The sequence below is a fragment of the Pogona vitticeps genome, chromosome 5 (genome assembly GCF_051106095.1).
Source record: "Pogona vitticeps strain Pit_001003342236 chromosome 5, PviZW2.1, whole genome shotgun sequence".
Classification (NCBI taxonomy): domain Eukaryota; kingdom Metazoa; phylum Chordata; class Lepidosauria; order Squamata; family Agamidae; genus Pogona; species Pogona vitticeps.
In genome coordinates, this window is record NC_135787.1 from 44,404,152 (window position 1) to 44,526,047 (window position 121,896).

Here is a 121,896-nt window from a genome sequence, read left to right on the forward strand (position 1 = left end):
TCTCCTTTGTAACAGAGATAGACCATTTGTTCCCTGAAGTGTACCTGATTTATCACTGAGGTTCATGATATTTTCCTGCTGTCCAGACAACATGCTTTGTCTTGGCATGTCTAGTAACAAAGGATAACAAAATCCAAAACTTCCTGTGGGTTTTTTGTTTTCTCCCTACTGCAAGGCATGGTTTATTTTAAAGTTGCATTGTTCCATGGGGCTAGAATTTGGCATTATGGCCCTTCCATGGTTTGTTTCCTAGTTCAGAGCTTCCTTGTTGGAAACTTTCAATAATTAGAAGGTAGGGAATTAATTTACTTTCTCAAACAAGAGCAATTTTATAAGATATCAAAAGATTTGAGATGTTCTTCTGACTAAACAAACAGGTTTTCAGAGAGGTGGTTGAAACATTTGGGAATTCATTTTCAGGTCAGAGTGCCCAGATAGAAGCATTTAATTAGATACAATTAGGTGTAAAACCAGTTTTTTAAAAATTGCATCAGAAGAAAAATTGCAGCATCAAATTCAGTACTACCCAGTTTAGAAAAAAAATCCTCAAGATTTTCTTAGGGGAGGGAAGGTTCTGAGGAAAGTGACTTTAAAAGGGGCAGTTTGTATTTGGACTTTGGTAAGCCCCATGATTCTTTGCAACCAACTGCAGCCAGCCAAAAGAGAGGGAGTGTTTATATTGCCCTATCTGGACAAATCGAGAGTTAGGTGAAATGAAAGAAGTTGTGAAATGGTGCTTGAAATTAGTAATTCACTGGATGAAGGTGAAGGGAATAAAGCTCAACAAAGACTGTGATTCTTATTGATGGGTAATGCATCTGACCAAAGAGGTAGCTGATGTTAGATGTGGCGCAGAATGTTTTTCACTACGTACCTCTTGTTCATCAGCTGTCCCCCTTCCTAAACAGACTTTGCCAATATCATTTGTGTCTTGGTAACATCCATATTACATGAACAATATGGGATGCTCACTGATTGACATCCATTTTTGATTGCAGATGTTCCCTCTGCTTGCATATACAGTGTAGATAATTCCTTCTCATAAGCCTTAATAAATTCCGATTGGCATTTGTTGGGGGAGGGGACAAGCAACATAGTTATCTCCAGTAACTAATTTTTCTTTTTTTTTTAAACCACCCAGAGTAGTGCTTGCACTATTGAAGCAGTATATAAATCAAATAAATAAGACACATCAGTGGTTCCTGATAGTTAAGGCAGCTAGCCTATGCTTCTGTAAGGATCCTCCTTTTATTTATTTACCTTTTCCTTCGATGACATTCAGAATTTATTTCTTCCCCAGATTTCACTTATCTATATTTACCATTGCCAACCAAATAATCTGTATTCTCACTTTTGCTACCCTTTGATCCACTTATAGCCTTTTTCCTTCTCTGGCATTATAGTCCCGTTGAGCTATGATGGTCCCAGTTCTGTTTTCTGTACAGCATCTAGCCAAATGTGATGAATAAATGATGAGTAACGACATTTTGCTCCTATGCCAACTATAGAGAGTATTCAGCATGGATAACAAAATACCTTTGATCTAGAATCAAATACCTAACACCACTGTGAACTTGAGAGATATTTAATATTGCTAGTGGGCCTTTACCACCAGGGATCTACTAATTTACTTGCAGGTGAGTGTGTAGATTGAAGTCTAGAGGTAATAATTCGTATGTAAAATGTAATGAATAATATACCTTTATTTTCCTTTTGACTGTAGATAGAACCGAGAACTTTGAATTTTATCTGCTGTGTGGTCTATATGAGGTCCAAACTGACAGAGGTACAACTTTTCCCAAAGGCAGAAGAGTGTTTCTTTTTGAAGCAACTGCTTGCTCTTGCAAGTGTTACTATCTTCATTTTCTTCTTGAAAGTAGTTTGACTGTATAAAGCAACCCTACAAGAATGTCACAAATTGTGACTGGTTTATTTTTACATGAATGCTTTTAAGCTGCATCTACTTGATCAAAAGTTCATCCCATAATAAATTGTTTTACCTATGAAGTTCCAAAATCTGAACCCAGTGAAATATTTTTCCATGGATAGAACTGGCAGGATGGAACACAACCTTTCATTTTTCTTTTTCATCTTCTTGCTGTGATATAAAAGCTGCTACATTTCCCCCTAAAAATATGCCATATTTATTAGCACCATGCAATCTTTATATATACTGCAGATAACTTTCACTTTCCTGGGAATAAGCCTTCAATTTCCAATTTAGACATTTTATTAATAGCCCCCGTCACAAATAAGCCGTAATTAATTCTGCATTTGTCTGTGTTCATTTGGACGTACCTCTAAGAAGAATTGCATGAGATCATGACATTTTCCCCTTTCTCGTTGCAGATAAAATGTTAATGGGGTTTTAAAGTGTGGCTCCAGCCCAGCTGTTATTGAACAGCAGTTTTCATCATGCTTGCCAGCATGCTGAGGGATAATACGAGCTGCAATCCAGCAGCATCCGGAGGACCACATGTTCCCCATTCTTGTTTAGTACATTTGCAGCCAAATCCTGAGCATGTCCAATCTGAAGCAAATCCCAATTTTATAGAATGCAGCTTAGTGCGCATAACTTTCTAGACTTAGGTGTTGTGTTTTAAGTCAAGCATATTCACAGGAGGAAAAAAAAAGGATTCAAATAGGCACCACAAGTAAGCAAAAGCCCAGTTCCAAATCTCTGTGGACACAGGAATAAACATTGATAAAGAAATTACTCATTTCTGTTTGTAGGTTCCATTTCCTAAGGCTGAACCCTGCCATAGCCCTGGCATCCACCACTGATCTAGATATTGTCACAGAGGCTGAGGAGAGAATTGGTGTCTACAGGGACAACTGTGGGTTGATCTCTCAAGCAGAAACTCCTGTACTGTACCATAGATGCCAGAGACTCTTTAGGACTGGCAGTCTGGGACACAATTTATAAGCTGAAGACACATAAGCATGAGACTCTTCAGCAGCCCTCCAAGCAAGAAGCCAGCATGTCTTCCTCCAAGGCTCAAAATCCATAACAAGCAGCAGAGCCACACTGCACGCATGGACAATCAACAGAATGCTAACTTACAGGCCTGCTCCTTTGAGGCCTTCTGCTTTTCATGAAGAAGGTGGAGCTTGAATAGGTTTCTAGGTCTAGGCATAGCTCACTAAGAGTTCTCTTTTGTTGCACCTTGCTGTATGGGTGTCTCCTCAATATCGGGACAGGAAATGTCCTGTCCCTCTGTTGGTGATTTCCCACATTCCTCAATCTCCATTTTTGTATTTTAATTAATCTTTTCTCGTGTTCTGAATTATGGCATAGCTAGATAGCTCAGTGGTTTAGGTATCTGGTTGCTGAGCCGGAGGGTGGGAGTTTGATTCTTGTGCCTCCTTGACAGGGGCTGGATGCAATCCATAGGATTTCTTCCTGCCCCAAAGTTCTTAGATTCATTTTAAGATAAGTTCTAAGATTATCACTATAATTATTGATTATTAAGGTTGGGGAGAGTCGCAGTAGTTTGAACTAGAAAAATGATACCGTAAAGGTAAAATAAACTGTTTATTCTAATCAGCATATTTGCAGAACTAGTAATTCCATGTAAAGGATTAAATTTCCAGAGACTAGCCGTAAGGTCTAACCAACCATTTGGTTTTTCAGTTCCACAATGGAGACTATATTTTACAATGCTTATCTTTCATCTTCCTAAAGAAAAAGGGGTCTTGCGTAACTAATTATACTGGAGATGACTGGCTTCAAATGTGTTCCAGCGACAGTGCATTTTTACTAAACTGGCTTTAGAACAAAAATTTATCTTGGCAATTTGTAAACACATTCCATTTCCACTGCATGCACAAGCCTAACTACCTTTACTGATCAAACTGAGCAAGGAAGCAGTTATTTAGCTTTAAGAAGTCAGCAGAAGATGATAGGATAGAAGCTGACACTGCTGTCTGGGAAGGTAAAGTGTCATGGCTAGCTATTGGACTGTGACACTTGGAAAACTACAGGATAATAAAAAGTACCTGAAATATAGTGAAGCCATCTTTCTGCCACAGCCTTTAAAAAAATATATCACATATATGAGTCACATACACTTCCTCATACAATGAAAAAATGTGAGAAGATGGCAGAACTAGCTTTACTCTCCTACTGTTCTCTGCACCAGCTTCCTGCACATTTGGCACTTGTGGGTAGAGACTCTATGTGTATCAACCTCTTTGTCAAGGGAAATCCAGGTTGGTCTAGAATATCTCAGTGAACCCTGTAAGCAAAGGATTGTGTTATGCTGCTCCTAAATGTGGAGCCACTGATGAAAATTACAAGCCCCGTTATGTGTACTTTCAACATGCAAGAGGGTCCATGTGTACCCAACTCAGCAATTATACCTCTGTGTATAAATTTACTTAGGCTTCAAATTACCGGGGGAGAGGGTAAAATGTGACCCTCCACAGGTTGTTTGGGTTTCAGCTCCCAACATTCCTCACCTTTGGCTGTGCTGACTAGGGCTTTTGAGAGGTACAGTGCAACAACACAAGGAGGGCCTTGTTTTCGCCACTTCTGTCTTATTCAGTCCCTAACACGTAGATCAGTTCTTAATAATTATAATAATAATTGCATGCCATCAAGTCAATTTCAACATATGGTGACCCTTTCCAGGGTTTGCTAAATACAGAATACACAGAACTGGTTTGCCATTCCCTTCTGGGAGCATCCTGGGATACAGTTTGCTCAAGGCTACATAGGCTGGCTCTTGTCTCTGGAGGCACAGTGGAAAATCAAACTCTCAAATGCTGGCTCTGAAGCCCAATACCTAAACCATTGAGCTAAAGTGTTCCCTAGAGACCGACTGCATTAATTTGCTATATACACTTCAAAGCACTCAGTCTACTACTGTGATGGCAGCTTAGAGGTTGCACTCCTCTGAATGTCTCAGTCTCTCTAGCTTGACTTTAAAAGCCCTTTAGGAGGCATGGAGGATCATTTTGCTGTGTTTTTGGCACTCTTTGATCTAAACTCAAGGAGAGCCTTCTTTCAAATCTAAAAGGGATGGCCTGTCATGTCCAGTTTTGAAGAAAGTTCCCCTCAGGCCTAAAATAGGTTGGGGATGGGGATATCTGTCAAAATTGCATCCTCCATTCTCTAGAGGGGGCAGGGGGGCTTTTTAAATTTAAAAGGAGGATGAGGCAGGGGACATGGGAGTGCTGGGGGTGCCTCAGAAGAGCAGGTTGCCCACTCTTGATTTATTAGAAGAAGCCAAGAAGTTCAAGCAAACATGGCAAGCTGCACGTGCAGCACACAGAGATCCTGCACAAGAAGGGAGAACTTGTTTGAATCAGATTCCCCCTATCCTTGTATGGAAAGTCTCTACAACCATATATCTCTGACCTCACGCACATGAAGCACACTGATGGCAAGGAACATGGTGAGCCTCTACAGCTCCCTCCAGCATTGTTCTCCACTACTATTAACTAGTTGAAGAGAGACATGTGTTTGCTGGTGTGGAACCAGGAGAAAACTGGAAGATACTGACCAAATCTGAAGCAAACATATTCAAAAGTGACACTCCTGATATCAAATTCTAGTTGAAATCTTTGGTAGACTTTTGAACCATAACATCCGAAACCTGACATCACTGCTGAAACTGGGGTGTGGGGGTTGAAATGTTTTGCTCAGAAGGTCTGAACAAAAACAGAAATGCATGTTTTTGTGTAGTATGTGTAGTACTGTGCAATAAAACTGGAGGATTAGTTCTGCTGTACAACATAATGTAAGTTACATTTAAATCTCTGATATTTCCTATTATTGTACCAGGATAACTCTCTTAACATATGCAAATATATAATTATGACATAAATTCTATGTTCTACACTGTACTACCTTTTAGCTGAATAAAGTAAGCTTCTATTACAGTCAATACTACAGTGGTGTCTCGCTTAACGATGTCAATTGGTTCAAAAAAAATCGCTGCTAAGTGATTTCATCGCTAAGCGAAACGTGGTTTCCCATTGAAATGCATTGAAAACTGGATAATCCATTCCAATAGGAACAAATTGCCATCCTTAAGTGAAAATCACCATAGGAAACGTCGCTAAGCGAAACGCAATACCCCAATTGAAATGCATTGAAACCTATTTAATGCATCTCAATGGGGAGGGGGGGAATACAACAACAAATTAAAAAAGAGTCAAAACAAAGTCAAATTTGGTTAACAAAGCGTTTATTAAGTGCACTTTATGATTTTCAAACATTTTAAACAGTAAACTTTAACTTATACATAACAGAAAAACATTTAAAAAACAGCAAACATGAGGCTGTTTAAACCATCGTTAAGCGAAACAGGGGACCCAAAATTTAATCGCTATGCGAAGCATGGTCCCAACCATCGCTAAGCGAAAATCGCCCATAGGGACCATCGTTAAACGAAGCATAAAAATGCTCTGAAAAAGTTGTCGCTAAGCGATTTTGTCATTAAACGAAGCAATTGCTAAGCAAGTCACCACTGTAATTGTATTTATTAGGAATAAGCTTTTCTACAGTCTGTACCAGCAAACACTCATACCCCCTATTAAATATAGATGTTTAAATGCTAAAAGATCGCCAAACACTGCCCAAGTGTGTGCATTACAGTATGCGATCACACAACCTAGTAATTTCTCATACCTCAAGAGGCAACATCTTCCATCCCAGCTTTGCACAGATTTATGTGCACAACCCATATTATTTTATTTCCAACAAGCAAAGTAATATAGGGGTGGGGAGGTTATCTTTCAGAACTGAACACTTGATTTAGGAGTTGACACAACGGTGGGACAAAAGCTGAAGAAAACAAAAGGTACAGTATCAATAGAATAATGAGCAACGACAACAGTACACTATTCTCAACTTTAATGCAGTAAGAAATTTTGTTAGACACCATTCTGATTTTTAAAGAACAACTCTCAGAAAGAAAACTATACATGTACATCCATAGGGCCACAGGAAACTGTCTGATAACCATCACATTTATTATAGGCATTACACAGAGGGGAGTTTGAAGGAGAAACATTACGACTGCTGTAGAACAATACCATCCCTGGATTGATGTGTCAAAGAACATAAAGTATGTAGGTACATAATAAGGTCTAGACAAAGAAGATCTGGATAAATGAAACATTACTGCCTACACATACATTTTAAATCAGCTTTGCACATTGGGACTCTCTTCTCCTGGCTTTTATGGGGAAAATTTATGTCAGATCTAAATAAAATTATGGCAAATTGTCAACAGAACAGTACTCATGCTACATTACTCTGGCCTCGAGAGTGAGAATATATTTCCATATATGCTGTTTGTCTTTCCACAGACACCATTTGAATTGCTGCTTCCTTATTTCCTACTCTCATGACAAATTCTGACTGCAGATGTACTAATCCAGACTTACTGCTCATCGGCACTATTTATAGCTTCCTGGCTGCTTCACTATTGGTCCTGCAAGAAGCTATGGAGGCTTGCAGAATGCACTATTCTTCTGCCCAGTGTCTTAGGAGAAATATATTTTGCCTACCAATGAGGTGAAGAACGTGAGCAATAGCTACATGGTCAGTGCCAGCTGTGGCAGTCAATTATTCAGCTCTGCCATGGAAAAGCCAGTGACTGTGGTAGTACCTTTTTACTTACCATATGCTTTACAAAGTTTTAAGTATTATACCTGATTTAAAAACTTTCTCCAATAAACTGCTTTAAGCATAATCAAGCTTTAACAAATGCCCTACACAAAAGGGTATGTTCTGCTCCCTTAAATTACAACAAGTCACAAGATACGAAGAGGGGTCCAATTTCTGTTCCCTGTTCCAGCTATTCTTTTATTAAGAATGTTTTTAGTTATCTTACTGTCCACTAGCTTGCTGATAATGCCCTTGAATACCATGTTGGTCCAAAGTAACAATTTTGCCTTCCATAATTTGATCATGCACACGGGAACTGATACCACTGAGATCTGGTTTATTGAAATGCGGGGCCACTCCTATCCTGGCATAGGCATGTATTGCAACATCTCTTTAGGTCTGAACATTGGAGGACAGAGTTGCAGTTATCTAATATCTGTCCCTCTGGCTCTCCAGAGTCTGTTCCAGGCTTGTACCCATTTAATGCATTTGTACCTTGTGCTGAGCACCGGGATGGTTGGATCTCCTGCTGTATCATCCAGCAGCTTATCAGCCTGGTAGAGGGGGTATGCTGAGGACTCCCAGGATGACTTTAACTCGGACTTCATCTTGGGGCAGCATTCCATTACCCCTACTAACAAATACACAGAGTTTGCAGCAACTCGAATATACGTTTATGTGGAATGCATCTTAGAAACAGAACTGAAAAAGCTGTATAAAAGTTGGTGAGACTCTGTAGAGTGTGGAGAAAGAATAAATGGAGCCCTAATGCACATTTAGATGTTCCTAAAGTCATTTAATTATGTGAGATTGGGGGTACGTAGTTTTGTATGGACTGAAGATTTGATGCCTAGGCATCCTTTCTGTAGTCTTTTTTTTAAATTTCTGTTCAGCCTATTTAAAAAAATGGGAGCTCATTTCCTTCTACATCAACTGATGACTTTCACTTAAAGATAAACATGTAAGCCAACCTACAGTGTGATGAGACAGGTGTTTAGACTGCTGCAGGGACTGGTTAATTTACTCCTTTTGATAGCAATCACATGACATAATCACTGGAGTGATCCAAATAGTTCCCAGAGCATTCCTATCTGCACCTTTTTAGCAATTACATGTGTCAAGGGCTTTTGCTTTTTTGGTGCAAGTAAATCACTTTGGTTTGGTATGTTTTTGGCACATGTGATTGCTGGAAACAGACCAAAAGTGAGCCTACCTTTAATTTATCAATACAGTATAATGAAGTGGCTTGAGGGGTGCAGGGGCCGAAGAAGTATGGGGGAAGTAGGTATTAGGGCAACAAATATGTGCTGCATCACTTTAAAGAACTAAAAGACTAATAGAAAGCAAATGTGCATTTTGACAGCTAGCAAATTGACAGCAGACACTGCCCTTGATACTTTTGCAAACAATAACAGATTTATCATGGTAGACTTGCTAAATGGCATTAAAGAACAGCAACACCTGGGCATGCAAGAAACACGGGAAGACACTGGGAGACTAACCAAAAAAGTTAAAAGCATTGAAGTTTTTAATACACTGGTACAATCTTCAAGAATTCCCATATACGTCTGTGAAACTTTATTTTAATATTTTAGGGGCCTGGGTTCAGTTTGGGTTTATTTCTCCATAAATGTGCATAAAGGCAGATTAATGGTGAAAACATTGAGCTTTAGTCAGAATTAGAAGGACAATGTCCAAGTTAATATGCATAAGGTCTCCTACCACAAGTACTAAATGACTACAGGGAGATGTGTATGTTTGTAACCTCTCATACTATCTCTAGTTTGTGTGATGAGAGGATTCTCTGGGCTGAGATGATTGTATATCTGTCCAGCACTAACTAGCCTTTGAATTAAAAGAGAGCCCCACATTTCTGCTGTATGTTTTCACCCTCTTTTTAGTTGTTTGTTTGCAGTTGATCTGTTTGGTTGGTTGGTTGGTAAGTATGTGAACAGTAAAGAAAGCAGCACACACAAGTCTGTAATTTCAAGCAACTATAAGTAAATAATTTTTTCTTTCTACTACAAATGTCTCACAGTAAGTTATTGAGACTTTAAGTACCAGTTAATGAGAAAGGGGTGGACTCTGGCGAACTTCTAGCTCTTCTGCTCTGTAGGTCTTTATACTTGTACTGTGTAGCAAAAAGCTATTTTACCAAAATTTCAAAACCCTGCAACAAATACTTGTAGTGGTCAGCCCTTTAAAGATACATATTTTGCATGAGATCATCCTCTGGAGATTAAGCCACTAAATGCAGTCAGTTACAGCTTTAAGATGCACTAGAGACAGTGTCTAGCTCTTGAGTTACAACCTCCCCTTGAAAGCACTTGAACAAACTGAGAATTTGTGCCTTTTGGAGATGTCAGTAGCTTCAGATACATTAATGTTGCACCTATTTCCAGACTGAATACTGTATCTGGTTCACTAATTGTTCTGTGAGTCTCTGCAAATCACCACTCCCATTTATCCACAGTATATTCCATTATCCTTTTCCCCCAAAGCAGGCATAGGATCAAAGCACCACCCCTGAGGCCCCAAACTGGTAGGTCCCCCCAAGTTTGCTGAAACCCATCCTAAGTTGCAAATTTTCTAAGGCTAGAAGTGGAGCAGCTTTTAGTAATCCTAGATGATTCAAAGGCCCCCAGAGTCTTTTTCATCATTCATATCAAAGTTGTTTCATAGAAACTTGAACTGCTACAAAGGTGTTAAAACTGTCATTCTAATAACCTATGGACTATCTTGTCTCCCCAACCCTATCCACCACCAGCTTTCTATTTTCTAAAAATACGTCATTATTTCTATTTAAGTTTCTGTGATTACTACTAACTCATAGTATTTAAAACCAAAGCATATGTTACCTTACTATTGTGAAATGTGCAAAAAGTACAACAAGTGAAAGATTAATATATCTTAAAGGATCTGTCTGTTGGAATTTAACAGCCATCAATGCACTTTATTACTCCCTACTGCTTGAGGACTTACTACTTTTGAACAATCACCTGTATATTTCCTCTGCAAACGCTGCTCCTGAAATTCTGGTGCCACAAGTAAGAAGTTCTAACCGGAGCAATATCTTTGTATCCCAACCGGTTTCTCTTCTCTCTTGTGGGCATAGTTTGATGCACTGAATTTAAATGGCAGGTGTTCATAAGACCCTTTTCTTCCTTGGGAGGTACACAATATAAGAGCTGAATGGCCCTGTTATTCATGTGTCAAATATGTAGACTATGAGAAGGGAAAATTGTTTTGGTGAGTGTTGAGGTGTAAAAACTCCACAGCCTTCTAAGCCATGGAAAAATACAGGAAATATTTGCTTTCATATTCTTAAATGGGTTAGCATATCAGGCAAAAACAAAAGAAAAATAAATTAAAAAAGTAAAGAAGGCAAACATGTAGTGGCACCTTAAAGACTAACTGCTATATTCTTTTTTTTTTTTTTTAATAATATTATTTATAATTAAAAAGTACAAAAAATAATAATAAAAACAACCTAAAAAATACAAAATACCTACTACTACAAAAAAACAAACTGTAAGTTACGAGACTATAAATTACAAAACATAACAGTGAACCCATCACCCTCAGGACTAGCATTACACTTCTTTCCATCCATTTTCATTCCAAAATTTCAGTGTTTCTTCACTCGGTGTATACCCCCTCCCTCTCCGAAATACATGTTCTAAAAATACGTTCCATATTTTTTTAAAGTCATTATTTTTCATTTGGCCCCTGCTTATTTTCATATCGCATGTCAGTTTATCATTAATAGCCATATCCCACAATTCTCTATACCATTCCTCAAGGTTAAATTGATTTTCATTTCTCCAATTCCTTGCCATAATTATCCTTGCAGCCGTAATCATTATTATTATTAAATCCTTATTTTCATTCACCAATTGCTCTTTACTCAAATTCAATAAAGCTGTTATTGGGGACATTGAAATATTCGATCCCATAATTTCAGTTATTTCCCTAAATATTACTTTCCATTCTTTCTTTCTTTTTTCACATAGCCACCACATATGTAAATACGTCCCCTTCTCTTTTTTACAACTCCAACATAATGATGACACAGTTTTATCCATCATATTCATTTTAACCGGCGTTAAATACCACCTCCATATTACTTTATAGCAGTTTTCTTTTATCCTTACTGACATGTTCTTCATAATTCTCTGATCCCATATTTTATCCCATTCTTCTCCTATTACTTCTTCATCCAAATCATTTTGCCATTGCATTTTTAACCCTACAGTACCCTGTTCTACTTGATTTAATAATTTATATATTTGACTTACAGTTCCTTTTCTTTCTGTTTTTTCCTCTGATTTCAATCTTTTTTCTATAATTTCTTCAAATTTTGTCATATTTCTACCTTTCCCTTCTTTAGTATACCATTCTCTTGTCCACTTTTCTAATTGAATTAGATTTAACCATGAATACCCTTCTCCCCCTAATATCTTTTTTATATCCCCTTTTTCTTTTATCTTCTCTGTCCAGTCTTTTAATCTACTTATCTGTTTGCTTTTTAATACATTCTTTAGATTTTTTAAATTTTCTGGGAAATTCCTTAAATCAACTACCTGAGATAAAGGAGATATCTGTGGGCTCAATACCTCTCTAAATTCCTTCCAATTTTCCAACATGTTTCTTAAAAACGGATTTTTAATCTTTTTTATCCCTTCTGCAATTTTCTTTTTAAACAAGATACTTTCCACAGTTTCTCGTATTCCTTCCATCTCCATATCCATCCAAATTAAATTTTTATTATCCTTAATTATATCTGGGATATGTCTAAGCTGATTCGCTACATAGTATAATTTTATATTAGGTAATCCAAGACCTCCCTTTTTTTGTGCTACATACCATAATTTTTTATTAATCCTCCCTCGTTTATTTCCATTACAATAACAATTTATCATTATCTGCCATTCTTTTAATTGTTTTTCTGTAATCTTTATAGGGAGCATCCAAAATATAAAATTTAATTTAGGGATTATTTTCATTTTACATAATGCAACTCTACCAAACCATGAAATTTTTAATTTCTGATATTCCTTTATCCTTCCAGTTATCTCTGTTTTTAATCTATCCAAATTTATTTTGATTATTTCTTGTAGGTTCCAAGTTATACTAATCCCCAAATATTTCATAACCTTTCCTATTTTACCTTCAAATATTGTTTTCACTTTATTTTCCTCTTCTTCTGAATGGTTTAACAATAAACATTCGGACTTCCCCCAGTTTATCCTTAATCCCATTATACTCTCAAATTCCTTCAAATGTATTTTCAACCTTTCAATTGTTTCAACTGGATTATTAACTATTAATAATGTATCATCGGCAAATAAATTTATCTTACCATTCTCTTTATTATCTACTCCTCTAATTTGTTTATCTTCTCTAATTATCTGTGCCAAAATTTCAATTATCATTGTAAAAAGTACTGGAGATAGGGGGCAACCTTGTCTAGTGCCCCGACCTAAGTATATTGTTTCAGTTATACCATCGTTCACTATAACCTTAGCTGTATTCTGAGAATAAAGTTGGTGAATTATATGATTGAAATTAGATCCAAACCCTAAATACTTAATTAATGTCTTCAATGACTCCCATTCCACTGAATCAAAAGCTTTAAATATATCTAGTGATATTACTCCCGCCTTAGAATTACTTTCTTTCGCCAAGTTCATTACATTAAGTACCCTCCTCATTAAATCAGACATTTGCCTACCAAGTATAAATCCATTTTGGTCTTTTTCAATATATTTCCACATAAAACTATTCAATCTTTTTGCCATTATTGCCGTAAATATCTTAGCATCCTGATTTATCAATGATATTGGCCTATATGCATCCATGTTTGCAGGGTTTTTATCTGGTTTCAGTATTAAAACTATAAGTGATTCTCTCCATGAAAGTGGGATTTCTTCTCCCTTTAATATCTTATTAAATAACTCTTTTAATTTTGGTATAAGGATCTTTTTAAATACTTTATAATACTCTGGGCCTAGTCCATCTGTTCCAGGGGTCTTTCCTACTTTTAAACTGTTTATAATTTCCTCTATTTCCTTTTCCGTAATCATCTGCTCCATAACATTTTTATCATCATCTGAGATTTTTTTATTAAAATTATTTTTAATATACTCTTCTATTTTTATAGTGGAAGGATTTTTACTGCTATATAAAGTTTTATAAAACATTTGAAAAGCTTCAAGCTTCTCCTTTGTTTTATTACATCTTTCCCCCTTCATATCTTGTATTACTCCTATATTACTTTTATTCTTTTTTTTAGAAGACGCATTAGCTAGTAATTTAGAATTCTTATTACTAAATTCAAAATAATTTCTTTTTAAATATATTAAATTTCTTTGTACCTTTTCTAAATGAATTCCTTCCAGTTCCTTTCTCTTTGCTTGTAATTCTATTATTGCTTTTTTATCCCTAGTTTTTATAACTATCTTTTCTAATTCCTTTATATTATCTTCTAATTCCTGTATTCTTTCCCCCTGTTTTTTCTTTATCATGTATGACATTTTACATGCATACCCTCTTGCCACAGATTTCATTGCATCCCATATTACCTTAGTTTGACTTCCCCCTTTCTCATTTATTTCCCATGTTTCATATAGATCCTTTTGAAATTTTTCAATTAGGTTTGGATTTCTAAATATACTCGTATCCATTTTCCACCTATTTGCCACTTTATAATCACATTTAATCATCAACTCCATTTTCACTCTGGCGTGGTCTGAAATTTGTATAACATCAATAACTGTTTCATTTACTCTAGGAAGCAAGTCATTAGACACAAATATATAATCTATCCTTGAATATGTGTTGTGCACCTGTGAGCTGAAAGAAAATCTTCTTTCATCCCCTTTTAACTCTCTCCATACATCTTTCAAATCAGTTCTACTTATTAATCTATTAAAACCTGTAGTTTTAGATTTCCTTTCCCCAGTCTGCAGCTTTGATTTATCTTTCGCCAAATCCATTACCATATTGAAATCTCCTGCTAATATTACTGACCCTTTTCTCAATTTGTCCAACTTTCCCAATATATTTTCTAAAAATTCTTCTTGTCGCTCATTAGGTGCATACACATTTACAAGCGTAATCTCTTCCCCTCTCACTTTCCCTTGTATTATCAAGTATCTTCCTTGAGTATCTTTTTCTATTTTTTCAATCTGAAATTCACACTTTTTTGAAATTAATATTGCCACGCCTCGAGATTTAGAGGTTCCAAATGATTTTTCATAAATTTGAATCCATTTACCTTTCAGTTCATTGACACCTTCCTGTTTTTGATGAGTTTCTTGCAGAAATACAATATCATTATTACTTTTATTCAAAACACTCTGTATCTTAGCTCTCTTTGAGTTAGATCCAAGGCCTTTTACATTCCATGTAAGAAAATTTAAATATTTAACCATATTTCAATTTACTAGTTACTATTTTTTTTACTAATACTAGTCCTGATTGGTGTACCCTTGCCCCCCTTATTACGAAACAAAACACTAAACACAAAAATAAGCATAAACATAAAATCCTACTACCTTTACCTACACCCCCCACTACTAATATTTCTCCCCCCCATACTTCGCAAAATTTCTTCCGGTCTTCTCTACTGACCCTGGGGGGGGGGGACATGTCTGTCTCCTCCGCCTCGGCTCTCTCCCTCTCTCGCTTTATAATGTTATATAAATCCATACTGTATATATTTATATACTCACATACGCACACACATACGTATATATATATATACACATACACACATATATGTATATATATATATCCTTACCCATACACTCGTATACATTTCATAATATGTACTGTTATCACATAAACAGGAAAGGCAATGTAACTAATAATAATAATCAAAACATTATTTTAAAACATAGGATGAGAAGGGAATGTCACTATCTAACTTTCATAGAATTTTTTTTTTTTAAATAAATATTTCTTCCCAGATTTTTTCCATCTAGATCTATACATCTATTTCCATATTGTTCCTCTATATTCGGTTTTCTCCTTTTTGTGTCTCATTTGCTCTTATTTATTCCCGATTGTTCCTCCCCTTCTCTTTTTTTTTCCACTTAAATTTACCCTCACTGGGTATCTCCCTTTATGTCCCATTGTATCTTCTCCTTACGATATCATTCCCTTCTCATCCCTTCTTCCCTCCTTTTCTTTCTGGTTTACCCATTGATTCTTGTCTTTTTTTTTTTTTTCTTCTACTAAGAATTCATCCTACCAGACCCTCTCCATTTATCTCAATTACATTTTAAATTATACCTAAAAACTTTTACTCCTTTGATTTTCCACGTCCCCTAGTCTTCCTTGGTTGTTTTGGAATTGCTCCTTGTTTTTCCTTTTCCTGTTCTTCTTCTAGTTGTCGTTCCTCTTCTTCTTGATCTTGTTCTTGTTCTCCCTCGCCCTTATCGCTCTCAATTGAATCGCGCTCCATTGTTTCATCTTCCTCAGATTCCTGATTTGACCCTGATTTCTTCATCAGCCTCATCTGCTCCTCCCACTCTTTTCTTGTTAATATTCCAGAATCCTTTAAGAAGTCCAAAGCCATTTGAACGGATATAACTTTGTTAAATTTTCCATCGTGATGAATCTTTAGGAACAAAGGGTATCCCCAACTGTATTTCACACTTTTTTTTTGCAGAATAGATGTGATAACTCTCATTTTTCTGCGAAATTCCATTGTCTCATGCGAAAAATCGTTAAAAATCTGTACTGGATATTTAGCAATCACCAAGCTTCCTGGATTCTCCCGTAACGCTTTCATTAACTCCTCTTTTTTTCTCAAGCTTGAAAATCTAATTAAAATATGACGGGGTTGATCTCTACGTTTAGGGCCCACTCTATGTATTTTATCTAGATCGTACACAGTCCAATCTATTTTTGGTAGTGTCTTTTTCAACCATTCCAGTACCAGCTCTGTTAGTTCCTTCTCTTTAGGGCCCAAATCTGGAAGACCTTTTATTCTAATGTTATTACGGCGATTATAATCCTGTGTTAACACCATCCGATGCTGAAGATCAGTAGTCACAAGCTCGTTATCCATGATTCTAGTAAAGTTCCTGTTGGCTTGACTCCGCAGCTGTTGTAAATGTTCTTCAGTTTCTTTAACATGAGAGTCTAATTTTTTACTAACTTCTTTACTTCGCTCTTGATTGGCTGAAATCTGCTTTGACATATCATCCACTTTTTGTTCTATATTGTCCACTTTTTGATTCATTTGCCGAATGGATTCAGACAACTTAGTAATTTCTTCCAAGACCAGCCTCATCTCTGATTTCTCCCCCTTCTGGGCCATCTCTGAATCTGCTTCTTCTTTTAACAAACTCTCCAAACGTTTATCTGAAGGCTTACTTCTTGAAACTGAAGATTCCCGCCTTCTAACTCCTTTCTCCTCAAGCCTCTGCATGTATTTTCAATAAGATTTCATTAGCTTTTTTTTTTTTTGAAGCTTTGACTGCTATTTTCGCTGTTACCAGCAGATGGCGCTTATGTATCTTATTGAGAGTTGAGGGCTTGGGCTTCGCTTTTGTGAACACGTTGCAAAAGCGAAAGTGAAAGAGTCTATTTTTATTTTACTCTTAAAGTCTTGCGATGTAGCTCTTTACCAAAAATATTTCACCATCGTAGCATTTATAACAAAGATTAATGAGTTCGCCTTTTCTCTTTATTGGATTTATTTCCCTCTAACTGCTATATTCTAATTGGAGCTTTTGTGGATTGATTCTTCTTCCTCAGATTTAAGAGTGAGATCACCAGGGATGTTGGCAAGTCTTTGGTTCCGAGTCCAAATCTTTGCTATCAAGTCGCACGCTTGAGTCTATGGTACCAAGTACCAAGCCTCAAGTCCGAGTCCCTATTAAAAACAAGAAGGGTGTGTGAGTTCCAAGTTGGGTCCAATTTATTAGGGGGGGGAACAAGTTAAGTCTGAGTCGAGTCATTAACAGTGAGTCCCCATTCCTGAAGATTACACGGCAAATGTTTATACATTTATTATACATGGCCACAAAATAAAGAGACAGTAGTTGGTTAGTAGATATGTTACAAATTGTGTGAGTCAATGTGGTATTTTACATCTAGTAATAATTTATGTTTGATATTCAGATCTTTTCCATTGAAGCTTTGCACTGTGAAAATCAATGGTTAGTGGGTAAAGGAACCCCTAGCTATAGATAACATTTATAAAAATCTGCTGTGTAATCTCTCTTGTATCTGAGGAAGTGGATTTGATCTATGAAAGCTCACATTAAAATAAAGCAGTTAGTCTTTAAAGTGCCACAATTTTTTTATTTTTTTATTTTGGTTCTGTCTGATATACTAGGACAGACTAACATGGCTACCTCTTCTAAAATTACATGAGTTAAATTATTATGTATCGGTTACAGTTTGTGTACCTGATCCCACATGGACCAGGGTCCCCTTTACATGGAGAAGCTCTATATGCTGATACACAGAGAGAGGCCTTAATATCCATTTCCAAAAACCCAGGTAGCAGTATGGGGTTGGGTTAGTGTACAAAACCCTGTGAGCAATTTCATGAATCCTTGTAACACATAAGAAATTCTCAGGTTAGCAGGATCCCATTCCCTGAATTTCAGACCAAAAACTAAGACCATGTTGGGTTGGCAGGCACTCCTAGAGGTTTGAAATGTCACTGATGAAAATGGGTGTTTTCATATTAGGTCTTCCATCCTGTAACTTCCATTAAATCTAAGATGCTTGCAATTGATATTTTAAAATTGCTGTATAGTTTTAATTGTTCTGAGCCGCCTTGTGTTCCCAATGGGGAGAAAGATAGCATATAAATAATATAAATAAATTAAATGAATAAATTGCAGAATCTTCAAACACATAATCATTGGTTTTTACTTCTCTGTATCATTCTGGAAAGATTCAAGGAAAACATATATTATTTTTCACTGTTTTCCATAATGTGTGATGAAGAGTGTAAAGTGCAACAGAAAAACAACAACATAAATTTCCTATCTCTATTCAGGTCCATGGGGTCACGAAGAGTCGGACATGACTAAACGACAACAAATGATTCAGGTCTTGAGGCATACAGTACTGTATGTTTAAATATACAAGAATCTTCCACTCTGTCTTGTCCAACCATCTGATACCATTGAGGCTTTTGCCATGTAAAAAAAAAGCAGGTGTCCTGATGACATAAAAGGTGAGAAGGGTCAGGCAGTCCCTTCATGTCTGGTTGCCATGACATCACAGGCACTGAAGTCTGATGGAAGGGCCAAGTTTCCTCAGGTCCCTAGGTAGGAAGACAAACCTGAGGGCAAGTGCGATTACATGCTCCAATTTTGATGCATGAGGTAACTTTAAAGCATAGGATTCCTCTTCAGAGGAGTCTGTTATGCTCCTCTGTATAGGTCTTCAGTATACACTGCTTCTACCTTATCTTTATTTACTCCTTCTCAGATAGCGTGCTTCCCTGTTGGTCATTCATCATTCCTAATCTACGTTTAAATTTCCCTTTGATTTTCTGGATCTTCTGGAAGAGATCTGAAACAAAAATATTCTGTACAACCATTTATTATTTATTGGGCACAGTATTATATACTCTACTGAGCAGATGTTTTACATACACCTTGAAGTTAAAAGTATATTTATTGCCAAAATGAAAAAGAAAAAAAAAAGAATCCAGATTCCCCAGTATTACTGGTGACTAATATTTGTTTAAATGCTGGAATTACAGATACTTTGTTGTCAGGGTTTTTCTATTCTTCACTCGCTGACACTGAGTTTAGGGCAGTGCCCCAAACCATCAGTGTCATGCCACTTTTCCAATGTTTGAAAGATCTTCATCCTTCCCCATTTCTCCTTTATCATCTCCTAACTCCCTTCTGAGAAAAAAATTGTAATTTAAAAACAAACACTAAAAAGATTATTTTGAATTTGGAAGAAACATAAATTGTTCTTCATGTCACAAAGATTAATAAGAATGGAATTTAACATCAGAACTAGAAGAAACAAAACTATTTAAAGGTGAGACATGATGATGCTTCTCACAATCTTGTATCCTGCCTCAGAATTTTTTCATGTTCTCTCAAGAAAAACTTTGACAATCAAGAAGAAGTTTTAAAAAATGATAGAGGAAAACAAGGATTTTTTAAAATTTGTTCTACTTTTTTATTAACACTAGTTTCACTCCTGCATTGTGTGCACACTAGAATGCAGCACAGTACTTTACTGGTATTGTGGGTGCAAGGAAAGCTGATCAAGTGCTCACTGTGGCTGAGGTAATTGCTCTCAGTTGTGATTCGGTGTGGACAAGATAATTACAGTGTCTTCATCTGGAAGAATTAAAGCACATGTCCTAATCCTGGCTGTATTTTTAACATGTGTGCCTTGATGACCACTGGAGGATGTACATCTTTAAACAATTTAGTAATCATGGCATGCTTTCCTTATCAATTTTGTCTAAACTAGTATAGCAGCTGCAGTTATTAACATCTCTGATGTACGTGACTGTCATAAATCATTTGGAAACCACTTATTTTTAAGGAAGATTACAAGTAATTGTCTTTGAGAGATGTCAGAGTTTGACTCTGACACTATAATTACTGTTAAGGCCTGGTTGAGAAATGTTACAGGTTTGGTAGTTATTATGCTGTGAAAGCTGTTTGAAGTGTCGATTTGCTAAGCTATTTTTTGACACTTTGCTTTTATTAGGATCCTTGCCTTTCTGCTCTACATTATGGGCTGTCAATTTGGAATCAACTTATAGTGACCCTAACCAGGCTTTCAAGGTACGTGAGATATTTATGGAGTGGTTTTACCACTTCCACACCTTCCATGGCTGAGGGGGGATTCAAACCCCAGGTTCCTAAGTCCATCCCTCTATTCACTGCTCACAACAGGTTTCCAACAGGACCCTAATACAGTATTGTTAAAATATACAGTAATGTGGAACAAGGCAAACTAGTGCTGTTTTGTAAAAACTTCTAAAATAGTAGGGTCAGGGAGGTGCCAACCCAAGTGATTCTCACGGGCACCACTCCAAAGTGGCATAAATATAAGAAGTACCTATATTAGAGCAAAACCCCAACAAAGAGTAACACAGGCCCCTCTAGCAGTCACAATAAAAAGCATATTGATTGTTCATTTATTTTTGCAGAGGCCTTCAAGACTACAACCCATTTCCTCATAAATCCCAGGTATGCTTGTTTTACGTTTAGTTCCTGCCTGCTCTCCCTCGCTTATTTACTGCATACATATCTATAACTATGGGAAATGTGCATCATGCCCTGAGGAAGTGGGCTGAAGTTTATACCATCTTAATTTTCATCATCTTTTAAGTATCCGCAAACCACTTTTTTCTTTTCGGTCTAAAAACACATCCTGTGTGGATCTAAATACATTTTTTTTCCAATTCTCGCCCAGTTCGGAGCTGTGTGAAAGAGTGGTTTCCGTTTGTAGCAACCGTGCGGAGAGGCTATTTGCATTTGCTATACCATTTCTCAGCATGCCCTAATTGTGGGGCGGAAAAGTACAGACTCATCAAAGAGAAGTTTACTCGACTCCCTCTTCCCCCTCCCCTCCCGTTAGCAATCTGCCGCCTGCTCATCGCACAATCCGCCACCAGAGGCCGCTGTGGTTTTCCCACCAGATCTCGGCCGAAGCCGCGCGCGGTTTGCGCCTCTCGCGGCAGGCATGTGCGTCCCTCGCCGCTCTCGCGCGAGCCCGTTTCTCGTATAACCTCGCGTGGTTTGAGTAGGTCGGCCTTTTTGGTTCCCGGCGGAGCGCCATGGCGGTCGGCAAGAACAAGCGCCTCACTAAAGGAGGCAAGAAGGGCGCAAAGAAGAAAGTGTAAGTCGGGCTGGGCAGACACGCGGGCGCGGCAGGAAGGCGGCGGAGCGGGAGCCGCGGCTGGAGGTCGCTGGATGCCTCCGATCTTGGCTGGATGGAGTACGGAAGGAGGGCCGATGTGGAGGAAGCGCTGCTGTCGTGGCCGCTCTCTAGAGCAGGAAGAAGTGCGGGGACCGGGAGGCAGCCTCACGGGCGCGCCGCTCTAGAGCTGCGGCTCTCGAATTGCCTTCCTGGTGGCCTGAAAGTCGGGGCAAGTCGCGACTGTATAGAGGCGGTTTTGGCCGCTGCTGCCTCTCGTCCCTTGGAGGGAATGGCTCGGGAAAAGAGAATTGCTAGAAAAATGGGAACGGGAGGGGTCGCCACCGTTCCCGTTCCGCCCGGGTAACGGAGTGGCCCGGATTTCAGGCTGGAGAGCAACGTTGCCCTTCCTGCACGGCTGTGCAAATAGGAACCGTTCTGCACGACCAAATCGGTTATCACGTGCATGGTAATTTCGTAGCAATAAATTTCGCTGCCCTTTGGTTGCTGCAGACCTTTTGTGCATAATCTAAAATCACACGTTGGCTGCAAAAATGAAAATAGAAGTGCCCCTTGTAGTATTTGGAAAAGATTCAAAACCTGAGTTGGGGTTTTCGTCGACGTTTTCACTTGGGAGACTAATTTTTTTAATCATACGTAAATGGGGAAGAGAGAGGACATGTTTGGGTGGGGAGAAATTTAAAAAGGAGATGGGTTTTTTTCTTCAAAAAATTGCATGCTAGAAAGTAACATTAAGTATCAAGTGAGCTAGTCTGACCAACTTCTTCTCTCGAAAATTAGGGTCGATCCTTTCTCAAAGAAGGACTGGTATGATGTCAAGGCCCCAGCAATGTTCAATATTCGAAACATTGGGAAGACATTAGTGACCAGGACTCAGGGAACAAGTAAGTACTGTAACTTCTAAATAAAATGTTTGCTGTTATGGTATAGTTCCTTAGGAGTTGCTGGCTTCAGACTTGCTAATTGGTTTTGTGCTGCCGCTTCTCAAAAATTGTGTGTAGTGTTTTTGATGTCTAAATGTCATTCCTTAGACCTTTTGAATTCAGCAGTCTGAGAAAGGTTATGTTGAAATTTGAAGTGAGAGCCACTTCCTTAAAGGAAAGAAAAAAATAAGTAGCCTGAAATGTAGCAGACTTTACAGTATTGTGTTTTTTTTTACTTATTTCATCTTAACATCCTACAGAAAGACAATTCTGAGAACTATCTTGGAATCTGTTAGCACTAGATAATTTAGAGTTTATAGGAAACAAAGAGTACTGTAACAGTAATTAATATTTACAGAAATTGCCTCTGATGGACTTAAGGGCCGTGTATTTGAAGTAAGTCTTGCTGATCTTCAAAATGATGAAGTCGCCTTCCGTAAATTCAAACTGATCACAGAGGATGTGCAAGGGAAAAACTGCTTGACAAACTTCCATGGTATGGATCTTACACGGGACAAAATGTGTTCAATGGTCAAAAAATGGCAGGTTAGTAATGTTTCTAATGGACATAATTATACTAAGTTTTAAATGCAGTTTGGAGGCCTCCTTTTGGGTGGGTTGGTGGTGTTTTGTTTAGGGAGGAGTAATAGATGTGTTTCCAAAATGCCAGCTGTACGAGAAATCATCCCAAGCAAATCATAAAAGGTTACTTACATTATCTGGTTTCTGAAGATGTTACTACTTAGGTTTGTTAGATTGGTTTCTTAAGCTTAGTTTATGTTTTTATTATTCCGTGTAACGCTTGAAGTGCCAACTGATATGTCAGGACTTCAGTAAGGGCTCCAAAGGTAATGAGGAATACAACCAGCAGTTCCTTAAGTACTGGCAATTTGGTGCTATGATTTATATTGTATGCATAAGTCATTATGTTTTTAATTGTACTTGTTTTTAACTATGCGAGCTGCATTGGCTCACCTAGAGAAAAACAATGTAGCAGTTAAATAAAGCCTGGTTGACAAGGTTCCCACAAAGCTGGGTGCACATGCGCCTCTGCCTCCCTGTGCGCAGCTGTCTTCCTCCTCTGTGCAGCAGTCACATTAGGTTCTGGTCACAATGGAACCCAGTGGGGGGGGCAAAGTTGCACACTCAAGAGACAGAGCCCCCCCAATGGGGCTGAAAATTAAAGGGTACGTTGGTGGTCGGTGTTTCTTTATTACTAGATGCTTCTATTTAAGTATAGTATTGTTACATGTTAAACCATGTTCAAATTTTCCAGACAATGATTGAAGCCCATGTTGATGTCAAAACTACAGATGGGTACCTTCTACGCCTTTTCTGTGTTGGCTTCACCAAGAAGCGCACTAACCAGATTCGCAAGACTTCCTATGCCCAGCACCAGCAGGTCCGCCAGATCCGCAAGAAGATGGTGGAAATCATGACACGAGAAGTGCAAACGAATGACCTGAAAGAAGTTGTCAATAAGCTGTGGGTAGAATTTTGTATCAATTCTTTAGGAACAATCTTTTTTATTGAAATAGATTTTACTGACAACAGGCTGTCTGCAAAATATAGTGGTACAAACTAAATTCTGTTTGGCAACTCGTATATTTTTCTTCTTGTAATCCTCAAGAGACCATTAAATTTTCATAGTTTTGGAACTTACCCAGTTTGATATGTGGCATCATGTATCCATAGTTGCTCATACTTGGAGCACACCTCTTAAAATCTATGGAGGCTAAGATGGCATAACATGTTTCATCAATGTCTCTTGATTGCTGCTCACTGTTACTAAATATGAACTATTCACTTTCCAAGTCATGGCTAATATTTTCTCCACATTTGGAACGAAGGTAGTTGTTTTAATATTATATGCCTGGGTCATCTAATAAATGATTTTTTTAATTGAAAAGAATCAAGTTTCAGCATATTGTGCTTCTTCCTATTCTCTCTTCCCCATGAATCCACAAAGGCCAGGTTTTTTTCCTATTTTGTTAATATTTCTCAAGCCTGTACTCATTTCATGTCCCTTTTTTTTAGTTTTTAAGCAGTCTCCTGTTTGATTCCCCCTTCCACAATCATACACTATCTTTTTTTGCTATACAAATAACATATTTTAGTCAATCTCTTGCTTTAATTCAACTTGCTTTTTAGCTTAGCTTTAGTTTGTGCAAGATAATCCTGTGTCTATGTGATGAGAATCTTTAGAGTGTTGCCTTAATATCCCTGGTTAGTCCATCCTCTTGTTCACACATATTGTAATACATTACTCCTTGACATTTTTTTGACCAAGATGAACCAAGTACCTTTGCTCTTTATTCAGGTCCTGGCCATCCTTTCTGATCATAGTTGTGCCTAGACAATGTAGAAAGAACATAAATAGAGATGAGCACAAACTACTGGTTTGGTGGTTTGTGCTGGTTGGGTTTTTGGCCAATCAAGTGTTCGGTGGTTCCCAGCCCACCTTCTCTGGCAGGTTCCCTGTCAGAGGCAGGGCCCAGAGAAGGCAAGTCAGGGAAGCACCAAACACCTGTTTGGCCAAAATTTAAATTGGCACAAAGTAGTGGTTTATGCCCATCTCTGAACACAAGCCCTACGGTGCCATCAGTACTTGTCCTCTTGCCATAAGAGGAATTTTCTGAAAGACAGAAACAAAAATAGTGCTTTCTTTTGGAAGATTTCAATTCTGGACACGGTTCTTACTAATGTTCCTTGCAATTGTAAAGGCTGGCAAATAAATAGGTTTTTTTCTCTCCCTACCATTCTAGGATCCCAGACAGCATTGGTAAAGACATAGAAAAAGCATGTCAGTCAATCTATCCCCTTCATGATGTCTACGTTCGTAAAGTCAAGATGCTTAAGAAGCCCAAGTTTGAATGTAAGTACTTTGCTGTTTATCAAAATATTGACTATATTTTATTGAGGGAATGAATGATGACAATTTGTTTCGGTCCCAAATGAGTCAATGATTATTCTTTCCTAATTCTGACATTCCCATAAAACAGTTCTTAATGGTTATTTATAGGCATCTAATGAATGCTGATCTGGTGTTATCTTACATTTGGTTGAATTTCTTAGCAGATACACTTTGCAGAAGATTTAGATTGTCAGTGTAAAATTCTTGATGCATTAATTAATTTAAACTATTGCATTATTATTTGCAGTGGGTAAGCTGATGGAATTGCATGGTGAAGGTGGTGGTGCTGGAAAACCATCAGGTGATGAAACTGGTGCCAAGGTAGAGCGAGCTGATGGGTATGAGCCCCCTGTGCAAGAGTCTGTTTAAACCAGATACACAAATAAAAGATTTAATATAAACATTGTGGTAATGTGATTTTCTATGGAAAACCTGCCCGTATTTTGTAGTCACAAAGTGGGTTGCTAAGGTTATCTGATTTACAAGCTGTTTTATTATTTGGCCATTTTGGTACATGCCTGAGAATTCAGCAGGGATCTATTGATAGAAGTGAGAAGCTGCTGCGAGTGACTTCCATTTGTCTTCCACAGACAAAAACCTGCGTAGTAGGGATTTTTGTGAGTGTGTGTTTTAAGGTAATAATTATTCACTATGCAGATGGAGTGCAGGCATTTTAAAGTCAGTTTCAGTAAAATTCTACGGTATATAGATGGTAGATTAAAGTACTATTTGATATTTCAGGATTGGTGTTTCCTGTTAACTTCAGAATCTTGTGAAATCACACACAAAGTATAATGGACCTTAGAACATCTAAAGCAAATTAGCTGCATTTAAATTTTAGCTTAACTTCTGTCAGGTGGTCTTAAGCCTTGTACTTGTATTATCAAAAGTTATGAGTTTGCAGTTTTCTGCTGCTTAGGTTATGGAAATGTGTTCCTCTTTTATAATTTTATATATAGTTTTATATATTTTTAATATAAAACAGTTTTTTATATATTATGCCAGTATTCTGTGATTTTTCAAGCTATTGAACATGCTAGTTTTTATTTTTATTGTATGGTAAGAGCCAGTGATATATAGGTAAAATGACAGACTTGCATTCCGGAGATCTGTTCAGACATCTCTTCTTGGCTACAGAAACTCACTGGACAGTGGCAATAGTGAAGCCATTCCTTGAAACCCTGTTAGGGCTGCCATAAGGCAGATGTGACTTAATTGCACATTAGAAACAAAATAAATGGTCACATAGTCCTAATTTTTAATCTTGGGGGACCATTTCTGGTCTTCAAATAGTTTTGTGATACAGCATGTCTAGTTCCTCATCACATGCTGGATAGGGCTGATCAGAGTTCTACACCCCCAAAAATCTAGAGGGTTTGAGTTACCCACCCTTGTTTCAATTAAGTGCTCTTGCTCAGTGTATGTGTGGAGTGAGATGCCTAAACAGACAGATTATTCCCACTTAATAAGCAAAGGCTGTGAATTACTTTTCTAGGCCATATGAAAGCCTTATTGTAAATTTCTTTTGTTTGTGTTGATAAGACGTGCTGGTAGAGGATCTGGTTTGAGAAAGAAATAGTTTTAAAGTGCTTTGTTTCTTTTTCTTTTTTCCTTTTCAAATCATTGTTTATATACCTTGAATATTATGAACTGGATCCAGCTTGAGGCACATTGGTAGGCTAGTGAAAATCTTGCTTAAAGCAGTTTTACTGGTTTCCAAATATGCTGAATAAGAATGGGGTAGTACTTCGTGCCAGGAGAAAAGGGAATTTCCCACAAATATGTGAGGTATTTTTCACCACCTTAGTGATCTCATGCTCTACTATATTCAGCAGGATCTCTCAAGTCTTGAGGGCACTGTTTTAGAAGGTACCATAATGAGCAGAGGCAATAAAATCTTGTTTTCATCATTCTACTTGCACATTTGTAAGTCTTATCTCTAAGCCAGTACTGCAAATCAGCTCCAGTTATCAAAAATGAATAACTATAATTTAGAACTGCAGAGTTGAAAGGGACTCCTATGAATCATCAAGTCCACCCTTTGTCAAGGACACAGTGAAAAATTGAACTCCCAGCCTCTACCTCTTCAGCCAGATCCAACTAAGCTATCCAGCATTGAGCATAACCTTTTCCTGTTGTCTTATATACACATAGGAAGAAAAACATTTTTAGAATAAGCATGAACAAACCAGGCTGTAAGAAGGATTCCAGAAAGGGCACCTCCCTTATGAGGAAAGCCTACAGCATGTGGGGCTCTTTAGTCTAGAGAAAAGGCGCATGAGGGGGGACATGATTGAGACATGTAAAAGTATGCGGGGATGGATAAAGTGGATAGAGGGAAGCTCTTTTCCCTCTCACAATACCAGAACCAGGGGACATCCACTCAAATTAAGTGTTGGGAGAGAACAGACAAAAGCAAATCTTTACCTAGCATGTTGTTAGTCTGTGGAACTCCTTGCCACAGGATGTGGTGATGGCATATGGCCTGGATGCCTTTAAAAGGGGATTGGACAGATTCCTGGAGGTAAGGTCCATCGCAGGTTACAAGCCATGATGGGGATGTATAATTCCAGTCTTCAAAGGAAGATGCCTCCAAAGGAAGATGCTGGGGAAGGGGTATCAGGAGACAGGTGCCTTTTGTGCTCCCAGAGACATCTGGTGGAGCCATTGTGAGACGGGAAGTTGGACTAGATGGGCTCTTGGCCTGATCTAGCAGGGCTCTTATGTTCTTAAAGAGACATTTTAATTGAAATTGTAAGTTTAAACAAGTTTTTATCTTAAATTACTTTTTACAGTTTTATTGAGGCTTGTTTTTGCATTATTAGGAGTTAGAAAGTTTCCTGTATCACAGCTTCCTGATATCTGATGAAGAAGTGAAATTTCACTTACTAGCTTTTTAATTTGAAGAAGCTATTTTCACTTTACGTGTTAAGTATAGTTGACATTTGAAGCCAGCTCTGTTAGTACTGTTTGTGGAATTATATTACATGGATTTTAGATATGATCCTGATGCTGGGTATTCGAGATTTTTTTGAAAGCAGTTGGGTCAGGCCTGTTGCAATTTATCTGACTGGCAGTAAATGTCTAAATCAGTTTTTTTTGGAAATAATTAGTAGACTGTGATTGCTTATACCCAGTATAAGTCAAATGGTTTATTTACACACATTTCACATACACAGAAAATATTGCACCGTGGAAGCATACATGGAACTTACCATGTCAAAATGGCTTAGCTTGTCTTCATAGGCGTGATCATAGAAAGGCAATTGCCTAAGTGTGCCCCTAGCAGGCTCCTGTGTTCTTAATCTGTCTTGCATTTGTTGAGCAACCTCTAGCACTGCTGGTATAAGGGAAGGCCTCCATTTTTAATAGGATATTGACTATGATCTGGTAGGTTTAAGAAATCTGGAGCTCTAAATGTTACAATTAAACAGCAGCTGTTTCTACTTTATAATGATGGAATATATTAAGCTAGTCTGCCCTGTGCTATTTTCTTATCGGCCTGTTCTTGTAGTCAGTGCAGAATTCAGAAGCAGGAGCAAAGAGTAGTTGTCCAGACTACTCTATTTCCAATAGCAAGGAGTACTGGTATTTGTAATCCAGTGACATCTGGAGAGTTGCACTTTGTGGTTTCTGGTTTAGGGTCATGGTATCTGTAATATTTTTATATTCTTCTGGGAGGAGATGACAAAACAAAAACATTTCTTTTTAATGAGGATTTTCTAAGAACACACTGAAAAACTATTAGGAGCCCTTTAGATGGCACTGTTGGAGTGAAGTTGTGGCATTTGGCAAACTTAGTATGCAGAACTGAGACTACCGTGCCAGATGCTTATGTAAATGTATGAAATGAAATGCTAATAGAATACAATCCATTCACTATCTAAATGAGAAAATAGTAATTAATGTTTTTTCATTAACAAGGCTATAAAATAGGAGTTTCCCAAGTGCCACTAAATGTCTAAATTAACCACTCGCTCAAAAAATTTGTTGATCATGTCTGCTTATCCGATGTTTTATATAAACAAGTAAACATTGTGAACAGTGTGTTCAAAATTGGTTTTCAGTGGACCCTAAAAACTGGATTGGCATAGACAGCTGTATAAAATGGGAAAATCTTATAAAGCCTATGAAACAGAAGTCATGTGCTGAACTAAAGCAAAATATTAAACTTGGATGGAAAAATTGTTGCAGCTTTTGTACCAGTAAAGCTTTTGTACTCTGCTGGGTAGAAGTCTAAAGTCTATACACCTTTGGTTCTGCAAACAAAATTCTGATACTTATAGTCTAAAAAGGAGTGAGTGGACTGTGTAGTGATAAGTCTTGTGGATATGAAAGCTGTGGTGGTTCTCTTTTTGAGATGACATATATCCTTGTTTTGGGCAAAAATAGCATACCGCCTATATTTGACCATGTTTGACTCATGCAACCATTGTGCTGCTGCTAGACTGCCTCATATTAGGCACAGTTAAATTATTTTCCTTATTTTACCTCTCTGTGTTGCAAGAGGACTTCATTCATTGAATTTAGAGTAGAGATGGGCAGCTTCTACAGGCCTGGAGGCAGTAATCCGTTCGCTGCTTTGAGGGCCATACATAAACATGTCCCTGTGAAATCAAGAAAATCTACCTGAATGGGTAACCCTTTCTCCTATCTGTTTAAAAGAAGCTGACATCTATTTGTGACCCCAGATAATAGCAGAAATCAGCAATATTCTGAGTAAATATATATGTATAAATGTGAAAGTACACATATAGGGAAGCAAATATGAGCTGCAGAAGAAAAATTGGAACTTTTGCTACAATTTGAAGTGAAAGCACTTGCTAATTATTTGATTGCACCAAAAATACCAAAATAAGAATTTCTTATGTACTATATTTGCAAATATTAATGGAGATAGACACCTTGTAGTTATATGCATAATCTTAGACATAGCATATGGCTACTTAAAGTGTAAATATTTCTAATATTTTAATAGTTAATTTAATTTTATGCAGGTTTTTTTAATTCTAAACATGATGAAAGAAGCACACATTGGGCATCTGGTTCCCAAACAGAAATATAACTGCCGGTTGGTAGAGGGGAAAAACACATTCTATTAAACAGTATTTACTTAATCTACACATAGTGTTTTTCAAATTTCTGATTTGTCTCTGAAAAACCATTTAGCTGTATTGCACATACCAGCGTCACTTAAAGGGAGGGATTTGTTGTCTGTAAGTACCATATAAAAATTCCCTGCATGGCTGTGGGAGAAGGCTGTTTTATCTATAAAAGCTTACAAAACTACACATTCAAGAGCTTTGAAGTTACTACAAAGTTCTTGTTTTTCACAAATAAGGAATACTTAAATGGTTGAGTGGACTAATTGCAACTTGTTCAACTACAGTCATTGCTTTTGTAGTTTGTGTTTCTTGATCAAAATGGATATACATTATTATGCTGCAGACTGATTAAAGACTATAATGAGAATTACTCCACAGAAATCTGTAGCTTGCAAATATAGAACAATAACTTATCATCTGGCTGCTGTTTTATCTTGGCAAGTTTCATTTTAACAGGAGCATGAGAAACATGGGGGAAGAACCAATTTACAAGAATGTACTGCTTGGTCTTACATTTACACACTTTTGGGAGGACAGAAAGGAATCCAGTAGAGTGAACAGAAGACGGAACAGGCTGGGACAGATCTGTGATAGTGATGTCTTGCATTGTAGGATTGAACAGCCATGACCCATGAGGTCAGGATTTCACACAAATGCATAGGATGCACATTATTTTCTCACAATAAGTGATGCAGGTTTTCTGAACATACATCATTCTAGACATAGGGGATCAGCTGACAGAAGGGAAACACCACTACCAGTCATGAGGTGAAACCAGTCTTTGAACCATTTGTGTTCATATCACCACGGAACCATTTCAGAGAATCCTGCTCTTTTAATCCCTTTTAATACAAAATAATGCATTACACGGTAGATAATTTAGCTTGCTTGGTTTGAGTGAAATAAAACCTGAAACCCAGTACTTTACAGTGGCTATCCTGTAATCAGGGTTTACTGTTTTCATACAGTGCCTGTTAAGAAAGGGTATCAAGTTACTGAAAATGGAATGCAGCAGAATTAATATTTGAATATTCAGTTGTATACTAGAACAAGATGCATGCTGGTTAACTTTTTCTTGGAACAATGATCGGAGGTGGAGTTTCTGAGTCTTAACTGGAAACAAAGTATTGGACAAACTAGTATATTATAAAAATAGTGCAAAAATGCATTTGATAGTCAAAGATTAGATCACGTGATCATAGAGGGCAGCCTCTGCTACCCAAAATATAATGTGCTTAATAAAATATTCACTTTTATAGGGAGATGGTGCAGAATTGTGTTTCATTCTTAGGAGAGTTGTAGAATCTGGATGAAGTTTTTAGGAAATATTCCAAATTTGCCATGTAATTCTCCACTCATCCATTCTTCATCTACAGATTCGAGCCCTGTTATAATGTCACCAACCTGTTGGAATAAGTAAATTGTAGTCAATAAGAATATGTTTTTGTTAACAACCCTTAAATATATGCTGGCAAAAAAGAGAAGCAAAACATTGTGGCCCTAACCTATTTATTTCAGTGTGAGCTTTTGTGGATCAGAATCCACTTAAACAAAGAGTGCAAATACTCAAAGCTACTTTGAAAAAAAAAAACACCTCACATAATTTCACTACTGTTCACTACCATTACAAACTCTACTTTCCACCCCTTCGTACTTTCATTAGTTAAGCTTCAACACTTGGGTCATAAATACAGATGGGGGTATTCGTATGCAAATATGAATATCCCCCCACAGGTGGAAATGAGGGTCCGGCCTCATGGGGCCAGACTGTCCACTCATTCTTCCGCGGACATGCACTCGATGGAGCCTTCCTATTGCGCCATTGTCTGCAATGGATTAGCTACTCTGCAACCTGTCAGAGAGGCTTGTCATCCTGCCTCCTGCCAGGAGTGGCTAATCCATTGCGAACAACAGTGCGATAGGAAGGCTCTGTCGAGCACATGTCATTAGTGGAATGGTGAGTGGACAGTAACTCGTTAATTACACCAGTGGGGGGATATTTGTATACAAAAACTCTAGATATAAACTCAGTTAATTAACTGGTTTATATGAAACAATGATACTAAGGTGACGAAGGTTAGTACTGACATTTCTGTAATGCTCTGTCTACATTACAGCACGGTGGAAAATAAAAATGAATTTTAAAATTACTCACTTTAAAAGAAAGTTCATCAATGTTTTCAGCATGAAAATCATACAGGGCCTTGGCTTTTCCTTTTTTCTCACCTGGAGTTTGCGCCGGTTGAGTTCCTCCTATAAGATACAATTGTTTCACAACTAAAATATTAATTTGGGCTTTTTCTCTGCTATCACATCATCTTGCTGTGACATTACATTGGGGAAGGTGAAGGGAAGAATACTTGTTACATGCAAGGAGGTAGGGAAAAAACTGCAATTTTCTTTCAGTGGTGACTTGCCACTGCATTTCTTTAAAAAAAGCAAAAGCAGTGGTCCATTTACTAATTATCAGCTAGTCAGACATGTTCAGGGGTTTAAGCATCTGGTTGCTGAGCCAGAGGTTTGGAGTTAAATTCCCTATTGTGCCTCTTTGATGCATTGGACTCTGATCCTTGGGGTCCCTTCCAGCTCTGCAGTTCTATGATGATGATGATTAACAACTGTTCTGTTTTCAGTACAGCAAAGGGAGTGGGAAGAAAGGTAGATTTTACAGTTTGGAGGAATTACAAATTTGTCATGGGACTGCCAAAATATACCTCCAAATGTGTATTTTTTTAAATTCGAAACCTCAACACAAATCTACTGAAAACAATGTTCAGTTGGTCAATAACAAACTAAGAAATTTTAATCGAAGCTGATGGTTTTGTCAAGATTTCTCTTCGTAAAGGAAGAAAAATACCTACAAAGAAGAAAGCATGATAAATCGCAACCACTGTCAAATTTTTTCTATATTTTTCTTTAGTTAACAGTGAAACTGTAAGATAGCAAATATTGTGTGTATGCCTCCCCATATATCCTTATTCCTAAGTCATATATTTCTACAAGCAAAGCCTAAGCTTCAGTCAAATAATCAGCAATATATAAAAAAATACAGTGCAGTTTGAAATATATTCAAGGTATAAGTTGTTAGAATGTATCCATCCTGAATATATTTCTTCTCAGCTATTATAAGGCCCCTCTCCTAAGAGATAACTTCATATCCATGTAGAAAAGCTACAGTGCATCATTGATTCTGGTTTGTCTAATTGTCTATTAAAAGGCCTTTATTTAAAATGTATGAAGAGGGAAGAATGACTTTCCTTATATATAGAATGAAACATATAGAAAGACTGATTTGAGTAAGCTTTGTCAGTTCTGGCAGTAGACACTGCAGATTTTTATCCCCTTGTCCTCCCCTTTTAGATCAGCGACATTCTCGAGATCTGAAAATGTTCAAGTATTTCATCTCCTTTACAATATCTAACAGAATGTATCACAATAAAAGTACTTGAAAGCATTAAGATGAGTTTTGCAGAAGGTTGCAATGTACATTTTACCATCCCATTTGGCAAACTTCTCAGTATTTTCACACGCTGGCACACATCAGAGGAAAATGATTTGATAGTATCAGCGGTGGGCTTATACTGTCAAGAGATCTTCCAGTAGAACTGATGCTCACAGCCAACATTAATTTTCTGTGGGCAATTTTCATGCTGGGAGTATTTCCTAGTGTCATGGCGGCCTGCCCAGAAATGCTGGAAATTTGTTCCATACTTGTTTCATGTTTTACTCAGCAGAATTAAGTTCTCCTTGATGGAAGTGTAAGTTACAGTTTGCAAAGAGTAAACATTTGCTAACTGATACTGTATTACTAGAACAACATGTCCAGTTCTGTGGTGTTCCACACCTTTGCGTTCTCTGTCCAACACAGCCTCCATGAGATGGGAAAGGATGGAACTGCAACAACATGGGGCAGGAGTAACAAAAAATTTTTTTTGAGACAAAGGTCTTGCCACAAGCAGTTCCGATCTGATCTAGAACATACTGGATATTCAGTCTCTCACTATCTTATGTTCATGCTGTGAACCAGGTTTGGGGCGGAGGAAACGCAAAGGATTTCCTTTACAAGGGAGTTCCGAGCCCAGAGAACAGGCATGAAAAAGATATTATCGTACTTTCCACCTAATGTTATCTTACTTCTCACCTAATGTTCCTTTGATGGATGGAGGGAAAGAAGACAAGTACATCTGGGCCTGAGCATGGATCCAAACTCTAGTTTAGAGGCTGCTTTTACTTAGGTTTCTAAAGACTTTCTCCTGTCATAATCATTCCGTATTTCCAAGACATTTAAACAGTGGCATAGATCGTTAAAACTGAGGAATGGGTCAAGCAGCAGTGCAGTTAGTATTGTGATTACAACTGCAACATCTAAAGAGGGAAACCACTTTATATTCCTAGCAACATACATGCAAACTTTAATTATGTAACTTCTATGAGAAAATCAGAATGGGTGCACATTCAGTAAAAAGCTGTTGCATATGATTCTGTACCTTCAGAATCTGGACACCTCACAGAACTGTTTACAGTGACTATACTTTGTATACCACCAATGTACCACACAACAGTCTGTATGGCTAATCATTTTATCGCTAAGCAAACATTTTTTCTTTTAATGTGTTGTCTATTTTTGCACTACCTGTTCTTGAGTGCCAAAGTACACTGGAACGGATTATCAATTCCATGTCAAAATATTCAGTATTGCCAAGGACCAGTCAAGGCTGTTCTACCAATATACATACTGCCAAAGTTAAGTTTATCTTCAAGCTCAGTGCCCTGAGTTCTCCAAAGTATGGGATCTGCATAGTCAGGGTGGTGGTGAGAATACTCATTTCTTACTTAACTGAAGGAAGAGATGTATCTTGAGCAGGTGCCTGAAAAACAAAATCATCTAAATCTGCCTGATATCAATGGGGAGAGGGGTGTTTTGTTAAATCCAGTGCAACAGATACAGCAAAGTGTGGCACCTTAAAGCCTAAGAGGTTTAGTAAGACACGTGTTTGTGAACTGCAGCTAGCAAAGCTGTGTATGTACATATCTAGTGAAGTGTGCTAGAGTCCATAAAAGCTGTTGGCAAAGAAAACTGATTAGTCTTTAAATACCACTTGTGCTTTCACAAGTTGTAGGTAGCCAAAGGAGATCTCAGGAAGACGACAAGCCAGAGAAGTAAAGTGTTCAAGGCTTGATATATCAACAGTAGTACTAACGATAATGATAGCAAATACTCCAGAGAAACATATGTCCTTTTCTTCAAGGGTTTTGTGTTCCCTAATAAATTCACAAATTCCAAACTGAACTGTTTACTGAAGCTAGAAACAAACATACATGGCATCTCTCAAGGGAACCTTTTCTATACCTTTAGATGACAGCCATTAGGGAAAGCTGCCTACATAGTATGACCAAAACTGTACACACCACGGGCCCATTTATTTACTCAGCTGTTGAGTTGCCCGATAGGCTGAAGCTCTTTGGACACTGCACATAAAAACAAATAATTCAGCTGAACACACACACATTATTGTTTGGCAAATTCCACATACTGTAGTTCAGTGGTCTCCTGTTTTCACTCTGTCATGCTACCAACATGAGCAGGGCTTGGAAAAGTTAACCTTGTTGGACTACAGCTCTCAGAGGCCGGGCTCCTTGGATATGTTGGGAACTGAAGTCCAAAAAGCTAACTTTCTCAAACTGTGAATATGAGTGCAGGCAGCATTAAAAAGAGAGACGAAGAGGCTTGTATGTATGTGCCACATCCACATAAACCCCTGAATGCAATATGCAAGTCATCGGCTGGGCCTGGGCCCTATGCCTTACATGTATGTTTGGATTATTTCTTAATGCTTTGGCCTTTACTTTGACTTCCTTGGTTAACACAGGAGCCAGAAGCTTCCCCTTTCAGAACTGTACCTGAGCAAAGACGAACAAACACCGTAGGGAAAATTCCTTCCTTTCCGTTTAGTCTCCCTCTGTACCACTCTGAGTCCACATGCTCTAATATCAAGATACGGTCTCCCTTTTTAAAAGATAAATCTTCTTGGGCTTCTGCTGTGAAATCATGGAGCGCCTCACACCACTCTCTGGCGTGTCCTTCCACCTGTGAAAATGGAAATGAGCCTTGAGGTCAGTGTGTATGACAAAGAGAACTTTTCTAGTGCTGTTTAGAAAGCAATCCTGCCTTATTAATTCTATACGCATCATTTAAAAGGCTTAAATGGATTAGTGACTTGAGGTTAAATGGGAGAGAAGCTTAATATCAATCCTGCCCTGTGAGGCACAACGAAAAGATAGTGAATCTTTGGTGCAGTTTAAAGAGCCTGTAGCTGCACTGAGGTTATTTCTTTATTTACTCTTTCTACTGAAAGGAACACACTGCATTGCATTTTGAGTACCAACCTTATTTTGTTGGCTTTTAGGGGAAAGGAGGATAAGTATCCAACCACAGACCCAGTAAGGGTCCAAACAGAACTGCCTTCTAACCCAGAAACCTATCACTACCTTTTATGGGTACACAACAGTGGGAAACGGCCCCTTCATCAAGGGGTCTTCAGTGCACTTTAGGAGCTTGAAAACACAGAGAATAAGAGAAAGAGTTTAAACAATGAATAAAATTTAAGAATGGGTAAAGTGAAATAAAAGTTGTGCCTGTAGAAGAAAACATTTCCTGTACTCTTTCTAGTCACAGACTAAAAACATTAGATGCCCACCATCTTATACAAATACTAGTATCCCTGTTTGTCCCTAAGCACTTCTGGAACAGCTTATTCTTTCTGCTTTTTCCTCTCTGGCTGTTGCTTGTGCAAGAGTGATCTGCTCTTGTCTTGCAGGTGTGGAAAGCCTTGTTTGAAGTGACCGGGTAATTTCCAGTTTGCCTAAATTTCAAGCCAGAAACTGTCAGGAAGAACCACACAGCATTCTGTCTCCAGAGCTATTATGCATGGTAAAAACAAGCAGGGTTCTGGCCTATGCATAATACATATACAATGTATACGCATAGCAGTATATACAGGACGCATTTGCATTGTACAACTCCCATGCTGACTATAACATCAAATGGGAAACAAATTACCTCCGTCACAGGTGTGGAATTCTTATTCTTCAGTGGGGTCCCATCACCTGTGCAAAAGGAGAATAAAGCAAAATTATTTATTAAACAGCTAACATTTCCTAATTGCTGTACAGAGATTAAAAATAAAATAATCCTTGCCTGCAAGAGTTACAGTCAAATAGAGATGGAAAAAAGCAAAGAAAAAGCAAATGAATTCAAGCATCAAGTCTTCAAGATACTTGCATCGACTTCAAAGTGTTGATGCTTACTTATAAAGCCCTAAACGGTTTAGGGCCTCGATACTTGTCAGAACGCCTACTCCCACCAAGATCTACCTGTGTCACTCGTGCGAGCCAGGAGGTGAGGCTGAGGAGCATAACGCCGAGGGAGGCCCGGAAGGAAAAGACAAGAAATTGGGCCTTCTTGGCGGTGGCTCCTCGCCTCTGGAATAATCTACCTCCTGAGATTTGCGGGGCTCCCTTGCTGGGTACCTTTAAGAAGGAATTAAAGACATGGATGTTTCGGCAGGCCTTCCCTTCACATAATTCCTGACCTTTTTCCTCTCACTGTTTTCTGTTTTGTTTTTTGTGTATCGCAATGTAGTGTTTTTATTACTTAGAATTGTCTATTTCTACTTTTATTGTATCATTGTATGATTGTTAACCGCCTAGAGTGGTCCTCATCCGACCAGATAGGTGGGATATAAATAAATAAATAAAATAAAATAAAATAAATAAATAAATAAATAAATCATCTGATCAGGACAAGGGGGCCTCCCTGCCTTTAAATACACATGCACAATCCCATCTGCTTTCTTTCAGCTCTGCATTTCTAAGCAATTCAAATACTGATTTTCCTTGGTTTCACATTATATACTGCCTACCTTCTGTAAGTTCAAGGTCTTGTAAGTATGTGATTCTTTCCCTCCCTATTTTATCTTCACAAGGACTCTGTGAAGTAGCTCAGGCTAAAGGACTGTCAATATTTCAAACTCTTCTGCTACCAATAACTCCAAGTGAAAATTATATTTGTATTTTAATTATAATTCTTTGATCCACCATTTAATTTATGTTATAATTCCATCCCATCAATTGTACTTTTTAAAAAAATCTCATGTAAAAACAAAGAGTGAAAGAAGAGGGATTATAGACTTAACTAACACATTTCATCAACAAAGTCTAGCTCAATCTTCTTCAGCCTCAGCGCCAAATGCTTTGGAGTACATCTCACATCAGCACCCACCGGCATGTTTTAACGCATTATGAGTCCAGAATACATGAACCCAAGAGCCAGGTTGGGGAGGTAGGCTTGGGAGCACTTATGCCTGAACACAGCATGGAGTGCATTCACATCCACACATTTGAACACTCCAAATTGGAGAAAGGGAAAAGGATTTAACAGTGACATTAGGGATGATTTTCATGATGCTTCTTCAAATACTGAATGTCATGATAACTGTCACAGCGCTCTTCTTTTTCCAAAATTCTTCCACATTAAGCAATGGTTACCAGTCTTGGATCCCCAGATGTTTTTGAACTAAAACTCTCAGAAGCTTTCACCACTAGCTGTGTTGGCCAGAATTTCTGGGAATTGTGGTCTTAGGAAATCTGTGGACCGTTAGGAAGCACTGCCATAAACTATGGCCTTGTGTTTAATATCATGTGAAAGCACATTGGGGAAAATTTTTTTATAATGAATCATGAATTAATAACAAAGACATTTTTTGTGTGGCTAAGTAGAAACAAAACAAAACTTAATTTTTCAGTGTTTCCAGTTGACTAATATAGCACACTTCAAAAAATTTTGGAGACCTACAGTGGGGTCTTGACTTAAGAACGGCTCGAGTTAAGAACATTTTGACTTAAGAACCGCTCTCATAAGAAAATATTGACTTGACTTAAGTACTTAGATTTGAGTTAAGAACTGAAAAAAACCCATGTGGGAGGCAGGGAAAGTGCAAAATGTGAATTTTCAGTTAACTGTTGGCCAGTGAAAAGGGTGCCTGTCTGCTTCCTCACTCCTCCCAGCGTTTAGAGAGTGGACTGGGAGACAGTCTTCGGACTGCCTGGTACTGTACTGCCTGGACTGTATTTTCCCTGCCTTCCCTGAACCTTTCTTGACCTAAGAAAAAAAGAAACAAAATATCCCCCCTCTAGTGGTCGAAGGCAGAATAGCAGCTTCCCATTAGTTTCTATGGACGGAAAAGAGCAGATACGGATCAAATGGTTTTCAATGCATTCCTATGGGAAATGCAGATTTGACCTGAGAACTTTTTGACTTGAGAACCGCCTTCCAATACGGATTAAGTTCTCAAGTCAAGCCCCCACTGTACTTGCTTAGTTTTTTTTTTTACCTGATTCAGGTAGATCTTCAATAATTTCTACAAAGTTCAAGGGGAAAATTCCTGAGGTGCCTCTCAGTTCTCCTTTGGCCCATTCTTCATTAACATACTCCTTCAAAAGAATGATGTCACCTTCCAGAAAACTTAGTTCATCTCTCTGGTCTCCGATGTATTCAAATCGAGCTATACATCTAGGGCCACTAAAATATGAATCAATCAGTCAATCAAGAATAGTTTTCTTTTTTTAAAAAAAGATCTAATTTCTAAATCCCAGCCATAACTGCACTGAGGTGCTACTGAGATTTCACTCACCGCATTAAAAAAAAAAGATCTCATTGCTGACCCGAACAGACAAACTGCCTTTTTTGAATAGCACTAAACACATCCTAGGGCATGCCTACCCATACATGTGAGAGAAATATGTGCTGTTTTAACTGTTATAGTCACTAATTTCCATAACGAAATAGCTAAAGTCTTTCTGTTGGACTGGGCAGTCATAATGGTCAGAATAAAGTATCAGATCCATGTAATGGAAACTCTAACTATCCACACACGTGTCCAATGCCTCAGATACGATCATGGATGTAAGATGATACACAGATGCTAGTTGCTCATCAGTCTGGTACTGTTACAATAGCTCAGGATATGATTCAGCTCTCACTACTAAAGCTTCTCCATGCAGTTGCACAAACACATACATGATCATAATGCACAAAGAAACAGTAGGACTTCTATATGCCTCCTGGCTCTTAACAAAAAACAAAAACTCAAACAAAAACACCACAATCACCCCCAGATTTCAATTTTGTTTTCAACTGGGAATGGGAATTATTAATAAGATAGAAATTAACACTGCTTATTTTATCTCTCGGCTGACAGCAATGGACTGTGGCTATCAGAACCTATAGTTAGGCTCATGAGAAGATTGAGAAAACGTAAATACTGTTCACATGGCATAGTCTATCTTTTCAAATTAAAATCTAAGGGTGAAAAAGAACTGCAAGGTTGTAATGCTTGTCTCATATTTTAGGTAAGTAGTATAACCACTGATACATTTCTCAGGAAATAAATATTTCACTGACATCACTAGATTTTGCACAATCTAGAAACATCTATTCTTTTGTTTATTTTGGTCACTGTTAACTAGGCTGGACTAAAAAGACTTTTGAAGAATGAAAGAAGGAAAAGCAACTCAAGCAGTACACTTAATTTCTAACTAGAATGCCATTTCAACAATATAAGTGAGGCACAATGATTTTCATGTATTATTTCCAGGGCTTTTGAACTGGTATTTTAGTTAATTTTGATAATAAATAGTACAGATCTCTTTCTGTTCTCTGAAATATGAAATGTTCAGCTTCCGAAAATACTTTTCTTTATATAGTAAAAATGTCACAATAAATGAAAGATTAAAAGAAAAAAAAATCTCATCACCCTATTGAATCATGATTGCATGTATTAATCTCCAGTCTACTGCAGAAAAATAAATTATTTCTCAAAAAGGGGGGAAAGACAAAGATCTTCTGTATGATAATCTTACAGTATTCAGACACTCAATAGTTGTACTTAATTAATTCAGTACCTTAAATGTAATTTCAAAACTGTATTTTCAAAGGACAGAGCCATGAAGCTGAACATAGGCAATCATTTTTGCTTTAGGAGCTGCCTAACAGATATAAAGGCATTTGCGATCATTACCTTACGGACATAACTCATTTTTTAATGAGAATCTTCATCAAAATAATTGTTTTTTCCCCTTCAAACATTTTATTGCCTATCTGCCACAAGTACAGACTGCACAAGTAGAACAAATTAACATGAAAGGCTTGTTTGAGATATGATCCCATCTGCCAGCTCCCTTAATCATGGCAAATCAAACTAATGTTTAGCTTTGACACACACAAAAAGTCTTATGTGTTACCTGAAGTTGTAATTGATTTTGAATGAGCAAGGAGAAAGAGACTAACATTTTAAAACTACAAACTCAAAAGTATTTTCAACTGAATCAGGTCATCAAGACATCTGTATCTCAACTTCTAAAAAGCAAGGATATCTGTCTGAGCTAATGATGTCCTGTCACACTGTTACTGATACAGTATATTCTGTGCTTCCTTCCTTTCTGCTAGCACATGAGGTCTTTCAGGAGGGTGCAAGTTTCCCAGCCTTCTTTTGCTGGAATTCAGAAAACCCTTTGTGGGCTTAGAAGGCTCATGCAACAGGTAGTCATGTGAGAAAGAAAGTTCTGTTCACCCTCTTTGAATTCTATGGTTTTATGTATCAGGGCATAATAAAAAGCCATCTGGTCCTTAGCAAGTCAGAAAATTAGGTAAATAGAACCTCAGATGAACAACAGATGACATATTACACCATGTCATGATTTATTTAAGAAAAATAAAGCCAAAATGGAGAAGTTGTGTGAAAAACTAAGTATACCTTATGATTGAATAGCTTGTTGATCCATGTTCAGCAGCAATAACTTGGAAGTACAGTAATCCTTTTCTACATGACTTTATCAGTCTCTCACATCGTTGTGGAGGAATTCTGGCCCACTCTTCTTTACAACATTGCTTCAGTTCGTTGAGGTTTGTAGGTATTTGCTTATGCACAGCTCTCTGAAGGTCCCACCACAGCATTTCAATTGGATTGAGGTTTGGACTTTGACTGGGCCATTGCAACACCTTGATTCTTTTCTTTTTCAGCCATTATGTTGATTTGCTGGTGTGCTTGGGATCATTGTCTGTTGCATGACCCGATTTTGTCCAAGCTTTAGCTGTCAGACAGATAGCATCACATTTAATTCTGTATACTTTGGCATACAGAGAAGTTCATGGTTGACTCAATGATTGCAAGATTCCAAGTCCTGTGGCTGAAAAACAAGTCCAGACCATCACCCCTCCATCACTGTGTTTGACAGTGGATACGAGGAGTTTGTGCTGATATGCTGTGTTTGCTTTTCACCAAACATGGTGCGGTGCATTATAGCCAAACATTTCCACTTTGGTCTTATCTGTCCCAGGACATTTTTCCAGAAGTCCTGTAGTTTGTCCAGATGCAACTTTGCAAACCTAAGTTGTGCTACCATGTTCTTTTTAGAAAGAAGAGGCTTTCTCCTGGCAACCCTTCCAAACAAACCATACTTGTTCAGTCTTTTTCTAATTGTACTCTCATAAACTGTAACATTTAACATGCCAGCTGAGGCCTGTGGAGTCTGAGATGTAACTCTTGGTGTTTTTTTGCAATTTCTCTGAGCATTGCAAGATCTGACCTTGGGGTGAATTTGCTTGGACATCCACTCCTGGGAAGATTGGCAACTGTTTTCAATATTTCCCACTTACGAATAATCTTCCTTACTGTAGAATGATGGACTTGTTTGGAAATAGCCTCATAACCCTTCTCAGACTGATGTGTAGCAACAATTGCTTCTCTATGAGCATTGCTTAAGTGCTTCCTCCATTGTGTTAACATACTCCTGAATCCAGACCATCAGTCTTTGGCTTTTATAGAGGTGGTCACACTTATGATAATCAGTTACTCAAGTGCATTTGGTTAACAACAGCTGGATGCTACTTAGCCTCTTAATTTCTATGGAGACAGTAAGGGTGTACTTAGTTTTTCACACATGGCTTTTCCATTTTGGCTTTATTTTTGTAAAATAAATCATGACATGGTGTAATACGTCATATGTTGTTGTTCGTCTGAGGTTATATTTAGCTATTTTCATACCTGCTAAGGACCAGAGGATTTTTATTATGTCCTGATACATAAAACCATATAATTAAAAGAGGGTGTACTTTCTTTTTCACATGACTATATGTGTGTGTGCGTGTGTGCACATAACTCTCCGACTTCTGTTCATAATTCCAGTTATGGTTACGTGTACAGTGATAACTACACACAATTAATTTGAACCACAGAAGCAGCTTTGCAGAGGTGCTGCAGCATAAAAGAGCTTTTTTTTCTTTTGCAAAACTGAAACTTTGTTCATGGATCCTCAGTTTCACTAACAGGTACAGTGTTTAGATACTACTTTAAGGTACTATTGTGAGGTGAACATTTGTATAAAGACATACATCATACTTGGTGATGAAAAGTTTACTTTTTTCCTGTCGCTTTCTCCCAGAACATCAACCTAGAAAGCAGAAAACAAGAGGATTTAAATGTTTCGGCTATTGAATGTATTTAGTTTTTGAAACACAATAAGGTTTATACCAACTCGTTTAATAAAGCTGCAGTTCCAGCTGTAACCTTCATGTGGCAATGCTCAATTGTTGGAATGTTTGGGTCACTGATCAAAACTGAAGGGGTTTGTTTCATTATCACTTTTTATTCGGTATTCTGGAAGACATGCCATGTTCTATATTTTTGTTTTGTTCCTAAAAGCACAGCTCAGTACCAACAGTCCTCTCTTGGCTGCACACATGACTAGATGAAATCAGGACAGAACATAATTATATGCTGTTGCATTTGGCACCTGCTGCTAATTAATACGTATTACTATCTATTATCTGCTCATTCACATCACAATGGTCAGAATTATTATTCAGACATATCTGTTCCAGAACTTTAATCTCTGACATCTTGCCATCTGCAAGCTGAAAGATATAAACATATGTTGAAAGTCTACAACTTTATTCATACATAAGCAGAATTTTAAGAAGCTGGGTTTAATGATAAATTACCCAGAGACTCTGACACAGGGCTTCTGGCAATATACTCAGGAAATATATGCTATGAAAGCAGCCACAAAGGGCCTAGAAAGACTGTTGTAAACTTTTACTGCAAAGCAGTAACTGCACCCAGAATCAGATTTCCTATCTGATTTGTGATATATCTCAGCCAGACTATCAAAGAACCCAGAACAACTGTGCTTGTTGCTATATTTTTGGAACTAATTAACTAAATGGATCACTGTAAATGAGCAAACAGGAAAAAACCCAAAAATATACATATGTATGTAGCAAATAATTTTTCATGGTTACATTCAAGTGTGTTTGCCCATTCACCTAAGGACCTGTCATGAAAGCCTATATATTTATTATGATGAATATATGAACAACTACATATATTAGGTATTAGGCCACTGTAATTATTTATCATTATTTACTACTGCTCGTTTCTATGCCACTATTCAGTATAAATATTCTCAGGGCAGCTCACGCAGTAAGTAATCAGATGTGCCTCAAGCTGTTCCAGATGCACAGCAATATGGCATCAGGCAAAAAGCATGTCTCACAACACTCTGGAAAGAATAAAAGCAGCCCTAAGCAGAGTGCTCTATCTGTTTCATAACTTGAAACCTGATCATCAAATTGAATCTTGTATTCAGGTGAAAGTAAGGTTATCTGGGCTTGCATGCACGTCTCCCTTCAACAACACTGCAGTTAGGAGCACCAGACCCACGTGTAGTTCAAAATCCCCCCAAAATATAATTAAAAGGCATAAACAGTTGATTCTCTGTGTGTGTGCCTCTCTCTCTCTCTTTCCACAAACTACTGTGTGTAATGAGCCTTAATGGTCCTTATGATCCCCTTATTAGAGATGTTGTGTTTGGGGGCAAGTAGACTGATGCCCTCCGTCTTGAACTCATGGGGTTCTGGACAGCCAGGGGCACAATATTTATTGAATATTTATTTGTTTATTGAAAAAAAACAACTGTGTATAACTGAAACCGTGTTGTTCAGATTTGTGCAGTTCAAGCGAGCACTGTATTTGAATTTCAGGTGGTTCAATCCCACATAAGCAGATGTCCTCAAACCATAACACTACCTATATTTGAAAACTTACAGTAAACCCCATTTAAATCAGAGGTAGGTCTCTTCACATGCCATCAGACTGCTCCTCTCAACATTCATCAACCTTGGCTATGCTAACTAGGACACATGGGAACTCAAAGGGCTCCATCCTGCCTACCCATATTTAAATAGAAAGACTAAGTCCACAAGGACACCATGAAGAAAATGTGAAGATAAATTAAATTAAATCTTCACATAAATTAAGCTCCATATGAAACTTAGCTTATGTCATATCAAGTAATAGGCCTTGTTGCTCTTGCAAAGACACAGAATTGCAGAACTGGGGCAAACTGGTTTCAAACTGATCTGCACATTTTAAACAAATGTGGGCCTGAAAATACAATTCAAATGCCTTGAATTTCAATATAGCTATATGGCTAACAATTTTCAGTATTCTCTGATAGAAAGTGCCTGCAAGGATGTTTTGCTTGCTGTTTTGGATATTTCAATCCATGTGAATAGTGTGTGGCACATGAAATCACACTATCTGGTTTCTTTTCCTCAAACTAAGATTTGTGTTAAATGCTTAAGAAGCAGAGGCAGGAGAAAACCTGACTTCACAGGAAATACAGTAAGCTGCATGCCTTAATTTATTATGCTTAGGTGTGTAGGGCCACATGTTTTGCAAACAGTATTATTATTGAAGGTGAATGCAGAGCAAATCAACATTCTATAAGGCAATTCTACAAATGAGATCAGGTCAAATTAAAAAATATATAACTTGTTATAACTGTATAATTTTCACATGGGGCTTCAGATCAGTACCAACTTTGGCACAGTTTTGGAAGACAAAGTGCTGTCGCTCTGTGCCAATTTTGGGGAAGTTTGGGCAAAAGGTTTTTCAATTATGATTTCATGAACTTGTTGAAAAACCGCCCCAACAATTGCTTTGTGTTCAAGTGAGAAGCGGTTAGCCTCTAAAGCTATCTGCCATAATTTGGTGCCTGATGTTTTGGATTACAATTTGCAGAATTTCTGGCCACTGGCTAGAACTGAAGTCCAAAACATCTGGAGGGCCCAAGATTAAAGAAGGCTGTTCTGTAGGAGTTCTTTGAAAACCAGTATTAGAGTTATCTGTGAAGATTCTCAGTGATACAGATGTGGTTATCTAGAACTAGAGTCATGGCAACTGGACTTCTTTCTTATTAGGTTAAAATGTTTCATCTAAGTGGTTTCTTCAGTCTGAGGAGAGTTGGTAGGAGATCCCTGATATATTTTCCACGTTGGTTTCACTTCGCCCTGGTCTGAATAGGCTTGTTAGAAGGACAAATGACTGGGGGTGAGGGATAATCCCACTTCTGCAGTCCTTGTCTATCCATTGTCATGGGTTAACGGTTGCTAACAGTGGTCTTTCTGGTGTGTGTGGTCCTAATCTTTCTGGGGATGGATGAAAGGGCAGCATGATAAATAGGAGACAGATTGTATCTAAGGCCTCCACCCCTGTTGAGTGAGGGATTTTCTATATGCACATGTATGGCCTCCCTGACCCTTCTCTCAAACTCCCTATCATCTAGGTCCAAAATCAGTACATCTTGGTCCTCAAACGAGTGTCCTTTGTCTTTCAAATGAAGAAACACTGCTGATTGTGGTCCCCTCCTGTGCTGGGCCATTCTCCTGTTTAGTGGCCATTTGGTTTCTCCAATGTAGAGCTCCGAACACTCCTCTTTGTATTGGACCACATAAACTACAGTAGAACCTCCATTTACAAATGCCTCAGTTTACGTAATTTTCAGTTTACAAATGGAAATCCATTAAAAATAATGCCTCGGTTTATGGGTTTTGTTGGTTTGCGAAGAAGGTTTCCCCAGGATGCATTGTGCCTGGAAGTTTGTAGCGTCACCCCCATTCCTATGGCAATCCACATTTCAGTTTACGAATTTTTCACTTTATGTACATCCCACAGAATGCATTAAATTCATAAACCGAGGTACTACTGTATATTGCTCCTGTTGTGTTTTGGTATCCGGTCTTTTGGGTGGACAAGTCTCTGCCTTAGTGTGTTTTTGTGTTTGAAGTACATGGGAATGTGGGTTTTACCAAAAATCCTTTTGAGCTTTTCAGACAAACCCATCATGTAAGGAATAGCCAGGTTCTTCCATTGGCTTTGGATCTCAGACTGTTCCATTGTCCTCCTGGGTCGGGACACTGCTTGTTAAAGGTCCATAAACACACTGACTCTACTTCCAGATAGTACTAGGAGTTGTATGTAAATATAGTTTCTTAATCTGTATTGTACTTGATGGGTTTCCTAACATACTGCCCTGCATCTGTTGTAATTGCAGCACTTTAGTAGGTGGATAGAATACTGAAAATGTAGCAGTGGAAGATAATCATTTCTGATGTATCAACAAGAAATTCAAAAGGGAATCTGATGTGGGGGAAAACAGCACAGCACTCTTTACGATGATTTGTTGGCACACTTGAATTAAGTAAAGGATGTGTTCTCACTTAACTTGAAATTATCATGAAAATGATGCCCATAAAAAGTCAGGCAGAATTGCAAGATTAAACAGAATTTCTACACCTCACAAACAAGTTGATATCTGCTTTGTGCACTCAGGCACGATTTATCTACATGGCTTGCTCAATAAAATACTCAGGGGAGAAATTAATTTGGAACTGGGATGTATGCACAGATGGAATGCACTATATTTCACATGAAGTGCCCTACTTACAATAACTTTGACAAAACTAGCTGGAAAGATCCCCGTGCGATTCCTACATTTTCCTCTGTACCACTCATTATCTATTTTTTCCAGAAGATAAACAGTCTCTCCAGAATTGAGGGCCAGATCTTCTGTATGTTCTGTGGAAGGGAAGAAAACATATTATATCTCTTATTAATCATGGCTAATGCACTAAACATTGCTTAGTATGGCCTCACTTTAAGCAAATATATTTTAAAACAAAGTGAAGCTTGAAAACAAAACAGAAAAATAGCATGATGGGCAGGAGTAAGCTCTAATTTACAGGTGTCTCCTGTAACTGTTCCTTGATAAAGGAAGAACAAGTTGCTTCCATGTAACTTGGTTCTTTGAGTGATTATCCATGAATTCACACCGTTGGTTTATCTGTGATGTATGGAAGCCCATCTAGAATGCTCTAGAGCGCATAGCTGAAAGCTAAAGAGCTTTGCCCCTCCCCAACACACTGTATGGATGCTCCAAGGCACTAGCAGCTTTCCCTCAGTCTTTCTCCATCCATCACACATAAACTACAGAGAAGGCATGGTGGACAGAGGGAGAGGATGGAGAGCTGTGTGAATTAACAAATAACTACATGAAGAACCAGTTATAGGAAAGCAACTTGTTCTTCTCCATGGTTTCTGTGAATCATACAATTGGATGACTTGCCAGTTTAAACCATGGTGGAGGAATGGCACACCAGCAAATAATTACTGCAACTCAAAAGATAACACTGCTGAACCGAACGAAGTATCATTCCTGGCTTGCACATTTAACCTGTAGCATCTCACAAAAGTAGATGGCAGGGACTACATAGCCACTCTACATATATCTTGAATCGACTTCTCTAAAGAATGCTGTTGAAGTACTCCCTGCTCTTGTTGAGTGACCCTTGACTTCTGATGATAAAGAAACTTAAGATAGATCACATGCTAATTCACTTTGAAAGCCCACTGGGAAGAAAGAGCATAACCTTTCCTGTGACCATGGCAGCAAACTAAGAGTTTGACTTTTTTTTCTAAAGCCTTTGCTTTTTGACTGGTAGAAAGCAGACAACCTTTTGACATCAAGAGAATGAATCGTTCTCTCCAAAGATAAGTACGGAGAGGGAAAGAACATCAGAGGACAAAATGGTCTGTGGAATGAAAAGCAGGGACAACTTTAGGCAAGGAGTCCATGTCAGGGTGCAATGTAGAATTGTCTGGATGGAACGGTAAGAATAGAGAACCACATCCGAGGGCAAATAAGTCACCGGCCCTTCTGGCCAATGTAATAGCTACTAGGAATACCATATTGAAGGATCAAAAGGAAACCTTGTTAGCTGAATGACAACTAGAGATAGAGATCAAGGCATGATCAGTGTATGCACATCCGTGGATGTGTTATGTAATCCCCTTACTGTACCAACCTTCTTATCATCTAGCTAGCAAGTTGTTTCAGGACTGTATCATCAAAAGATTCCTTAGGGTAGTGGTTCCCAGTTTTGGATGACCCAGGTGTTCTTGGACTGGAACACCCAGAAATCCTGGCCAGCACAGTTGGTGGTGAAGGCTTCTGGGAACTGCAGTCCAAGAACCCCTGGGTCATTTTTACTACTGTCCTGTGGATAAAGGGAAACAGCAGGAACAGATACAGAAGATTCACTTTCCAGATCATGGTGAACGCATCTCCCATGGAGCCTCTTCCTACCTCTGCTGGGGAGCAGTAAAGATGGCACTTCTGAAGGGCCTTGAAGTGAACATGTCTGCAACTGACATTCCTCACTTTTGAATTATGATTCTAAAAGCATTCCTTGCTACTTCCCATTCATGTGTTCTGAGCAGACTGTCTGCTGAGAGAGCCTGCTTCCTGATTGCTGCCCTCCCTTCTATGTGAATTGCTGTAGGGAAAACACACCTGATTATGCACCAGTCCCTTCAAAGACTCACAAAGCAGAATTTAAAGATCTTTGCACATACATGATTGTTACTTATTTTTGTATTTACCTGCCAGAAAATCATGTAGAACTACCGCATGAGGAGCACTTGGATCGGAAATGGTCTGTGTGTTCTCATATTCCTTAAAAACACAGTAAATTTGGAAATTATAATGCTTGATAATATATTAGTTGTTTGGGGACTATGTGGATACAATTACTATTTGAAGCATCCATCACTGACTGAAATACCTCCTTCATTGGGTCATGTTCCTAAATGCCACATTCAAAGAAGATTTGGGGCATAAAACATGGACCCTTATTCTTTTCTCAGTTAATCTGGATTTTAACACTGCCAGATCTCATTGAAAATCAATGGTCTTAAACTGGTCTACTTCATAGCTCAGCAAAGAAAATCACATCTTTGACAACAGCACACAACTTCTTTGTTACTCTAAATGAGATGTGTGCATGTCTAAGCTTCTTTCTCATTAGGGAAAATTTCTAACTGATTCACAATATGCCAACAATGCTAAATCCCCTTGAAAAGCTTGAGCAAAAGATAGTGACTGTTCTAAAACCCCGCATCCATTTTTATTTTTCAAGAGCCACTTGTATACTTCTGAATAATAAATTATACACCTTTTCCAAAATGATGAGATGCTAACCCATCCCATATTATACCTGAAAAATTACGTTTTGGATCAGTGTGGACTGGCATCACGGCAATGTTAGTCTCCAAGTATTGGCCTGTAATAACTCTTAACAGACAAGTTATTCTGGGGACTGGACAAATATCCAGAAAGCTGCAGCCTTGACCCAATATCCTACTGTACTTGCATTAAGCAGAAAGTCCTACCAACATAGTAATCCTGGATTGTGCTGCTTGTGCAAATGATAATCTTAAGAAGAAATTGCAGCCTCCACTTGTGCAAGGGCAATGGTGGTGGAAGCAGTGCAATCTCACACAACAGTTTTGGCAGGATTTTCAGCTCAGCACAAGCTCAATAAGATACCACCTTCATGTGCAAGAATTATTTAATATTTTATATATTAAATACTATAGCCCTAATTCAGGTGTTCACCAGGGTTTTATCACAGTGGAGATTTGCACAAGAAATTCAAGTAGCCAACATCCCTACCTCACCTGAAAGTTATCCAGATCTGTGTGTGTTCATTAGAAGGGTCTGAAGAGGTATCTGCAAGCATGTTCACCTAACCATGTTTTCAGCACTCATGTTCTATCAGGACTGCTGACTCAAATGAAAGCACTTAAAGGTGTGAAGGACCTAGTAACTTTCAGAGAAGAGTGGCATGGTGGGGGCAGGACTGACTTTGAATCCTATGTCCCTATCAGGCTTAAAGCCCTATATGGTTTCAGGCTGAATGGGGCTCTAATTGCAACCATTTTCTGTGTTATTTCTGATATGAAGTTCTTGGTAAATGTAGATGCAGATATTAACATTCATACCCTTTGCCTACTTTTCAAACTCTCATCCAATGGTGCTATGATCTGCATTTGGGATAATGGAACCTTGCCAGTTTCATCTCCCTTTTGGCGTTCAGTGCGGCTGTTGATGACGTTGTCAGCAGGCACAAGCACGTCTTCTTGCTTTAAAGTTATAAAAAGTAATGGAAGTCATGATTTAGAATACTGCATCGGTATACTCAAGTGTCAACATCTACAAGGAACAGCTTTACCTTGGAAGAGAGGCGTCCAGTATTTGAAGCAGAAACATCTTCCTTGGCAATTCCATGGAGCACAGGAAGCTTAAGAAAAAATGAAGCAGTTAGGTACTATGGATAAAGTGAATTTCTTTAAAACAATTTGAAACTGCCTCTACATTGTGAAGAGAATCAAGATACTGACCGAATTCTGAGTGCGCAAGGGGTCAGTGAATGTGCACTTGTCTTTCGTTGCCAATTGCACATGGGGATGTTCACTTCCTGCTGGCACACACTGTTCTTTTCAGTGGGATGAGCATCAGGTTGCAAGCTGGATATCACCTGAGCAACCATGAAGCACTCCACCCACAAAGCAGCTATGGTCTTCAGGTAATAGAAATATAATTTGTCTCTTCCTGACTGTTAAAATTTCTCGTTAATTCAGAAGCATGTTTTTGGCAACATAAATGTGTTAGATTAACTACAGCTTTAATATACAACAGATCCCTAAGTACTAGTTAATTCCAGCTTTGTTTATAAAACTTTCAGGCTTTAAAGTTTGTCTAGACTTTATGTCCTATTACAAAGCTAATCCTTTCATTTCTATATGAGAGGATTTGGTTGTGGATAGTATCAAAAGAAGGTGCTCCAAACATACCAAGTTACAGTACTCAATTTATAACTTGAAAGGATTCAGGCCTTGAGATCTACACTGGAGAGAAACTTTGGCTAAACTCTTGTTAGACTTGGATCAAAATAAGCTCTGCTTTACTCAAAAAACAAAGGGGCCCATCCCTGTGCAAAACTGTCACCTCAAACAGCAGAATCAATACAGGCAATACAACCATGATCACAACAAAATGGCAATAGCTCTACACCACACAACAGAAAATTATTTGAAAGACATTAGGTTTAGATACTATGGCCAACAGTGTGTTGAGCTTCCACTGAGCAGAAAGTCTTGCCAGTCTTTTTCCAGGCACAATTCAAAGTGCTGGTTTTGACCTATAAAGTGCTACACAGCTTGGGCCTAAGGTATCTCAAAGACCACACCTCCCTATATGAGCCTGCTTGGGTTTTAAGATAATCTGTGGAAGCCTTTGTCTTGGTCCCACAGTCCTCACAGATGTATTTGGTGGGGACATGAGAGAGGGCCTTCTCTATCGCTGCTCTCAGACTCTGGAACTCCTTCCCACAGGCAGCCAGGTTTGCACCGTCTTTGCTATCCTTCTGCAAGAAAGCAAAGACCTTTCTCTTCAGGCAGGTTTTCTCTCAATAACTGGTTACATAAGAGATATTCCCAGAAATGCGGCTGCTGGGTTTCTGTGAGTTTTTTTTAAATGTATTTTTACATAACCATAGTCCCTTGAGACTGAAGGATGCCTACACATTTTTACCTACCAGTTTTAATAGATTTAATTCTTTTTTAACATAGTAATAATTTATTCTTTATTTTATATCTTAATACTGTTTGCCTTTAACACTCAAAATCACTTTAGGTTTCCTGTCAGGAGGAAGGTAGGGTATAAATAGTTTGAATAAATAAGAAAGAAGTCCAGTTGCCATGACTCTAGTTCTAGATAACCACATCTGTATTACTGAGAATCTTCACAGATAACTCTAATACTGGTTTTCAGGTATAAATAGTTTGCATAAATAATGTGGGACCACATCACTTGTTGCTAGTGTTGACATTGCACAAATGGTGATCTGCATTAAGAAAACCTGCTGTCCACTTGCAAACAGCAACATCTGCAGAAGTGGTAAGACACTGTGTTCCTACATTTGCAGGACTTTGTGCTCAGCCAAAACTCCCTCAGATAATGGTCGATCACAGCTGCCACGAGCCACATTTTGAAGCATCACATAGGACTGGGTCTAAAAATTATCTTTGTTTTAAAATTGGTGTGTGACTTGCACATGTTTTTAATATGTGGCTGAGCCAATGTTTATTGTCCTGGAACTTACCATGTATTTACTGTAGAGAGGGTGGCCTGGTTTGGGTCGAGGAGGTAAAACTGGGTCGAGATTTTTAATAACATCACTCTTGGTCCTCTTCACACTCAACCCAAACATGCTGGTTTTCTTATGGAGTGTCATATCAGATGATGAGCGAGAAAACTTGTCTATTTGGGATGAGGACTTGGTAGATTTGGGTGGTGGTGGCCTTCCTGGGGCACCTTTAGGTGGAGGAGGTCGAGCTGGCACAGTTTTTCCCTCACCAGGCCTAGTGAGGGAGAGCAAAGCTGAGTTAGATAGCCACCAAAATACTATAATCATCATAATAATTGTGCACTATCAAATGGTACCGCAAGCCTTTCCAGGGGTTTGTAGGTAGAAAACACTCTCAAAACTGGTTTGTATTCTTCTAGGGGCACTCTGGGACTATGCAGCTTGCCCAAGGCTATGCAAGCCGGCTTTACTCCCAGGATGCACCATACAAATTCCATATCTCACTCACTGAGCTATCCAGCCAGATTTACAATAATTCTATAAGACCAGATTATTTTAAAAACTCCTAGAAAATGAAAACCCACAAAAGCTACTGGAGGGAGGAAGCAGGGATTGGATAATCAACACACTTTCCTAAACTATTCTGCTAAAGAGCTAATTCAGTTTCTGTTCTCCAGTTTGATGACACACAACCAGCCAGTTGAGTAAGGTCGGCCATCATTAATAGATTTTGTCTGATCCTGTCAAAGGCACTGGGTGTATTTTAGTTAGCTTGAGTGAAGTCTTGCTGGGTCAGCTAGGCAGAATCTTAGGAGACTGTAAGATGAGCATTGAACAGTGGGTTGGACTCAATGGCCTTATTATTCTATGATTCTATAAATTATTCTATGATTCTATAAATTAAAGTGTTTACGCCATACCTCTCCAGAAACACATTTGGCCGCCTTAATAGTATACATTTTTTTATTAACTTTGAACTTTTTTCAATATTATTTTAAACACAACAATTTGTTACAAAAAAGTTTTCTAAAAAGTTAGCCAAATTGTAGTCAAAAATAGTTAAGCACCATTTAATAGGATGAAGTGCCTTTTCCTCTGTGACAGATTTGCTCAGAACCATTAAAATAGGAATGCCACTCAGTTTTCCCCCCTCAAGCCCTAAAGTGCTTTTGGACATGTATGTCTTCAGCAATTGAAAATGTGGTAGGTATTAAAATTTTATTTTCCCCCAGTGCTCTCTAAATTACCTGAATCCTTAATTCAATAGTAAGTTCTAAGCTTACTCAGGTGGCTAGGGAATGATGGGTAATTCAGTCTGACATAACTATTCTCTTATGGCCTCCTGAGGGGTCCTGGCACATTTGAAGGGGCCCACAGACTGAAAAAGTTTCTGTTCATCTGTTCCTGTTTTGTACATGTTTGAGAAGGGGTCCTGGAAGTTGAGAAGAGCTCCTAAAAGAGCCAGCCCCTCACCCCCAAAAAACCTCCAGCTGTTGTAACTTCACTAAGAATTCATAAAGCAAAAGAAGAAAGCTAAGATTTAAGGACTTTTTGTGGCACACACTTTTTAGAGGACACCATATGCAAAAAAGGAACAGAACCTTTTTCTCATACCCTTCTCTTTCCTGTCTTAACCCAATTCATAGTTCACCTCCTTTCTTGGACTGGCACTGTGATAGCTTGATTCTGAAGAAGTAATGTTCCATCCGGTTTGGGAGATCAGGAGCTAACTCCATTTGCTAGTCCCAAGTATAGCAGACACACGGAATGATTTGGGACTTATGTAAGTGTTGTCCTACACATTAATTGGGTCTCCTCTGGTTGGGACTAACTACTGGATTTAGGCCGCAGTGTTTGGAGAGGCTGGTCAGAGGAATCCTATTTATTTCTTGACTTTATTGGCTAGTCTAAGCTGGGCAAATCAAAATTTGTGTGTTCCATAACAGGAGGTTTCCATGCCATTTGCTAAAAAGAAAAATGTGTGGCCCATTTTACTCCAAGCCCCTTGTTCCTTCTCTAGAATATCTCTACTTCTTTAAACAGGTATAAATTTTCCATAGCTGGTATGAGCAAAAGTCTTGCACTCTTCCTTGGTTAACATTCATTAAACCTTGTTATGGTAAATTTGTGCCACTTTGAACATTCATATTTAAAACCTTGCTAAAATATGTCGCTTATTAAATTCTCCATAAAATAAATCTCTTTTATCTACTTATTTCTCAGCCTATCTTATCTGAAAAGTAAACACTCCAATTAATTTATCAAATGATCCTCCATGAGGGGAATGACCAATAAAATGTTACTGGAATGTTATATTTATTTAAAAAAATTTAAAAAGGCAATCAGGTTTAAACGGAATAGGAAAGGTTTAGAGTACATGTTTATTAGGAACTTAGGAAACAACAATAAAGGCAACATATAGTACACATAGTATAACTAGGCAGGAAAAAGAAAATACCATACTTATAGAAACAGCAATAATGATTAATCTCCTTTGAGATTAGCTGAAGCTTGCTGAGACAACACTCTAGAGCCTAGTGCTATTATCACCACTGTTGTAATTTGATTTGAGAAATAAAAAGGGACCCCTGTCTTCTTGCTGTGAGACTGAATTGATCCAGTCCTATGATCGGTTCTATCTCTATATCTGTCTCGGAACAACAGTGATGTAATTTCCAATTTATTTTACAGCTGCTTAGAATGGCTTGCTCAGCAGTCTCCTTTTATAGAGGGAAATCTAAAAACTTTCTTAAGGCACTGTTCATACATAAAACTAGCTCTGCAGCTGAATCATAAGAAGAGGATCCAGCGTGGGAAGTTCTCTGAGTGAAACAGTTCCTTACATGGCTGTTGAAACTTCAGCCATAATAATCTTGAAAAAGAGAGGTTCTATTGGATTTATTAGAACTATTGGGATCAGGGCTGAAATGGTTTCCCATATGCAATTAACCCCATAGGATTTTGTTTTGAAAAGCCTACCTGGTCACCAATATAACATATTAACTGATATTGTGCCATCAGATCGGTATAAAAGCATTTTTAAAATTTACTGCTTCTATCTTCGGCTGTTAAAAAATATAGTATGAATAATTATGGCACAATGTAACTATTTTTCTGCCCTCCCAAGCCAAAATACAGCATTGTTTTCTTCCCTCACAAATGCTGGGGAAACACTGGATATCTTTTTCATTTCCATTATAAGAGGAAAAAACAATAAAGTGGTGGCAAGAGGTTCTACAGCAGTGCAAACATTAAAAGGGGAGCATTTTATTGTTGAAGTTACTAAGGGGAATAAACTACTAATATGTGAAAACACAGATTTAAACAATATTGTGACCCACAGTGAGAATAATGTTGAAACCTACAAATAACCAACCTCAACATTATTTTGTTAGCAGAATTAGCTCTCTACCAAGACTTCTCACAACTGCTTCTCTTCACTGTTGCTACTGGTCTTGATATTTTACTCACCTTGGGGGCAGGATAGGTACATTCTTCAACAACTGTGTCAAATTGGATTGCTCAGGCTCCTGTTAGAGAATAAAATCCTGCTGTTATTTGGATGAGATATTTAAATATTCAGCACTATTATCACTCCCCTGCCTTCAAAAGCCAAATTTTTCATTACTACCTTCTTTAGTAATAACAGATACTACCTTCTTTAGTAATAACAGAGCCACTATTAAAGTGAAATCAGTGGATGTCAACATGCAGAACTGATGTTTCTTTTCCCTCTTTTCCCTGCAGCTACCTACATGGCTCCCAAATCAGCTCCAGAGAGAACCCCAATGTTCTAGACCAGACTTCAGGGCCCATGTAGGTGAACCCCATCATCTAGTTGTGAGGCTGGGAGCACCCAAAGGGGCACTCCTCAGAGTGTGCCATCCACCTCCTCAAGTGAAGGTACAGTGGGAAAGATGACTGCCCTGGAAGAGACCTTAGAAGGACTATGCTTAAGTGAGGAGAGACAGAGAGAGATCCAGAAAAGAAGGAACCAACAGAAGGCGACGTCTTGGCAGGAAGGGAGGGAGAAATAAAAGGAAGAGAGGAGGATAGGAGGGGGCAGCTGAAGTTGGGAGAGGTGAAGGCTTGTTGGGTGACAGAAAGAAAAAAAGATGAACAGGAGAAAGATTGGGTAGAAATAGTGCAAGATCTGTGGATGGAGGAATGGATTGAGTTTAAAGTGCCTAGAGAGTATGCAAGAAGGAGTGGGAAAGGAAGGTACAGTATATCGCAAACCACCTTATTAGGGTGAAACTGAGGAAAGAACAGCGGAAGAAATTTAAAGAAAAGAGAGGCACAGAGACATGAGAATAGGGCATGTTCCAAAATTCCTGGGAGACCCCGTTGGGCGACTCCCTTCCAACCCAGATGATGACCGAACCCCGGGCAAGAATGTTTGGGAGCCTCAGGTGGGAAGGCTTTTTAACCCTTACCAGTAAAGTGAGCACTACAGTAAGCACTAATTAACTAAAGAGTTGGGCGTCCCACATAAGTGGCAGTATAAAGAGTTTAGTTTGACACTTTTACCTGTTGAGAGGGATTTGTTGGGGGTTGATGATAAGGCAGTTGAAAAGATGCCTCTGAAGCAAGGGACTGAGTCTGTTACTAATCTTAAATTTGTCAAAAACAAAAGACACTTTGTTATGTTAAAAACGAACGGTGCCCAAGAATCACTGATGGAAGGAAAGGCAGCAAAGGGAGAACAGACCGGACCCAATCACACTAGTACAGTGGTTCCTAACTTTGGTTCCCAGATATTCTTGGACTAAAACTCCCAGAAGCCTTCACTATTAGCTATGCTTGCTAGGATTTCTGCTCTAGTGTGTTCTGTTCTATAGGAGGAAACATAATTTCTCTTTTACAGTGCACTGATGTGGAGAAACAGTGAACCACCTAAGGACAGCAAGTCTGTTGCATAGATGAAACTTGAATAAAGTCTAGACAGAACTGGAATTTGGCATGTTCATATTATATGTACAATATATTGCCTCATATTTCTATTTTTGATTATATTGTATACTGCATAAAACTTCCTGATTGAGGAAATTGCACGACACCTCCCACACTGTTGTAGGAGTTTCCATAGCTATCACATTACAAAGAATCAATATAACAAGGTATGAAACAGTAACTGTAGAAAAGGACCAGCTATGCTACTGTATTCCCATTGTATTTCCTTTTTTATTGCTAAAACATTTCCAGATGAAAACCTTTCTCAGTGATTTTCAACACACAAGAAAGAAAGTAAGTCTGTGCAACTTTTAGGAAGTGCTGAAGCTCTTCAAATTGTTTTTAATGTGTTTCTTTCAGAAAATGATTTAATTAAAAAAATCAGGAATATGAAAGGAATTGGGGGGGGATATATTGGTTCAGCAGTTCCTCTGTGTTGGCTCCACAAATTTCAAGCCAGCCTTGGGCAACAAAGGACAATAGAAGGCAGGGAAAATAAGAAAAAAAATCACAATGACACCCCTTTCTCTAGCCCTAGAAGAACGCCAAATACAGAATCAACAAAAACAATGCGAGCCAAATAAGATACTTTTTCTGGGGGGAGAGTAGGTTTCAGGCAGACAGTTTTAATCCTGTACAGTTCATTAAGAGCTACCTCCACTTCTTTGGCATGTGCTGATTTATACTACGTGGCACTAGCATATTCTGCTATGAAGTGGCACAGGAAAAAAAGCTGTTGTCCTTATTGTTTATGAATGTGCACCTAAGTCTGACCTAGCTGATTTCCTAAACCATTCTGGTGGCAACATTCTGTTTGGCATGTAGACAATGTTTTTGTAGGTCAGCGTTCAATCCAGAGTGATGCTCAAATACTTTAGGGTAAGAAAATGTTTCACAATCTTGGTTCTCCGGCTAAGTTCCTCTCTGCTGCCTCTCTGCTGAACCTCCAGAGTTTCCTCTCTGCTTCTCCATTCTTTAAGTGGAGGGCACAGACCTGTATTTTTAAAGGCTCTGGTTTCAGCTGGAAATATCTTCTAATGTATAGGTTAGCTGGTGCTCAGTGGACAAATGTTTTCCCCTCGACTGTCAAGGTAAGATCATCAGCATAGATGAAAACTCCTGGAGTATGGGAACACCAGTTCATCATTTGTGTAAATGTTAAAAAGTAATGGCACTGGATGCTACCCTGTGGTAGATTGTTCCTTTGATTTCTCCAGTGACTGTGCCTCCCTTGAAATTCAACAAAGAATCTTTGATTTTAAACTAGAACATTTATGTTCATCCATGATCTTTAGTACGGCAGTAGAGCTTTTTAAGCAGTAATTGGTGGTGGATGGGCATCATATGCTGCTGTCAGATCAACAAATGCTGCTTCTGTTATTTTATTTACTATAATACTTGGTCTTACAAAAGTGGCACTTCCATATCTTTCGCTGACCTCTCAGTGACTAGATGTATCCCTGGCACTCTTGGTTGACACTGATCAGTTCCTCTGTAACTTTCTTAGAAACAAAGGATGTAACATTTTTGTTTGTGGCACAGTGAAGCTAAGAATTCCTCTCTGGATGAAGAGGTGCTCTTTGTAGTAATAAAAATTATTATCATTTATAGTCCTAAAAAGGATTGTTGGGTCATTTTGACCTTCAACAAGTTTGAGCTAAACTTTTTTCTTTAGCGTACAATATTGCTGTTCTTCTTGGAACATAAAGTCCAGTTAATAAAGTCCTGGAGAATCAACGCAGAATGTGTCAAAAGAAAACTATTGCCAAATTTTTCTTCTACTAAAGGAATATCAAATACAGCTCAATTTCACCTGGAATATGGGAAGGAGAAAAGGCGGGGGGGGACGGGACAAGGAGACAGATAATCTTTCCGTCTAGAAAGAGATGAGAATTTGTTTTTATACATCATGATACAGATTAAAACTTTTTGTACAGAATCTGTTCCGCAGTGCAATGAGTGAAGCTGCCAGAGTACAAAAACAATTTGTTACAAATGAAATGTGTTTCTCCAGCACAGCGAACAACCGTATGTATCAAAGCACAGAGTTTCCCATACTGATAGCTAAGGCATCCTGTATTGTTTTGTTTTGTTTTGCTTTGCTTGGTTTCTCTGAATTAATCATTACAGCTAAGGTAAATTGCTCAGATGGACTGGTGGACTTAGGTCTGAAGCAGTATCAGTAACACAAAGATGAGCTCCATGCAGATAAAATATGGAAATGCTATTCCTCTCAAAGGATTCCCAGTGTGGTATAGTGGAGGACTAGGTCTTTAGAGAACAGGGTTTAAATCCCCACTTGGCCATAAAAACTCACTGTGTATGTTTGTGTGTGTAAGTCCTATTAGGGTCACTATAAATCAGTTACAACTTGACAGAGCAAAACACACACATACTCCTCTCAAGGCTGAGCAACAAAGATGGAGGGAATTGTGGGAAATGGCAATCTCTTCTGGGGGCAGTCCCTGAGTATGAGAAATGAGTAAGTGCTCAAAACCTGAGGCAGGATTCAGCAACTCCCCAGTAAAAAGATGTTACAATTTTTATTTGTTTGTTTGCTTTATTTGTGTCCTACATTCAGTACCCAAATCTGGAAAATAAATATAACTAAATCTACAGTATTCAAGGAATATATATATATATATATAATGTTCTACAGATGCCGCATGAGTCCCACAGCTCTGGCTAAAATAAGCACTCAGTTTTCAAATGTATGTTGGAAATATAAACAGAAAGAAAGGACATTTTACCACATGTGGTGGATGTGTAAAGAACCCCAAAAATACTGGACCAAAGTCAACCAGATACTGCAAGACATATTAGAAACTCCAATATCGATGATACCAGAATTTTTCTACTAAATATTTTGCCTAATACATTAGATTCTGAAAAAACATTCTTAGCCATCCATATGATAACAGCGGCAAGAATAGTATTTGCGAAACACTGGAAGGAGTCTGGAATACCACAAATAGACGAACTGCTAGGGAAAATACTGGAAACCGCAGAAATGGATATGCTAACAGAATGGTTGAATCCAAAAAAGAAAAAGGATCATCGGGAAACTTGGCTGCCACTATATAAATGGTTGCAAAAAAGATCAGCTACATAATTAATAATGGGAATTACAAAAGACCTGTCTGAATTTAGATTTTTCTATATAATGTATATATATCTGTATGATAATTGGAATTATTCTTAGAAGGAATTATTTAGATTATGGGGGAAAATACCAATTTGTGACCGTTCAAATCCACTCCCTCTAAATGTATCCTTATCCCAGTTATCCCTTACTCCACCCTACCTCCATAAAGAGAAAAATAAATAGCACGATAATAATAATAAAAGATGTCCAATATGTTGTGTGTGTGCATGTGCACATGTACCTGCCTCAGAAAAAATATTAAGAGGTATATAAAATTATGCATGGCATAGATAAAGTGGATAGACATGCACTTTCCTCTCTTATAATGCTGAAGCCCAGGATCATCCACTGAGGCTGAGTAGTGGGAGATTCAGGAAATACTGAGAAGCACCTCTTCACAAAGCACACAGTGTGGAATTCACTAGTATAAGATGTCTTGATGGCTGCCCAATGCACAGTTTTAAAGAAGCATAAATGAATACACAATGGGGTGATCAGTGGCTCCTAGTCAGGATGGCTTATACATCCTCTCCAGTACTGCAGGCAGGATGCTTCTGCATGCCTGTTGCTGCAGAATGGGAAAAGGCCTTTGCACTCGTGTTTTGCTTGTAGCCATCTTGTTGGCCACTGAGTAAGCACAAGGCTGGACTAGACAGGACTTTGTTCTAATCCAGCCTAGTTCATCTTATGTTCTTAATGCAGAAATATGACAGCATCATTTACTCCCAGAGGAAGCTGGTTAGGAAGAGACAAGGGCAATGTACTGAGTCAAGAAAAGATGTCAGAAGGATCTCCTGCTGACTGGGTGGGTGCCTTGGAGCTCACAGGAGCCTCTAATTAGCTCTTGTATTACATTAGTAGTTTTCTCACTAGGAGAAATTTGTACCTTAATGCACAACATGAAATATCAAATCAAAGGAATCCTTGTAGGTTAATACAAACTTCTGATGCAGAAAATCCTTAATCACAGCTCCACATCAGATGGCTGCCCAGCCTCTACTCAAAAAGTACAGAGAATCTCGTCCTCAACCAAAAATGGTTTTCGGTTATGGCTTAATGATTTTTTTAAGTCATCCTAGGTATAAAAGACTTACTCACACATTTTGAACAGAATATAATGTATTCAAGCATACCATTGGGGGGGCTGTTTTAATATTTTTGAGCTTTTCAGCTGAAATGCCAGATGTGTTCCCAATTGGTTTCTCACTAGGAAGCGGAGGAGGACTTTCTGGAATCTCATTGGAAGCTGCAAAAAAAAATGAAGTCTTTTGTAAATGTCAATATTGTAAAGATATTTAACAATAATGGATCTAACAAATCCAATGCAACTGCAACTTCTTCCTTTGTATGCACAAAGAAAGACACAAACAATAAGAGATAACCTGGGATGGGGAACATATGGCTTTGCCAATGTTGTTAGACTGCAAGTCCCATCCATCTCAGCTACTATATCCAAAGTTGAGAAATGCTGGGAGCCACAGTCCAATGACATCTGGATGGGCACAGGTTTGCCTATCCTTGATATAAGCCACCACTAGAAATTGTGATGCACTGATGTGCACTATGCATTGTGTCAGATTTTTCCAACAAATGACAGTATATTACACAGGAAAGAATACTCCACATCTCTTTTTTTAAAGAGGGAGGACCCCTGAACACAATTGACTATACATGGCAATTTAAAATAGATATAAAACTGATGCTTTCTTCTGGTTGGTAAAGAGGCGGGGAAACTAGTCCTACGGATATAAATCAAGTATTAATTAGCAAACTAGATCAAATTCCATTATTCTAAAATGATATGATTGGTTTTCAGCAGCACTTCTATTTTGTTTTTCCAAGCACAGTATTTCTTATTGTGGTACATAAAACTTAAAAACACACCAGAGGAATGATACTACATACTGTTTGAATATAGTAGACCACACACTTACTGAGGCTCTGCACAGACTCATAGGAAACAAACCTGTTTATACACACATGCATAACAAAAATGAAACAACATCTTAAAGACTAAGAAATTTACTTCTATGTGAGCTTTTGTAGATTAGAATCTACTGGCTCAGTCACATGAAATTATTTCTCTGAAGAGGTAGACTGCAACCCATGTAAGTTCACACTGAAATAAATCTGTTGAAATGTCAAGATGCCTCAATACTTTTCTTTTTGTTACACTTGCTGAAACAAACTAATATGGCTACATCTTTAAAATCTGTACAAACAGAAGATCCTCCCAAACATGTACTAACATGAAACACACTTTTATTTTGAAGGAATCGCCCTCTTCAGCTTCAGTCAAAAATCAGGTCGTACCACACAAGAGAATATTGTATATTCAGAGATCAGTATGATTAGTCTTCTTTGGAAAACGGATACAGATCTAGTAAATTCATTTCTCTTATGACCATTAAGTATGACTACAACCTGGACTGGAATTGTCCTTGGAGCCTAATTCATTCTCTTATTTTCCTAATGTGAAGACTGATATAAGCTCTTTATTCTTCTCCTGCAAGCCTACTCCAAAGATCTGATGTGTCAGATAAGCAAGGGGTAGATCCAGTAAGAGGGTAAGCCATGCCTTTGTCTTCAGTGTGGTGGGAGTCTGTCTGTAAACGGAATGCTTTTGTCACCTTTGTCAGATGTAGAGTCTAAAACTCCATTTTGTTTTTCTGACGTTCACATTATGTGGGCTAAAAGCTCACATAGTATCTGGCTCAATTTTTTGACTTTCTATTGGAACCCCAGGTTTTATACCATCTTTGTCTTATAACAAGTGGGGGACTTGAAAGGTTACCCAGGGATCCAGTGAAAGCAGTAACTCATTTTTTCCCTCCTTCTTTGTAAAATATTCCTGATACCATTTGAATACTTGCAGAAAAGTAACTTTTAAGAAATATTTTTCTTTACTATTCCTTTAACTTACAAGGCATTCTTAACATAAAAATAGCAAACAGAGCCACAGAGTAGTATATGGAAAAGAGCATGTGTAACTTAATACCATTATCTAGAGTTTCGTAGATATGGAAATGTTCTCTGCATACATCCATGTATTTAAATCTGTTACATGTTTGAGTCCTGGCTCTAACTAGATTTTTGAAAAGATTTTTGTTCCATTTAGGATGGAAATCCCCATTCTTTTGCCTGACACAGTTTAACAAGGCAGAGGTAAAAGGGACAAAGCAGGTCTAACTAATCAGAAATTGGAAGTAGAAAGCAAATTACACTTTGAATGTTGCAACACACACAGAAACTGGACTCATGACTCTTATCTGTAATTTCCTAACTGTGTAGGAGTTGCCCTGTATTGAGACACAAGAAGAGTCAAGTTTGCAAGACACAATGCAAATTTGTAAGCATTATTAATGTATGGGATAACATAGGGAAATTGCTGGAAATTCTATAATAAAATTCAGGACAATATTTTTAGTTCATTTGAGCTATACTTTGTGCAGCAAGTGATTTCCATCTAAGTCAAATATTTGTATACATCATATAAGGATGTATTTATTTACAGTACAGCTGGAATAAATCTGTGTAAAGAAATCTGAGCAGGATGCTGAAGTAGTTACAAAAATTGTGTCACCCAACCAAAGGTTACGCAAGAGTTAAATATTGAACAAATTTGAAGAGTTCACATTTTAATTACTGCACTGAAAGTCATGTCCAGACAACTTGCTAAGAACTTCAGAATTCACGTTTAATTCTTCACATAATGCACATTAAGAGGACACTTTAATACATATAGGATTATATACCTCTTTTCTTGTAAACAAATAAAGTTCAGATACCTCTTGTTCTGCCAGGTTGATAGCTCCTACTTTTCAAACATTATGACCCCCCCTTCTTAAATCTCTTTTTAAAAACTATCCTTAAACAACAAATCATAGAAAATGCATTCAATGATGTGAATATGGGTTGGTTCTGCCAGGGGCGGTTCCGTTGACAGCGCGGGGAAAAGGACAGGAGGCTGCTCTTCCTTTCTAACAGAATCATTTTTATTTGTGAACAAACTCAACTCGGCTGGCTCGAACGGGTCCATTAAACTCAACTCTGGCAACAACTTATAACTGCGAATTTGTGTGGTTATTTCTTTATCCTTTCTCCTTACAGGGGGGCTGGCCCAAATCGCTCCCTGTCGGTCATAGGGCAGATCGGTGTGGTCCGTACTGCACAAACCGTCCCACAACATGGGTGTCTTACCCAGTCTCCCTCCCGCTGACTCCGAGTAAAGAGGGACTGGGACGGATCACCCACCTCCCCCCACGCTGATTGTGTGGGTAAACCACCACAGTCCATTCTAGGGGATCTAACTCTTGACCGCGCACAATGAACTCAGGAGGTCCCAGCAGTAATCCTCCATCAACTTGTAGATATGGGAATTCTTTTAGTAACTTCAGGAAACTCTCATGGCCCATACTCCATTCTGTCTGGACAGGCCTATCCTTCTTGTCTGCTGGTTTACTCTTTACCACTCTGAAACTTCCCGCCTTTTCGCCCTCATTTATATCCTCCCATACAATCAGATCAAGCTCCTCCCCTCTCTCATCAGCCAGACACACTTCCCGATGTTGCTGCACCTCCCTATCATCTTGTTCTACCTCTACTAGTATCCCTTCCACACATTCTGTGCCTCCTTCAGCTCCTTTGATAGAGGAGGACTCACTCCCTTTCTCCTTCACAAATGAAGAGGCTGTTTTTTTTAATGTGGCAAACAGGTCATTTAACCTATGGTAGGAATACATTTTCTCCACAACTAATTGTGATGATGGCATTCTAAGGTTGGATTCCTATAATACATTAATCTTGGAATAGTAAATTTAAGGTTTGAGGAGACATGTCTAGGATTCTATTACAACAGCTTTATCTGAAAACATTAATCTGCATCTTCTAATAATTCTTAAAATTGTGATAGCAATTTAGCTATTGGCCAAAATCCTGTTACTTCGTGTAGTAAATTGCACTAGATCCACTGAATCAACAGGGATTTCTCTTCCATAAATTCAACTGCTACTTATGTTGCTAAAGTAAGTCACAGATAGAGTAGGCCCATTTGAATCAGTGCAACCTATGGAGGAGTTGATTCACCAAATCCCTGTTGATTCAACGGACCTACTCAAATGCAAGTTACTAAGCTAAGCAACACAATTTTGGCCGGTGTCACTGCAAGTAGTTATACTTGATTGACCCTGATAAAACAATTCATGAAATACAGATGGATTCCTCAGTACGGTGTGTTCCAAAACACTGGAGAAAAATATTCAGCTCCAGGATCTTTACCTTTTGTTGGCTTTGATGGGATTCGGATTACAGTAGGCTTCCTAACAACTGCTGGTTGAACGGTCTGTTCTTTCAGAGGCTCACACTTGGATGGTGTAGGAATAAGATCTAAGAAAGGTAGCAAATTTAGCACATTATTTTCTTTCATTCCAAAAGAAAGCACCAGAAACTTTCTTCCTTGCAATATATTGCCTTTCATGAGAAGAAATAAACGTGTGTGACAGAAATGTGAAAAACAGCCACATTGTATATTGCTATGAATTTTACTATAATTATATTGATTGTATTTATTTGATTAATGGTATAGCCACTCCAACTGTAAAAATATAACCTAAACTAGGGTTAATCCTTACAGGGTGTTCTCATGTTACTAAATGTCTATTGAAATGATCTCCTATAAATTCTTCTTCCATCTGAAAGAAAAGCATGCTATATCTGAGACCCCTTGGAAAAGTGTAAGTTGTAAGTGTTATAGTTTTTGTTGCCTACACAAGGCTGTTCTGATGACACAAACTGACTGGCGAAGTAATAATAATAAGACCTGCAGCAACATGTTGCACAGCATCTTTCTTTCCAGAGGGTCTGCTTAAGTCACCAATCAATCATTCCAACGATGGCATTCCTCCACATGCTTAGTCCACATTGGGCAGAATTTTGGATAGCTTTCCATCATACAGTTTTTTAATACCTTTTTTTGTACTTCAACTGCAGTTCTTTTAAAACACGAATGGGACCTGTGAATTCCCATTGGAAGTGGCAAAGATCTTCTCTCCATATGCATTATTTCTTATCATTCACTGAATTACTAGAGCTATGCATGGACTTCAGAATGGAAAAACATCAACTGTTAAATACATATTTTAAGAACAGGGATTTTCATTTAAATAGGATTTTATTTATTTAAATCAGGTTTTTATCATATACAGGTCAAAATCCTGTTTCTTAGTAAACTGCATTAGAGCAGGCCAGCGGAGTCAATGGGGATTGGGTGAGTCTGCAAATTCCATTGATTCAAATAGGTCTGCTCTAACTGTGATTTACTTTAGCATAGTAAATTTTAGTTAGAATAGGCCCATTTGAACCAGTGGAACTTACAGACACTAAATCTGGACTGATACAGTGGGTCTACTCTAGTCCAATTTACTGTGTTAAGCAACAGGATTTGGGACACGTTAAAAAGCAGATCTGAGAACTGTAAAGCAAACTATTTTGAACATATATCAAAGACAAAAATCCATACCTACATGGCTTGATGTCAAAATGAAATAAATTAGAGCGGATTATTTTGAACCCATCTTAAATATTTCCTCTACTGGAAAATGTGGCAGCCAACTGCAGATTTCAAATTTAATTGCAGATTTGAGAGAGAGAGAGAGAGAGAGAGAGAGAGAGAGAGAGAGAGAGAGAGAGAGAGACACCTGTATACAGCAAAAATAAACTAATGCTGATGTCAGTTTCATAAATATGTGTACTTATACACACAACATAACTTGTCACCATTGTTATAAGAAGTTATTTTATCTTTTTGAATAATCTCACCTGATTCTGACTGAGCAATTTCTTGAACATTCGAGTTAAGCGGTAGAACATCATCATCAAAACTGATTAGATCTCCTTCCACACATGGTATACTCTGTACTGGAGGTGGTAAAAGGTTCTCTGAAGGTGGTTCTCCAAGAGATCTGAAGGCACTTGTTTCTGCAGCTACGGAAAGCCTGGGAGCAGCACTTGCTGGCTTCAGTGGAAGTAGAGGAAGGGCAGGGCTTTCAAAAGAGACAGACTTCTTGGGAACAAGTGGCCTTGGAACAGGAACAGGAGATTTTCTCTGTCCATCACTGTTATCAGAAGCCTGCTTGCTTCCTAAATTAAGCAGTCCATTGCTGCTGCTTTTTACAATGGCTGGTTTTGGTTTCTTTGGCAATTCAGGCTTCATTGTAATGTTGCTCTCACCTTCTTGAGGCTGAAGAGGCCTTTCCTGGGAAACGGCCTTTAGTTTGGTTTCTGTGCAGGAATCCCACTCCTCTGAAGCTCTGACAGCCCCTGGCTTTGGAGCCACAACAGGTTTTTTTGCACTAATTATAGGTTTGGGGCCTAACGAGCGCGGAGATATTTCTGGCTTCTTTGTTAAACTTGTCGTGTCCATATTCCCTTGCATTTCAAAAACTTTAATTCTTGATACTATACTATTTTGGCTGGTGTTTGTATCCATATTTTCCACTACCATATGACCATCCAAAAAGTTGTCATCTAGTAAGAACTCCAAGTAAAGTGATGGTGCATCCTTTTCAGTCCTTGATTGAATTGTTTCTTTCTGATTGTCTTCCGGGGTATTGTGAGTATCTCTAACGACAGGTTTCAGATTGCCTTTCGTTCTTGGTTTTGGCACGGGACGTACTACAGCATCAGGTTTCTCCTGACATGGCTGTTCTTCCAGGACAACGAGAAGTTCTTCATTTTTTGCATGATTGTTGTTCAGCAGAGAAGATGAAGGTCTAGGTGGCTTGCGAGGAATTTGCACAGCTATGAAAAGAAATGGATACTTCAAATTTATTTTGCCTAAGGTCACAACATTTTGAGCAATATATTTTAATTAATTCTAATTTTAATTAATTAATTTACAGCTGCCCCAAATTAATAATAGAGCCATAAAGCTAGAAGGGATGTCAGAAGCCATAAAAAATTGTATTTCTTTAGAACTATTTTTTTTTACCAACACATAAATTTCAATGAGCAATTAATAAACGCATAATTAGCTAAAATTTCTTAACATATTTACTTATGTATTTTGTTCTCTCATACACACCAGCCAAACTAGACAGTGGAGCACGTGGTTTCAATTAAATCCTGTAAGCTATTAGTACTTTACACAAGGGATTGTATACATCTGATCTTAAATCGTTGTAGCAATTTTCAGTCATTATTAACATAACCTACTAACATCTAAAAACAGAATGATTTCATCAATGTAGCTAGGTTACCAGGAACAGCTTAGAGAACATCACAACATAGTTTAGTACAGAAATGCATGCATTAGATCATTTTTCAAGCAACATTCAAATCAGTACTACATTTGCAAACTGAAAATGTGACAAACTGTAATCAACAAGCATTAATATAGTTCCTATTTTGAAAACGAAAAAATACATCTACACCCAGAAAACAACGCCTGACTGTTCCACTGTATAAAGTATGAGATGTTTTGCTTAAGGCAAGGTTCTCCAACATCACACTAAGAAAATAAAATAAAAATGTTTATTTCACATGAAAAAAGAGATCCTTGAGTGCTTTTTTTGTACAAAGGCATGTTATAAGTTACATAAATAAATAACAATCCTTAGCAATGACTAAAATGCTAGAGATGGACAGACATTTATGTCTAGTGCATTTAAATTTTCCATGGGCCCACTCATAAATTCCTTCCATCTTTTTTCCACAGCAAACTACATTTCTTGAAACCCACAGAAAATTCCAGTATTTTGTCCTAAAGTACATATTTGCCTATGTCACAAAATTTGGAGGAGTGTGAGAACTATAAGATGCCTGCACTGGAAAATACAAACCAAGTTTATTTCCTTTTTCCTTTTTCATGATCCAAAAAAACCTGTCAAATATCACTAATTATAAAAAGGATTACTTTTACATTGTTCCAACCAGAAAATGCTCATCTGCAACTGTATGTTTTCCTGATGTACCATTTTATAATTTTAATGCTTTTTCACTGCCTGAAAACTCCCTTATAAATAGCTGAATGTTTAATTTCATTTGATAAAGAGTAAGAACCATGAAACCTATAGCTGGTAGGTGAATAAAATCCTAGAAACCTGTAGTCTCGTTTTTACACTTTGCAGATTAAGACGTCTGAAAAGTATGGTTGAAGCAATACTGCCTCTCGCTTCTATCTGTCTTGAGTCTAGTTCCAAAAATAAAAAATTGTGAATTTTCTGTCTTAGCCTACAATTAGAGTAAATTCATAGAGAAATGTCAACCCATATTTCACATATAACCTAGATAATATCAAACAGAAGTATCTTGGAGTTACTGAGAAGATGTAACATAAGCCCATATAATACACCAGGGTGGTTAACACCAGCCCTCCAGGTGGTTTTGGGATGCCGCTCCACTGATCCTTCACCATTGGTTATGCTAAAAAAAAACAACCACCTGGTATGCCACAGCTGCCCACCCCTCCAATACAACCATCAAAAGGAACATATTTTTTATCCAGCAGAAATTGGTTTTAATTGTAATCAAGATATATACCTTGCGTGCTTTTGCATTCAGAGGCAGTATGCAAATTACTTTTCACATCTATTCCAGGCAAATTGCTGATTATCTCTTCTGGAAAGTCGGTCTGTGTTGAAGATGTAGCAGTACATCTAGAGTTAGCGGCACTAGCAGCATTATTGTTGCTGGTTGTGTTGACTTGCACTTGATTGATTTCTTTGATTACCTGTTCATATGAAGGTGGCTGCAAAACAAAAACAAAAAAACATTATCCCAAATGTCACATGATACTTCTCAACTGCAGCATTTCTTAATGCACTAAAAGCTTTTCCATGTCTGAAGAAATGATGACAATAACTAATAATACAATTATATTGCTGCATTTTAGTGCTCACTTTATCAAATTCATCCAATGGGTGAAGCACTGTGTTTTCTCACCTCAGCTGGAACAAGATCATTTGTTCTCCAAGAAGCCTGGGTATGAGATGATGGAAACACTAAACCTTGTGGAGAGACATGATTTCCTACTGGAAACCAAGATGATGGCCTGAGGGGCTCAGCTGCAACTATTGTGATTTCAGGACGTCTGAAAGGAAGAACGCCAAAGGTTAAAACTGATGATTACTGAACTATGTTGAAGAACAGCTAAATGCTGTTCCTTACTTTGATTTAGCTTTCACAAGGATCTTCAGGCAAGACTTTGGGCTCTCACTAAGCTATCTATTAAAAAACATTTTCCTCCCTGAACATTCTGAAATCTCTACAGAATTAATTAATTATTTAACTCCAAAATTAACTATAAAATTTTTAGCCAAATGTTTAATCTGCTTTAATTAGTGGTGGTTTCACCTTTTAGCGTGTGTCTACAAAAGCTAATAGCAATCCCTCCCCCAAACCTCCAAAAGTATTATTGATCCACAAAAGTGCACCAATGATCCTGTGTTGGCAGAGCAAATCAATATTCTATATGACAATTCTAAAAATGGGGGCAGCCCAAACAAAACATTATAACTCTTTATAACTGTAATTTTTACACCAGGCTTCAGATCAGTACCAAATCTGGCAAATGTATTTGCGAAAGCTTTCATGGCCGGGATCTAATGGTTGTTGTGGGTTTTTCGGGCTCTTTGGCCATGTTCTGAAGGTTGTTCTTCCTAATGTTTCACCAGTCTCTGTGGCCGGCATCTTCAGAGTGCAGTCCTCTGAAGATGCCAGCCACAGAGACTGGCGAAACGTTAGGAAGAACAACCTTCAGAACACGGCCAAAGAGCCCGAAAAACCCACAACAACCAAAATCTGGCAAATGTTTAGCAGTCTGCCTTTGCTCTGTGTCAAATTTGAGGACGCTTTGGCAAAGGATTTTTGAGTAATGCTTTTTTCAAAGTAAAACTGTTCTCCCAATTAAGAAATAGCATCCCCCAGATTCCACAGATTTAAAATAGCCCATATAAACCAAAAAGGCCAATCTCATTTATATTGAGAGAGAATGAATGGGCCCCACCTGTTTTTTGTTATTTGTTTGTTTGTTTTGTTTTTTAATTTAGAAAGAATCCAGGCTGCAGGTCTGAAATACTGATCCTCAAAAAAGGCCTTTCAAAAAGGAAAAACAGTCATTTTTTGTAAGACCAAACATGCATGATACAGACTTGTCACAGGAACTTTGTGAAATGAAACACTTTATAGATTTGTAGGCAGGGGACAACGATCCCCAGTATACATCCTCTCAGAATTTTTTAGACTAAACAGCCTCCTCACATAAGTTTTCAAAGGGGAAATCTGCTCCACATCTAAGGCAACCTGCACTCACGTTTGACTCTGTCAATCAGGGTGCAGTTAGCTGACTCTTAGCTAGCTTTTTAACACATTCCTGACAAAAAAAGGCTTATCAGAATCATGCTTGCAAGAGATTCTGTGTCTGATTGTACAACTGGAGGCATAAAAACAATACACACACACACAAATATTCAGAAGCTCACTCATTTAAGCTGTGAAATTACTGAGGTTACTTATAGCTGAGGGTGGCCTTACTTGATATTAGGAGAGCTTTGACCTATGTCTTGTCAAGTCTTCCATCACAGTCTCCATTCTACTCATCTTTTCACTATACCATAGTTTGGTAATTTAAAAAACCTCCAAAGATGTTATATTTCATCAAGTCACTTCTGATGTGTGGTGACTATATGACTTAATGACTTCCCAAATATTCTATCATTATCAGTTCTGCTCAAATCTTGCAAACCAACAACATCTCATATTAGACTGTTCTCTCTTCCTACTCCCCAACACCACCACTGACATAGCAGCTATGGATACCTTTGCTGAGTCAACCTATCTCAAGTTAGCTCTTCCTTTTTTCCTACCACCCCACAGCATTTTTCCAAGCAACATTGTCATTTCCAGTCAGTTCTTTATTCTCTTTATATGTGTAAGGTAGGATAGCCTCAGTTTACTCATTTTTCCACCAGTAAGAGTTCAGACTTGTTTTCAGCTGGGGGGAGCTTTAAAGGAACACAGTACACGAAAGAGAAGTTCATGTTCACAATTAAGCCTCTTATATTTAATTCAGCCCAGTACATATCCTGCTGGAGGATGTATTTTAAATCAAATATTAAAAGACAAGCTGTTGCTTTGCAGGAAGCAGCTACTGAGCTGCATCCTCAAAGGCAATCTGATTCCAGATGTGGGGGCTGTGACAGTCTGAGCCAAAAATCCAGTCTAATCTGTCAAGCTAAAAATCCAGTCTAAGTAATCTAAGTAATTGCAGGGAGCAGGCAAAAGTAGGTCATTGGATGATCTGAGTTTTAAATAGTTCCAAGGAGCCTTGGCAAGATGTGGTAAGGTGCCTTGGTAACATGCAAGAGTTTATGAATGGTGAGTTGTCATCCACTAAGCTGACTATCCCAACTCACAGAATTTATAGCTCTCAGCATGCCTCTCCTAAAACATCCAGCTGTTTCTACTCAGCAATCACTTTAGAATAGGGGTGCAAGTGGTGTTCTCACTTTTTAATTCTTCACTGCTTTATGCTGCACATGGGCCTCACATCTTGCCAGTCTCTCTTCATTGCTGGATGTGTCACTGGCAAAACTAGCACTAGCCCATGTCCTCAGGAATTCTAAGAAGGTGCAGCCAGCTGGACCCCTGAATTCTACCTGTCCACTGGCTTTGCCCAGCTGCAGAAGATAATCCTTCCTCTCTGAAGATGACTTAGCAAAATGAGGCATGACAGTGGCGCATTTTAAACCCTAGTCATTTTGTCTCAAGAGAGGTGAGAAAAAAATGTGAGTGATTCTAAGAAGAGACCAGATGAGAACCACTGTAGTGCAGTGATTTAGTATACTGCACTAGAACTTCAGAGATCCAGGATAAAGTCTCCAAACAGGTATGAAACTCACTACGTGACCTTGGTCCAGTCACTCTCTCAGCCTAAACTCCCTCACAGGATTGCTGTAAGGCTGAAATGGGGAAGACAGCCGTGTATGCTATCTTGAGCTCCCTAGAAAAAAGTTATATAAATGTAAATATTGACATAAAGGCAGAAATCCAAGATGCAACACCAACGTGACGAAACATCCTTCCTTTCCCATCCCCCATGCAGCCCTCACAAAACCAAAAAATGGCTCCAGAGATTTCCTAGCACTACAGAACAGGTTTTTCAGGTCCACAGGTAACTGCAGGGGAAAAGGATATTGCCTCTCCCATTTCCATTAGATTCCACTATTCCTCCAGCAAAAGTGCAACTTTGGCTTCTGTCACAAATAATAGCTACAGCAATATTACAGTAGATTTAAATTCTCCAAAAAGGGTAATTAGAAATGGAACAGCAATGATTACATCATACCTTCTCTCTCTTTGTTGTTCGCTATGGCCAGATGTCCGAGAAGCTATTTTTAAAAAAGCAAACAGTTAAATTTGGATTACAGTAGATATGAAGCTTATATATCGGTCTCAGTTCTTCCCAAATTATTGGTGAAAATCCTGTTGTGTACTTTATATCTGCGGAAAGGTGATAATGTTATTTGCTGGAGATTTTTTAGTAATTAAAGGCCTTTCCCTTCTGTCCTGCAGCTTGTCCAACTTGCAATCCATTTCATTGCATGGTAGCCATGAGAAAGAAGAATAAAGTTTTTAATTACCTAAAGTCTCCCTGTGCCAATAATGTCATCATCCTCCCACAGACATAACTTACATAACAGGATTTCAGTAATGAAAAATAAATAATCTTTTGGTGACATCTGATTATCAGATAAAGCATTCATTAAAAACAGTGACAAATTTAAACACACAGGATATTTCTTAAAGCTTATTCTTAAACTTCTTAAATGGCATTTCTTTATGATGGGGATTAAGGAATCCTCACAGAGCACAGTAATGGTTTAACAACAAAACTGGATGTAAAACAATAATGATAGTATTAAAAGTCCACTGGCTTGAGCATTAGGTTTATTAACAGACCGATGGGCTCTAAGGCTCATAGAGAGCTCTTAAGCCTATGAGGCACCCCATTCATGTCAACACAGAGAGAGATAATCTGTTGTTTCCTGAAGTATGTACCTGTGGAGCTGCTTCCACCATAAAACAACGGTGCATCCATTTAAACTGGGGAGCTTTATATGTTGCTCACAGTTCATTTTATGCTTGTGTTGTAATCCAGATGTGTACATTAAAAACATGATGGAAGGGTGATAGTTCCATCCACTTGCTCTGTTCTTTTGAGGCCTCTCATAACCCTCATGCTCTCATAGAACCAAAGAAGGAGCCAGGGCTGGCACTTTCCATGTGTAACCCTAATGTAAGTCAGGCACTTACTACCAATATTAAATAATTATATTTGCGTTAGGCAGTTGTGGGTTTAATGCAACTTTATTAAGCCAAATGAGTCCATGACAGCCTAAGTGGAAGTATATTTTTATTAGCATTATTAATTTTTATGGATGTGTAACCTTTCCCATTTGTCTTATGTGATTAAACAATAAGCAATTAACCAGGCAGAAAGGTCCCAGAGCCATATGATTGGTGGTGGGGAATCGTGGGCTTTTGTGCAGAAATGAATTCCCCTAATTTCACCATTGTGAATTCATAGCAGAGACCAGTAAGCTCCTGCTGGGAAAGGGCAGCAGAGACATACCTCTTCCACGGGGCATATTTGATGTGCACTATTCATGAGTGCTGAAGGGAAAAAAGATGAGGTTATGGCAGAGGAAGAGAAAGGCAGAGATACAAGAATAAATCATGCCAACAGGTAAGAGCCAATGAATATCCATGGGTTAGTTGATATTAAAGGTATCATAGTACTTTTCCCCCACTAAGTCATCTCCAGAAATTGTTTTAAAATGCATGTTTTAACATTTAAAACAAATTCAAAAGTGTCTTTTACTTAAAGTGCAACATTATTGTAAAACGAAAGAATGGATGGATTAATTTCTCTTTACTTTATAGCAAAGGTGGCAAACCATGGCTTTCAAGATGTTTCTGGCTTACAATCACTACCAGCTGCAATCCACCATTGCCAACATCAGCTTTAAAGAGGCCCCAATAAAAGCCTGTCTCAAAGTGCTGAATATTGCTGTGGTTCTGTTCATAAGCAACATGATATGTAGAGCTCTGCACAATGTGCAAAAATCATGGTCAGATTTAATCTGCAAAAGCAGCATGTTCAATCAAACACTTTGTTTTGGAAGGCTTGTAAATACTGCTCTGTTAGATCTCTTCTTATCTTTCTGTGGCCAGATTTAAATACATTCCTTTCCTAGTGTTCTTCAGCCTTTTTATACTGTACTTGAACTTGTAAAGTTTTCTTCTTTTTTATGCTACAACATAGATGGCAGGAGATAACAGCTAAGGATTCATGTGTGTTAAAAGTATGGCTATCCCTCGAAGATTCATCAAGCGTCAAAATCCACATTGTAAACTTTTCTGCAAAACCTGCTCTACTAAAACTGGGCCTGATCCAAGAAAACTGCTCGTGATCTTAACCGGACAGTCACTTCAGCTTGTGAAGTGAGGTAGCACTTCTCCTTTCCAAGCTCAACTCCGCAGAAGCAGCTTTCGCAGTGGGGTTAGGGGCTACTATCGGAAGTTCTTATAATGACTGCTTCTACAGTCATATTATGAATGTTGACCATATCCCTATCCCCTCAAATCCCTTAGCATCTGTCTTGAAATTAAAGGTTTCTCATTATATGGGCCTGTTCATGTGTTGCATTATGGGGAGAATTTGCTGTTCAGTCTTGAGCATGCTCCTTTTCTCTCCTTATAATGAGCAAATAAATAATAAACTAAATATCCTGGGCAGCATTTACACATGCAGAACTGCATCTGTACAAGTTGCTCCCACATTCTAACAAGGGCACACATAGGTGTGAGCTTAACTGTGTGAGATGGTTGTGCAGCCAGATGTGTAATTGCACCTGAGGAGCACCTTGTACCAGCTTCCACAGTTGGAACTCTGACTCTACAAACACTGAACAAGACACTGGCCAGTACTGCACAGGCCACTTGAGTACAAAAAAAATCTGATAATTCTAAAAACACATCCAATAGGTAAGGAGATAACACATTCAAATACAGTGGTGCCTCACAAGACGATTTTAATTCGTTCCGCAAATGTGTCGTCTTGTGAAAAAATCATCTTGCGAGGTTCCATATGCATCGGTCTCAAAAAAAAAAAAGTCTTGCGAAGCATTGGTCTAAAAAAAGTCTTGTGAAGCACAGTCATAGAAAAAACATCTTGCGAGGCACCATAGTGATCGCAAAAACCAATCGTCTTGTGGGTTTTTCGTCCCACAAGGCAATTGTCTAGTAAGGCACCACTGTACAGTCCAAGCCAGTCTCCTTACATGCAGAAAAATGGGGAAAATTTACTTTGATATAGAAATTGTTAGTGAAAATACACTTGCGAAACCATGCAAAATGAGAGTTAGTAAAAGGTAACAAAATTCAATGTAATTAAAAATACAAATGCTGAGAATTCCACGTAACTGTAATTATGCACTTCAGCTTGTTGAGGAGGAGCAAAGAAAAGGTGATATAAAGAATGAGGGAGTTTGGAAACAGTGTTTAGAATGGCCATGAAGAAAAAATGGAACAGCTGCACTTTAAACAAGGTCTACAGTCTACACTATGATCCATTTTCTATATTTATTACAATGTAAACTATTAATCAATGAATAGGATTGAACTGGCACATTCACACCTTGAAATAACCAATACTGTGAAAGGAACAACCTCAGACTTGTGCACTCTGCCTCATGTTCATATAAGATTAAGCATAACTTACTGGATCATCAGAACTTTGTCAAACTGCATTCAAACTTAGCTAGAGTAAGTGGAAACAACCCAGTATGAAAAAATATGAAAAAGGCTTGCTTCAGTGAATTACACTCAAGCATAATCACAGTTTAAGGACTGAATAGCACATGAAATTGCAAATAATCTAAAATGGAAGTGAGCGCTTTGGATCTTCTCATAGCCATGCTGGAAAAGAAGACCGTGGGAAGCACCAACACAAAGCTCGCTGATGCTACTTCTCATAACAGTATACAAGGGCTAAATGCAGCATTGTTACCTGGCTTAGGTTATCCTGTTCAGGGGAAATGGCATTAATAAACAAGAAAATAAACAAAAATGACCAGAATCCTATTCAAATAAAGTATGCATAATTTGCCATAGCAAATTGTCAATGTATCAGGGTCCATCTTGGTTATTCAACTGAATGTGTGTCCAGGCATGTGCCCCATCATGTCATCAATTAGGTCCAATTAGCTGTGGCAAACCTTACACAAATACCAACAGGATTCTGGTCAATATTTCCTCTTTTTTTAAACTTTTAATGTTTATTACATTTAAAAAAGAAATTATAAAAATAAGTAAATAATTATCACAATATTAGCACATAGCCAAAATAACTTTCTATTATCTTTCGCAAAACAGTAAGTCTTTAACATTTTTACTTCCTTATTTTCCACCAGACATTTATTTTCTTTGCAATCTTAATAAATACCTTTCTTAATTCTTATTTTATATCCATATTAACAATCTGCTTTACTTTGTTTTTACTTCTGTTGAGAGCAGTTCTACGTCTAATTTAAACCTAAGTCACTTGGTACAGGTTTGGAATTTTTCTTCCATTTCTCTCTAAGATAAGTCTTTACTTTCCCTCATTGAGATTCATGCTCCATTCTACTGTTTCCTTTCAATGAGTCTGTTAGTTTGTCCATTAATATTAGTTCCTGTAATTTTGTTAAACAATCCTGCACCAAAGGTTCCTCCTTGTCTTTCCATTGTTTTGCCATTTGAATTCTGGCTGCGCCTAATATGTATAAACCATTTTTTGTCTCTTGTCTTGAATTTAGCTTTACCATATTGAACAAATAAATTTCATGTTTCATCTCCATTTTTATTTTTAAATCTATGGTGATTATTTTTTTCTATTTCTTTCCAAAATTTCCTAATAAATTTACAACCCCACCACATATGATAGTATTCCTTTTATTGTCTTACATCTCCAACATTTATCTTTCTCATTTTTCTTCACCTTTGCCAATTTCTCTGGTGTCATATACCATCTATGTAATATTTCCATAAAGTTTTCTTTCAAATCTGTACTTATTAATAGTTTTTGGTTATAATTCCATGCTCTAAACCAATCCTCTGTTTGAATTGTTCTACCTAATTCCTGCACCCATTTTATCATATTTTCTTTAAATTACTTTGTGTTCTATACTTCTTTCCAATAATAGTTTATACAACTTTGCGATTTGGTGATTTTCTTTTCCCCATATTATCTTGTCTAGTTCCGTAGGTTCTTTAACCAATCCTATTAATTCATTAATCATTTTCATTCTTTCTGATAGCTGTCTGTGTGAAAACCACTGGCATATTATTCCTACATGATTCATTTCTTGTCTTGTTCTTAACCTTAGTTGTCCATCCTCTTCCTCTATGAGTAGATCTTTATATGTTAACCATTTATCATTCTTTATGTCAATTTCCTTTGAGAGAGCTTCATAGGGGGACATCCACATTGGAATCCCACAATAAAATTTCCCTTTATATTTCTCCCATACTCTTATTAATGCTTTTCTTATTATATTATTATCAAAAGCTTTGTTCGCTTTCTTTTTTCCATACCATAAGTATGGATGAAGTCCATATTTAAAATCTTTGCTTTCTAGTATTAATATTTTTTCATCCTCCAGTCTTATCCACACTCTTAATCATTGTAGTCCTGAAGGCTCCTGGAAGGCACTCTCAAACCCTATGGAGGCTTCCCCCACCCTCACCCCCGCTGGCCCAGCAGGCTGAAATTCCCAGATTATTTTTTTCCTGTTTTCTTCTCCTAAAAATTTGGTGAGTTTTATGGAGAGGTCCGTTTTACGGAACACACCCAAGGACCCTTTGGAGGCTCATCCAGCCCCCCCAGGGGCCACAGGGGGCAAAATCGCCACCTTCAGGGACTCTTCTGAAGCTTCCCAAGCCTCAAAAGAGTCCCAGAAGGTGGCGATTTCGCCCCTCTGGCCCCATGGGGGGGGCAGGGTGAGCCTCCAAAGAGTCCTGGAACACACCCTAAGACCCTTTGGAGGCTCACCCTGTCCCCCTGCAGGGCCAGAGGGGGCAAAATCGCCACCTTTAGGGACTCTTCTGAAGCTTCCCAAGTCTTAAGAGTCCCTGAAGGTGGTGATTTCGCTCCATAAAATGCATACATTTTCCCCCTGACTTTTTTGGGGGGAAAAGTGCCTCTTATGGAGCGAACAATACGGTATTTATTATTATTGGGACTCAACCCTGAGTGCTCACTGGAAGGACAGATCCTGAAGCTGAGGCTCCAATACTTTGGCCATCTCATGAGAAGAGAAGACTCCCTGGAAAAGACCCTGATGGAAAAGTGTGCGGGCAAGAGGAGAAGGGGACGATGAAAGATGAGATGGTTGGACAGTGTCATCAAAGCTACCAACATGAATTTGATCCAACTCTGGGAGGCAGTGGGTCAAAGGCAGTGGAAGACAGGAGGGCCTGGCATGCTCTAGTCCATGGGGTCACGAAGAGTCGCACATGACTGAACAACTAAACAACAACAACATTATCGGGATATTCTGAAATAGGAATACAAATATAGGTAATACTATAATTTTGATAATTGCTATTCTGCCCATCAATGAGATTTTTACATGTTCCCATCTTTCTAATTTTTTCTTAATTTCTTTCCCTTTCTTCTAATAATTTTGTTCAAATAAGTCCTTTGTCTTTTTAGTTATTGTTATACCCAGGTATCTTACTTTATTCACTACTTTATAACCTGTCTTAATTTCTAATTCTTTCTCTTCTTTTCCTATCATATTTTTGTTAATATATTAGTTTTTCCTTCATTTATAATTAAACTTGTTTGTTCTTCAAAGTCACTGATTATTTCTTAAAGTTTAATAATATTACATGATGGGTCTTCCAGAAAGATTACCATATCATCCACAAAGGCTCTTACTTTAAGGTGCTGCTTTTCAATTTTTAAACCTTTAACTTGTTCCTCTTTTCTTATTTTCCTTAGTAGTACCTCCAATGTTTTGAACACTAGGGGTGAGAGTGGACATCCTTGGTGTGTTCCTTTAGAAATCTGATTGATTAGTTTTCTCTCCATTTACTATTATTCTTGCATTTTGTTTGCTATATATGCTTTTTATCCATTTTAAAAAATTATCTCCTACTTGTATTGTGTCTAGAACTAACATAAATTCCCAATTAATATTATCAAATGCTTTTTCCGCATCTAGAAAAAACATTCCTAACTTCTCCAGATGTTGTTCATAGAATTCCAACACATCTATTACCAATCTTACATTTTGACTCATATGTCTTTGTGGTAAGAATCTTGTTTGATCTTACCCAATCCATTCCTTTAATACCCTCTTGAATCTCTCTGCTAATATTTTAGCAAATATTTTGTAATCTACATTTAACAGTGATATAGGTCTATAATTTTTTGGATCTCTGTTTTCTTTAGGGATAATTATGATGTTGGCTTCTCTCCATGTTTCTGGGCATCCTTCCAGTAAAATCTGATTTATTATTTCTTTTAATGGAGATGTCAGTTCCTCTGATAATTTTTTTATAATATAGTGTGGGAAAGCCATATGGGCCTGGTGTTGTTCCCTGTTTTAGTTTTTTTATTGCCTCTTGTACTTCATTGTCAATATTGGGGCATTTAATCTAATTCTGGTCAATATTCCCAAAAGAATCCATTATTTGCTATTATGTTAATTTAAACATACTGGAAAGACTTCATCTTTGTTAAATAGGTCTATTCCTTTGTTTGAAGCAACAACATTAATGTAAAGTATTATTCAATGATGTGCTATCAGGATACTGATTGTGTATGTTCTATTCAACTTGAATGCAATTCTTCTGGAATTTAGATTTTTTAAATTCAGATAAGAGGGTACTCTGCTGTTGATCAGATCATATCTGACAATAATATATTCAGGAACTGAAGACACAAATAACAAAAGGTTTAAGTAAGAAAAGAGCAAGTACAAGACATCGCTTACAACACCGCAAAACAAATGCATTTGCAGTCTAATGAATCTGAAAAAAATTTGTATAAGCATTTCTTGTGCTCATAAACATTCAGGAACCAGCCATAAAGGTAGATAAAACCAACTTGATGCATACTTACTTCTCTTGATTGCTGCTTTAATGGATGACAGGGGGCCTTGGCTTGGAAAAAAGACAGAGAAAACAAAGAAATCAATATACTTTGTAGAATTTTTTTTTAAAAAAGTTCACATTTACATGGAATTCACTCTAAAAGCATAAGGCATCTTCCATGTCTACTACCTGCTAAAGTCTATTTCTGGTTCTATAGAAGTTACTTTCAAACTTCAAAGCATCCACCCACATAATAAAGAGATGCAAGATATAATCAAGTTGAAATAACTGAAGTTTAACTACTAGTTAAACTAGCCACCTAGAGTGGCCACAATGACCAGATAGACGAGGTATAAATGGAATAAATAAATAAATAAATAAATAAATTCAATGATTATTTGCTCCAGATTACATGTTGAAGTTCATTTATATCTGCTACAACCCTTTTCATGCAATTACCACCACATGACTGTAATCACATAATGGCAAAGACTAAACAAAGGTCTCCAGCCATCCCATTTTCCTGATCATCTAGCAGTTGATAGAAAGGAAAGCCTCTGTGTACAGTGGAGGTCAAAAGAAGAAAAGTTCTCCCCCTAGTGGTAGAATATGGATTAACCAGCTTTGCATTAGTTCCTATGGGAACTAATGCTTCAACCTATGAATGGCGCCTCTACATAAGAACCAAAAACAGCTGGAACTGATTATTCAGTTTTCAATGTATTCCTATGGGAAATTTTGCTTCTACTTACAAACGTTTCAACTAACGAACATCTTCTGGGATGGATTAAGTTAGTAAGTAGAGGTTCCACTACATAACCTCTCCCATGAATTTGAACCATCTGTGTAAAGTGGGGCTTTCCTTTAGAGACACTCTACTGTTCCCCATACGCAAGGACAGCACAGAAGCTGAAGCCAGCAGATGTAGCCTCAATATCCTAATTCACAGAATTATAGTGATTTGAACAATAACATCTAAAAAAGGCTCCCATCTTAACAGTGAAAGCTGCCTATTAAGAAGCCACTTGTTTGTAAACTTTATTACATCTTACATGCAAGACTTCTATTTTGAGTGTGGTTGATGTAGATTGAAAGTTCAAAATATTTGTAATTGTTAAGTTTGAGAATTTTTTTTCAGCAAAAACCCCTAGTTTTGTTTATGTAGATGCAGGATGTTGTGTATGTAAAGTAACAACTAGTGAGAGTGTGTTTATATATAAACAATCTTTATCTCATAGTCCAAACTGGACTGTTCAAAATGTTTCTATTCCCCCTCATATATACGAACAACAGAGAGAAAGATCTGAGCAAGTCTGCATATCAGAGCCACAACTTCAAAATGTTAAGCATAAGATATACATGGATAATCTAAAATGTGCATTATATGACTGCACAGGGTTAACCTTTAAAAAGAGCGGAGGACCTTTGGAGCAAACATAAGGCAATCTTTTTTCAAAGCTATTTTTTTTCCTTCTGAGAAAAATAACTCCAAATAGCAGGTGATTTTTTTCTGATTTTTTGAAACATCTTCATCAATAAAATACAAACATTTAGGAGTGTGTCAGGAGATTAACCATCTCATTTTCTAAATAAAGAACTAGTAAGTAGGTAAAAAAAACACAACAATGCACAGAAGAGACAGGTCAAATAGAAAAAAGCCAAAGAAGTACAGTATTGTAAATGTTGGAAATGCTCTCTGGAAAATTTATATACAGATGTGAGATCTAGCACTCCAGGGAAGTGGTACTTTGAACTGAACATAATGAATGCTTCTTCTGTGAAACAGCACAAAACAAGGCATTCTGCTCTTACAGGTTATGCTGTCCTAGCAATACCTACTGCACAACTTCCTATCCCAAACCAGATGTGCACAAAATACAGCATGTTCTGTTTTACAGTGACTTCTATAACTTGACAACAGTCAGACGCACACCTGGATGTAGTCACAAAGCTTGCAACTACGCTAAGATTAACAGCCATTTCTAGGGCAAGTCAATGAATATGTTTATTAATTATAGTATACTAGCTTCAATGACTGCTGAAGAAAGCAGGAAATCTAGATTCTCTCTACCAAGTATATGCTGGTTACAGCCAATTCAGGTTTGTGAAATCTCTATTAGAACAAAAAATGGCTAAATGGCTTCTCAAAGAAAGAAGGTGCCTACTCAGACTGCCTAAGGCCTGCTTCACATATATTTTTCTCTAAATCTTCTGGAACGGATTAAGTTAGTAAGTAGAGGTTCCACTGTATCCTGAGCAAATACTATGTCACAAGTATGGTGCCTCAACTTACGAACTTAATTGGTTCTGGAACTCCGGTTGTAGCTCAAAATTGTCGTAAGTCGAAGCACCATTTCCCAAAGAATGCACTGAAATGCAATTAATCCGGCCGAAGAAAAAAATTACCAAAATAATAATAAGAATAAGAATTAAAAGAACAAAAAACACTGCAAGACCAATTGGAAATGTGATTCATCTGTTCCAGCTGAAGAGGGGGGAAAAGAAAAGCAAACAAATCATGCAAGACCCTTCAGAAGTGCAAAAAACCCAAAGCAAAAAGCAAACCGTGCAAGACACATCAGAAATGCAAAAAAAGCAAAGCAGAAAGCAAACAAACCCTGCAAGACCCATCAGAAATTGGGAGAAAAAAACAAAAAACAAACCCTGCAAGACCCATCACAGCATAGAAACATAACCCCATCACCCAGCCTAAAATCACGCTGCAAAACCCACCCAGAACAGTTTTTAAAAAGTAGAAAGCAGCACCTTACCTTACCAGGCAGTCTGAAGCTGCCTCCGATCGCACACTCTCTAACCGCTGGGGCAAAAGACCTACAAAGAAGCAGCCTCTTCGCCACCAACGGTTAGCAATTTGAATTCCCCGCCTTTTTCCCTGCCTTTTTCTGGTTGTAATTCAAGGCTCTGGTCGCAAGTCAAAGAAAATTTTGCGGCCGGAGCCTATCATAACTCGAAATGGTTGTATGTTGGGACGTTTGTAAGTCAAGGCACCACCGTACTATGTGATGAGGATATGAATCACAACCCACTGAATAACAAAGCAAAAAGTATCTCACTTCATGTGCCTTTTTTTAGCCCATAAGATATATTTTCTTGTAGAAAAAATGGTGGTCAGTATCGTATTGATACTGCATCCTATTGACACCACCACAGTAACATGTGATTGAACAGCTTGCACAGATGTTACTGTTGAGCAAGCAGAGGGCAGATTTCCTTCACAAAGATCAGTACTTCCAAAACACAAATTCTGCAATTAGTACAATCCTGTATTACTAAAGACACAAATGGAAAATCATGACTCTGCTACTCTCTGGAGGAACTTACAGAACATTACGGGTTATAAGAAAACATCTTCCCCGGTTCTGGAAAACCAGAAATTGGCAGATGACCTAAACGAGTTCTACTGCAGATTTGAAACACCACCATCTACACCTGCGGTAAACCATTTGTGTTCAGAAGTATTAAAAACCGCCTCTCCTACTGTTGTTCCTTTATCTCAGGAATCTACTTCCTTGGTGATTTGCGAAAAAGATGTGCGTGATCTTCTTCAGATACAAAAGGTTAGGAAAGCTCCGGGAGCAGATGGGGTGACTCCCTTCTGTTTGAAAGTGTGCGCTGCACAATTAGCGCCTATCCTAACACGGATTTTCAACAGCTCATTGGAATTGTGTAGTGTCCCTACATGTCTTAAAACTTCCACTATTATCCCTGTACCTAAGAAAGCTTCTATTAGCGGACTGAACGACTACAGACCCATCGCCTTAACATCTGTAGTGATGAAAGTCTTTGAGAGATTGGTGCTGACCCATCTGAAGGACATCACTGATCCTTTGTTGGACCCTCTCCAGTTTGCATATCGGCCTAACAGATCAGTAGATGATGCTGTCAATATGGCTATGCACTACATCCTACAACATCTGGATTCCTCAGGGTCTTATGCACGAGTTCTTTTTGTCGACTTCAGTTCCGCGTTTAATACAATTGTACCATCTAAATTGTATCTTAAACTGATTCAACTAAAGGTACCCATTTCTGTTTGTAAATGGATACATAGCTTTCTGATAAATAGGAAACAGCAAGTGAGACTGGGGAAAATAACATCTAATATCCGTACAGTTAGTATGGGAGCCCCCCAAGGGTGTGTACTTTCCCCATTACTTTTCTCCTTATATACGAATGATTGTATTTCCACGAATCCCTCTGTTAAGATTCTGAAGTTTGCAGATGATACGACGGTCATTGGACTTATTAAGAATGGTGACGAGTCGGCATACAGACGGGAAGTTGAGCATCTTGTCGCATGGTGCAACAGTAATAGCTTAGTGCTCAACCCACAGAAAACGGTGGAGATGGTAGTGGACTTTCGAAAACACCCCCCTTGTATACTCCCACTTTCCGTCTTAGGCAGCACGGTCTCTGTAGTAGAGTCGTTCAGGTTCCTGGGCACTGTACTCTCTCGGGACCTGAAATGGTCAATTAACATCGATGGCATCATTAAAAAAGCTCACCAGCGTCTGTATTTTCTACGACAACTTCGGAAATTCAATCTGCCTCGGGAGCTGCTTGTCCAATTTTACAGAGGCATTATTGAATCTGTCCTCTGCTCTTCCATAACTGTTTGGTTCGGTTCGGCAACCAAACTGGACAAGAACAGGCTTCAGAGGACTGTCAGAACTGCTGGAAAAATAATTTATTTATTTATTTATTTATTTATTTGATTTATATCCCGCCTATCTGGTCCAAACGGACCACTCTAGGCGGCTAACAACCATAAAGATAATATAAACAACGAAAACAGACAATTCTAAAAAAGAAGGCACTACATTACATCATATAATATACAAAACAGAAAACAAAAACAAAAAAAAGGGGGGTCAAGAGGAGTATGATGGAAAGGCCTGCCGGAACAACCAAGTCTTCAACTGCTTCTTAAAGGCACCCAGCGAGGGAGACCTGCGGATCACAGGAGGTAAGTTGTTCCAGAGGCGAGGAGCCACCGCCGAGAAGGCCCGATTTCTTGTCTTCTCCTTCCGGGCCTCCCTCGGCGTTAGGCTCCTCAACCTCACCTCCTGGCTCGCGCGAGTGACACGGGTAGATCTTGGCGGGAGAAGGCGTTCCGCCAAGTATCGAGGCCCTAAACCGTTTAGGGCTTTGTACGTGAGCATCAACACTTTGAAGTCGATGCGGAAACGGATGGGCAGCCAATGCAAGGCGGCCAGAGTGGGTGAAATATGTTGGTATTTTTCACACCACTGATTAATCTGGCCGCCGCATTCTGCACCACCTGTAGTTTCCGCAGCAACCCCAAAGGTAGCCCCACGTAGAGCGCATTACAGTGGTCTAATCTGGAGATTACGAGCGCATGTACCAAGGTAGTGAGCGCCCCCACATCAAGGTAGGGTCGCAGCTGGGCTATCCGCCTAAGGTGAAAAAAGGCGGAACGGACCACTGACGCCACCTGGGACTCCATAGTGAGCGCCGGGTCCAGATGGATCCCCAAGCTGCGAACCACATCCCTGACGGGCAGGGTCACCCCCCCAAAAGAGAGGGGGTTTCCCAAATCCCGAGCTGCGGGGGCACCCACCCTCAGCACCTCCGTCTTGTCCGGGTTCAGCCTAAGCCCGTTCTCCTGCATCCACTGCAGTACAGTCTCCAGGCAGCGCTGAAGGGACGGAACGGCATCTCCTGTGGTTGGCAAAAAGGAGATATAGAGCTGGGTGTCATCAGCATACTGATGACACTTGACTCCACACCCCCTGATGACCTCTCCCAGCGGCCTCATGTAGATGTTAAACAGCATTGGGGAGATAATCGACCCCTGCGGAACCCCACAATTGAGGATCCACGGGGCCGAGACACTCTCCCCAAGCTGAACTCTCTGAGGACGGTCCTCCAAGAAGGAACGGAGCCAGGACAATGCCAGGCCACCTATTCCCAACTCGGAGAGCCTCCCCAGGAGGATACCGTGGTCAATGGTATCGAAGGCCGCTGAGATATCAAGGAGGACCAACAGTGACACTTTGCCCCTGTCGGCCTCCCTCAGAGCTGATTTGCCATCATTGGAAAAGTTGTACATTGCACGGGTTAAAAAGAGAGCGGAAAAGATCGCGGCAGATCCACGGCATCCTGGTCACAACTTGTTTAATCTTCTCCCCTCTGGTCGGCGATACAAGACACTGTATACTAAAACATCGAGGCACAAAAATAGCTTTTTTCCCTGTGCCATCAAACTGCTGAATTTGTAACCATCTGACGCAACTGGGAGTTGAGGCAATTGGCTTTTGTAGAATTTGTTCTTAATTGTCTTGTGAATTTTTCTGTTTATGGTGTGTGTGTGTGTGTGTGTGTGTGTGTGTGTGTGTATTGTTTTTAAGTGTGGCCGGTAGCCATATTAAATTCCGGGTATGGTTTACATACCTGGCCAGTAAATAATAATAATAATAATAATAATAATAATAATAATAATAATAATAATAATAATAATAATAATAATAATAATAATAATAATAATAATAATAATAATAATAATAATAATAATAATAATAAAGTGTTTGGATTTTCCACTCAGTAGAGGCTCAGCAGGATACTGGCTCATATGTTACGTGGCTACAAGTCAGGATCTTCACATTACCAAATCCACAGATGCCACCACCTTAGTCACAAGCTTGCCTTGGCTTAATGTGGGTATCTGAATACTGAGTTGATATTTATGCAACAGTACTTCCTTCACTCCACCTCACCAACACAGCCCCAATATCAAATTATCATTATTGGTACCAGAGAAAGAACTTGTAGCAAAAAACTTCCTCTGCCCGAGCAGTTTTCTGCTTGTGCAAAATCTGGGTACAACAATGGGATACTGTTTATACTTGTGTTTGTAACTCACTGCTGTTGAACAATTTAAAGTTACTGTTACCTAGCAATGAGAATGAATTAGATATAAACCTACAGTAAATTGGATGGCCCTGCTTAAAACTCCAGAAGCTCATTACAGTGGTGCCTCGCTTAACGATTGCCTCGTTTAGCGATGAATTCGCATAACGATGTGTTTTTTAAGAAAATAATATGCATCACATAACGATGTTTCCTATGGGCGATTTTCGCTTAGCGAAGTTTGGGACCATGCTTCGCATAACGAATGCGATTTTAGGTCCCCTGCTTCACTTAACGATGTTTCTTTTTTCAATTAAAAAAGTGTCTTAGAAGGGTCAAAAACGGTTCTAAATGCTTGGATTCATTAGAGGACCCCTTAAGTCATGTGCAAACCTGATTTGGCTTTGATCTGACTTTTCGTTAATTTTTCGTGAATTTATTTTTTTTTGGCCCATAAGAACCAATGGACCTGTCAAAATCTGACAGCTCTATGCTTTCCTATGGGGGAGAAAACAATTCACAGAAAATTAACGAAAGTTCAGATCAAAGCCAAATCAGGTTTGCACACGACTTAGGGGGTCCTCTAACGAACCCAAGAATTTAGAACAGTTGCTGAGTCTTCATTAATTTTTTGTGAATTTTTTCTTCCCCCATAGGAAATAATGGAGCTGTCAGATTTTGACAGCTGTCAAAAGTTGGGGGAAAAAAATTCAGAAAAAATTAATGAAAAGTCAGATCAAAGCCAAATTAACTTTTGCATCCGTTTTAGAGGGTGCAGAAGCTAATCCAAGCATTTAAAACCATTTTTGACCCTTTTATGACACATTTAAAATTGTAAAAATTGACTTCGCAAAGCCCTTGAAATGTATTGAGTCAGCTTCAATACATTCCAATGGAGGATACATTGTTTCGCTTAGCGATGTTTCCTATGGGTTTTTTCGCATAACAACGGCAATCCGTTCCAATTGGAACGGATTAACCGGTTTCCAATGCATTCCTATGGGAAATGGTGTTTCGCATAGCGATGGTTTCACATAGCGATGTTTTTTTTGGAACCAATTAACATCGCTATGCGAGGCACCACTGTATCTTGTCCTATGAATGTCAACTCCGAATTTTAAGTTGTGAGAACAAATTCCATGGGGCTTATTGCCACATAAATATGCATAGAATTGGACTCTGGATTTCATTAATTTATTTGGTCCAGAGAACACTTTTTCCCATTATTACACAAAGCAACAGTTCTGTTATTGTTATAGTAACAGCTACAGTAGCTAACATAAACGTGCTTGAAAATACTATCAATCTTAAGTGCTGGCTGGGAGTGTCTAAGAATTGTTTTCTATTTTTATATTTCAGAATGGTGTGATTATATGTCATTGGTAGAACAAAAAGATAGATGAATGCTTCTTGGTTTTATAGCCTTGGAAACTGATAACAGCTGAAATATTTCCAAATCCCTTGAAATCTCTGCCAGCCTTTCATGTTGCAGATTACAAGAAATGTTGGCCATAATCGTCTTGCATAAAGTTATAACCCCCCCCCACAAGCTGATGATGTCGTCAGCTATAGGCTCTTATTACTTATTTAAAGTTTCCTACTCTTCCTCCATCCCCAGGTTCCGTGGGATCCCCTTTGAATAGACGAAGCCTTTGGAAGCCTCAGGACGGGGACGGAGCCTTTAAGGCCTAAAAAGCACTGCCGATGCTCCCACCTCAGTAGTAGAATAGAAAACTTTTAATGTGTGACAAAAGCCCACAGATCATCAGCTTGCGCAGGCATAATGTTATGCAAGAGGGGTCTGGCCACTGTAAACAGAGGGAAGAAACAGTTCTTCCAACACATGGTTTTGCCTCCTTTATTGTCACTTATCGAGGAATCATGGAATTAATTAGTATATCAGGCAAAACCAAAAGAAAAATAAAACCTCACTGATTAAGCACCATTGACACTTTCAGAGTTACACTGATATATTCCTCCTTAATAATTTAAATACTTTATTTATATAAAATATCCAACTGTGACAACAGAGTTTTTGTAATGTAGGGGATCATTTAACCCCCCCTCCCCTTTCATATGACATGCCATTCTGCTGCCTCAGACGTTTAAGGTATCCTGCAGCATGTGCAGATCAAGCCCTGAGAAACCTCTAGGAAGACAAAGATGCAGGCACCTCTAACGGCTTTCCACTGTAGCCATTTGTCAACCATTACAATCCTCCATCATTGTCCTTCCCTCGTGAGCCTCAGCTGGCTATTCTGAAGCACGAGTCAAGACACAGGGAGTAAAACTCTGCCAAAACATCTGCTGCTATTCATACTGTGAGGGAGGGGGGCTAAACAGTCCCCTGTCTGTGTTGGAATTGTATATGAATGACTCATTGGGTGGTTTTTTGGACCTTCCACTCTTGCTCAATTCCAGCCATGATCCCAGTAAACATTAGTTTGCCAACAGGGTCATAAGCACTTTGCTTTTCACAAGGGTGTTCCCGTTGAATACATTACGCTATGTGTGTGCATAATGATGTATTATCCCTGACTGGGTGTTGGTGGCAGCCTAGCCAGATTAGCTTAGCTCTTCAGTATTACTCGATGCAAAGGGGTTGATTAGCTTCATGTTTTAACAGAATATTTTAAAAACGCATATAAATCACCAGACCTCGCCCATTTCAACTCTGTACAACAGTCACAGTGATGTGTCAAATAAAAGGTTTGAATTAACACACTACGTGTTATGACTTGAGGAGCAAATAATACCTGGGCATCTCGACAGATACAACTTGATAACAACAACACCATGCACATACTGAACCATACACTTTAAGCATCATGGGGAGAGAACAAAACATTTTTATCTACAAAAAACCTATGGCATTGTAAAAACACTAACAAGTTCATCATATCATAAACCTGCCACATTAACCTGAGTTTATCTATATGTTGTAGAATCCACAAGTGAACAATTTTCCTCAGAATGCGAGTCTTTAAGGAGCCACAGGATGCTGTGGTTTTTGTTGAGCTTCAATGGTTCCTTTTAAAACGGAAAAAAAAACTCACAAAATACTGAGGCAATTTTAAGATTAACAGACTGTTTTATTTTAGTGTGAATTTACGTGACTTACACTTAGTAATATGTTCCTATTAGTCATTCCAGTGTTTCAGAGGCAACCACTGTCATTACTTGTTACAATGTTTAAAAAGTAATTCTTTGCATTACTTGTGCTCCTTGTTACTGTTTATTACATTCATTTTTTAATTGAAAAACTCAGGATGGCTCTGAAAGTTATAGGAAACCTGAAAGTAACTAGAAAATGTTACTTATTACAACCGTGAAGTAACTTTTCTGCTTGATATGTTACTTTTGAAATGTAACTTCATTGCACCTTCACTGCCAAAAAAGTAAATAGTTACAGTTAACTCTGGCACTTGTAAGAAATTATTGCCAAACTCTGAATTTGCTTCAGCTGGCTGAATTTACGTGGCTTACAATACATTTCCTGGCTGCAGAGACAGGGATTGAGACCTTGATTCTCCACTGTGCTTAATGGGGCAAGAACCAACCTGTGTAGCTTTTGGTCCTTTGAGCGATGGAATGGTAAACCACTTCTGAGTACTCTAAACTTAGAAAACTCTGAAAAGGGTCACTATCAGGTGGTAAAAAAAAAACCCCAAACTTCTGGAATTTGTCACCAGCCATTTTAAAAATTTCTTTATAAAAGCACAATTATATTTCTGAAGAGCAACAGTTCACTCCAAGTAGTCGCTGATGCAGCTCAGTTACTCCCTTCACAGCACAAGCAAATACGCAAGAGTAGCCTTTGAAAACTATGCATTACATAGATATTCTAAGCTATTATATAAACACACCTTCCCTAAACTTGCCTCTCTCCAGAAGCACGAACTGGAGGGGGCAGCCATTGAGGTTATGCGGGGGAAGGAATGGCGGTGGGAGTAGAACATCCCCACATAGGAGAAAAGAGGTTAGATATCTTACATCTATCCCCTATTCTAGTCCTACCACCAACCAGATGGTATCAGCAAACCCTTGGGCCACACAGTGCTGTTGATGAACACCAGGTCGGTACAAAATAAGGCTGCCCTCATCCATGATGGTAATTCTGGATGGGGATGTGGAGATGGCCTGCATTACTGAGACCTGGGTGGGACAGGAGGGTGGTGTTCCCCTCTCCCAACTGTGCTCACCTGGGTACTTGGACCAGCACCAATGTTGCTTGGAGGGTTGGGGAGGCAGAGTTGCTATAGTCTATAGGAGTTCTATATCCTTCCTATCCCTTTGAGAGGAGGTCTTGAGGGCCTCTATTGTGTGTTGGGCTTACAAAACAGATTAGGGATTCTGTTGGTGTACCGCCCATCCTGCTGTGTACCAACAGTCTCCCTGCCTGAGCTGACAGAGGTAATTTTGGACCTGGTGTTGAGGACTCCCAGGCTGTTGGAACCTCAACATCCATGCCGAGGCTGCCCTGACTGGGGCGGCTCAGGACTTCATGGCTACCATGACAACCATGGGGCTGTCTGAATGTGTCATTAGCCTGACACATAAGAAGGGTCATACTTTGGACCTGGTTTTCTTAACAGGACTGGAAGATGGTAGTTTGGATGTGGAGGGGCTGGTTGTGACTCCATTGTCATGGTCAGACTACTTCCTGGTCAAGTTTAGTCTATTAGCTTCTTCTCTCCTCTGCAAGGGTGGGGGATCTATTAAGATGATCCGCCCTCGGAGACTAATGGATCTGGATGGTTTCCTGAATTCTCTGTGGTTGGCGCTCCTGTCGAAACTCAGGTCACTGTAAGGAATAAGGAGATTACCTGGGCGGTTGATATGATTGTGCCTAAGCATCCTCTCCCTGCACACAGATACCAGACAGCTACTTGGTATACATCTGAACTGCAGGTGATGAAGTGAGAGGGGAGGCAGCTGGAGCGCAGGTGGAGGAAATCCCACTGGGAGTCCGATCAAACACGACTTAGAGCCCATTATCAGACCTATTTTGTGGCAATACAGCCAGCAAAATGGCAATATTTCACCATTCATATTGCTTCCTCAGAATGTTGTCCAGCAGATCTGATTCGGGTGGTCTGGGATCTTCTTCAACTGGGAAATCTGCTGGAGGTCCCGGATAGCTCATCAGCTCGCTGTAATAAGTTTGCCATTCATTTTGATGGGGAAATCGCTCAGATTCACAGTGGGCTGGATTCCACCATTAGAGGATGTGTCCAGCATGCCGTGCTTCGGTCAAGTATTAATGGATGAGTTTCAGTTGTTAAGACCTGAGGATGTGGACAGGGTGCTTGGATCTGTCCGTTCTACCACCACTCCGCTCAACCCTTGCCCATCTTGGCTAATTCTGGCAGGGGGGTTCGCACCTGGGTCCAGGAGGCCGTGAACGCCTCTTTGAGAGAGGGAGTGGTCCCTACTGCCTTGAAAGAGGCGGTAATTCAGCCACTCCTTAAAAGCCTAACCTGGACCCAAGGCTGGTGGTTAAATACCAACCAGTGGCAAACCTCTCTTATTTGGATAAGGTGTTGGAGTGGGTTGTGGCCGGGCAACTCCAGGCGCTGCTGGATGAAACGGATTTTCTGGATCCATTTCAATTGAGTTTCAGGCTGGGCTTTGGTACAGAGACTGCCTTGGTCACCCTACAATGACCTTTACCAGAACAGAGACGAGGAGTGTAACCCTGTTGATACTCCTGGACCTCTCGGCAGCGTTCGACACCATTGACCATGGTGTCCTTCTGGATAGGCTGGCTGGGTTGTGTATTGAGGGCACCACTTTACGGTGGTTCCGCCCCTTCCTAGCTGACTGTGTCCAGAAGATGATGCTGGGAGATAGTTGCTCTGCTCCATGGCATTTATGTCATGGGGTTCCTCAGGGCTTGATATTGTCCCCCATGCTGTTTAACATCTACATGAAACTGCTGGGAGAGGTCATCAGGAGGTTTGGGCTGAGTCAGCAATATGCTGACCACACTCAACTCTACCTCTCGTTTCTCACCAATCCAGATGAGGGGGTTTCTGTGCTGAACTCGTGTCTGGACCTGATAATGGACTGGATGAGGGTTAATAAATTGAAACTCAATCCAGACAAGATGGAAGTGCTGTTAGTGGGTGCCTCGCCAAACAGGCTAGAGGGAAATTTCCCTGCCCTGAATGGGGTTGCACTCCCTCTAACGCAGAGGTCATCAACGCCCGGTCCATGACCCGGTGCCGGTCCCTGGCATAAGCCAGACCGGGCCACGAAGACAAACTTTCCCCCTCCCTCCCGCACTCCCCTCCCCACAGCTCCTTTGCACACACCTGCACATGCCTCACCCCTTCACACATGCGCCCATGCACGCAAAGCAGTTGTGGGGAGGGGAGTGCGTACAGGGGGAGGGGGAAAGTCTGTCTTCACGGCCCGGCAGCGGCGGCGATGGGGGTGGTGCAGAGCAGGGGGGGAGAGAGAGAGGCAAGCAAGAATTTATGTCTACAGCAGGAAGGGAACAGAGGTAGGACTTCCCCCGGTAAGGAGGCAGAAAGAATACGTATGCTGACTTGGGGTATTCTCAGCCTCAGGCTGGGAACCATACCCCATTTGCAAAGTTCTTGCCATGCCTCCGGCGTGTGTGCTCCCCCACCGCTTCGCGTGTGTGCAGGAGTGCCTGCCCACACATGCAATGGATGTAGTCACAAATATTACTGTAATGTGCTCTACGTGGGGCTGTCTTTGAAGATGGTCCAGCAACTGCAACTGGTCCAGAATCGAGCTGCACGGCTGGTGATTGCTGGGGCCACTAGGGAACACATCAAGCTGATTCTGTTTAAATTACATTAGCTACCAGTTGCTGCCTGGGCCCAATTCAAAGTGCTTGTTTTAATATATAAAGTCCTAAACAGCTTGGGCCATGGATACCTGAAGGACCGCCTCCTTCCATATGAACCTACCTGGCAGTTAAGATCTAGCCAGGGGCCCTTTTGAAACAGCCGTCACTCAAGGCGGTAAGAGGGATGGCTTGTAGACAAAGGGCCTTTTTGGCAGCTGCCCCCAGACCATAGAACACCATCCCAATTGAGATTCATCTGGTGCCTACACTGATGACATTTTGGCACCAGGTCAAAACCTTCCCATTCCAGAAGGCTTTTAATTGAAATAATATCAACCGTGGGTCCTGATGGCAATTTTTAGAGTATATATTTTAATTGTATTTTAATTATTTTATCTTTTTTACTATATTTTAATTGTTGTAAGCCACCCAGAGACCTTTGGGTAGTGTGGGTGGCATATAAGTTAAATTAATGAATGAATAAATGAATAAACAAACAAATATATAAATAAATAAAATGTCAGACTTTGCTGTGTTAACTCTTTGCCACCAAACCATAACCCCTGAAAGGATTTGTCACTGAAGAGAACAATCCTTTTGATGAAACAAAACAAAACCCTCTTATATCTCTACTTAAAATTCAGTCATGAAATGCTGTATCAAAACTGTCCCCATTGACTGTATTTTCTTCATTGTCATATTCAGCATGCACAGTACAGCATGAAGGGGCCTGTGAACACCTCCCCTTTCAACTGGAGGGTGCAGAAGAAGAAACAAGAATTCTGATATTACTTTTGACAGTCCTTGAGAATAGACATCTAACATGTTATATGCATTTAAGTCACTTTTGGCATATGGCAGCCCTATAAATGAGTGACCTCCAAAAAGTCCTGTCATGAACAGCTGTTTAGTTCTTACAACTGCAAGGGTGTGGCTTATTTTATTGAGTCAACCCATCTCATAGTTGGACTTCCTCTTTTCCTCTTCAACTTTTCCTAGCATTACTGTCTGTTTCAATAAGTCTTGCCTTCTCATGATGTGCCCAAAGTATGACAGCATCAGTTTCATTATTTTTTGCTTCTAAAGATAATTTGGGCTTCATTCAATCTAGAACCCACTTGATTTGATCTAGAACCCACTTGATTTGCATTCCATGGTGTCAGGAAAGCTATCCTCCATAGTTCAATTTGTCTTCTTCTCAGCTTTCTTCACTGTCTAACTTTCATATATATGGATAAGTAATTAGAAGTATCATAATATATGGATTATATTGAGCTTGATCTCCAATGACAATAGCAGTTAATCCTTTTCTAGATCCAATTCACAAACCTCTTTTGATTTCCTGGCTGCAGTCTCCACTTGGATTGATGACTGAACCAAGGTACATAAAATATTTAACAATTTCATTTTTTTCATTGTCAAGATTCAAGTTATGTACTTCTCCTCTAAATATGATTTTTGTCTTCTTAATATTTAGCTGAAATCTGCATTTTTTTTCTTTTGCCTTCATCAGGAGTCATTGTCACTTTCTGCCAGTCTGTGGCTATGCACAACCAAGTTGGAACTGACTTACAGCAACCCTAATAGGGCTTTCAGGGTAAGTGAGATATTTAAGGAGGGCTTTAATCAACACCATGGCTGAGTTGGAATTTGAGCTCAAGGCTCTTCTATGCCATCACTTTATCTACAACACCACACTGGGATTTTCTGCCACGTGCATTTATCATATATAATCCATTTCCCCATTTTGATCAAAGATATAGAATCAAAAACAAAAAGGCAAGTCTAGTGAGGCCCAATCTGTTTCAGTGTCGTTGCTATTTGAATTTTATTCCCCACCCCAACTTATAAAAAAAGGACACAAAATTACACAATATGAATACCATGCTTACAAGCTATAGTATGTGCCAGAGCCATGTAAATTAAATTCCAGATCATAGATAAATTACACAAAGAAGTGTCCTTTAGACTTAGGCTGCAGTCTTAAAAGAGCATCCTAAATAAAGACTTAGGATTTTTTCATGTCTTCCTCCATTGGGGGGGGGGGAGCTGCAGGAAAGTTTGCAACCACTGCTTTTATACTGGTGTTTTAAATTTTGAGTCACAGAAAAGGAAGCACATGGGAGTAATCATGAGGAATTATTTCTTTAGTTTTATACATTGAAAATCTATGGATCTAAGCAAAGCCATATACATTTTAAAAAGATAAATAAATAGAAAACAAAGTATTTATGTTGCCCTTCAAGTAGGTGGTAGGTAGGACAACTAAGGTAAAGACTTGTAAAAATAAGTACTTTTTGACATATGTCTAAAAATAGAAATGTTGGAGCATGTTAAAGTTATATCAGAAGAGATTTTAGATACATAAGCACAGCATGTCCAAAAACGTGGGCTGATGGAAGTATGCTGGCAGTCTTACAACTGCTGCAGTCTTTTCCCCGTCCAACAGAATCAAGGGAAGAAATTTATTAATATTCCTGGTGAATGGGATGGGATGCCATGTTGAAAGATCAACATGCAGCCTTTACCTTATTCAGGTAAAGGTTAGTTGCAACCTTAACAGCTATCCAGTTATAATCCGTTAGGTTCTTCCTCCATCTACGTTCTAGCCTTCTCCTCATACGCTTCAGCGCTCGGAGGTCCTGGTTAAACCAGGGCGTTGGCCGAGCTCTACGACAGAGAGGGCGTTTAGGTGCGATCGTGTCTATGGCCCTGGTGGCAGCGGTGGACTAGCTGTCAACTAGCGCCTCGACAGGAGTGCTAGCCAGGTCAGCCGTAACACCTCTCATGGCATCCTGGAATCCAACAGGATCCAGTAGCCTTCGAGGGCGGACCATAACAATAGGTCCCTGCTCCCTGCGAGGGGGGAGAGCCACTGTGAGGTTACATTTTATTAGCTGATGATCTGACCATGATAAGGGGACTGACACGAGGTCTGTCACCAACAGATCACATTCGTTCCAACTGGAGGAAAAGACCAGGTCCAGTGTGTGACCACCCACGTGGGTGGGGCATTGACATGTTGGGACATGTTCAAGGAAGCCATGGTTTCCAAGAACTCAAGAGCTGACCCAGATGCCTCTGCTCTCGCTTTTGATATACTAGCTTTAGGGTCTCCTCCTCCATTAAAAAGTTATACTAGTGAAATAGAAGCTCAGTAGTAGAGAACAAGCTATGCCACATAACAGAGTATGAAAAAGTGTGCCTAAAAACCTTAGCAAATGGCTGTTATCTTAGTACCAGATATACGAGCTATATGATTTGGATTTATCTCTCTAAGTCACGGAGAACACATGGAGTCAATACAAAGCTGAAGGCAGAGCAGCTCCAGATCTCTTAGCTGCTGCTGTCACTTGTGTGGAAAAAAAAGGAGAAAACCAGAGAATATCAAAGCAGCTTCAAATATTTGGTAAGTCCTCTGACTCACAAATACATGGAGATTTGGGACAGAGTTTTTTTTTGATCAGCCCATTTCTATCAGCACTTTTAAAATTAACCAAAGAAACTCTAATACATGGATCAACAGCTGGGATAAGCAACTGCTTGAGATGCGGCCAAAAAGAATTCACAAGAGACTTTGAGAAGAAGATACTTGGGCCCAGAAATAAAGTAGGAGAAAGGGCCTGGGAGAGCAGATGTCAATTGACTAATGGGCAAGTACAACTGTCTCAGTACCATCTTCATTCTAACTATTTCATTTATTACCCTGTAGTTAGCATGAGAGACCTTGATGATTAAAAGAATGTTAAATAAACAGGAAAAAGGAAGTACAAAGTTGCAGAAAAGCTAAACAAACAGGAACAAAAAAAATATGGCTACAAATGTTTAGAACGAATTCCACTCTTAACATAGTTTTGATTACTTATTAGGAGGTCTTATAAGAATCTTTAACTTACGGATGGATCTTAATGTAACATATTTAGTGTTGTGATAGCCCATTGTTGAACATTAGTATTTATAGGCTAGACACACTTTTCCTTGTTATGCTAAAAATTATAGCTATTTTAGCTATTACGTTATTTAGATTTCTGATCAACAATTATTTCTGCTGCTTATATTTTAAAGCCAATTCTTTTTTCCTGGTGCTTTGTAGGAAAAAGCAGAATGGGAGCAGGAAGTGAAGAAAAAACATATCTGGATTTGATGAAACACTTAGCCTATTAGGATAAATAACGGGTCCAAAATGATAGCATATGCATATGCTAATTAACAGAGCACACCTAGCATGTAATTTCTCCAAATTTCCCAATTATCATTAATAACAATATAACAACTACAGATGAGAATATGAACAAGAACAAAGATCTTACCCCGAAGATCGATGGTCAGGTTTATTTCTTTCAGAACGATCTGGAACAGAGAAGACATAACACCCAAAAGAAGTGTTAATTTAACTTTGCATTGTTCAAGTATGAACAAAGCATCACATCATATTTTACAAAACATTTTTGAAAGCTACATTTTATTTGTCCTCTTTAAGGAGTACTCTGCCTGGAAGGAAAGAAAAAGTCTATAATTTTTGTTAACCACAGTCTTTGAAACACGCCCTTCTCCATACTTGAGTTCACTTGTTTTTATGTTTAACAGATACTCTTTTTAAAAAATAACAGACTTCAGTTTTGCTAAAAAAAAAAGTTAGAGAGCAATGGAAAAGAAAACCACTGGATTAGTCAGCACGTAAAAATCATTCCATGAATCACAGCTGGCAAATTCTCTAAAAGGATGGGAGAAGTCAGTGGAAGCTGCAGTAATTCCTGCAAATACAGACTAAAACTGCTTTGCTTTAACTCTTTCAGTACATTTCTATACATGCCTACTCCAAAGCAAGCCTGACTGAATTCAGTCGTGCTTGTATCCAGATAAGTGTGTATAGGACTGCAGTGTAAACTGCCATTAAACTTGCCAACACCCAAGCCCTTCCATGTTCATAAATATATTTCCATTTAGGGAGCTATTATTAGACCTTTTCTAGCAAGACTGAGAAGTTGAGGACTTAAATTGTACTGGGCAAAATAATTTGTACTTTTTTTCCTATTACACTCATATGTTTAATTTTATTTTGCAAAAGAGAAAGAGAGAAAGCACATCACTGAACACTGCAACAGAACGAATGATAAATGGCATTACTTCTGTAGGTTAAAAGGAATAATCCTATTTAGGAAATAATACCATCTCCTCCTAAGCATTCAATATGCTCCCAGTTTCACTAATATTACAACAACACCATAGAAATAAAATGCTCTTTTTGTTTGCACTGTACCTGGCACTGTATTTCATCAGAGCTAACACACTGAACAACTAACTGCCTAAACTTTAAAGCTCCATAATAAAACTGTCTATATCACACCAGAAAAGACTTCCTTTTGACCTAGTAATTCAACCTTACCTTAGCTTACAGAGAAAACAGGCAGGCATTTCCTTTTAGGTTGTTTTCCATCTGATAGAGGAATTAAAAGTTTCTTGGATACTCAGACAGTTAACAGCAAGAAGTCAAGAGGGCTGTTCAAGTTGTACAACATCAGCAGTGAGAAGGGAGAAATCACATAACATGTAAACAGCATCTGAGAACTTCCCTCCAAGGCCTATTTCTGATTGGCAGCTTGATCGTGGCCAACCTCAAAACTGGAATGCTGTCATTCAGGAAGTGAATGTTATTCCCTTTTCCCTTTCATTCTTTGTTTAAACAGGAAATGGTTCGGATGGATGTGAAGAATTTATTGCATAAAACTGGACGAAGAATAGCATCCAACAGAAAACGGTGTCAACACGCTTTCAAAGGAAGGCATAATTGTTATTTTCATAAGAATTATCCCACAAATAAATAAATAAAAATGCCAAAACCCTGCATAACTTAAAACATATTTGTTCAGGACAATACATATTAAATTTATTTTGGATGTAATAAAAGAGAAGGATGCCATTTTTGAAGGATAGTCACTCATTATGTTTTCCTTTTGTGGCATGACACCTTCCCTCAACTTGATACTAATGAATCAAAGAGAGACTGGCTGGATAAGGCTCAACCTAAAATGTGAAATATTTTTACAGGCCTGGAAAAGAAATAATTTTCTTTAGAGAGGAAGAAAAAACAGAAAGCAGCCAACTTTGTTCGCAAGTGTGTCAGACTTTAGGTGGAAGGCATGAAAAAGTGACATAGTATGCACAGTATAACACATACACAACCCTCTTACCTGTTCCTTCAGGCTGTGACTATTAGGAGCAAACAGCATTACAATACGTACTGAACAGCTAAGCAGACATTTAGGCCTTAGCAAGGTACACCATCAGGTTAGCAAACCTAATATGTAATTTATGATACAAGAGTTTAGCATTTAACAAAATGTCATTTTCAGACACTGGGAAATATAATATGATATGCAGATTGAAATAATAGCACAAATAGCTGCACTGACAGAAAATAAATTCCAACATCCATACTGATGTATTACCTGTTTTGCTCTCAGAGCAGATGTATGAACTCATACATGTTCTGAGCAATACTTGGAAGGCCTCTTTGGATTGTAGCAAAAGTCAGTCTCAACACAGACTCATCCAAGTAAACAACATTCAGGAGAATTTTTTTAGACACACACACAAATAAATGCCCCACAATTCTATTGGTGAATAGGAAGAATTACATAGAGCTGCAGAAATGGCAAACAAATACTGTATATCGTGGGGAAATGTTGGCTGAAAAGAAGCAAAACTCAAAAGCTTGAGAGGGCTGCAGCCTGGTGTAGAAGTGAGAAAGCGGTCCAAAGGATAAGCCTTTGGAACTCTTGCCAGAGCATATAAGGAAGTCACAATGTGTAGAGAAAGTACTCCTGAAGACAAATTCAGCGGTGACAGATATTTCCTGCCCTTAGATTCATTATACTACCTGTATCCTGAAGCTGGGAAGTGTTGTAACAACAGATGGAGCAATGAAAGCCAGCAAAAATCTTCGGCAGAATTCCCAAGAAAAACAAGGCAGATAAAAGTCCTAGGACAGAACCACGATTCTGGGTGCAACGACAATGTTTCAGGTAGGCCTGGTTTTTTAGAGATTTCAGGCCTTTAGAGACATCAGCTCAACAGAATGTTGTTGATGCTTCCTATGTAAGCTTCTAGGCGGCTTCACAAGGAGACAGAAGCAGCAGAATGAAAAACATAGCCATCTTATGCCTTTTTGTGGGGCTCTGGTGGTTTCGGGTTCTAATTTGATCACAGTCCTGAAACACCTGGCTAATCCTTTCTGACAATCGAAGTATCAATAGAATAGCCCAGGAAATCCACTGGGCTACTGCTAGGATGCTTCTGACAGTGTTTTTCTTGTAACCACTTTGGACTAATAAAGATGAATGGAGTTGATTTTTCAGTAGGATTTCCTAGCTTGTTGCTTGTGAGGTATTAAACTTGAATGTCTCACTCATGGAACTGTCCACTTTATGTTAGACTCTACAGAATGGGAGTTTTCACATTTTTGTTTTTTGTGATTTCATATGGCTTGGAGGTTTGTTTTGAGAACTGATGATGTCATCAGCATGGCAATTTTTCAGAAATAAAAGATTTCCAATTTTCCCCTGATGGTTTCAAGGTTCTTGTGGAATCCCTTTCACTCACTGGGGGAAATACAGACCTCGAAAGCAATGTTTGGCTCCCTTATGATCCTCCTGGTAGTCTGCTCTCTTTATGTGCTACTCAACTGCCAAGCTCACTTTCATGGAGCACATGTGCACATTTCTCTATGTACATTTTGGCTTTGCAAGCAGTTTCTTGTCCACAGAAGTGCAGATGCTTGTTAGGTCACTGACCTGTATGACAGATCTCTGAATGATATGCATAGTATCTTCTGGGATTTTATGCGGGGTGCAGAGCAGTCTTAGTACATTAGTATATTCTGTCAGTGCACACTAGGTGTACCACACTGGTATCTTTCACATCCAGTGAATGATGATGCACTGTCACACCCTGTAAAGACATGGGGCATTTAAAAAGTATACTATTTTTCAATTCTAATACAGGCAGACACTTCATTAAAAATCCTTCTAGTTTCCTGATACAGTACTAGTGCAGGCTTCCTTACACACAACAGTGGTGCCTTGACTTACGGACGCCCTGACCTATGAACGTTTTGAGTTACGAACAGCTCCAGATGCTAAATATTGCTTTGGGTTACGAACGGAGCTTTGACTTACAAATGAAAAAAAAAACTTTCCTGCCCTTTTTTGACCTAAGTTCATCTTAGGTCAAAAGAAGAAGAAAAAGAAAAAATTTCTCCCCCTAGTGGTAGAGTACGGATTAACCGGCTTTGCATTAGTTCCTATGGGAACTAATGCTTTGACTTACGAACCCTGCCTTGATATAAAGACAAAAAACAGTCGGAACGGATTAATTGGTTTTCAGTGCATTCCTATGGGAAATGGTGCTTTGACTTATGAATGTTTTGACTTACGGCCACTGTTCCAATATGGATTAAGTTCGTAAGTCAAGGCACCACTGTATTACATTTCACTGCATTCTCTTTCCTCACTGTGATCTCACTCTACTTTTCAAAGTCTGTCATGTATGTATCCAAACTCCACCTCAGAGTTCATGGTTGCCACAAGACATGTGACACTGCATTGTTACATACATACATGTTTCGGCAGTTGCAGTTCCCTACATGTACACAGCTTTGTTGATACAAAAGTAGAATTAATAAACAGAGTTATGCTCATTTTTCATCGTCTCTTTACCTCAAGCCCTTGCAGCCTATCACATATTGTTTAGATAGTTTACTGATCTTCTGAAGATACTTTTAAAGCACAAGGGAATGCACTGATAAGAGGAGAATAGAACATTTCTCCAGGAGCTTTTTTAAGCTTATGGTTTTCAAGATCCAAGCCATTAATAAAATTATTACGAAACCAATTACTTTTATGGACATTCCTGGACAAAGCTATTTTGTGGAGATTTTCCAAGTAAATCTCATTGTGTTCTCAAGGAAGTATGCATTGAATTTCAGGAGTTAGCTTGCAGGCTAAAGATATAGATTAAATTAATTCTGGTTTCTCTAAGTAAATTAATAAGGTACAGAAAAGAAAATTGGATGTCATTTATCTCTATTTGGCTTAATGCAATTTGACAAATAATAGAAACAAACAAGCCTAAATATAAGAAATTACAGGATGATAAAGTTATGAGAAATAACTTAAATAACAAACAGGGTGGATAAAAATCAGTATTTTTTAAAATCAAATTTAGAACACTCTTTAAACAATTTTATTTTGCTTTAAATTGTGATGAAATCACAATTTGATTTAATCAAATCCACCCTGACAATAAAGATTCCATACAACATTAACCAGAATAAATTGTACTATGATTGGATGGTTCATCTGTAGATTTTACCCTTATCAGGTAACAAACTTGAACTATAGTAACTTAAAGTAAAGGAGATGAAAACACAGGGTTCCTGTACAGCAAGATTAAAGTCATACTAGTACTGTTTGCTAGTAGGGGTTCTGCAAAGTCTTTAAGCTGAACAGCGTGGGTAGGATTAGTTACTTGGCAACTGTGCACAAAGACTCCCCTGAAGGGAACTTTATAACATACTTCCTTAATGCTTCTGATACCATGCTGTATAAGTTGTACTTTAACCATATGTTGCCATAACAGAATGTAAGAAGTGTAACTGCCTCAGTAGTTTAAATCAGTTCTCATCTGAAAATAACAAAAGAAGTTATTTTCATTCTTGAAAAGGAGAACACATTCTGCTTGCCTAAACCTGCTGCAAAAGGCAACTAATAGCTAAACTTGAATACCTTTTTTGCATTAAGCCGGGCAATTTTACAAAGTGGTCATTTAGGGAACCAGATGTAGTTTCAACATTCAACATTTTGACTGCTCTCTTACAGACATAGAGTAGTTTTCTCTACTAAGCTTCTGGTAGCTGTTTCCTTCTGTGGTCACTGTCAACCTCCAGAGCAGGCCATGGCTGGGTTCGCTGGCACAAACTCCATGGGCTCAACATCCAGATTCTCCTTCTCCTCCTCCTCCTCCTCCTCCTCCTCCTTCTTCTCCTCCTCCTTCTCTTCTGTAGACCAGCAGCCCCCCAGAGCCCTGTCTTTGCTCCTTTTTATCTGACTCTTGCCTGCCTTGGGCACCTGTTCCTTGGCTGCTTCACCTTCCCCAACTAGTCTTCCCTCCCTCTCCTCCTGTGCCTTAACCTTTTCCCCTGGCAGAGCTCTCTCAGCCATCTTAAAGGGGTCTGAGGGCTCGCTGGAATGCTCACTCCATCACACCTTCAAACAGTTAAGTATTTTTCTTTTCTATTCTCTAGAATTCTCTGGTCTGACCTAAGCCATAATATCCAAATCAGGCCATCTCTAAACAGGTTGTTTTTCCGTCATGTGGAGGCAACCACTGTATTTTACCTTTTGTGTAAAATTTACAGGGAACTCAACATGGATTGCTGCCTTGTCGTGGCGAAGGGGCTTGAGTAATTCAGAGAAGCTTGGACTATGCCGTGCAGGGACACTCAAGACGGACAGGTCACAGTGCAGAGTTCTGACTAAATGCAATCCACCTGGAGTAGGAATTGGCAATGCCACTACAGTATCTTTGCCAAGAACACCCCATGATCAGAAACAAAAGGCTAAAAGATATGATGCTTGAAGATGGGACTCTCAGGTCGGAAGGCGTCCAACATGCTACTGAGGAAGAGCGGAGGACAAGGACAAGTAGCTCCAGAGCTAATGAAGTGGTTGGGCCAAAGCCAAAAGCACGCTCAGTTGTGGACGTGCCTGGAAGTGAAAGGAAAGTCCAATGCTGCAAAGAAAAATGCAGTGGTGCCTCGCCTGACGATAATCCGTTCCGTTCAAATCGCTGTTAAGCCCAATCGTCGTCAAGCAAAAGTAAAAAACCCATTGAAATGCATTAAAAACCGGTTAATACATTCCAACAGGCAAAATACCTCATCGTCTAGCGAAGATACTCCATAGAGGAAGCCATTTTGATTGCTGTCTTCCGGAAATAGGTCCGGAAAACAGCAGGAGACCATTTTGAAAAGGTGTAAAGATCATCGTGAAGCGAAAAATTGGTTCCTGAAGCAGGGAACCGATCATCATAAAGCGGATTTTGCCCATTAAATCACTGCGATTTCAGCGTCAAGCGGGGTAATTGTCAAGCGGGGCACCCCTGTACTGCAAAGGAACCTGGAATGTAAAATCTATGAACCTTGGTAAGCTGGATGTGGTCAAAAAGGAGATGGCAAAAATAAACATTGATATCCTGGGCGTCAGTGAACTAAAATGGACAGGAATGGGCGAATTCAATTCAGATGATTATCATATCTACTATTGTGGGCAAGAAGCCCGCAGAAGGAATGGAGTAGCCCTCATAGTCAACAAAAGAGTGGGGAAAGCTGTAATGAGATATACAGTAATCTCAAAAATGATAGAATGATTTCAATACAAATCCAAGGCAGACCTTTCAACATCACAATAATCCAAGTTTATGTACCAACCACCAATGCTGAGGAGACTGAAATTGACCAATTCTATGAAGACTTACAACACTTTCTAGAACTGAAACCAAAGAAAGATGTTCTTCTCATTCTAGGGGCTACTTCTGCGATTGGTGCAATAAGAATGATGTCGGTCATGTGCAACACACGGCAAGTGGACCACTGGGTTCTGGGGGCATGAGGTAATTGGGCCAGTCACCTATGCTGGTGGGATTCATCTTCACAGACAAAGCCAAATTCTCCATCTCTACTAACAATTAAAGCAACTACAGTACTTGAAGATTCAATGTAGATCTTAGCTTAACATCTAATTGCCTATAACAAGGACACCAGACATATCTCCTCTAGGGAAGCATTCTATAGATAGCCACTACGGAGAAAGCACTTTTTGTGGTAGTTGCCTCTCACACCATCATGGATGACAGCACTTGAGAATGTGACAATTAACTTTAAAAATTGTGCAGGAACATATGGGAAAAAGCAAAGCAGAGTGATCTGATTAAGGACTTTTAAATGCCAGCCACAACTGTTTGGGTCTAGAAATTGTACAGTAACCAACACAGCTAGCGTATCACTGGAATCTTATGTTGAAAAAAAAACAGCCACACAATGCAAAGAAGATAAGTAAGATAAGCAAGGATCAAAAGCACAAAACACAAGTGGCTAGATGGAGAAATACATACACATGTCCATATCCTCTGGTTTCAAGGGATTAAAGCCTATTCAACAGATACAACAGAACTGACCGAACTAATACAGTGGACAATCCCACCATCTGGTCTGCATCACCTACGGAGCTGAAGTGAACCTAAGTATTGATACTATACTTTCAAAGTGCATTGCAGAACAATCACAACAAGGAACTGATTCAACTGGAAAGGCTTCAAACTAACAGAAAAGCTCTACAGACAAACAATGTGAGGACCCAGTGATGGAGGCTAAGAAACTGATCTAGGCTATCACCAGATAGTAGTGATGATCTACAACCTATGTACTGTATGTTCAGATTTTGCATGATTCTTGTTCTGTGTTGTTCTTTTCACTTCATTCCTCTGAGCTCCACTGAATATCTTTGTGGCACAGCCAAATGGCTTGGAAAAATGAAATACATTCTCTGAGTCTAAAGATTTAAAGGAATGCCAGTCTGATGACCAAAAAGACCCTAGCTTCTATTAAGTCAGACTGTCCAAACCTGTTTCAGGCTTATCTTTCTGGTTTGTTCCCCCCCCCCCCCAACTGGCGATTCTAGAGTTTCCCATCTCAGAAACAACAGGGAACGTTGACCTTAATATAAATCACACTCCTTGTGCCAAAGCTGGCTCGTGATGGAGAGGAGGAGGAGGGGGGAGGAAGGAGTGTTCAGTCCAGCTGCTTGTTCCCTTGAATTGGGAATGATACTATGAGGCAGTCCAGCTCATTAACAGATTCAACAATAAGAATAAGAAATGTAACAAACAAACAAATCTGACATTAGTTCACAATCTGCAAGTTCATTTTTATGTAAATTCAATATTTCAGAAATAAATCCCTTTCTTCAAAGGCTACCTGCACTACTTAAACCAGGGGCTGAAGAAAGAGTATCTGTGAAATGCTGGGCTGCTCAAACACAGACAGGCAGTTTGAGAGCAAAGCCATTAGTTTGTCTGATCACTCTATACTCTGATTAGCAGTAACTCTCTATAATTTTTAGAGAGTTACCGCCCCAGCTAGTCTACCTTGTCTAATCAGAGATGCCAAGGGCTTCACCTGAAACCTATTGCGTGTAAAATTTGCACTTAGTCACTAAGCTATGGTTTGCCTATGCCGATAATTATGGTAAACCCATAATACTGTAGCACTGTATGATTTAGAAGACAGTGTCTATCATCATCATCATTAGTTGTAATATTTGGTATTTTAACCTATACTTTTATCATCATGTGCTGTCATGTCAATTCTGACTTATGGTGATCCTTTTTCAGGGTTTTCCAGGTAGAAAATACACAGAAGTGGTTTCCCATTCCCTTTTTGGGGGGGTGCCCTGGGACTGTGCAGCTTGCCCAAGGCCATACAGGCTGGCTCCTCTCCCATGAATCGAACTCCCAACCTCTGGTTCCACAGCTAGAAACCTAAACCACTGAGCTATCCAGCCAGTTCAGCTTCAGAATTTAAAACAATTCTGAAATTTAAAATTTTGAGTGCTCACGAGTTTCCTGAAAATAAATGCAGATACAAAAAGATTTATTAGCACAATGTACCAAGGTAATTAACTAGGACCAAACTGATCACAGTTAGAGAATTCCACCTTTTAGGATTGTTCCAGTCATCATTTTGGAACTGTTTTTAAAAAATTCACCAAATAGCAGGATAGCACTCAACACTGACCTTTAAGGCAAAGCATATTTAAATAAAATCCATTAATTATATGAGTGGGGGACACTTTCTCCAATAAGGTCCTTTGTTTACCATGTTTTTCATCTATAAAAAACCAGCAGTGGGCAACTAACCCCTATCAGGAAACCAGAGAAAGTCTGATGTTCCTCTGAGAGCACCAAACAGACATTCCATTCCATAGGCCTCCTCCACAGAATATCTTAAAAGCATGAAAGTTGCTTCAGTGGGCCTGCTTGCCACACTGTTCTGGTTTGCAGCAAGCAGTCGCATGGGAAGGGTAACCAACCTGGTTACTCATAATGAAAAAATGTTAAATAAAATAATAACATTTAGCAACCCTGAAGTGTGAAGCAAACACTACACAAACAACTGTGCCAAAGTAATATCCATGCCTTTCAACAAGGATTGGCCCATGGTTACAGATAAAAGACACAGTAAATTTATGACTTGCAAATGCTGAACAATCATGGAATCATAAAAGTTGGAAGGAACATTAGAGGTCATCTACTTCAACCCCACACACTGCACCCAACCTATGACTACTATTTCTCTGACAGATGATTATCCAGCCTTCACTTCCCGTGAAGGAGAAACCGTCTTCCAAACAGTCCTTTCAACTTTCAAACAATTACTGTATTACTATTACTATACACTCTTCAGGTGACATTTGCTTCCCTGCAGTTTCCCCACATTGATAATAGCTGCAGTCTCTGGAGAAACAGAAAATCTGTTCTTTGCAACATAGCCCTTCAGCTATTTGAAGACTACTGTATTGCTTCCCTTTAGCCTGGCATATCATGTCCAGGTCATTCAACCATTTATCACAGGATGTGATTTCCCAGCTGGTCATCTTTCTCTGGATACAATTCAGTTTATCAATGTCCTTCTTAAAATGTCATAGTCTAGATTAGACATTTCACAACACTCTTTGTTTCAACTGAATTTACAGTGATTTAATTTTGAAAAATTGTCATGTAACTATTTTAAAAAGTTATATAAGAAAAAAGTACATAAGCATACATCTTAATATTTCAGAAAGCTGAAGAAGAAAAGAAAGCATGCCAAAGCAGGTCCTGAAAAACGTAGCAAAATGGTAGCTGCAGATGACTATCTATAGCAAGAAATAAAGCAGCTCAATTCAAAAAATATTTATCTTTTGAGAAATGCTGCACAATGCTCCAAAATGCATTAAATTTTAAACTATAATTCTTTGTCAATTTTTCTGGCAGGATCCCAAATTTCCCATCAAGTTCAAATGCGCACACACACATTAACAAGGGCAATTCTTGCATCTAAAGAATTTATATAATGTATTTAGTCTCAGGCTATAAAGTCACCTGATAGAGAACTTAAACTATTGAGCAGCTAACAGAAACGAAAACTTACAGAATATGCAGAAAAAGAGAGGAAATCTAACTCACGTTTTAAAACAATTTATTATCCTGAGATGTTCACTCAAGAGGCAGGATGGTAACAGAACAAAGAGCCTAGAAGAAGCCAAACATGTTAGGAGTGGAATAACTACTTGTGAATTAACGCACTGACCCTGTGTCAAGACTCTTCTCACGACCTGTGTTTGATTCTGACAGGCTCAAGTAACCATCTCAGGGCTGACTCAGCCTTTCATCCTTCTAAGATCAGTAAATTGAGTACACAACTCACTGGTGGGAGGAGCAATGTGTATCCCAAACAACTAAATTAATTAAATTGTAAAGTGCTATTGTGCAGTATATTAAAGCAACACATTTTGCTCTGTTTTTGCCTTCTGATGCATATTCTTGGAATGAAGAGAAATAACCACTTCGTCACAAAAGCATCATCATATTCTTCCTATTCCACATGTAGGAATAAGAATCAAAGTGTCTCTTTCAGTTCAGCACATTTAATTCTTTCTAGATACATAAGTTACATTTCATCATACTTGAGAGATTTGTTGGATTTTAGAAACATTTTCTCTTCATGTTGATGAAGCCTAAATTACTCTTAAAACTGCATTTCATTTTCGAACACTTTTAAAGAGGTATTTAAGAAAATGTAACTGTTCTGTTTGTTGCCTGGTACAAATGTCAGAAGCCAAGTATTTCTCTGTAAAATAAAACAGACTTTATACTTAGTGATGCTGGTTCATTTCCAAGGACAAGCTGCAACAGATAAGAGCAAAAGAGCCTCTGTTACTATCCTTAATTTATTCTAGCAGAACTTGGTCCAGAGCCAGCTGACTCCAACCAATTCTTCCCACTGACTTTCTTGGATCTGGACTGGAGCGGGTCTCATAAGCGACAATCTTCTAGCTCAAATGCAGTCAGGTATTCATTATACTGTATGTTCAATCAGTGATTGCCAAGAAGAGTTCCAACTCTGCATCTAATGATTAGGACTGGCTACAAAAGAGCTCCTCACAAATCAACCCACTTTCATCACAGCTTGCCATGAAAAACACGGTAACCACAAAGCATCTGTGAAGACATATGCAAGACTGGTCAAGTTATTACAAACTTTTCTAGGCATTCTAGAAGTGTCTGATCCCTTTCTGCTTTACAGCTGGTGCAGAACACATCCAAGAGACTCAATCTAAACAGCCAATCCTTACAAATCATTCAAAGTGAAAGCCTAACAACATGCAACAAAGTCAATACAGAGTCTATAGTTAATGTCCCATTGAAAATCAGTGGCTATTAAAAAATCCTGCATTTTGAGTCAAGTAAAATATATTCTAAAACAATTATATTCCACAACTAGATGCCACCCAATGTCCTGCCACCTGGAGGAAAAAAAAGCCTGGTGTCCCAAAGGAAGTAGGGCAATTGGCAAATGATACATACTACCTCACGTTAAATTGTGCTCCAGTATATGGAAATACTGCATTTTCTTAACCATTCAGAAAAGTAATACAAACAAAACTGAACTGAGAGAATTCAACCAGGGTCAGTTTTAGTCATTTTTATGATCTCTCAGTTATAAACCATTTGAAAGTCTGTGCACTCCCAAATGTTACAGACAGATCTTCCGTAAAATATTATTTTTCTAGTAATTATTTGCCATAATAGTTGTGTTTTTGTGTTGTTCCCTGCAGATACATTTGTGGTATGATGTAAACATGTGCAGCTCACAGAAAAAGAGTAAAAAAAAAAAAAACCCACTGGAGATGCCCAGTATTTAAGGCCATGTTGAACCCATCCCAGGCTTTATAGTTCTTCCATTTAAAAATTATGTGTTATCCAAATCTCTGCACTACTGCTGTCCTCTGCTGTTGGTTTTATTCTATGGCTGTTCTAATCTGTTTTAGTGTTCACATTTTTATTATACTCACATGTTTTATGGCTTTAACCTTTTTTTATGAACTACCCAGACAACTGCACTTATTGGGCATTTAAATAATAATAAATTAGGCACACGTAATGTAGCTCTTTGGATCTCAACCACTAGACATGAGTCTCTAGCTATAACAGCAATTCAAATATGAATTGAAATAATATTGGTTATTATGATATATTAGCTGGCCATGAAGGCTGCAACCCTAAATGCCTTTACTAGCGAAAAGCCCCATAGAACACAGCTGCGCTTACTTCTAAATATAAGTGGACAGAGAAACACTGTGTAACCCATCAGCTTTGATGGCCAGCCAATGTTTATTTCATGGCGATCCACCAACTATTTATATTTGTAGACCAGAAATGGCCAACTTTGGAGGATCCTGGATGCCCCATTCTCCCCATGAAACTGGAGGTGGCAAGAAGTTACTTCCAGGTCTTCTCTCCTTTAGTCAGCAGTATGCCACACAGATTTCTATGGCACTTAAGTGCATACAGGAATGTGAGCAAGCATGCAAAATTGGACATTATATGAGTCATAACTTATCAGCATATTTATCAGAACAGTAAATCACATGGAAAATAACAAAGCAGTACTGTGCTGCATGCTCTTTACTAAAAGTTACCTTCAGTTCAAATATTATGGACCAAGTATATTTTAAAGAAATAGGCATAAGTGATTCCAAACAATTGTTTATTGAGAAGTTAGTTATAACACAGGGTAGCTTAGTACAAAGAAGCTGGTGTGTGTGTGTGTGTGTGTGTGTGTGTGTGTGTGTGTGTGTGTGTGTGTGTGTGTGTGTGTGTGTGTGTGTGTGTGTGTGTTTAATAATTGTTATACTGTAACTCTATTCAAATTCCATCAATGCACCTTCAGCCCATAGTTCATCCTGATAGTATTTTGACTAGAGAGTTAATGCAACCTTGTTTTGCTGTTCTAAATCCAGCTAGCATTTTAAATACCAATAACAAATCAGCATGAGTTTAATGTGGGAGTGAAGAAGAAATAAAGCTGCTGTGAGCTAGATGTTGCTTTAGAGAAAATTAGGCACAAATAGCGAGCCACACATATTTTGTCAGCTTTCTAATCCTTCCGAAACTGATTTACAGAAAAGAGACAGATGCATGAAAAAGAAAAGTTAATTTATAAAGACCAGCAGTTGAAAAACAAAATAATGTGCAAGATTATCCCTACAGCAAGTTCCCAATTTGCAACATTCATGGTCACCACAATAACAAAAGTAGACCTAGTTAGTATTTCAAGCAGCAGATGTAATGACAGATTCACAGTATGATTCAAAGCATTTTTACTCAAAAATAAATCACGCAAAGTTCCGTGGGACTTACTTCTTACTAAACATGTTTATATTGTTATGTGCACTTATCTCTTCCGCCTTATGGCAACCCTATGCATTTGTGATCTACAAAATGTGAGTTACAACCTTGCACAGTTCTTGCAAACTCAAGGCTGTGCCTTTCTTTATTGAGTCAATTCATCTCTTTCTTTATTGAGTCAATCCATCTCAGTCCTCTTCTCCTGCTGCTTGCCTTTTTTGCCAGCATTATTGTCTTAAGCATACTTATAGTACTAGCCATGTAGGTAACAAATCTACACAGAGTTGTGCAGCTAATAGTCCAAATTAATCAGCCAAAACCCATCTGAAACATCTGCACAGGATGTGCAGCTACAGGCAGCTACAGACATCTCGCCGTTTTAGATAAATCTGTGGCACTTGTCTGTGTTCTGCTTCCTTGCCAGCTGCCTCTTGATTTGCTGGTAGCAATGGTGTGAGTTGCAGATCTCCTGATACTTAATACTGTATTATGGATGCATTTGTGCAACAAAACAAGGAATCTAGGATTGTCATGAAATAGCATAGCCCTGGTATGCATGCTACTTAATTGCTCCCACTTGCAGTCATTCTTGCTCCACTGTTAGTCTTATAAGTCTCCTGGCAGTAGTCATTCTCCTGTCTCTAGGTCACTCCTTCCCAATAAATCAGAGAGAGAATTCAATATTTGACTGTGTTTCTTTCCTTCATTTGAGGAGAGGGAATAAACCAGAGAAAGGGTTTGTTTCCTCTGATCCCACTGCTAGCCAACATAATACAGTGGACCCTTGACTTACAGACGGCTTGACTTGCAGACTTTTTGAGTTACAGACTTCTCTGGCCGCAAAATTTAGGTTTGACTTGCAGACTGAGATTTGACTTACAGACCAGAAAAAACCCAAAATGGAACAAAAACGGCCTGTTACGGGATTAATCGGTTTTCAATGCACTGTAGGTCAATGGAGACTTGACTTACAGACTTTTTGACTTGAGAACCGCCTTCCAATACGGATTAAGTTCTCAAGTCAAGACCCCACTGTAAACTAGCTGTGGAATGAAGCACCCAGCATGCTGCACCTTTATGAGAAGCCAGGATTCAGATGGACCCCAGTTGTCATGTTACACAAACATTCCCTATACAGGGCGACCAACACTTGCTGTGATGATAAAGCAGGTCTAGGAATGGGGCTACAGATGAGCACATATGATCTTGTGCAGCCCTCATTCATAACAATGAAACTTGACAATTCTATTAGTGGGTTGTACAAGCCAGTGGATTAGATTTGTATTTTATGGAGACTCATCAGTCAAAATGTGATCTCAGACTGTCATAAGGGACGTGCCTGTAGTTTATGTTTCTTACTCAAACACCTGAGATTTGATGAGTTTCCTTTTATTCAGGGAGGCAAAACTAATAACCCAGATAATGGCTGATAGGAAACTTGGCTCTACTGCTGAAAAGAAGAAGGTCTGGTCTTATAAACTGGTGGGATTGGAAACAGCCTGAAATACCATGTATAACCTGAGTTCTTCACACTGAGGGAGTACAATGTGAACAAAACAACATAAATCAAATGCCTGAAATGCAATTGTGCATATAATTAAGCAGCAACAGCAGGTGTGGCCCTACTAGCAGAGTGAGGCAGTAGAGCCTGGAGCAGGGCACCTCACGGCAATGAAGTCAGCTCTGAACTTAATTTGCTGCCCTTATGTCCACTGGAAAACAGACTTCATATCCCCAGTGTTGAAATAAGATTTAATTTCTAATCTAGTTGCTTCTGCATGTGGAACAGTCTGTGGCTCAGACAGCAAAATATCTTAGGTTGACTCTGAAAAGCATAAGAAAAATTTCTCTACTATTCAGTGGTATTCCACCTACCACTCAAAATATTTCCAAGAAATCTTGCAGTCGCTTAATGACAAGAGTGGGTTGTTGGAGAAATCTGCCATTCCCTTTGCAAAAGAGTTGCGAGTCTGAAAATCTGTAGGAAGAGTGTGTGTGAGATTACACTGTTTTACAATGATGGGAATGCACAAATGTGTCGTTTATCAGTGAGGCTTTTCAAAAAAATAAGCTCCCAGCCAAAGAGCTGAAGAAAGAAAACAAACACTTTGGGGCACAGAATAATCTTCTGCTGTGTAAACATAGAAACCGCTGATAATTCAGGAAAGTTAGCAAAGCTGGCAGTCCAAAGTCAACACTGGATAAAGCCTGAAGCATCACAAGTTGAAATTTGGGTTTTCCTTCAGTGTCCCTTCTACTTGTACGAATTTCTTGACAGAACTAATGCCATGTTACACTGGGACTGTGGAAACTATTTTATGCAACCCCAACCAATGATTCTACTTAGATTAGAACTCCCTACCCCAAAGTGTGGTCCTCCAGAAGTTGTTGGGACTGAAACTCTCAGCAGTTCTAGTCACCAGTGAGGAATGCTGGGAGCTGCAGTCCAACAATATCTGAAGAGCTGTACTTTACTCACCCCACAATAACACTAACTGGCAGGAACTATCAAGGATTTCAAATCAGGCCTACCAGGAAATGCCAAGACAAAACTTGGCACCACCTGCAAACACAAAAAGGTATTTCAGAGGAAGTTCTGATTTTATATAGATTTTTCATTGTTTTAAACTACAAAGTTATAAAAAGAGGGGGAAATAGTGATATGTTTAGTCATTTTAATAACAAAACGCAAATTCATCACAGATTATAAACCTTATGTAAACTTGGATTCTAAGAACCTGTAGCTCAGGTGCAGCACTCACCTCACCCAGGAAGACAAAGCAGGTTGGAATTTAATCCTGGCACCTGGCACTGAACCATATATAAGGGAAGGTATCTTCTGAGTCACACCATGAGATAAAGCACAATACACTTCCAGAACATTCTGCCAACAAAATGTAGCAGAATTTTTTCCCTCTTTAATGTTCAGTTCAGATATCACCACATAACCAAAACAAAGGACCAGAGGTCTAAGACTCCATCTGCTAGTCTCCTGTACGTCTACAAATCAGCGACAGAAAGTGACAGAAAGCCCACAAGATTTCCAGGGATTGCAGTGAATGGGTAATACTCACACTCCCAAAGGGCACATAAACAGAACACAGCTAAAGTGGAACATCCTTTTCTATGCAGCAGTGCCCCAGCTGTGAATTTTGCTTCCAAGGGAAGTTAGGTTAGATACTCGCTGATTAATCTTCAGCATATTACTTTGTAGACACTTGAGCTTAGAAAAGTTACTTTTACTCCCAGAATTCCCCAGCAAGTATGGTTGCTGACTGGGGAGTCTTTGTGTTTTAGTTTAGAAAATAAACTTTTCATGGTTTGATTAGAAACGAGATTATGCCTCCAAGCTTTCCAACAGTTGCTGATTTTAGAAGTTTGTATTCTCTTTTTTGGAAGTATTTATTTTAACAGTATTGTTTCCTTTTTTTTTTCTTGTTTGGAACTGTTTTCCTTTTGTTGTTTGCATGATGCTCCACTCAGTAGAAGAGTGATTCAGAAATAAATTAAGTAGAATAAAATAACAAGCCACAACAACCAATGTCTTGACTGGATCTGGGTGCCGGGAAATACATGACACTGCCATACATGACATCAGCATTCTGTCATTTGCACCCCACATAATGTGAGTGCCAAGGAAATTAAATCTGTGTTTAGAAACATATCTAAATGTGAAGCATGTAATGTGTTTAAATACCAGATGGGGAAGTGTTTGATTATACCCTGTTGCCGAGATGGAGAAACTTCCTCCCAAGACAGTAACCTGGCCAACTTGGAGCTGCAGTCCAAAAAAAGTAACTTTTTAACATCATCTCTGCCCTGTGAGATATCCTCACATTCCTTTGTCTCGCTATACTGTATTTCGAAGCCATAATCCGGAACGCGACTAACCACACACTTTTATTAAAAAAACGCTTTCTGGAGCGAAAACCAGAACATTTAAAAATCTCAAGCCCTAAGACAAACACAAAAGAAAATGCTCTTGTGACCCTGATCTGAACTGTGCTTCCAGAGAAGGCTAACATATTGATTATACTGGCGTTCAGCTTCTCTCCCCGGGCACATGGCCCTCCTTCCTCATCCACTCCTCCCCATTAGAAACTGTGCCCTGGGTTTCCGAAGCCCGCTCCTCTTCAAGCCCCGCCGGTCCGGGCTCGGCTCGGCGCCCGCAGCCTCCGCCGCTTACCTGTTGCAGGGTTCAGGTTGGCTCTCCTGTGCCTTCTGCCAAGCTCCTTCAGCTCCTCCTCGTCTTCCTCCAGCCTCCGGGCTTCAGCCATGGGCGACCCGGACAAAGAAAGCGCTCAGGCATGGGTCTCCTCCATTATCTCTCGAGCCCCCCTCCGCCTGCACCTGCGCCTCACGCTGCCTGCCCGCAGCCGGGCTGCCAAGGATCCCCGCTTCCAGGCGGCCACTTTTGCTTTCCTTTCCCTTCCGCTCCCTCCCTCCCTCCCTCCCTCTCCAGTTCAAAAGGGCGCTCCGGGGAGGCTCCCAAGAAGGCCTGCCTTCCTTCTCTCCCCCTTCCCCAGAATCGCGCCGGAGAATGGCAGGAGAAAAGGAGGAGGAGCGGAAGGGCAAATCCAGCGATGGAGGGAAAGAAAGAAAGAAAGAAAGAAAGAAAGAAAGAAAGAAAGAAAGAAAGAAAGAAAGAAAGAAAGAAAGAAAGGGAAGTAGAGGAAGGTGGCGTTTTCCTGCCCATTCACAATATTCCGGTATCAACAGGAAACTGGGCTCATGCCAGACGCTAAAACAAAAGGCGAAAGGGGGAGGTACCTGGAGCGCCCAGCTAGCAATCAGAGGCGCGGAATGTGAGTCTGGAGAGACCACAAGAGTGGGATGGGAAAAGGAAATTCCTCTGGAGAAACGGGCACTTGACTCTGGCAGCAAAGAGGGCGAGGGATCTTTAGCCAGTCCAGTCACGTTTCTCTCTCGCTCACACACACACATACACACACACACAAACACACTTCGCGCGCGCGAAGTCCTTCCAGGAACCCACACACACACTTGAGCCCCGGTCAGACTCGGGCTGAACTCTTAGCCCGCAGCTATTCTTCGAAGGCTCCTGAGTTTAGCGCCATTCGATTTAAGGACCGCTGAGGGAATGCCGGGCGTACGGGGCTTCAGGGTTACCCGAGGTCCCCTAATTCAGGGATTGCACCCCATTTATTTATTTATTTATTCCATTTATACCCCGCCTATGTGGTCATTGCGACCACCCAGAGGGTGTGGGACGTGTTAACCACGAAGGAGCGATGAGCTGTGTAGACGGGGGCATCCTATGTTGTGGTTTTACAAAACAGAGTAACCACAGTGGGCTTTACCTCGCCTCCCTTTCAAAACAGAGCATGCTTTCACTCAGACTTCTCGCTTAACTGTGGCGACCTCAGCGCTGTTGAGAACACAGATATGATGGCACAGATTTCAGAGGGGATGTAACTGAAGTTACAGTTATGCTCAGTGTATATTTGTGTGTCTATTATGGGCCACATCTGACTTAGAGCAACCTTAATAGGGCTTTTGAAGTAAATGAGATATTGAAAGAGTGGTTGTATCAATTCCATCCCTCCCCCACAGGTTTTCCAGGCTGAGTTGAGGTGCAAACCCAGGCCACCTTGTGTCTTTATCCAACACTCTTTCCTCTACACACCACTTTTTTTGCTCAGTATCTATCGCAACACTTTGAGAAATATTGGAATACAATTTTCAGAGAGTGCGCAGCATCTAAAAAAAGACTCTTTCCCAGTCCACATGCTTCTTATTCTTTATGCCACACTCCCACTGATATCTAGAGCAGAAGTGGGCACAGCAGGGCCCTTCATATGTTGTTGGGCTGTAGGCTAAAGGTGATGAGAGTTGCAATCTGAAAATATCCAGAGGCCACAGTTTGTCCAGCCCTGATTTGCAGTAGGAGAATCCATAGCAAAACACGAGTCTGTGTCTGTGAAGCAGCTGAAAGTTGCTCCAATAATGAAACAATAGGACAGGTTTACATAGACTAATGAAAAAAAGGAAACAAGTGCTGGTGTAGCTATTTGCTCTTGTACTGGTGACAGGTTGAAATTTGAATATTAGTTTGCAAACATACACTGATAAGAAAGGCTGCAAGCTTCTGAACCACACAGAACTCTGTACAGTATTAAGAAGTAACAATTACTTTGCATAGCAAAGTTGGCAACTTATGCAAGTTGGTCTCAAGTAAACTGTGACCTAATAGCAACAAAATTATTTTGTGCTTAGTAGTTCATACGGGTACATACATCCTTCTGTTCCATTTGGTAAGAAGTTACAGAGGCACTGCATAAATCCTCGGTTTAGTTCCCTTTGGAAAGAAGTCGTAAGAGGCTTGTTGGCATTTTGTAATATTCATATTCATATACAAATACATTGGCCATATATAGGTGACTGCACAGCTTAACTCCTCCATCAGACAACCAGAATTTGCAAAAGTCACTTTTTAGACTATAGCTCTCAAAACTTCTAAACTCTCAGAACTGCTGATCATAGTGACCGAGAAATTCCAGAAGTTGTACTCCAATTTTTTTCCAAGCTCTGATGTTTCCACTTTAAATTCCTCAAAATGTTTATGAG

General features: G+C 39.0%; 2 protein-coding genes, 1 long non-coding RNA gene and 1 other non-coding gene across 9 annotated transcripts in view; 3 read left to right on the top strand and 1 right to left on the bottom strand.

Annotated features, from left to right (window-relative positions):
* LOC110072755 (uncharacterized) overlaps positions 1-7,243 on the top strand; it is a 13,034-nt gene extending 5,791 nt beyond the window's left edge. The window contains exons 2-3 of one of the 3 annotated variants that reach the window (XR_012087709.2): positions 1,724-1,920; positions 2,734-5,898. This is a non-coding gene — a long non-coding RNA (uncharacterized LOC110072755). Of the gene's footprint in view, positions 1-1,246; positions 1,921-2,733 lie in introns of those variants that run through there. The other 2 variants (XR_012087708.2, XR_012087706.2) reach the window with 2 other exon arrangements.
* Positions 7,244-21,304: 14,061 nt separating this feature from the next.
* Positions 21,305-25,755, top strand: RPS3A (ribosomal protein S3A). The gene is made up of 6 exons (XM_020781318.3): positions 21,305-21,478; positions 22,298-22,401; positions 22,799-22,986; positions 23,717-23,925; positions 25,206-25,315; positions 25,602-25,755. The coding sequence occupies exons 1-6, from the start codon at positions 21,417-21,419 to the stop codon at positions 25,721-25,723; spliced, it is 795 nt and encodes a 264-aa protein (XP_020636977.1). The 5' UTR covers positions 21,305-21,416; the 3' UTR covers positions 25,724-25,755.
* On the top strand, positions 25,364-25,430 carry LOC140707925 (small nucleolar RNA SNORD73). The gene has a single exon (XR_012088054.1). It is a non-coding gene; the product is annotated as a small nucleolar RNA SNORD73 (small nucleolar RNA).
* Positions 25,756-28,477: 2,722 nt separating the features above from the next.
* SH3D19 (SH3 domain containing 19) lies at positions 28,478-119,929 on the bottom strand. Of its 4 annotated transcripts, none has more exons than XM_078394771.1 (22): positions 119,495-119,647; positions 101,112-101,151; positions 83,116-83,156; positions 76,576-76,616; positions 75,289-75,331; positions 71,886-72,033; positions 71,484-71,691; positions 68,763-69,743; positions 67,224-67,331; positions 63,080-63,192; positions 57,320-57,378; positions 53,864-54,122; positions 51,932-52,000; positions 51,702-51,842; positions 50,301-50,373; positions 48,307-48,437; positions 43,910-43,968; positions 39,852-40,039; positions 37,520-37,566; positions 36,361-36,547; positions 32,615-32,712; positions 28,478-31,863 (listed from the first exon to the last, which is right to left on the bottom strand). In XM_078394771.1, the coding sequence occupies exons 4-22, from the start codon at positions 76,589-76,591 to the stop codon at positions 31,747-31,749; spliced, it is 3,045 nt and encodes a 1,014-aa protein (XP_078250897.1). In that variant the 5' UTR covers positions 76,592-76,616; positions 83,116-83,156; positions 101,112-101,151; positions 119,495-119,647; the 3' UTR covers positions 28,478-31,746. The 4 variants fall into 4 exon arrangements, with proteins under 4 accessions (XP_078250897.1, XP_020636981.3, XP_020636978.3 ...); XM_020781322.3 differs by lacking the exon at positions 119,495-119,647 and adding an exon at positions 102,188-102,311; XM_020781319.3 differs by lacking the exon at positions 76,576-76,616 and having other exon boundaries at positions 119,495-119,929.
* Positions 119,930-121,896: the final 1,967 nt, after the last annotated feature.

Excerpts from the sequence above, each read along its gene's own strand:
- RPS3A (XM_020781318.3), top strand. The coding sequence starts at position 21,417 with ATGGCGGTCGGCAAGAACAAGCGCCTCACTAAAGGAGGCAAGAAGGGC. Across the intron at positions 22,402-22,798 it reads GACCAGGACTCAGGGAACAA|AAATTGCCTCTGATGGACTT; the intron begins GTAAGTACTGTA and ends TAATATTTACAG. Across the intron at positions 25,316-25,601 it reads TAAGAAGCCCAAGTTTGAAT|TGGGTAAGCTGATGGAATTG; the intron begins GTAAGTACTTTG and ends TATTATTTGCAG.
- SH3D19 (XM_020781319.3), bottom strand. The coding sequence starts at position 119,585 with ATGGCTGAAGCCCGGAGGCTGGAGGAAGACGAGGAGGAGCTGAAGGAG. Across the intron at positions 48,438-50,300 it reads TCTACATGATTTTCTGGCAG|AACATACAGAAGATCTGGCC; the intron begins GTAAATACAAAA and ends TCCCTTCCACAG. Across the intron at positions 32,713-36,360 it reads GTTTGTTCGTCTTTGCTCAG|GAGGAACTCAACCGGCGCAA; the intron begins GTACAGTTCTGA and ends TGTATCTTATAG.